Genomic DNA, 144179 nt, shown 5'->3' with positions numbered 1-144179 from the left:
AAGGCTAGGGAGAAGAGCACAAATGAGGCCTGAGAACAATGATTCCCTGTCATTGAGGAATGATGGGAAACAACAGGTGCTGGAACAAAAAATATGGACAAACATCTGCCTTAGGGTAAGAAGTGGAAATTTAAAACTTGGAATTACTTGCTTTTTGACTCAGTGACGTTCCTCCCATTGGTGTAGTATTCACTTGCCCAGTGAAGGGAGAATTCCAAATGAAAGCAACTGAAACAAAGGAATAGACTGAATTTTCCAAAGAAGTACTTAAAGTGAAGACACAAGTGTTGAAAACTAAAGTGATGATGAAAGAACAGTCCCCTTGGACCTCTCCAAAGCTTCAAGGTACAGCTTGAAAGAAGGAAAAAATTGTATCCTCAGGCAAGATGTAGGGGGTTGAATGGTGGCACCCAAAAAAGATGTCCCTGTCCCACCACTGTGGAAAGTGTGAATGTTACCCTTTTTTGGGAAGAGGGTCTTTTGCAGATGTAAATTAAGTTAAAGGATCTTGAGATGAGGAGATCAGTTGCCCTGGATTATCCGCCAGGCTATAAATTCACTGACAAGTATCCTCACGGGACAGAGGAGAGGGGACAGAGATGCGGAGGTAGTGTGAGCACAGAGCCTAAGACTGGAGTAATGTGGCCACAACTGAAGGAATGGTGACAGCTAGCAGAAGCTGGAAGAGGCAAAAAATGAGATTTTATCCGAGATCTTTCAGAAGAAGTGCAGCTCTGCTTACACCTTTACTTCAGACTTCTGGCCTCGGAACTGTAAAATTATAAATTTCTATTGTTAAGTCACCAGTCTGTGGTAATTTGTTATGACAGCCCTATAAATTTAGTGCACAGAGTTTAAAAGAATCCAGTAACATCTTTAAGTTGCTTAGATTTTCTTGGGTTGGAAGGAATGCACAGGGGATAGGGGTGGGTGTTGTGAAATGGATGGTAGAAGGTGGAGAAAGTCTGAGGGACATCATGGAGGGAATGTGTGAACCAGACTGGCATTAGCAAAATATAGACCATACAGTCTCTGCTTGGACAGAGATTGTCAGAGTTTGAAAAAGACTTGAAGGGTTACCCCATGGATTGCCAAAACCAGGATAGCCAAGACAATAATCAGTTTCCCCAAAGAGTATTTTACACCATCAGAGAGAGCCTCTGTTTGATTGACAAATGTTTTCCATTCCCCACCCCCTTGATCTGTAGCAGCACTAATAGCTGGCTCTATGCCAACACTCAATCCTGTCCAAACTACCCTTGGAAAAAGTACTTTTTCAATATTACCTGGCAGTCACAAGCCTTCAATAATAGAAACAATTATGGGCAACTAAAGGGTTCCAGTGATAAAGAATGGAGATCCATATCACTGGAAGCACTCCCTCCAATCTTTCATTGACTAGGACTTTATTCATTCAGTTGAGAGCCCCTAACATCTGTAACTCTCTGCCAGGACCACATTGATCCTACGGAAGAATCTAAAAGGAATTATTAAAAGGATGCTCTGAGAACATCTATAAGAGAAAGCAGTAATCAACCAAATATAGTAGGGGTTAGCAAACCGGAATTTGTCTAATTTCATTTTTTCCTGAGGGTTACTAACTAGTACACCAACAAAATGCAGTAGACCATATTTATCTGTGCCCAAGAGGCATTACTGACATTTTTCATCACATTCTTATGAGTAACTGGGGCCAGGATTGAGCATTGGAGGAGGTAGGTTATAGTACCTTCAGGAAATGACTTAATTGCCAAAGGGTACTGAATCCTAGATGGTAGTCAGCCTCTCCAGAGGTTTTTAGTGTAGAACCACAGTGGGTCAACACTGCATTTCGTTGATTTGAGAGAAGACACAGAACCTATATTTATCAAGTTTTTACCCAGTTTAAAATTGGAAAGAGCAGAATATTTTACAAACCTTTTAACAGCTTAATGTTGACTCTGGGCTAAATTCTAGACAGTCATAATTAAAATTCATAAAATTTGGGGAGTCTGTACCCATAAATGCAGAGTCCAACCAACTAACAGGGATTTTTTTTTTTTTTTTTTTTTTTTTTTTTGGCAGACAGATCACAAGTAGGCAGAGAGGCAGGCAGAAAGAGAGGAAGGGAGGCAGGCTGCCTGCTGAGCAGGGATCCCGATGCAGGGCTCAATCCCATGACCCTGAGATCATGACCTTAACCGAAGGCAGAGGCTTTAACCCACTGAGCCACCCAGGTGCCCCCTAACAGGGATTTTTAAGTTTATTCTCTCATTTAGACATCACAACTTTATGGAGAATCTACTCCATAGGCCTTAGAAAGATGATTAAAGTATTGCCCTTGGATTGCAGAAGTTTAAAATCTGGTGAGTGAAACAGACTTATAAAGAGATAAATTATATCACAACATAAATGTTCATTTTAAAGGTTCATATTTAGTAAATGTTTTTTTAAATTAACTATGTATAACTGCTTAAGATGAACTGACTCTAGCATGTGTAAAGCACCTTTAGGAGTTTAACAAACTGAAAAAAATATATTTTTTAAGAATATGACAGTGGGCTGATATTCTTATTCTAGCTCATCTAATTTTCTAAAAACTAATCAGGGCTTAAGCACCTAGAGGAGGAAAGACAAATAGCCAATAAAGATATAAAAACATATTTTAAAAGTGTATTCTCAATTACAAGCAAATTGAGACAACAAATTTAAAGAAAATTAATAAACAATAGTATTTATGTTTGCAAAGATGTGGTGAGATGGACATTTACATACCATTGGAGTAAATATAAAGTGGTAATTTGGGGGGAAGTTACTGTATACAAGTCATACTTTGCAATGCAGCTTTTTTTTTCCCCAGGAAACTGCTTTAAGAAATAATCTAAAATATATACATAAAGTATACAGAGGGAAGTCCAAAACAGATTATTTATATTAGCAAAAAAATATAAGATGAATGATTTAAGAGATAGGTACAGGGACACCTGGGTGGCTCAGTAAGTCAAGCATCTGCCTTTGGCTCAGGTCATGATCCCAGGGTCTTGGGATCAAGTCTCCATGCATCTCCTTGCTCAGCGGAAAGCCTGCTTCTCCCTCTGCCTGCCCCACCCATCTCTGGCAAATAAATAAAACCTTCAAAAAATAAATTAAAAAAAATAAGAGATATGTACAGCTTATTTGATGGGATGTCATAATCATAATCAGTATTAAGTGTCTTAAAAAGAGGATTTCTGCTATATCTTATATTATATTATATTAAACCAGAAGGCTAAGGATCATGACTTTTCACTATAAACTTTCTTGAACATTGTGAATTTTGTGCCATGTGCATGTAACACAACCAACAAAAAATGCAATTTTAAAAATACATTATTCAGCTTAAATTTTTTAAATAATGACACTCTATGAAAGGCAAAGAAGTCTCATTATCCCCTACAGTGAATATGGATAATTGGAAAATGTATACACTCTGTGTTACTGGAAATATTTTATTCAGTATTTGGCACTGTAAGAAATCTAGAACCAGTTTATATACAAGCAAGAGGAATGATAAAGAAGCTCATGTAAGGCATGGCTAGAGGAAAATGGAAAGGTTTAGCCTAGAGAGCATGATGGCTTCAAATATCTGAACTATGTAGAAAAAAGGGATCACACTTCCTCAGCAAATTCTCAGAGGATGAAACTAGACCCACTGTCAGGAGCTCTAGTAGCCATTTTAGTTCAATGTCAAAACACTTACAGACTTGTTCACTTGTTTATAGGCCATTTCAGCCCAATATCAAGAAACTTTGTTAACCGAACTGGCAAAAAAAAAAAAAAAAAAAAAAAAAGAAGTGAATTCACAGTCACTTGAAAGATTCAAGCATAAACTGTCACCTACCTGATTGGATACTACAGAAGTGATTCAAGCAACAGAAGTGTGGCTTTTGTATGATTCCTGCTGTGTGAGAAATCATTTAACCTCTCTGATATACCATTCTCTGTAAAATGGGAAAGTTTGACTAAATTACCTTCAGTTCCGTTTGAGCTTAAAAAATTGTTTTAAAGATTTTATCCATGGCGCCTGGGTGGCTCAGTGGGTTAAAGATTTTATCCATTTATTTGACACAGAGAGAGAGAGACATAGCAAGAGAGCAAACACAAGCAGGGGGAGTGGGAGGAGAAGCAGGCTTCCCGCTGAGCAGGGAGCCCGATGTGGGGCTCCATCACGGGACCCTGGAATCATGACCTGAGCCAAGGCACAGGCTTAATGACTGAGCCACCCAGGCACCCCAAGTTTTATAAATTTTTGATTCTCCATTGGTGTAATTACATTTGTCTGTCTTTTCCAGATTTACATCAGTCTTTTATCACTTGAAATACAACACACTACAGAAGTAAGAAGTAAGAATTAACTGAATATTTGTAAAAATGTAAAATACTATGTAGGTGTATGACATCATTATAGTCCAAAATCATTAGCCATTAGAAAAATGCAAACTAACAAAACAATGAGATACCACCACACACCTGTTAGAATGGCTAGCTAAAATTTAAAATATTTATGATACCAAGTATTGACAAGATGTAGAATAACACATCTCTTTGCTGGCGGAAATGTGAAATACTACAGCTACTCTAGAAAACAGTTTGGCAGTTTCTTACAAAGTTAAACACACATAAACATCTAACTACTGGGTATTTAGAGAAATGAAAACTTGAGTTTGCACAAAAATTTATGTATGGATTTTCATATTAACTCTATGTGACAGCCCAAAACTAGAAACCAGTCAGATGTCCTCCGATGGGTGAATGAATACATTGTGGTACATCTATATCATGGAACACTATCAGCAATAAAAAGGAACAAACTATCAACATACACACAACAATTTACATGCATCTCAAGGCCATTATACTGAAAAAAAAAAAAAAAAGCCAGGATCAAAAGAATACATAAGGTATAATTCCATTTATATAACATCCTCAAAATGGCAAAATTACAGTGATAGAGAACACATCAGTGGTGCCAGGGGTTAGAGTAAGAGGGAGGTGTGACTATAAAGCGGTAGCAGAAGGGAGTTACTTTGCTGGGAATGGGATAGTTCTGTATCCTAATTGTGGTGATCACCACATTAATCTATTACATGTGGTAAATTTTAGAGAACTAGACATAGAGAAACTATGTTTATATTCAAGTTTCTAGAAAGCAAGTAAATTTGTATCTACATTCACTTTTTGTTTTCATTGGCTTTTTTATGTTTAGCTATCTGGTAATCAATAATGTGAAATGTTTCTCATACGAAACATGCCATAGAAAGAAGGGTGTGGGGTGTACTTACCTGATGGTAATTTTTACTCCTTTTCCTTAGAGGAGTAAGTGGTCAAATGCAAAAGTAAATTTAGGCAATGCCCATTTTTATTTATATTTTATTCTTCTTTTTAACTTTATAATCACATTTTCAAGGAAGCCCCTGGAAAAGATTTTTACATAAATTTCCACAGCTCACTCAATTGTGATCTACTTTTTTACTATTTATCTTATGACTAAAGAGACTATCTATATCTTGCCAGGTTCTGCTTTAGCTGCTGATTCTGTTAATACTTGACTAAATTTATTTCCATTTAAATTTCTTGATAAACACAGGAGCTTAAAATTAATTCCTGTGCTAGGATAAGATTTACACAGAGAGTTTGTCTCAAGAGTAAAATGTCTTATGGATACTTATGGATATGGTCTTATGGATCCTTATGGATACTAAAATATTAACCTCTTTTAGATAGTGTCTAAGACCATCCTTGTGACTAATACTACCAATGTTCACCAATATCTTCCATTCTCTTCCCTTCCCTGGATTTGTAAAAGGTGATATGTCTTAGTTCTACTGATAGACAATGGCCAGAGCTGCTATGTCACTTCTAGTACATGATTCACCATGTTGTCTATCTTAGCACAAAGAATGAAGCATCACAGTGAGATGGAGATATCAGAAGAAGAAAGTGATGTTGAATGTTGAGCCACTACATGAAAGGCTGCCCTAGAGAAATTCCTAGACTCTTAGAGCAGATTTGCCTGAGTAAGAACTTTTATGTGATAAACATCTGAGATTTTGTTATAGTTCGTTACTGCAGTGTTACCTAGCTTGTCCTGTCAAATAGATGCTATACAGTAATGTCGCCCATATTAAAAGTTTTCAAAAAATAAAACAAAACAAAAAGGTTTCATGGCCTTTCGTGCTTTCTATACATCAGATAAATAATTATATGTAAGTTGCCAGCTTTTCTAATAAGAATATATGTAATATGATAAACATTTCTATTAATGACTTATTCTGCTAGCCTCTACCACCAACTTTAGATCTCAAATGTCTAATCTAAATGAATAGTACTTTTAATTGCACACAAACACACATACACATGAAATATATATATGTCAAACATACACCTTGTGTTAATCATTACCAAACAATAAAAAAGTATACATTTGGTTTTTTTTGTTTTGAAGATTTTATTTTTAAGTAGTCTCTACACCCAACGTGGGGCTCAAACTTAAAACCCTGAGATCAAGAGTCACAAGTTCTACTAACTGAACCAGTCAGGTACTCCCCAGAATATGTCTGTTAATGCAGACTTATAACTCACTAACAACTGATGTTTCTAGTCATGTTCCCTGGAAAGCAGAACTTGAGATGGAGAATTGCATGCAGGGAAATTTATTAGGGAATTTTCTTGGAATTAACACCTGTGGCAAAATGCAGGATTGGGTAGAGCGAGAATTTGTGATAGAGTTTTAACATAGCCTAAGTCAACCCTCTTTATGACTGAAGCTAGGTGGCCCTTCAGAGGCTAAGCTGAGGTAGGTGGACTGGGCCTTCTTATACTCATCAATGACCAGTTACTGGATAAAGACTGCCCCCAGGGAGTAGGTATGCCCTTGGGTATGACAATTCAAGGACAGAGCTGACATCTTGAGCCAACAACACTCCCAGCAGTTGGATAAACAAGTCCTTTAGTCCAGAAGAGGAATCTCGTATCAGTGGGATTTACCTCAGTGTCCAGTACACCTAATAATCATAGAGGCATATATCTATCTGAAATTTTAGATGATCACTACCACCACCGTCATCATCATTATCACATTTACCAACAACTTTACTACATGCCAGGCATTTGTCCTAAGTGTTTGAAATTATTCACACACGTAATTCTCAAAATAACTCTTAATATAGATCCAAATGATTCATCTTCAAAAATAAAAATCAGGGCACCTGAGTGGTTCAGTTGTTAAGCATCTGCCTTTGGCTCAGGTCATGATCCCGGGGTCCTGGGATCGAGCCCCACATCGGACTCTCTGCTCAGCGGGAAACCTGCTTCTCCCTCTCCCACTCCCCCTGCTTATGTTCCCTCTCTCCCTGTCTCTGTCAAATAAATAAATATTTTTTTTAAAAAAATCAATGTAAGTGCTTTCTACAATATACCACAGTGCCAGAAATGGTGTGCTAATGATCATTTAGTAATTTCCACTGTAAGTTACTTTATCCCATATGAGCAGCCCCATTCAGTAATTCTTTGGCCATACAGTTACTTTTTTTATGGGTTGCACTGTCGAAATTATAGAATGTACTATGATGTCTAATTTACTTTAAAATAATTGTACATAGACAATGTGATACTATTTGTGAATATATATGTGTGTTGACTTGGGCTACAGCATAAATGCTATTGCTTGCCATAACTGGGAATTCATACTCCCAGGGATGGCAGCTAATATTTAGTCAAAAAGGCTAAACTCTAGAGGAAACTATGATACACATTTTAATTATATTTATCTTGAACACCAGAATTTTGCTAATTAACATGATGAATATTAGCAGTTGGTCTTCATTGATGAAACTGAGGTTGGTCTAGCTATGTGAATTGGCTAATATATTTTAGACATTCTACTTTATCAGAAAAGGCAATCAAAATCTAACAAGCCCCAGAATCTGTATCCTTGGGAAAGGCACCAAGATTTGATCCTGGAAACATCCTGTATCCAGCTTGATTCAGTGGATTCTGACTACTTGAAAGGATTCTAAATTTGTGCTACATCTACCTTAAGTGAACCTTTCATGTATGTGGTAGCCAGTCTTCAAATTGGCCCTCATAACCTTAATATGAATAATCCTTACTCTTCAACCCTTTGTGTAGTTCCCTCCTACACTAAAGAGAGATAACTTGTGTAACCAATAAGATAGTCTGTAAATGAAGATACATGACTTCCAAAGCCAAGTCTTTTTTTTTTTTTTTTTTTTTGGTTTGGAAAACTTTATTAGATTTCCAAAGAGAAAAAGCAGTAACTCATATAAAAGATCTTAACCATTACTTTGAAAACACACATCTTAACCCATAATTTAAGATTTTTCAATATGATTGGTTCAAGATTATTTTCTAGCAAGATAATAAAAATATTCCAATCAGAAAAAACATTTGAAAGATATTTTTTCAGTTTAATTTAAATAGATTTACAAGCATAAATCTTGTCCATAATTATGAGAATTGCCTACTTTACTCAGCAGGCAATAAATGTATCATAGGTAAAATAGAATGTATGTAGGTTACAATTAGGAGTTTATACCTAAATGACATCGTAAGGTTTTTTTTTAAGAGTTTCTTTTTTTAAAATTTAAATTCAATTAATTAACATATATTATTAGTTTCAAAGATAGAGTTCAGCGATTCATCAGTCTTTTTTTCTTAAGATTTTTTATTTATTTATTTGACAGAGAGAGAAATCACAAGTAGGCAGAAGTAGGCAGAGAGGTAGGCAGAGAGAGGGGGAGAAGCAGGCTCCCTACTGAGCAGACAGCCTGATGTGGGGCTCAATCCCAGGACCCTGGGATCATGACCTGAGCTGAAGGCAGAGGCTTAACCCACTGAGCCACCCAGGCGCCCCTTCATCAGTCTTGTATAATACCCAGTGTTCATTACATCACCTGCCCTCCTTAATGTTCATCACCTAGTTACCCCATATGTTCTACTCCCTTCCAAAACTAAGTTAAAAGACATTGCTGACTCCGTCTTGTCCTCTTGGATTCTCTATTTTGGAGGAAGACAAGCACCATGCTGTGAAGCTGTTCAAGCAACCTAATGGAGACGCATATTGGGGAGGTCCACAGGTCTCCTGTCAATACTCCACACTAACTTGCCAGGCACGTGAGTCAGCCAACTTACAAGCAGGTCTTCCAGACCCAGTCAAGCCTTCAGGTAACAAAGCACCAGCCAACTTTTTGATTCATGAGAAACCCTGAACCAAAACAACCCAATCAATTTTTTTAAAGATTTTATTTATTTATTTGACAGATGGAGATCACAAGTAGGCAGAGAAGCAGGCAGAGAGAGAAGAGGAAGCAGGCTCCCTGCTGAGCAGAGAGCCCGATGTGGGGCTCGATCCCAAGACTCTGGGATCATGACCTGAGCCAAAGGCAGAGGGCTTTAACCCACTGAGCCACCCAGGCACCTAACCCAACCAATCTGACTTAGCCTTGATCTATAGAAACAATGAGATAATAAATATTTATTGTTGTTTTAAGTCACTAAATTTAGGGGCCCTTTATTATGCAGCAACAGATAACGACATGACAGTACATAAAAGGATGGAGAGTTGGAACTTAACTGAACTTACAGAAGACACTGTATGACCTGTGTATATAAGCCTCTTTATTAATAACTTTATTTTCAAAGTGTATATTAATATGCCAGAATTTGGTCTGAGACTTACTTTTAACTTAGTATCAAGGTGTGTCAAAATACCCCCACACACTTATTTCAAAAGTTGGTGGCTACTTTTTTCCTGTCAAAAAGAACAAAATAGGGTGCCTATCTGGCTCAGTCAGTGGAGCATGTGAGTTCAGGATTGTGAGTTCAGGTCCCACGTTGGGCGTGGAGCCTACTTTAAAAAAAATAAATAAATAAAAACAGAATGGCTGTGTGTGACCAAATTGGCTTAGATCATTTTGCAAGAGAGTCCTATTGATTTCTCTGCCTACTATAGTCAACCCTTGCTTGATTCTATCCACTTCTGTCTATCACCACCATCAATCCAGTCCAGGCTACCTTCATCTCTCACCTGGGCCACTACAGTGATCTTCCTGCTCGTTTATTTATATCCATTATCCATTGATCCTCTTCTATTCCACTGTCAATATTAAAGTCAGAATGATCCTTTTAAAACACCAATCCATTCATGTAATCCTATCACCACCCCTGTCCCAGTTTAACATCTTTCAATGCCACACTTGGACTTACTAACATTTCAAGCCGTGTGTTGCACTCTTCTCCCTCTTACCCACTGTGATCCCACCTCACTGGTCTTTCTTCAATTACTAGAACTCCTCCTGTTCCCTTTACCATAGAGGATTTGTATGTGATCTTTCCTCTGCCTTGAAATTTCTTCCTTTTCTTCTTTGTCTAGTTTGAGTTTACCCATTCTTCATATCTAGTGCATGTGTCAGTTCTGCAGCGAAACTTTTCCCAATCTCCCTAACCCTGATAGCATCACATATATCTCCTTTGTACACCAGTCACATTGTAAATTTACATTTGTTTGTGTAGTTATTTGATCGATGCTCATGTTCATTGCTAGACCTTAGGTTCTATAAGAACAGGTACCATATCTGGTTAAACTCATTCATGTATGCCCCTGGAGCCTACCATAGTGCTGAGAACATAATACAAATTTGATAAGTATTTGATTAAAGACTGAATAACTGATTAGATAATTGAATGAATTTGGGTAGTTATGAATGTTGATTCAGAGCCAGACCCTAGGTTCAAATTTGACAGTTCCTAACTAGGCTTATGTTAGAAACAATTTTGTCTTAGATTTATCCTCTGTAAATTGGGGATAATAATTACTTTATAGGGTTTTGCAAGGACTAAATGAGCTGTATACATAAAGGCTTAAAGCCATTCCTTTTATTTGTAAGTACTACATATGATAGCTGCAATTATTATTATCATTTTGTCCTGCTAGTCCCTTGGGCCACAATCGCTAGTTCCTTGGATAACTCCATTCTTTCTGTATAGATAACCGATTTCAAATGTCTGTGTAAAAACAAGAAGCTATGTCAAAGACACAAATCGAAGAGAGAGTTTATAAATTTTTTTGCATTATCAAGTTTTAAATAAGGTGCAAAGAAATTAATGTTAATTCCCATATAATAGGTGTTTATTTGTTAATTTACTATTAATTTTTTAAAAAGTATATTTACTATTTAAAAAAAAAAAAGACCAAGGAAGAAGAGTTTGAGTTAAATGAGAACCTCAAAGAGTTCTATACCCTTTACTAGGAAACAGTTTACACACTTAAAAGAACTGAGCCCACAATCTTTTTCTGAGTTTTTGCATTGTTACCTACTCATACTTCAAATAAAGACAACTTATATATTAACAGTATACATATATGTGTGTATATAATATATAACACATACATACCATTGATTACTCTGGATTATGGAACTTCCATACTCTGAGGCACTGGCTTTAAAATGTTAAAGCTGCAGATCTGTAACTTTTAAACACCATATATTTATAAACTATTGAAATGGTATCTCTTTTTGACAGTGGAAGCAATTTGCATGTTCAGTACAAAGGCAGCAATGGTTGAACCTTGGTTAGCTGCTAATGCTTTTTTTTTTTATTGTGATTTTATTTTTTTTAAATTTTTTTTTAATTTTTTATTTTTTTATAAACATAAAATGTATTTTTATCCCCGGGGTACAGGTCTGTGAATCACCAGGTTTACACACTTCACAGCACTCACCATAGCACATACCCTCCCCAGTGTCCATGACCCCCCTCCCCCTCTCCCAACTCTCCCCTCCCCCCAGAAACCATCAGTTTGTTTTGTGAGATTAAGAGTCACTTATGGTTTGTCTCCCTCCCAATACCATCTTGTTTCATTTATTCTTCTCCTATCTCCCTAACCCCCCATGTTGCATCTCCATGTCCTCATATCAGGGAGATCATATGATAGTTGTCTTTCTCCGATTGACTTATTTCACTAAGCATGATACCCTCTAGTTCCATCCACGTCGTCGCAAATGGCAAGATTTCATTTCTTTTGATGGCTGCATAGAATTCCATTGTGCATATATACCACTTCTTCTTTATCCATTCATCTGTTGATGGACATCTAGGTTCTTTCCATAGTTTGGCTATTGTAGACATTGCTGCTATAAACATTTGAGTGCACGTGCCCCTTCGGATCACTACGTTTGTATCTTTAGGGTAAATACCCAGTAGTGCAATTGCTGGGTCATAGGGTAGTTCTATTTTCAACATTTTGAGGAACCTCCATGCTGTTTTCCAGAGTGGTTGCACCGCTGCTAATGCTTTTTACAGAAGTTTTGAATGCTGGTCTTTTTTTTTTTTTTTTTTTTAATATTCAGGCTCATACCTACAAACAGGTCCATTGTAAGCTACGAATAACCAAAAGGTTGATTTAGATAAGTGTTGTTGCCAATGATGCATTCTGTTCTTTGTTTACTACCAACCATGAAAAATAACATTCTGCACTTTCCAAAAAAACTGAGATTACCTAGTCCTTGCAACTTAGGGTGTTTTAGTCTGAGAAGGAGAAAAAAAAAGCTCTTTTCAACTTCAACTCATTGACAGTTCCACCTAGCTTTTTGAGGCAATACCTCTGAAAGAAAATAGATCAAATTTACATGGGACTAAAAGCAGACCAGATAGCTATACTTTATAGTCTGTTGAAAACAGAACTAGCCTTCCTGGAAAAGAGGTTATTTATAGCTATAAGGAATAGAAGAAAGGTTACAGGGAAGATTACTAGCCTAAAAAAAAAAAACAACCTCCATCCCTTTACCAACCAGTCTGTTAGAACTTAAAATTCCATTAGAAATTTGTTTGCGTTTTAAAAGATAATTCCCAAACCAGTTACCTATGTATGGAAAAAAGTGAATTCTTTATCAATTCCTTTTCCTGGAAGTGAATTTTGAAATCACTAGGATCAAGAGGAATCTCTAGCTTCTGAAAGCTCTGATTTGACTGCAGGAGTGCTATGGAGAGAAAAGGTTGCAACAGCACAGACTACATTTGAAGAGAGACTAGAGGAAATCTCTGGCCACAGAAAACAGTGATTTCAGTGTGTGATGACTATGAGAAGAAACAGAAAAAGAAGGGTTTTTGTTTTGTTTTGTTTTGTTTTGCTTCTCTGGGCATCTATAATAGAAAAAAAGTATGTGGGACTCATGGGTGACTCAGTCAGTTAAACATCTACCTTCTGCTCAGGTCATGATCCCAGGGTCCTGGGATCAAGTCCTTTATTGGGCTCCTTGCTTAGTGGGAAGCCTGCTTCTCCCTCTACCTGCTGCTCCCCTCTGCTTGTGCTCTCTCTCTCTGACAAATTAAAAAAAAAAAAAGAAAAAGTATATTAATATATGAGATAGAATGAAAGTAAAGCTCAGACAAAATAGGAGGGTCATTCCACTGTCATGCCAAGAGTGTGACAGCAACTTCACTTCCATAATATCCTGGTCATTTTTTTCAGACCATAATCATGCTAAATTTATTACCTCTTTATAGACTGATTAGTATATACAGAGCCCCTTGAGGCTAATACAAAATTTTAAGTTTTCTGTCTTTAAGGAGCTGTTCCACATGCCCTCTCTCCTAATAACATCAATGCAAAAACCATTTACCTGTTAAGCTATGATAGATTGAGAATCCCTCCATGAATAAGTGAGGAAACACAGGTCCCTTTGTCTTATAATAAGGAACCACGGAGCATGCAGAAAGTAAAGGTAGGATGAATGAATAAGAAAGGAGGGTGTACAGATTTATGTGCTTAACTGTTCTTATGTGCTTCATATTTACTAGTTGAACGATAAAGGAAAAGCTATCACCTTGTTACGAGCAAAGGAATTTTGTGGCATGATAAGAATTTGTTAGGGGGTGTAGGGGAGATAGAAATGGTAGGAGCAGATGGGTTGTATCGATTTACATCTCACCAGCAATGTACAAGAGTTGTAGTATCTGATTTTGAAAACTTTCCTGTATAGTGGTATCCGACTATGGTTTTATTTTATATTTCCCTTATAAATAATGATATTGAAACATTTTTACCTGCTTATTGACCTTTGAGATATGTATATTTTTAAAAAGATTTTTATTTATTTATGTATTTATTTATTTGAGAGAGAGAGTGTGCTGAGTGCGGTGGTGGGGGGTATGGACAGAGGGAGAAGCAGACTCCCCACTGAGCAGGGAGCCCAACAACCTTTGTGGGGGTGGTTCAGGGCTCAATCCCAGGATCCTAGGATCATGACCTGAGCCAAAGGCAGACACTTAACCAACTGAGCCACCCAGGTGCCCCTAGATATCTACAGTTTTGAAGTGACTGTTGAAGTCTTGCCCATTTTTCAAAACATTGAGTTGTCTTTCTTTTGCTGATTTGTAACAGTAATTTATATACTTGGACATAAGTCCAAATATATTTCCTTTTTTTAAATTTTTTTTCCTTTTTTAAAAAATTTATTTATTTGCCAGAGAGAGTGCACAAGTAGGCAGAGCAGCAAGCAGAGGGAGAGGGAGAAGCTGACTCCCTGCTGAGCAGGGAGTCCAGTGCGGGACTCGAAGGCAGACACTTAACCCACTAAGTTACCAAGGTGCCCGGACATAAGTCCTTTCTCAATAGTTGTTTTACATTTTTCTTCCACTCTGTGGATTGTTCTCTCACTTTATTAAAGGTGTCTTTTGATAAACAAAGGGTCTTCTTTTTAAGGAAGTCTATTTTATAAGTCTTTTCCTCTATGGTTAGTACTTTCTGTATTTAAGAACACATCACCTACCCTAAGGTCATGAAGCTATTCTCCTATATTTTCTTTTAGAAGTTTCTTTATTTTACCCTTTGCATTAGATTTTCATCCATTTTGAGTTAATTTTGTATATAATGTGATGAAGGGGTCAGGGTTCATATTTTTCATATAGGTCATCAATTAATCCAGAATCATTTATTCAAAAGATCATCCTCTCCACCACTGACTTGCACCTTTTTCATAAATCACATAGTTGCATATGGGTGATGACCTCCCCCAAATATTCTATTAAAGCTGTTAATTATTCGAGTGAACAACACAATTGTTTGGTGAACAATTTTTCAGCCAGTAAAAAATTTTTAAAAATGAAGAAACTAAGTTTTAAAGGGCCCAAAAAAGCATATGGTGCAGAGTAGAAGTAAATGTACCTTTTATGCTGCTCATCAGTACCCCATTTCTTTCTCCACAAGAGTCACCACAATGACTGCTTGGCATATCAATTGGTATATCATTGGTATAGCATGCCCAGATATACCAAACATATCTACTTAATTCCTAGAGTCCTGAAAAAAGAAATCCCTTTATCTCAAAGTCTACCCCCTGATTCTAATGTAATGACTTCTCTATGTGATTCTGATATTAAGTTTCTAGGTGGGGAGCACCTGGATGGCTCAGTCAGTTAAGCATCTACCTTAGGCTCAGGTCATGATCCCAGGTTCTACATTGGGCTCCTTGCTCAGTGGTGAGCCTGCTTCTCCCTCTGCCTCTCCCCCACCACTCATGTGCTTTCTCTCTCTCTCTCTCTGATAAATAAATAAAATAAAATCTTAAAAAAAAGTTTCTAGGTGGTTCTGATATGAGTATATTCCAACATAATTTAAAAGGACATTTTCCTTTACTCTTTTAAAAGGCGTATTTTTGAAAGCCCAATTAGATAAGGGCTTTTTTTATTAGGGGGATTTAACTCATTTATATTTTTTGTGATTATATATTTTTAAGATTTTATTTTTTATTTGACAGAGAGAGAGCACAAGTAGGCAAGGCAGTAGACAGAGGAAGAGGGAGAAGCAGTCTCCCCAGTGAGCAGAGAGCCTGACTCGGGGCTCGATCCCAGGACCCTGGGATCTAGTCCTGAGCTGAAGGCAGAGGCTTAACCCACTGAGCCACCCAGGTGTCCCTGTGATTATATTTAATTTCTTTATTTACTACTGCCATTTAATTTATATGATTTACTACTTTTTTTTTCTTTCTTATATTCTGTGGAATTAATCAAGCTTGTATTCTCATTTTAGCAGTTTAGAAATTATATATTTTATTTTATTCTGCTCCTAGGTATTTAACTTTTAACCTCCATTATATTTATATATGTTTTTCTTTTTTTTCTCCTAAAGTCTAGAATTAAGGAGCATCTGTATCCTGTCCTTGATCAATTTCACATCTTTCTCCTTCAGTTTCTCCTACAACTTAAACAGGGCAGATCCAGATTTTGTATATCCTGTAGCTTAAAAATTTTGAGATTCCTCTTTAAAACAATTTGCAGTTCTAAAATTAAAAGTTAGGTAAGAAAGTGAATGTTAAGAATGAGAAAAGAAATCAGAACAAATTATAAAATTTTAAATTTTACAAATTTATAAATATTAAACTTATTTTTTAGGTATTCTCTACATCCATTGTGGGGATCAAATTCATGAACCCGAGATCAACATGCTCTATGAACTAAGCCAGCCAGGCACCCCACAAATTTTTTTAAAGATTTTATTTATTTATTTATTTATTTATTTTTATTTGAAAGAGACAGAGAAAGAGTGGGGTGCCCGAGTGGGGGTGGGGCAGAGGCAGAGGGAGAAAGAATCTCAAGCAGACTCTATGCTGAGCATGGGACCTAAGGCAGGGCTTGATCTCATGACCCCAGGATCATGACCTGAGCTGCAATCAAGAACTGGACACTTGGGGGCACCTGGGTGGCTCAGTGGGTTAAAGCCTCTGCTTTGGCTCAGGTCATGATCTCAGGGTCCTGGGATCGAGCCCTGCATTGGGCTCCCTGCTCAGCAGGGAGCCTGCTTCCCTTCCTCTCTCTCTGCCTGCCTCTCTGCCTACTTGTGATCTGTCTGTCAAATAAATAAATAAAATCTTAAAAAAAAAAAATAAAAGAACTGGACACTTGGGATGCCTGGGTGGCTCAGTTGGTTAAGCAGCTGCCTTTGGCTGGGGTCATGATCCCAGCATTCTGGGATGGAGTCCCACATCAGGCTCCCTGCTCCACGAGGACCCTGCTTCTCCCTCTGCCTCTGCCTGCCTGTGCTCTCTCTGTCTCTCTGACAAATAAATAAAATCTTAAAAAAAAAAAAAAAAAAAGAACTGGACACTTAACAGACTGGGCCATCCAGGCACGCCTTGAAGTTATAAATCTTAAATAAAGATAGTTCTACAAACATAACAAAATTCAGAAAAATAATGTAATATTTTTTATTAATTGCCTGGAATTTCTAGAGTACTTTTTTCCCTAAAATTTCTTTCTTTATAATTTTGCATTTCTGATTCTTGGAAGATTAATCCACAAGTCATCATTTTGCTATGTATATATCAAGCTTATTCCTCTACCACTACCTCCACCCCAATCTCTATAACCTGTAGTTCTGGGTAGATGGGACATACTCACATCATGATACAACCCTAGGCTCTACAGTTTTCTTGGAGCCAAGACAGAAAGAAGGATAATTTCTAAGACCTTTCCTACATGGGGGCATGCTAATAAGAAAAATTAACTTCACAAATGGACTATGAAACACCCAAATATATTCCCCTAAATACAAATTAAGTAATTTCCTTAACTCAACTGTCCCCTTGCCAAATTCCCAAAGTATCAAGGACTATCCAATGCTGCCTGTCTTGAGAAGTATAGCAAAGAACACAGAGAAAAATAAAGTGGTCAATGATTATTTTAACAAAATATTTAAAAATTTTTGACTGTTTTATATTTTAAAGAAGTTTCTTAAAAGGATAGGTATATATATTAATACTCCCATATATACTTATGTATATACTCCCATATATACTTATGTATGCAGCGGGTATCATTGTAAAAACTAATAAGAAATTAAAAAACTGTTTGCCTCTAGGGATAGGATATGGAAACTACAGGATGGCAGGTGAAAGAAAAGGAGATTTTCCCTTTCACTGTCTACATTCTTGTAACTTTGTTTTTCTTTTCTTTTCTTTCTTAGAGAGAAAGCACGTTAGCAGGAGGAGGGGCAGAGGGAGAGGGAGTGAGAAAATCTTAAGCAGACTCCATGCCCAGCACAGAGCCTGGCACAGGGCTGGATCTAATGACCCTGGAATCATGATCTGAGCTGAAATCAAGTGTCAGGCGCTTAACCAATGGAGCCACCCAGATGCTGTTTTCTTTTCTATGTACGTTTATTATTTATTCAACTTAAGAAACAAAAAATAAAGCTGTCTTTTAAGATCCAAAAGGAAAACACAAACTATTAAACCATGTAGTGAACTCTCCTTACACCTGTTCCTATTTTTTTAATTAAAAAAATTTTTTTTAAGGTTTTGTTTATTTATTTGTCAGAGAGAGAGAGAGAGAGAGAGAGAACACAAGTGGGAAGAGTGCCAGGCAGAGGTGGAGAGAGAAGCAGGCTCCCTGACGAGCAAGGAGCCCAATGCGGGACTCATCCCAGGACCCTGGGATCATGATCTGAGCTGAAGGCAGTGGCTTAACTGACTGGGCCACCCAGGCATCCCCTTTCTGTTTATTTATAAACTAGAAATGATACTGTTATGGTCTGAATGTTTATTTCCTCCACAAACTCCTATAATGAAATCCTAACACACACACACACACACACACACACACACACACACACACACACCCCGAATTAGGAGATAGGGTATTGGGGAGGTGCCTAGGTCATGAGGGTGGAGTCCTCAGGAAGGAAATTGGTGCTCTTGTAAAAGATGCCACAGCGATCCCTTGCCCCTTCTACCTTGTGAGGGCACAGTGAGAAGGTACTGGCTCTGATTCAGATTCTCTTGACCAGAATGCAACCATCCTGGTGTCTTAATGTTAGACTCCCCAGCCCCTAGCACTGTAAGAAATTTCAGTTATTTATAAGTCACTCAGTCTGTGGTAATTTGTTATAGCAGCCCAAATGTACTAAGATACTTTTTTTACTGTTATGGGCTCAAATGTTTAATATTTTCTCCGTTTAAAATTATATTGCAGTGCTTTTAAAATAGCTACTATTTATTTTATTTGGGAAGTGGTCCCTCCTGCTACCTCTCCTAAGAGTTTATATATGACAGGTGTTATTTCCTCTTTAAACATTTGATAGGATTCACCAATAAAATCATCTAAACCTAGAGCTTTCTTTGTAGGAGGGTTTTTCATTAAAAAAAACTCAATTTCTTCGATTGAAGGGCTATTCAAATTTTTTTCAAATTTTTTGTCATTAGCAGAAGTTGTATTTTAAGAATTTGCTTATGTCATCTAAATTGTTCTATTTGTTGGCAAAAAAGATATTCATCTATTTCCATACTATACATTTACTGTCTTTAAAATCTGTAATGATACACCTTTTATTCTTGACACTGGTCCCTTGTGTTTTCTCTTTATTTTCTCCTGATGGGTCCACTTAGATGTTTCATCACTTATGTTAATCCTTTCAAAGAGCTTTTTGGGTTTTTTGTTTGTTGCTTTTCTGGAGTTTTTCATCAATTTATATTTAATGTTACTAGTGTTCTGGTAATGTTTAGTTTTATGACCTTACTATTTGCTGTTTGTCCCATCAGCTTTTTTTATTCCTCTGTATCGACTTATTCACAAATTTTAGGCTAATTGAATATTAGTTCTTTAAGGTAGTAAGATGGTAGGTTTCCATCTAGTTTTTCATCACCCAGCGTGACACCAGTGGCCAAAAAACCCCAGAGAAACAGGAAACTTACTTAGTGTCATTAACTCTACCAACTAATGTTTCTATTCCCTTCCAATTTTTTATTGCTTTTGGTCATATTCCCATGCCTTCAGATAACTGTTTTTGTTTTTGATATTTTCTCCATATGTATTGTTGTTATTTGTAAAACAGTTTGCTTAATAGGAGATATTCTCCCTTTGTCAGAAGAACCTAATTTTTACAGCTCTTATCAATTCTGTTACAATGTCCTTCACTTAGTGTCTGATGTATCTAGGTGTTGAAATAATTCACTAGTAGATCTATATTTCTTTAGTGGATCACTGTTAGCCCTGGAATCTAACTACTGGAGGAATCATAAAAAGAAGTTCAATCGATGACATCTGTGTGTGAAGTATTTAAAATGTTGGTAAGAAAATGAATAAGCATAGGGAAGGTATTTGCTATGGTGAGTGCTGTGAAGGGTGTAAACCTGGTGATTCACAGACCTGTACCCCTGGGGCTAATAATACTTTATATGCTAATTTTAAAAATGTAAAAAAAGAAAAAAAAAAGAAAATGAATAAGCAATATCTTAAGTGTTTACCTTTGAACAGTTGGATTACTGTGATTTTTTTCTCCTTCATGGTCTTTAAAAATTGTCCAAATTTCTATAATTGACCTACTCTACAGTTGGAATGAAGGACATTACTTCTTTCTGAATAAGGGAATAAGAGGACACTAACATCTGCTGATCACCTATCATGTACTAGGTACTGAAGTAGGCATTGCTCCATTTTAAACTTCAATTTCTTGTTTTAAACCATAAGAAAATATCTTTAAAACTGTTAAGGTGCAGTTTAGAAGATTATTTACTTCCCACCCTAAGGAGGTCCTTTGGTGTTTTTCTCATTAGGAGTCTTTCTGTGTCCTCCTTAGGTTAAGATTAGTAGATGAGTTCTAGAAACTCATTAATATCTGGGATATAGTAATAGCTGAGGAAAACCAATGCTCCTTCATTATACCCAGGCATGAATTTGACCTCCAGCACCCTTGGAAAGGGACAATTTCCCCCTTTGTTTTCCTGATGTTCTCGAGGTGCCTTAACTGTGTAGGATCTTGTCCTTTCTTCTAAGGAGCAGTAATATTTTTTTATCCAACCTCATTTAATTTACCAGTTTTAATTTTTAATTCTCACTTTTCCAGAATGATTAAGTAAAAAAGTGTATTCCAGAGTAGAGCAAGACTGAGCGAAGTATGGTCTACTACAAGCACAGAACTGGAGGCCAAGCAAACTCTTCAGCCCTCAGTTTCCCAAGGACCAAAGCAGCTTCTGTGTTCTTGCCCTAGGGCTTACAACTTCAGTGCTTTCTAGGTAAAACTGCCTTGGCTTCCCTCTCCTAATCAGGGAAAACGTGATTGGATTGAGTCACGTTTCACCTGAAGTATTTTGGCCCCTTATCTGAACCAGTCATTACATCTTAAGGCAGTTGTAACTAAGACTGCCCTAATGATCTGACAAAAGACCTATTCCTTCAACATTACCAGTCATTAACTCTCCAAGACAAGATGTGACATGCCACAGACTTCAGACAGTTCATTCAGTAGAAGTCCCTTCTTGACAAATATAATCCCTTTTCACCTTTGTTCATGACAATTTTATTTCTTTCACAGTGGCAAACTACCAATTTTTCCAAGTCAGCACTCCCTAGTTGGACTAGGGATCTTTTTTTCACTTAAAAGGGAGGTACTACTATCTTTTCTCTTTTGATTGTATCTTACTTTAGTATATGTGCTGCCGAAGCGAGCACTGATTGTATCTTACTTTAATTGGTCTTTCTTAGAATAGTAATTTTGAGCATCTATGTATACATACACATACAGTAGCAAAGATGGATTCTAACACCTATGTTTTTTCCCATTGTTTTTGCTGCAAATTTTACAGTTTGAGGTAAAAAAAAAAACTGTTTTAGTCATAGGCACCATTTTATGTTCAGAATGTATGATAAAGACTTAATTTCACAGATGTGATATCACGGTGAATCCAGTGTTTGGGATATTTGCCTGAAAGCAAAAGAAAAGCAGGACACTTGGTATCTAGTCTTAAATTCTTAATTTTACTTAAGTAACTCTGCCAACCCAGGAAATTCTAAAATAAATCTCTTGTAAAAATGGGGTCTTTGGTTCAAAATACCTCCATCCTTTTCTCTCCAGTAGTTAAACTTAACACAAAACTATAAAACTGATACCACAATTTAGAAGAAGCATTTCTCTCTGAAGATTGTAATTTCCCCTGGAGAGTCTCATTAGCTAGAAGCAGATATAAGTATCTGTAACACAGTACAAAATTCTGAACATAAGTAAAATGGGACATGGTTCTTTATCAACCGACTTAAAAGGAAACTAGGCGAATGATACAGGGGTACATAGGAAAACTATGCTGACAGACTCAAAAAATAGATGACAGGGGGGCCTGGGTGGTTCAGTCCTTAAGCGTCTGCCTTTGGCTCAGGTCATGATCCCCAGGTACTGGAATCGAGCCCCGCATTAGGCTCCCTGCTCCACCAGAAGCCTGCTTCTCCCTCTCCAACTCCCCCTGCTTGTGTTCCCTCTCTCGATGTCTCTCTCTCTTTCAAATAAATAAAATCTTAAAAAAAAAAATAGATTGACAAAGAGCATTAATGGCTTAGCAGCAGTCTGAGGTGACAATCTGAAGAATGGTCAAGGAAAGGTATTCCAAGTTCAGGAACTGGCTGAATGGAATCAGGGAAAGTGGACTCCGCCAGATCTGAAATAGGGTATGGAATCTTGCATTAGGTTCAGATTTTCTTCAGATAAGCCTTCGCTGCGTTACAGAGTAGCAAAGGTCAATGAGACAGTGTTAATCAAGTGTTAGTTTAAGATGAAAAAGAAAAAGAAGAAAAATTAAGAATACAGGAGAGAATAGTAACTTCAGTATCTGATTTAAGAAAGAACCCTTGTTCCCTCTTAAAGACAGTTACACCGAATCAAACACAGTAAGATCCTCTGCACAGTACGAGTGCTGAATGGGTGAGCTATCTGCAGAACTGAGAGAGATCAAGTGCTGAGGTCTGAGGGATGGGTGGTCCCTATAGTGGTAAGGCTAGGATGAGAAAGACAATCTCATCTCCTGTGGGAGAGGAAGAAGAATCATTGGGACTCCTGGGTGGTTTAGTCGGTTGGGTGTCTGCCTTCCACTTAGGTCATGATCCCAGGATGGTGGGATAGAATCTGTCATCAGGCTCCCTGCTCAGTGGGCAGCCTGTCCTCCCTCTGTCTGCTGTCCTTCCCCCGCTGCTTGTGCCCACGCTCACGTGCTCTCTCTCTCTGATAAATAAATAAATAAAATCTTAAAAAAAAAAAAAAAGAATAAGGATCATTGGACAAAGAGGAGTAAACTCATGAATAACATTTAATAAAAATGATCTTTAGGTAACTTTCAGGTTTTCAATAATAGAGTAAATCCACTTTTTGAGGCTGCAATTATTCTTCTTTTAGAACTATAGTTAGATGGGCTCTACTTCCCCAATATATATATAATTTTTTAACATAATGGCCTGGATTATGAAATAGAAAGCTAGTTATTACCATGTAACAGTTTTATGTAATGGGGTACAATTGCTTACTAATTGTTCCATGTTCTCTCATTTTTTTGTTTCTTTATCTCTTAATTAGATTTTGAGTACCTCAAGGGCCGGATAAATATCATGCACTGCTTAAAAGCTTAAACTCTGAAGGTTGGAGGTTGATAGAGCTAGTGAGATTCCTAGCCTCTCTTATCTGTGTGCCTTTGAGAAAATGATAAACCTCTCTAAGCTTCAGTTTCTTCATATGTAAAATGGGAATAAGAGAAATACCTTTCTCATAGGGTTGTACTAAGGAATAAATAAAATGAGTGAAAGAACATAAAGTGTTTCATTTTGTGACAAACAGCGCAGCCTTTAAGTTTGTTAATATTGAAATAAAACATGTCTGCTATCTTTTCTTCTGTCATATACCTTCAGTTCTGTGGTGGAGGGCATGTTGTATAGAATGTTTTCTATTTGTCTGTTATCACCTTATGCGGAAAGTCCAGAACTGATAGTCACTAAATTTGAGGTTATGTTTGGGATAGTATGACAGAAACTAAAGATTGGAAAACTTGATAATCCCTCAGGGCAGCTGAAACTGAGGCACAAGAAGGAGCCCCTGTGACTACTCAACTGGGAGGGGCATGCCACAGGCAGCAAGATGCAATGGAATCAGTAAACAAGCAATGGTTTCTAAGGCACAGGGACTCTGAGTGAAAGCCGCAAATTATATCTATATCTATATCTATCTATCTATCTATATCTATATCTATCTATCTAGATATAGATATCGATATCTATCTAGATAGATAGATAAAATTTTATATATAATTTAATTTCAACACATTCATATGAGAACGTGAGCATGGGAAAGATAAACTGCTATGTTGAACAAATGAAAATATTTGCATGACCTGAAATAATTATAAATACAAGGCTAAGGAGAATTGCATGGATTAGGATGTAAAGAAACTACTGGAACCAGTCCCGGAACTTCCTCACTATTGTCGGTACTTCCAGAACCTCCGCACTTCCCACCCTTCTGCCACTTCCTCCAATCCAGTCTGTACAAACGCTGTAAAAGTGATGGCAGTTTTTAAGTTTAACTGCGATTAGTAGAGCTGATTCAGATAATAAACTGAAAAGAGCCATTTAAGAGAAAAGAAAAGCATATTCTACAAGTGAAGATATAACATTCAGTCTATCTATAATGCAGTTTCTAAAATATGTATATATGTATTTATATAGAACATATATATAGATATAATATACATAAGTATAGTCACTAGGCAATCACCACTAAGTATTTAAGGCAAATTATATATGTTATCAAAATCTGTCATGTAGGGGCGCCTGGGTGGCTCAGTGGGTTAAAGCCTCTGCCTTCGGCTCAGGTCATGATCCCAGGGTCCTGGGATCGAGCCCCGCGTCGGGCGGGAGCCTGCTTCCTTCTCTCTCTGCCTGCCTGCCTCTCCGCCTACTTGTAGTTTCTGTCTTTCAAATAAATAAATAAAATCTTTAAAAAAAAAAAATCTGTCATGTATTATATTTCTATTTAATGCATCCAAATGCCCTAATGATTACTAAATGGAAGCAAACTGATAAGCTGCAAGTGATGTCTAGAAAATTGGTCACTGAGACTATATTAGAAATCTTCCAGGAATAGAAACAAACAGAAAACAAGTAAGTCTAATTGTTTCCATAGCGGTAGTCAACATTAAATTAAAATGTACCACACATTTTTTGAACTGTTGATTTAAAATTTCTTGGTTTAAAATGTGAAGAATGACTCCTCTAAAGTACTCCTAAAATAAAACAGAATACTTAATAGATTCTGATATATGATAGAGCTCTGTGTTTTATTACCTTATTTTATTTATCTGGGTCATAAATGAAGGATTTCAATCTTTTATTTGGCATCTTCAGGAGTACTGAATTTACACACATAAAAAAAGTTATCTTTTTCTTTTCTTATGTGATTTCAGAAAGTAAACAAACTGGTGGTTTTATTAAGCATTTATTAACCTTACAACCATGCCTCAGACTTAATGTCAAATATATTGCTTGTGTGTCCTGAAAAATATTTCTCCAATGGGGAGGAAATATGCTATTTCTTGAAAGACAGAAGAAACACAGAACTAAGAAAAATGCATGTTCACTTGCCGTAAAGCTTAAACAGCAGTTTCTATTTAGAGAGAGAAGAAAAACATTTTTTTTTCCTCAGAGTTTTTTAAAAAAATTAGCTGCTTGGGCCTAACAATGTGAAGCACAACCAAAAACAGCAGAGATTTGGTTTCTTGATATTGTTGTTTTGAGACTGAATTCAACCCAGCATGTGTGAGCCCTTGCTCTGGCCCCTTGGCTCTACCGTACTCGCAGGCACATGAAAGTGTGCAGCACTAGATAGTTCTGATGTCTTGTGATTGAGAACTACAAATGCCGGGATACAGAGATTGCCCATAATTTGGTAAGCAGTAAAGAACAACTAGGATTAAGAGGTAAGGGGTGGAGGAAGGTTGCACTTAAAAACAAATTCTTAAGGAAAGAACTCAATAATTTACCTAATGTAAAGATCTGATAACTAAAAAAATTTGAGATGAAGATTTCTTCTTCTTTTAAGATTTTATTTTAAGATTTATTTAAGATTTTAAGAGATCACAGGTAGGCAGAGAGGCAGGCAGAGGGAGAGGGGGAAGCAGGCTCCCCACTGAGCAGAGAGCCTGATGCAGGGCTCCATCCCAGGACCCTGAGATCATGACCAGAGCCAAAGGCAGAGGCTCAACCCACTGAGCCACCCAGGCGCACATGATATGAGGACTTCAAAAGAGTGTCTAACTCAGGCATAGACTAATAATCACAAGATATATAACTGGACTTTAAAAATGGGATCGAACTGATATGTCGGAGATTCTTTAGGTGCAAGTAGAATCTTATGTAGAAGTGAGTGGGAGTGTTAAGTCTGATCAATGGTTTTCAAACACTTTTAAATTGTGAGTACTTAAATTTAAGAATAAAAAGAAGCAACCATATACAACACTTGATTTAGACCAATGAATGCAGAGCTGTTCTGGTTGACAGAGGGATGGGCATGGCAGATAGGGTTACTCAACACATCTCAGTATGGCCCCGAGGCTTCTCTGCACAATTTTAGGGCACTACCCAACATAGGTAAAAAGGACCAGATGACTTCTCCACGTCCTTTACATCCCTTGATCAATGATAAAACAGCCTGGCCTTTATAAAGATCCATCCTTAGATTTTTGCAAATCTCCAAATTAATACTACTAAAGTATATAATTATCCCTACCTCCCCCAATATGGCATAATTTAATCAGAGTAACTACAAATACAATGCATAAAAAACTACAAACACGCTCTGAAATGACAGGCTGGGTAATTCCCAGGCTCACTTGTTACCTACATGACAAGGTTGTTGTCCACACAACAACCTTGCAAAATATTCTAACTGTTCAGATAGAGTCTTTAGCATCGTCTTTTATAAAATCCCATTTTTTGGTTTAATGTTGGATTTAGTATTTCAGTCCAAAGTATGCATAAGCATAACAGAAACTAAATACAACCCACAATCTCATTCTCAACATTAGAAATTATTGTGGCAATATAGTAAATGATTTCGTGAGGTTCATGTTTCAATTCTATACATATTCTTAAGGTATGATGAAATTCTTAAATCAGTGAAATATCAGAATTGAGGAAATTAAGGATGTCCATGACAAAACACACACAGATAAACAAACATAAATAAAGACCTTCTCTAAGGAATTCAAAATGCTTCACAGATGATCCTTTGTCATTCATGTTAATGAAGGGCAGATGATCTTCATTTTAGTTAATGGCTTTAATTTTCCACCCTGCCAAATTTTTTACTGACCCCACTGCTAAATAATTTAAGATTAACATCCTCTTTCTCCCTTTGCATCACCCTTTAAAGGGAGAGCTAATGAATAATAAAAACACAAAATTGGACAACAGATCTAGAAAGGACAAAAAAGAAATTCTGAATGGTTCATAACTTGTATAATAAATAGGTGACTACCCTATTTAATCTTGTAATTCTCTTGTGAGCTAGAATGGGAAGATGCAATTTGCTAATAAGGAAACAGGCAAAGAGAATATATTCACTATGCTAATTCCAAATGATTTATCCAATGTCACCCTGAGCTAAGGTTCAGCATAGAACTGAGTGATTATTGAGATAATCTAAATAGGGCATTGGATTACTAAAGAAGCACATGGATCTCCTTCTCAGAAAAAACAAAAATAAGATTGGTACTCATGTTGGCTTTGGATAGAAATAATTTTGTCAAAAGATACAATTATTAACTCTGGAGAAAATAATTCTTTTTCAAATAACATTAGGTAGTTTAATTCAAATTTAAAAATTTATTGTTTTTCCTGTTAGACTTAGGGTACCGGGTAGTGCTGGATAGATGCTGAAGGGCAGCAACACACACATTTTACCTTCAAGGGACTTTAAATCTAGGAGAGGGCATAAAATATATCCCACTAGTTATAAAATGCTCACGGCAATGTTAGTGCTACAAAAAGAGGAGGGAGTGGTTATATGTAGCTTGATGCCTGATAAAAGGGAGGGCAGTAGGTAAGGGTACAGATAAAACTAGACTGGGCATAAACTGATAACAACTGAAGCTGTATAATGGGTGCATGAAAGTTCATTACATTATTTTGTCCGTTTAGGCCGGTTTCCGTAGTGTAGTGGTTATCACGTTCGCCTCACATTATTTTGTCCGTTTAATTTTTTCATAATAAAAAGTGTCTCTTAAAAAAGGTTTCATGAATGAAGTGGCATTTAAGATAGACCTTGACAAAAGGACACTGTTTTGTCTTGTTTTTTTTTTAAATATTTTATTTATTTATTTGACAGAGAGAGAGGTCACAAGTAGGCAGAGAGGCAGGCAGAGAGAGAGAAACAGGCTCCCCACTGAGCAGAGAGCCCGATGCGGGGCTCGATCCCAGGACCCTGAGATCATGACCTGAGCCGAAGGCAGAGGCTTAAACTACTGAGCCACCCAGGCGCCCCAAGGACACTGTTTTGATAAACCAAGAAGTGAGGGTAGAAACAACAAGATCCTGACATGCAGTTGAAAAGCCTAGGACTGTTTAGATTCAAAACTCTACTACTTAGTTAGAACATAAAGTAGGAAAATGTTATAAAACTAAAAATTATTTGTATTATTATTGTTTTGATGACTGAATATTAAATTGTGATGATTAAAATTATTACTGGAATGAGTAGCCATTGGTGACTTGAGCATGATTTGATTAAATCTCTGATTATAGGGGAAAGAGAGAGACTGGAATGAAGCAGATCTGAGTCCAAATTCCAATTAGGAGGACAGTACAAAGCTCAAAAGAGGCAATCTAGAAAAAAACAGAGACAGTAGACATGGAAAAGAAAGACTAGGAAACAGGAAGAATGCTGAGACAACTGCTTGAAGTGTGAGGAGAGATAAATGTGAGGAGAGAGAGAGAGGACAGAGAAAGTCAAAGATAAATTCAAGATTTTGTTTCCCATCTGGGTGCGCAGAAGCAGGGGTGGCAGTATCTAGATTAGCAAAGAAGGCAAGGTAGGTTTTGATCATGACTAGTCTGAAGGATTAGAAGGAGAGCATCTACCTAGAGGAAAGTAGGTTGCTCTGTAAAGGGAGGAATGGGAAAAGAAACAAACTTAGGACTTATTCATATGGAACTAATCAATAAAGCACGAAATTGCTGAGCAGGTGGGTGAACTAAAAAGAAAAAAGGTAAAGAGGGCTGAAAACACGAACTGGAGGGGTTAAGGGCTTGGTTTGGGGAGAGAAAAGAAAAACAGTGAAAGAAGAGAACGGGGATAGAGATACTACCAACACCCTGTACTTCCTCAAGATGGGCCAACAATAAACAATGCCAAATTTAAGTGGCTTCAAACAATAAAAGTTTTTCTCTCACTCGAGCAAGAGTCCAACATGGACTCTTGCTTAGGCAACTCTTCTATAGCAGCAGTGAAGGGATTCAGATTGCTCCAAGTTCTTAAAGTCTATACTGTTCAGTCAAAGGACAGAAAAAGGAAATGGAGGGGATGCCTGGGTGGCTCAGTGGGTTAAGCTGCTGCCTTCCGCTCAGGTCATGATCCCAGGGTCCTGGGATGGAGCCCCACATCAGGCTCCTTGCTCAGCAGGGAGCCTGCTTCTCTCCTTGCCTCTGCCTGCCACTCTGCCTGCTTGTGTGTACTCTCTCTCTCTCTCTGACAAATAAATGAATAAATAAAAAAATCTTAAAAAAAAAAGAAAAGAAAAGAAAAAGGAAATGGAAAGTGATGGAAGGCAAGTTTTATGGGTCAGCCCTGAAAGTGATGTGTATCACTACTGCTCACATATCAGTAGCCAAAATTCAGTCATCCAGCTGCACCAAAATGTAAGGTCTAACTGGTCAGAATCTGTCACACCTTATGTTTATATCACACAATTTTTAGAAGACTTTCTTATACTTTATTGTATAGTACAGTTTCATGGAAGGCAGTAAAGCACAGTGGTTAAGAGTATGAGCTCTAGAGTTAAAATCACTTGGATTTATTTCTTGCCTTCACTGTTTGAAGCACAGGTGTCACCTAGGATAAATTAAATCACCTCCCTGTGCCTCATCTGTAAAATGGTGATAATAACAAAAGCCAACCACAGGACTCTTAGTTAAGATTAAGTGAGTTTAAATGTAAAGTGTTTAAACAGTGCCTGGCATGGGTCTGGCATGCAGTAAGTACTCAGTGAGGATTAGCCATTATTATCATATTAGAACTATCATATTAGGACTGTAGCAATTTAGTGACAGAGCGAGCGTTAAATAATGTGAAATGTAGAGAGACAGCAGCAGAGGCCAGTGGAGAAAAAGCCATCGATTTGTCCATTAAGCTATATGAATAATTGTAGAAAATTCTGCTTTGTTATAGTTGTTTAGCACCAGCCAACTAAGTGGTGAAAGAGGCAAGATTCCCAAATCATAGCAAATTTCAGTTTGCATGTTTACAACTGCAAAATAAAAGACCTCTGAGCAAATCAGATGGCATTGCAGTCAAATTAAATCCTAGAAAATTCAGATGGGGTCTTACTCCAAAGATCTCATATTGAGGTAAGTAATCCACACCTTGGCGAAACAGTGCTTATCAATTTGAGATTTACTTTCTCTCCTTCCCTCTCTCAGGATAAAATATTTTAGTAGGTCACAGCCAGAGGACCTGAGTGAGCTCATTTCACCTGAGCAAAGACTTGACTGTACTTTATGTATATTTAGTGTAAGCATGAATATTGCCCATGGGTATTTATTTTTGGAAGGTTCACTTCCTTTTCTATGTTTTGTACTCTGTCCCCATGCCTGTCAAGTAATCTTTTCACTTTGTCATTTGTGGTTTCTTGGTAAATGCCCAAATATCCTTTTTATTAAAAAAAAAAAACTTTTAAAATTAAGACTTTTGGGGGCGCATGGGAGGCTCAGTCGGTTAAGCCTCTAACTCTCAGTTTCGGCTTACATCATTATCCCAGGGTCCTGAGATCGAGCCCCATGTCAGGCTCTACTGTCAGCATGGGGTCTGCTTGCCTCTCCCCCTCTGCTCCTTCCCACACTCATGCTTTCTATCTCTCTATCTCTAAAATAAATAAATAAAATCTTTAAAAATAAAAAAAAATTAAACCTTTTGCTTTGACATAATTGCAGATTGGCATGCAGTTGTAAGTACTGATATAGAGACCCAGGTACACTTTACCCATCATTTTCCCCACTGGTAACACGGAACTGTTACAATATAGTACAGGAGAGTATAGTATCACAATCAGAATACTGACATTGATATAGTCAGATAAAGAACATTTTCATCACTACAAGGATCCCTCTTGTGCCCTTTTATAACTGCCCTCATCCTCCACTCACTCCCAACTCTTCCTTGAACCCTAGTAATGACTAATCTGTTTTCCATTTTATAATTTTGTCATTTCAAGAATGTTATGCAAATGAAATCACATCGTATGTAACCTTTCATTCTTGGCTTTTTTTTTTCACTCAGCATAATTCTCTGGTGATATTATTCCAGGATATTGTGTGTATCAAGAATTCCCTTCTTTCTATTGCTGAGTAGTAGTCCATGGTATGGGTCTATTGGTTTGTTCTACCATAAACCTGCTGAAGAATATCTGGGTTGCTTCCAGTTTTAAATATCCAGAAAATAGTATGTAAACAATATACTTCAACCATCCCTCCAACCTAATATCTAACAACCAAGTAGGCAATGGGGAAAGATTGAACTAGATAGATTTTTTTCCTAATGCATGAATGTATAGGAAAAAAAAAACCAATATGAAGCCTATGAAAATATGCTACAATGTCAAATTCAAGTATTTCGCTTTTATGATATGAATAGATACCACAGTTTCAAAGAACATTTACAATGGGGATTTTAGAGAGCTTTTCTCTGTATCCCCCCAAATCCAGAAAAAGTTAGATTCTATGAATCAAGAACTAAAAGATGAGATAACAGACTTGGATGACAGGGAGTTGGCTAAAAACCAGATGAAGTGAATTATGAAAAGAAAGATCAGGAAGAAACAAAAAGAAAAGTCACCTGCAGAAGTGAAAACACGTTACTAGAGATAAATTACAGATACAGAGAAATATTTTTCTGTATTCAATTCAATTCAATTCAAAAGAAATTGAGGAAGGCACAATATTTTTCTGTATTCAATTCAATTCAATTCAAAAGAAATTGAGGAAGGCACAAAGAAATGGAATAACCATCCATGCAATCTGCACATTTAATGCAATCCCTATCAAAATGCCATCCATTTTTTTCAAAGGAATAGAACAAATAATCCTTAAAATTTATATGGAGTCAGAAAAGACCTCAAATAGCCAGAGGAATGTTGAAAAAGAAAGCCAAAGTTGGTGGCATCACAATTCCAGACTTCAAGCTTTATTACAAAGCTGTAATCATCAAGACAGTATGGCACTGGCACAAAAATAGACACACTGATCAATGGAACAGAATAGAGAACCCAGAAATGGACCCTCAACTCTGTGGTCAACTAATATTCGACAAAGCGGGAAAGAATGTCCAATGGGAAAAAAGACAGTCTCTTTAACAAATGGTGTTGGGAAAACTGGATAGCCACATGCAAAAAAAATGAAACTGGACCATTTTCTTATACCATATATAGAAATAGACTCAAAATGAAAGATCTAAATCTGAGACAGCAATCCATCAAAATCCTAGAGGAAAACACAGGCAATAACCTCTGTGACCTTGGCCACAGCTACTTCTTTCTAGACATGTCTCCAAAGTCAAGGGAAACAAAAGCAAAAATGAACTATTGAGACTTCATCAAAATAAAAAGCTTTTGCATAGCAAAGGAAAGAGTTGACAAAAGCGAAAGACAACTGACAGAATGGGAGAAGATATTTGCAAATGTCTTATCAGATAAAGGGCTATTATCCAAAATCTATGAAGAACTTAACAAACTCAACACCCAAAAAACAAATAATCTAATCAAGAATTGGGCACAAGATGGGGTGTCTGGGTGGCTCAGTGGGTTAAGCCTCTGCCTACCGCTCAGGTCATGATCTCAGGGTCCTGGGATCCAGTCCTACACCAGGCTCTCTGCTCAGCAGGGAACCTGCTTTCCCCTCTCTCTCTGCCTGCCTCTCTGCCTACTTGTGATCTCTGTCAAATAAATAAAATGTCTGTCAAATAATAAATAAAATCTTATTTGTCAAATAAATAAAATCTTAAAAAAAAAAAGAATGGGGCAGAAGATATGAACAGACATTTCTCCAAAGAAGACATACAAGTGACCAACAGACACATGAAAAAGTGCTCAACATCACTCAACATCAGGAAAATTCAAATCGAAACAACAATGAGATACCACATCACACCAGTCAGAATGGCTAAAATTAACAAGTCAGGAAAGAACATGTTGGCGAGGATGTGGAGAAAGGGGAACCCTCTTACACTGTTGGCAGGAATGCAAGCTGGTGTAGACACTCTGGAAAACAGTATGGAGGTTCCTCAAAAAGTTGAAAATAGAGCTATCCTACGACCCAGCAATTTACACTACTAAGTATTTAGCCGAAAGATACAAATGTAGTGGTCCAAAGGGCACATGCACCCCAATGTTTATAGCAGTGATGTCCGTAATAGCCACACAATGGAAAGAGCCCAGATGTCCTCTGACAGATGAATGGATAAAGAAGATGTGGTATATATGTACAATGGAATACTACTCAGACATAAAAAAAATGAGAACTTGCATTTGCAACAACATGGATGGAACTAGAGAGTATTATGCTAAACAAAATAAGTCAATGAGAGAAAGACAATTATATGATTTTACTCATATGTGGAATTTAAGAAACAAAACTGAGGATCATGGGGAAGGAAGGGAAAAATAAAACAAGATGAAATCAGAAAGGGAGATAAACCACAAGATAGTATTATCTACCTTATCTATCATAAGATAGTCTTAACCACAGGAAATAAAATGAGGGAAGCTGGAGGGGAGGGGTTGGGGGGATGGGAAAACTGGTTGATGGACATTAAGGAGGGCACATGATGTAATGAGCACTGGGTATTATATAAGACTGATGAATAAGTCAATCCTACCTCTGAAACTAATATGCTATACATTAATAGAATTTAAAATAAAAAAACGAAAATAATACAAATAAAAGACTAAGACTCAGGCATTAATTTAGGTTGTGTATTACTTGTCACTCAGCACATCACTGCAGACTACCTTGTGTTGCAGGAGTGGGATTAAGTGGAAGAAAAATACTAGAGCTTTGCTTTCTGGTAGAATTAAAACTTTAAACCTTAAAGAATCCTACTCGGAAGAACATGTACCCTGTGGTGGGAATACAGGGTTTAAATGCTATATTCAAGAGATAAGAACAACTTGACTTTTTATTTTTAGATGTGAGAATAACTAATAAAGCTACATCAGAATTTTAAGAGATGAGCACTGTCTCAATTCAAGACAGTAGATTGTTACCACTAGTGATTCAGGTAAATAGTTTTCAGTTGGATTTCCATTCTCATACCCATTCCTTGGGTTGGTCAGTGTTAAAATTCAGTTGTGAAATATTTGGTAATTTCTGCTTTTTTCTCAAATTTCTGTAGCAGTTAACGCTTTATTTCTTTTTTTCACCTAGTTTTGCTTTTTCTTCCTATTTCAACCAAACAACTCATCACGCAATTAACAAAATAACATTTTTAAGTAATAATGAGAGAGTTCAAGAATATCTTTTGAGTGGGACCCTGGGTGGCTCAGTGGGTTAGGCCTCTCGCTTTGGCTCAGGTCATGATCTCAGAGTCCTGGGATCGAGCCCCACGTCAGGCTCTCTGCTCAGTGGGGAGCCTGCTTCCCTCTCTCTTTCTCTCCCTCCCTCTCTGCCTACTTGTGATCTGTCAAATAAATAAATAAAATCTTTTTTTTTTAAAAGAATATCCTTTGAGAGTCCAGAAATATGACCATCTTAAATCTTATAACCAAAAATTATTTTTCAAAGAGTAAATCTAGTTTACAAGGCTCATTCAGACTTTACTAGGCTTTCACTAATAACTTCAAGATAATGGAAGTTAATCATAGACATGCTACATTTCTTAAAGATTTTGTGTGTGTGTGTGGGTTTTGTTTTTTTTTTTTTTTTGCTCCATGTCATTTATCTAATTTCTAGATAAATTTCTACGGTTGAGAACATAGACTCAATCAACTACATCTTTAGAAGCATTTTCCCTCTCGTGAAGTTCAATTAGCTGTTGAAGTATTACTGTCTCTAGGAATTAACATTTTTTACCAGAACAATTAGAGTAACTTGAGGGGCACCTGGGTTAGGTGTCCAACTCTTGATTTTGGCTCAGGACATGATCTCAGGGTTGTGAGATCAAGCCCCACATCAGGCTCGGTGCTGAGCATGGAGCCTGCTTAAGATTCTCTCTCTCCCTCTCTTTGCCCCATCCCTGCTCATGCTTGCTCTCTTTATCTCTCTCAATAAATAAATAAAATGTTTAAAGTGACTTGAGAATAGGAGAGTTAAATGTAAGTGTGTCTATCAGATTCATCTCCCAAGATAAGAAAGAATAAAACTTATGTCAATTACATCTCAGGAATATTTTTTTAAAAAACTTTTAAAATATCTTCTTTATTAAATGCCCTTTATCAATCTTCACAGACTGCAAAAAGAGAAAAGTGTACTTTGGAAAAGCTGACATTATTTTCCTTCCCACATTATTTATTTACTTTTATATTGTAGGATTTAAAGAGATAAAATACTGCAAATAAAATAACATTTAAACAAAATATTTGCCACATTCTCAAGCCAAACATATCCCCTTCCCTTCCTCTATCATCTCTTTTTACTTTTACACTATAGCCTCTAAAAGTCACAATGTGTTATATATTCATAGTAGTATACCTTAGGATGAATGCTTTGATTTCAGCTTCAGAAAAAAAAAAAAAGAAGAAAAAAATCAAGCAATAGAATTTTGATAATAGAACACATTTCCTTAAATTTTATTCCAAGCCTATTTAGATTTAACACAATTTTACAAAAGATTTATACCTCACAAAAATGTTTATATATGTTTGAGGTGAAAGTGGCAAAGTTTGAAACATAAGAAAAATAAAAGGTATTCTGAGTCTGAGAGACTATCTCACATTAGAACATTTGATTAAAGCTAAAATGTCTGTTATATCTTGATCAGAGGTAACCTTTCCTTACAAGTACCCAGAATTACCAACATTACACATAAAAACTTCACTATGCTATCCTCTCTGTTTCATTGCCTTAGTCATTAAATTGGGGTTGTTAAAAAAAAAAGTTCATTCATTTACTTCAAACACCTCTTCCTTCTTTTTCTTGAGTTAACCAAGAATTACCGATGTTACACTGCCTGTAGATCAGTGATTAAGAACTACTTAGTTTTTGCTAATTGCTAATTGTATTTTATTCCTGTGTACTTTGTGCTGATCACTAAATTCTATACGCAAGTTAAATCTTTACCTTATATCCTTAGGAAAGTGAGAAAGAAGAGAGCCCCAAGAGTGCCCCATAAAAAATAGACTCATATCAAGACATACTAGTGCAAAATTTTGGTACACTGGAAATGGTGTTCTAGAAAGAAAATAACATGTTACATAACAAGAATCAAAAATCAAAATTGTTATATACTTCTCATTGGAATAGAGGAAGTTCAAAGCTATTTGCAGTTCACCTTCAAAATTCTGAAGAAAAATTACTTCCAACCTAAAATTCTATAACAAGAAAATGTTTAATCAAGATTTAGGGTAGGATAAATAAACGTTAGCCAGGCAAGTTCTAAGAAATATATTTCCCATGTTCTCTTTGCTCAAGAAGATACTGAAAGCTGAATTCTTTAAAATGAGAGAACAAACCAAGAAAGAACTGATAAACCAAAAACAGTATTTCCAATCCAACAGAGAGATGAAAATAATAACCGTGATGCTCATGAAGAGAGATCTAGGACAGAAAATGCAGGCATAAAGGATAACTCATCCACAGTGGATCATGACAGAGGCTCTGTGAGAAACTCCATTAGGAAGATGAAAATGATGGAATATCTGATACATCTGAACACTGTGAAAGATTTAGATAAATTGTGAAAAGTTTGGATGGGAGTCATTGATAAATACATGGAAAATTAAGCAAATAAGAAAAGACAATTATTAGTTCTAAACAAATAGAGTTAAGCAGCAAAAGAAGAGTAATCATGATTTCCGTTCCTGGCTCAGCTGGGAATATTGTTTAAATTACATTTGTATAGTCACTCCAGCTCCCAATAGTTATTGTTTCCATGGTGTATCTGTTTTCTATTATTTTCTATTATTTTACGTTCAACATATTTGTATCTTTGTGAGGGTGCCTCTTTACATAGCACATGATTGGATTTTTTGGAACCGTTCCACCAACCTTTGTCTTTTGATCAGAATATTTAATATATTTACAGTTAATGTAACTACTGATAAGGTAGGATTTATGTCTATCATTTTGATATTTGTCTTTTGTCTTCTTTGTTCCTTTACTGTTCCACTACTACCTTTATTTTGTATCTTAAATAGATTTTTTTTAGTATACCATTTTATTCACTTATTTTTTATTACTTTTGAGTTATTTTATTTGTGGTTGCCTTCAAGACTCCAATAAACAACTTAATCTAATTTGGATAAATACCAATTTAATTTTTTTAAGTTTCTCCATGCTCTTTTATTATTAAGTTTTAAATTTTAATTCCAATACAGTTAATATATAGTGTTATATTGATTTCAAGTATACAATATGTTCATTCAACAGTTCTAAACATTATTCAGTGTTCATCATGATAAGTGTGCTTTTAATCCTCATCATCTATTTCACACATCTCCCTACCCATTGTATATCTGGTAACTCTTAGTTTGTTCTCTATGCTTAAAAAGCTGTTAGTCTCTTTTTTTTCCTTTTGCTTGTTCCTTAAGTTTCACATATGACTTTGATCCAAATATATTTACCTTTCCTGAGTGACTTATTTTGCTTAGCCTTATACCCTCTAGATCCATCTATGTTGTTGCAAATGGCAAGATTACATTCTTCTTTATGGCTGAATAATATTCCATTGTATATATATACCACAACTTTATCTACTCACCATTTGATAGATGCTTGGACTTCTTCCATAGTTTGGCTATTGTAAACAATGCTGCAATGAACATAGGGGTGCATAAATCCTTTCAAATTAGTGTTTTTGTATTTTTTTTGTAAATACCCAGTAGTTTGATTACTGGATTGTAGGGTAGCTCTATTTTTAACACCATACTGTTTTCCACAGTGGCTGCACCAGTTTGCATTCCTACCAACTGTGCACCAGTGTTCCTATTTCTTCATATCCTTGCCAACACTTGTTTTTTCTTGTGGTTCTAAAGTTAGCCATTCTGACAGTGTGAAGTGATATCTCATTATGGTTTTGATTTACATTTTCCTGATGATGATTGATGTTGAGCATTTTTTCATGAATCTGTTGACCATCTGGATGTCTTCTTGGAGAAATGTTAATGTCTTCTGCTCATTTTTAATTGGATTATTTGGTTGTTGGCTACTGAGTTGTATAAATTCATAATAAAATTTAGATACTAGTCCTTTATTGGATCTGTCATTTGCAAATATCTTCTCCCATTCAGTAGGTTGTCTTTTACTTCTGTTGATTGTTTCTTTTGCTGTACAGAAGGAAGTAACAATAGTTTATATTTGCTTTTATTTCCATTGCTTCAGGAGACATACCAAGAAAAATGCTCCTATGGCTGATGTCAGACATATTATTGCCTGTGCTCTTTTCTAGGTTTTTATGGCTTCAGATCTCACATTTAGGCCTTTAATCCTTTTTGAGTTTATTTTTGTATATGGTGAGATAAAGTGGTCCAGTTTCATTCTTTTGCATATAGCTATCCAGTTTTCCCCATGAAGTTTCTTGAAGATATTGTCCTTTTCCCATCACTCCTCCTTTAACTGACCATATAACTGTGGGTTTATTTCTGGGTTTTCTATTCTGTTCAATTGATCTATTTGTCTATTTTTATGCTAGTACCATACTTCTTTGATAACTACAGCTTCGTAAGATAATTTTAAGTTTAGAACTGTAAAACATCCAGTATTGTTTTTCTTTTTCAAGATTGCTTTGACTATTTGGGGTCTTTTGTGGTTCCATAAAAATTTTAGGATTGTTTGTTCTAGTTCTGCGAAAAACGGTGTTGGAAATTTGATAGGGAGTTCATCAAATCTGTAGAGTGCTCTGGGGAGCATAGATATTTTAACAATATTTTTTCCTCTAAATCATAAGCATGGACTGTCTTTCCATTTCTTTGTGTCATCTCAAATACCAATTTACCTTCAATAGTACATAAAAACTTTGCTCGAATATAGTTCTGTTCCCTTCTCCCTTCTCTGTGCTTTTCTTATATAAGTTACATTTTTATACCTTTTAATCTGAAGATGTTTCTGGTCATTCCTTCTTCAAATATTCCCTCTGCCTCTTTATCTTCCTCCTCTTCTACTGAAACCCATATGTTAGATGTTTGATGGTGTCCCATAGGTCTCTTAGAATCTATTAATTTCTCTTCCTTTTTTCTTATTCCTTAGACTAATCTCAACTGATTTATCTACAAGTTCATTGATTCTTTCTTCTGCAAATTCAAATCTGCTGTTGAGCCCCTCTGGTGAATTTTTCATTCCCTGTATTATACTTCTCAACTCCAAAATTTCTATTTAGATCTTTTTATAATTTCTTTTAAAAAAAAAGATTTTATTTATTTATTTGACAGACAGAGATCACAAGTAGGCAGAGAGGCAGGGTAGAGAGAGAGGGGGAACCAGGCTCCCTGCCAAGCAGAGTGCCCAATGTGGGGCCCAATCCTAGGACCCTGAGATCATGACCCCAGCCGAAGGCAGAGGCTCAACCTACTGATCCACCCAGATGCCCACAGATTTTTTATAATTTCTATCCCGTTGTTGATAGTCTTTATTTGACAAGACATCATTCTCAGACTTTCTTTTAATTCCTTAGGCATGATTTCCTTTGGTTCTTTGAACATACTCAGATGATTTAAAGTCTTTGTCTAGTAATTCAACATTGGGGTTTTTTCTTTTTTTTTCTTAAGATTTTATTTATATTTATTTTTGTGAGAGAGAGAGAGTGTGCACGCATTAGTGGGAGGAGGAATAGAGGGAGAAGCAGAATCCCTGCTGAGTAAGAAGCCCAGTGCAGAATTCAATCCCAGGACCCTGGGATCATGACCTGAGCAGAAGGCAGAACACTTAACAGACTGAGCGACCCAGGTTCTCAACATCTGGGTTTTTTCAAGGACTATTTCTATTAACTGTTTTCCCTCCACTGTGTATATAGCCATACTTTCTGGGTTTTGTTTTTTTGGGTTTTGTGTTTTGGGTTGTTTTGTTTTGTTTTGTTTTGTTTTGTTTCGTTTTGCACACCTCATAATTTTAATTGAAACGTAGACATTTTAAAAGATATAATGTGGCAATTCTGCAAGTCAGGTACCTACCCCTGCCATGGCTTACTATAACTGTTGAATTTCGTTTTGCTCTTTTTTGTTGTTTTTAGTGACTTTACTGGACTAATTCTGTGAAGTCCGTATGCCCTGTTATTTTTTGCTACTTCTATCTTTCCTTGGTTGTCTTTGTAGTCAGCTAATGTTTGGACACAGATTTTCTTAAACGTCTTCCACTTTTTGCCTAAGGTCTCTAGGTATATATTGGGGCTCTGACAGTTAAACATTCTGCCTTGGGCTTCACTTCCTGATTGCACAGAGGCTCTTGGTTAGACAGAAATGGGAAATAAGGGTGTTCTCAGGTTTTTTTCTGGACATGCATGTAGTCCTGCACAGGCATGGCCCTCTAGATTCCCAGAGATATGCTGGAACTTTTCAAATTCCCCTATCAGCATCTCATTTCCCAGATATTCTTTTTTTTTTTTTTTAGGTTTTTTCCCAAACTTTTTAATCTGTTCATTTTTTTTAAATTTTTTATTTATTTCTTATTTTTTTATAAACATATAGTGTATTTTTATCCCCAGGGGTACAGGTCTGTGAATCACCAGGTTTACACACTTCACAGCACTCACCATAGCACATACCCTCCCCAGTGTCCATAACCCCCCTCCCCCCAACCCTCCCTCCCCCCAGCAACCCTCAGTTTGTTTTGTGAGATTAAGAGTCACTTATGGTTTGTCTCCCTCCCAATTCCAACTTGTTTCATTTATTCTTCTCCTATCTCCCTAACCCCCCATGTTGCATCTCCACATCCTCGTATCAGGGAGATCATATGATAGTTGTCTTTCTCCGATTGACTTATTTCACTAAGCATGATACCCTCTAGTTCCATTCACGTCGTCACAAATGGCAAGATTTCATTTCTTCTGATGACTGCATAGTATTCCATTGTGTATATACACCACATCTTCTTTATCCATTCATCTGTTGATGGACATCTAGGTTCTTTCCATAGTTTGGCTATTGTAGACATTGCTGCTATAAACATTCGGGTACACGTGCCCCTTCGGATCACTACGTTTGTATCTTTAGGGTAAATACCAGTAGTGCAATTGCTGGGTCATAGGGTAGCTCTATTTTCAACATTTTGAGGAACCTCCATGCTGTTTTCCAGAGTGGTTGCACCAGCTTGCATTCCCACCAATAGTGTAGGAGGGTTCCCCTTTCTCCGCATCCTTGGCAGCATCTGTCATTTCCTGACTTGTTAATTTTAGCCATTCTGACTGGTGTGAGGTGGTATCTCACTGTGGTTTTGATTTGTATTTCCCTGATGCCGAGTGATGTGGAGCACTTTTTCATGTGTCTGTTGACCATCTGGATGTCTTCTTTGCAGAAATGTCTGTTCATGTCCTCTGCCCATTTCTTGATTGGATTGTTTGTTCTTTGGGTGTTGAGTTTGCTGAGTTCCTTATAGATTTTGGACACTAGCCCTTTATCTGATATGTCATTTGCAAATATCTTCTCCCATTCTGTCAGTTGTCTTTTGGTTTTGTTAACTGTTTCCTTTGCTGTGCAAAAGCTTTTGATCTTGATGAAATCCCAATAGTTCATTTTTGCCCTTGCTTCCATTGCCTTTGGCGAAGTTCCTAGGAAGATGTTGCTGTGGCTGAGGTCGAAGAGGTTGCTGCCTGTGTTCTCCTCAAAGATTTTGATGGATTCCTTTCTCACATTGAGGTCCTTCATCCATTTTGAGTCTATTTTTGTGTGTGGTGTAAGGAAGTGGTCCAATTTCATTTTTCTGCATGTGGCTGTTCAATTTTCCCCCAGATATTCTTTTACAGTCTTTTGGCCATCATTTTGTTTACCCTAGCCTCAAGTGGCTTCGAGGTTAAACAGTTTCCTGTGATTGTTCCTCCCACCCCATGGTTGTTTTGATTAAACACCCTTAGAATAGGGCTTTTCCCACCGAAAAACTTGTAAGTCTAGTCAAATAATAGCAAGTCCTATGAATAAAGATTTTCTAACAAATTCTGGACATGTCAAATAGTGGCAATTCTTTGGGGATGGAACATTTTAAGGAGCTTCAAAGCTGGACAGCCCCTTTCCCTGTCTGCTAGACTGCTGGTTTACAAGGCTACTGTGGAGCTGGTAAGAGAAGGATGGAAAAAGGGCAAGTTAAAATGCTCACTATTCTTACCAAGTTTCAGGAGTGTTTCTTGAAACACTCCTTGGATTCTTTCAAATTAATTTTCAAAGTTCTGAAAAAGTTGATTTTTTTCCTGTGCTCTCATTGCTCGTATGGAGTAGTGAATTTTCAGAGGTCCTTAACTCCACCTTCTGGAAGTCCCACTCCCGATCAAATGATAAGGTAAACACTGATTGTTGTTTTAACCAAAATTATATTGTATTGGCAGGATTGGGGGGCGGGGGATAAATGTTTGAAGGGTGCTTTCATGTGATATAAATAGGGGTAGAGAGAAAACTCCATCTTTATCTTCTTCAGTGGGAAGTTAAGAGAAAATGCCCCAAACAAAAAAATCAGAAGTTGGCATTTCAATAACATCTTTCAGAGACAATGCAAGTAAATACTAAACTGATCAGTTTAAGTCTTTTTCTCCCCGGCTTCTTGAACCTCAGCTGCTGTCATGAATGACACAGTAACTATCCAGGCCATGAAATTCATGACTAACTGACTACTCAGCAGAAGTAGTAGAAAGTCACTAGTGTTCATCACAGAAAAAAGGGACAATACCTAAGATAGAAATTCAGGAAAAACTTGCTAAAATGTACAAGACCACATCAGATGTCATCTTTATATTTGGAGTCAGAACCTATTTTGGTGGTGGCAAGACAACTGGCTTTGGCATGATTTATGATTCCTTGAATTATGCAAAAAAAAAAAAAAAAGAACCCAAACATAGACTTGCAAGGCATGGCCTGTTTGAGAAGAAAAAGATCTCAAGAAAACAGCAAAAGAAACACAAGAACAGAACGAAGAAAGCCAGAGGGACTGCAAAAGCCAATGCTGATGCTGGCAAAAAGTGAGCTTTTTGGAGATTTTTGGAGATTGGACAAAAGGAGTAGTAAAGATTCTGCAGTGACTTTATCTGTGGTGACTGTGCAGTTTTTTCATGAGAGGATGAATAAACCAATCGCTTTTAATAAATAAATACATAAATACATACATACATAAACTAATTAATCAGCTGAAGAAGGTAAAAGTGGTAGCATTTTGTGAGAGGCAACAAGGAGGCTCAGATGCAGGTATGAAATAGATCACCAGCAGTCTGCTTGATGCTTGTGATGATGCTTCAGTTAGATCATGTGACACCAACTCCATTTTTATAGGCCACAGAGACATTTTGATGATGATGGAGAAGCTCCTGTTGAGCTCCATGGCAAGAATTAAATTGTGCCAACCAACCACTTCTAAGAACTGGGGCAGTGTTTAGTTCTGATTCCAGGTGTCACACGCAGAAGAAACACCAAAGTTCCTTGCCTCATGCCTTGGGGAAGGAGTCTCTTACCTCCTTCTCCTGGACTCTCTCTGTTGCCAATGAAGTGCAAAAATCCACTGGATCTACTTAGCACTCACCTACCCTCGGAAGCTTACAGCTTACAGCTTGGTAGCACTTGCAAAGCACAGTTTGCTGGTAGGCAGGTGCCATTAGCATAGAACCACTCATCAGCTGACTGTGTGCACTGTGGCTTAAACCTTGACTTACCACTGCATGCCTAGGTTCTGGCTTCTCCAGCAGCTGCCTGAACAAACTAGATGGAACAATATGGCAAGGCTGAGGCATTTATATTCAGTAGAGTCAACTGCTGCACTTAGTACGAAGCCAAGACCGGCTAGGTAATGAACACCCTGTTATTTGTTCCCCATGTTTCCTTCATTTTCTCGTACTACTAGATTCCTGGGATCACACCAAAAAATATATACAGAACATAAGTTTTTCCCTTGAACTCTATTACCTAGGGATCCCAAGCAAGGAGACTATGGTTTTTCTTAACATACCTATAAAGGTATTTTTCTTTTTGACTAGGTGTATACACACTGTTCATTAAAAATAGAATCTTATAGGAAGAAAAAATGGTAGAGAGAAAAAAAGATACTAGAGAACGTGCTGCATCTGTAAGAGAAAGTAAAGCAAGAAAGGAGATATTTCATCCAAAAAACACGGAATTCGCCAAAAGAGAAGTCCTAGAATGGTAACTGAGGTATGGATCCAGAGCAGAGCAAGAAAACAGAGGTTAATAGCAGGGAGGTCAGGACTATGACCTTCTAAACTGTGTACATTTACTACTTTGGTTACATTTAAAATTAATTAAAAGGTATAGATAGTTTCCAGATGTTTCATTTCTGAACTATGTGGTACATTCCTAGAACTGGACAGCAGCATGCAAAAGACAAGACAAGTAGCCAACATAGAGCCACAGGGAGCAAGGCCTTTACACAAGGAGAAGCAGAGCAGCATGCAGTATGTCAGTTTGACCTGGAGCAAAACTATCACCAGGTTCAGGATTAACTATGGATTGGAGGTGCATGGACAGATTAGAAATTGATGGGTGGTGTTTCGGGGCTCAGACAGTGAAAACTGAGATAGACTAAGTTGCCACAAAACACTGTGATGGATCAGACAGTTTCCCAGGCAAATGGTTTGAGTGCTAGAAAGTCAATGATCTTATTAAGATTAATAATGGATCAAGAATTTAGGCAAGGAATCAAACAATAGGAGTAGAACACGTTTGAGAAAAAAACAAGCAAACAAAACAAAATTTGGCATTCTAAAGACATTTGACTCAGGCCAGGGACTATTTCTAAACATGAGAACCAGCTGCCTTTATTATCTACCTTGAAGCTTTCAGCTGGAGTCCTTGAGGGTAGGTTAGACCTCTAGACTGGAGTGGGGAATGAGGAAGCAGCATTTCTGGTATAATATAAATCATATCTTAGTGATGTATGTCATAAACTTTCAATAAAATGGCACAGTTAACATTTTATGTGTTTGATAAATTGAAGCTGGTATTCCTTCCATCTCCAGAAGTGTATAAGTCACTATTTTGAGCCAGAAGGAATAAAAAACCCCATTTTCTTCTGGGATATTTTTCTAGAACTGATGGCCTCTACAACAATAATCAAAATTGCTTCCCCACATAGTTTTATAAGGTACACAGTGGAGGGTGGCAAATCTTTGTCTAAACTAAATCACCCCTTCTGGGTGTGAATGTTATTCCTATGCAGCAGCAGAGAAATAATCTCCATTGTGACCTCTCTCCTCTCACTCCAATTCATTCTTCCATGGAAATGACTGGTCAGAAACGGGCTCTCAGACCAACTGTCCAAATTCATGGGGAAAAAGGAAGGTTGTTAATTTAACTAAATTATTAAGAATTTAAGTTTTAATTACATCTCTAGAACATTCTAGAACTCTACCAGGAACCAGGGCTACAAGATAAACAAGGCACAGTGACTACCCTCAAGGAGCTCACATTCTAGTGAAGAATGGAGGCAAGATTACAACCCTTTTCCCCACTGTAATTAGTGCTCTGATTAGGACAAACGCATAATGTTATGGAATCCCTCTGGGGAGTACCTAAACTAATCTTAAGGATAGGAAAGCTTTTTGGAGTAAAGATTTAATTCAAAAGGATTATTGAAATCAGGGGTAGGTGACTGTTGCAATATGGAGAATACATAGACTAAAAGACCTGAAAGGTCATGCAAAACAATGTTTTTTTCTTTTTATAGGAAGGGAGAGAAAAGCTAGAGGGAATCAGGTATGGGAGAGTGGGATGAGTAGGTATCATCAGATAATTATCAGAGAAGGTGTTTTCTTGCAGTCTGCTGATCATCTGGAGAGGCTTGTTAAGGAGGGCTGTTCTGCCCTAAACCCCAAGTGTGGGGCAAAGTTCAGGAACCTGAACTTTGGACGAGACACCTGACTCAAGTTTGTCAAGTGAAGCATTTTGTCCAGATTGGCCGGTAGGAACACAGAGTTCACCCAAACATTTAAGAGGCAAAGAACGGAATGGGACTGTCTGTGTCTGGGCTTGCAGCAAGCCCTTTCCTGGAGCACAAAAGAACTGGAATTGGGGGACTTACTAATTGTAGATTTTTCTAATAGCATAGGGCTCAGGTAAAGTTCGATATTATCGATATCTACCCTGATACTATTAAGCAAATCAAGGGGGCATTTGAGATGCAGGAATAGCTGTGAGGCAGGATAAACATGGTATATTCAAGGAATATGAGGAATTGGTGCAGTTGGCCTTGGAAACAGGAGACTGGAGTCTACTGAAATTCAGGAAAAAATGTTCACTTGAATTAAGAAGTGGTAGTCAAGTACTCAGATAAATGCTGGCCTGTGAGACAGAGTAAATCTGTTGTAAAGGGAAATCTAGGCAGTGTGAGCTATAAAACTACCAAAGATTTACTAAGGAAGATGTGCATCTCAGTTGAGAAAGCAATCAAAAGAGTAATCAGATCAAGAGGGTGGACACTCAGTTGGATCTGAGATAAGGTATCAGATCCTTATATGAAGGCCAAGAGGCAGAACTACATAAAACAGAACTACTTTTTGGTCAATGATTTTTTTGGATATGATTGCTAAAGCATAGGAAGCAAAACAAAAAATAGACAAATGGTTAAAAGCCTCCTGCAAAGGAAATAATCAACAGAGTGAAAAGGCAAACTACTGAATGGGGAAAAATACTTATAAACCATACATCTGATAAGGTGTTAAAATCCAAAATAGATGAGGAACTCACATAGTTCAAGAGCAAAAAACTAATAACCCATTTAAAAAGTGGACAAAAAAGGTAAATAGACGTTTCTCAAAAGAAGACACACAAATGTTCAACAGGTATATGGAAGATTGTTCAACATTACTAGTTATCAGGGAAATGTAAATCAAAACCACAATGAGGTATCACCTCATATCCATTAGATTGGGTACTATCAAAAAGACAAAAGAACTGAACGTTGGCAAGGATTTGAAGAAATAGGAATCCTGTTCACTGTTGGTAGGAATGAAAATTAGTACCAACATTATGGAGAACCATATGGAGGTTCCTCAAAAAATTAAAAATAAAACTACCAGGGGTGCCTGGGTGGCGCAGTGGGTTAAAGTCTCTGCCTTCGGCTCAGGTCATGATCCCAGGGTCCTGGGATCAAGCGTAGGGGCTCTCTGTTCAGCGGGGAACCTGCTTCCACCTCTCTCTCTATCTGCTTGCCTCTCCGCCTACTTGTGATCTCTGCCTGTCAAAAAAATAAATAAAATCTTTAAAAACTAAATAAATAAAACTACCATATGATCAAGCAATCCTACTTCTAGGCATAGATCCAAAGGAAATAAAATCAATAGCCAGAGAGATATTATCTGCACTGTCATGTTCATTGTAGCATTATTCACAGTAGCCATGATACAGAAATAAACTAAATGTCCACCCACAGATGAATGGATAAAGAAACTGTGGTCTGTACATACTATGGAATATTATTTAGTCTGAAAAAAAAAATGAAATCTGGTCTTTTGTGACCATAAGAATGAATCTGCAGGATATTGTAATAGGTGAAATAGGCCAAACACAGAAAGACAAATACTGTATGTAGAATCTAAAAGTTGAAGTTATGGAAGGAGACAGTAGAACCATGATTGTGAGGGAGGGGTAGGGGCAACTGGGGAGATGTTAGCCAAAGGGTACTAAGTTTCTGTTATACAGGGTGAATAAGTTCTGGAGATCTAACGCACGCCATAATGACTATAGTTAATAATTACTATACTGTCACTTGAAATTTGCTGAGATCTTAAATGTTCTTATCACACACATAAAAACAATAATCTGAATTGATGGATATGTTAATTAGCTTGATTGTGCTAATCATTTCACAAAGTATACATATACTGAAACATCAAGTTGTATGCTCTAAATATACATAATTTTTATTTGTCAGTTATACCTCAATAAAGCTGGAAAATAAATTTTTAAAATGTTAAAGACTTATTTTAAGCTAATTAGATGACTGTGAACCCACTGTAATATGATATACTTCACCACCATATTCACATTTTTAGTATCGATAGCTTTGAATTAAGTACTACATTTATTGCTAGTCACATTTAAAGACTTAGCTAAGTTAATATATCCAGTACTAATCCAGAGCTTTAAGTATATCACTCATGCTAGAGGACCATGACTCAAAGGTATATTCCCATTCCCATCCCCAGGCATGGTTGCCAGAGCAATTTTCCTAAATACCATACCCAAGAAATGAAACTTCATCTTCCTAGAAGCTCCACAAAACCAAGACCACTTTCCTTCCAGACAACAAATAAAATGAATTATTTGTCAAAATCCGCTTAACATAAGTCATTGTCAACAAATATTAATATGTAAGCCAGTAGAGTTTCTTGGGGCATGGGCTTGGTTTTGTTTTGTTTTTGTTTTTGTTTTTCTACTGTTTGTACTGATGAAATTAATTGGGAAACTATCACTTCTCTTATCATTAGATAGCTTTTGCATATGTTATATGTCATAATATTAATGTTTTTAGTAGACTTTCTCTCTTCCATTCATCAATCCAGCAATTACTAAGTAACATTGATGTGCCAGGAAATGTGCTGTGTTCCAGGAATAACAAAATGAGTAAGACAAAGCTCTATACGTCAGATAATGAAAAGGATAAGCATCCATGTAGTTACAATATGTGTATGTACCACGTACTAATTTACAAACTATGATGTGAACTCTTTCATTCCTTGAAATCTCATTCAGTGCTTGGCTTGTTTTTGTATGGCTGGGAAGTTAAGAATGTTCTTTACATTTTTAAAGGTTTCTAAATAAAGAAATGAAACAAAAAAGATAAAATAGACTCCTTATATGCCTGCAAAGGCTAAAATATTTACTATTTGGCTGTTACAGAAAAGTTTGTTGATTTCTGTTCTTGACCAGTGATTCTTAAATGAAGGTTTTCCTCAATTATTTGTGAACTTTGTCTTTTTTAAATACACATTCTGGGTGGGATCCTGGCATTGGTATTTTTACTGGAATCGGGTGATTCGCATATGTACTGTGTTTGAGAAGCTTTGCCCTATGCACTTTGCCTAAGACAGTTTCCAGAACACTGACCTGGATTTAGAGAGACTCTCAGTAAGGACTTCTTTCATTAACATGGCTTACCCAACAAACCACAGAAAACCTTTTACCTTATTTCACATGCCTAAGTGGAATAGCCCCTACCTCTTATATAATAACATTTTAAATTAACACTGTTCTTTGAAAGGCAGAAAACACATTCACATCTCTTATATAATTTGATCCTAATTATGGCCTAGAATTACTACTTTACAGATAAAAAAACCTAAGGTTTAGAGAAGTCAAGTGCTCAAGGTCATATAGGGCTTTGGATTCCTACTTCATTGTTCTTTCTCAACATTGTCTCCTACTTACTTTTTCTGATTCTCCATTGAAATAGACTACACAGTCTATTCTTACTACCCAGTAGCAAAATTTCATTACATTCCATAAATCTGTTAGCTAAAGAACGTAATTCCTGTTTAACTTGAGAGCCTGTATGTCTTAAGGCAGACTTGTGTTACAATAATTCCTCTAATTTGCAAGCACTTTTTCACATATATTATCTACTTGAAATAAACTAGAAGCTAACTCCTACTCGGGTATAAATGGAGAAAAAAGTATCTCTCTAGAGCATTATTCAACATAAAGCTCATGAAATAATTTGCAGAGGCACAAGGTTCATCCCGCCTAAGCAAATTAAACAATTTTGTTAACCCTGATGTCTTTTGTTAGAAGTGAAATTTATGATAACTGTATTGGCTCTGCACTCCATAGTACCCAGAAGTCTTTGTTTGCTCTCAGCTAGAGCTATTTATACCCCAGGATATTGATATTCTTCTACTTAATAAAAAAATAGTTCAACTAAAAATAAATATAAATGCCACATTCTTTTGAATATGCAAGGCAAAAACAAAGGCAAAATAATCAAAGAATTATTTACAAACATTTTGGATATATTCTTACTTCATTCTTTCCACAAATCTTTGTTTTTGACCGATAATTATATTCAGAAAATGTCAGAAGATAGATAACTCAAACATATCCCTTATTAGATTGTGTGTCAGTTTCATTGGTAATACTGATGTTAGAAATGAAAGCGTAACACATCTTAACGCCATATTGGCATAACTTGGAAGGATATTTAATGCTGCTATACAGGAAGCATCACGATATCCATGTTGTCGTCCAAGGTGGGAAAGGGAGAGGGGGGTTCAGTTAGGAATAAATTTAGAAATTCATGCCAAAGCGGAGAGTGGAAAATAGAATTCTATAACATTCACTGTATGCGGAACACAAAGGCAACTGATCAAAGGATTCCGAGTACACTTAAAAAAAAAAGACTTCATTTTTTAAGAGTTTTATGTTTATAGAAAATTGTGCAAAAGTATACTCCTCCCCTCCTTTTGCTGTTTCCCCTAACATTGATACCTGCAATGGTATGGTACATCTGTCATGACTGCTAAACCTTTACAGATAGATTACTGAGTTTAGCTTTAGAACAAGTTCAACCCATGTAAATCAAAAGAAAAGCTACTTGGGGCTAGTAATTAATAATGGGCCTTTTGAAAAGAATATTGGAGGAAGTGAAGTATTAAAAAGAGTTTACTAATTCAAAGGTAAGAGAACAAGACTGGCTTTTCTGGGGGCTTCTAAGAGAGAAGGTTCTTCACTTTTCTGTGGTAGCTTCCAAGACCTAGCCTTCTCCTTCTACAGTCATTTTGCCACCACAAGAGAAACTAACTTTAAATGAAGATGATATTGTAGAAGACAGAGAAGAGAGAGCAACAAAATAAAACAAACTCTGTTTTGATATTCTCGAGTCATTGAATCAAACCAGTCCTGAAGCCCACTCTGTAATACTTTACAATCAGATGAAGTAAATCCTCTTTACTATTGAAGCTAGTTGGATTTTCATTGCTTGCAACATAAAGAATTATAATGATGATCTGATAATTATAGTTAAGATAACCACAGAGTGTATTGTTTTTCTTCAGTGTTCCCATCAAACACTGTTATGGATGGATATCCAGATCAAGTGGGTGTTTACCTGACTGCTTATAATCAAGATGCTGCAAACTGGTGGTAAACTAGGTAAACTGCAACTCATACACCAACATTTCTTCCCTAATTGTTTTCATTTCTGCCTGGGAGTAGCTACCCGTATACATGGCTGTTATCTGTTCTAGAAAGATCGCTGTGCCTGAGGAAACATTAGGAGTATGACCAAAGGCCCAATATGCAAGGACATTTTGAAAACTCTTTACCCCAATTACCCTCACAAAGGCATGAAAGAAGAGAGCTCACTGCCTAAATAATTTGGTATGAAAAATAGAGATGGGCACATACGGTGTGATATTCTTTTTTGTACAGTTAAAAATAAAATAAAAATAAAATAAAATAATGAAATAAAAAATAAAAAATAAAATAAAATAAAATAAAAATAAATAATAAAAACAAAATAAAAAAATAATAAAATACAAATGCATTAAAACGTACAAAGGAAAGCAAAGTAACTATGAAAGAGGAGGTAAAAAGATAGCTATCTCACTTTGGAGATGAGCTGGTAGAGAACCACCGGATTAATTATAGGTTTTCATCATGGTCCTAACTTCCGTGTTGAGGTCTTTGCAGATGCTTACTACATTGTTAAAAAAACAAAACACGAATTAAACAAAGTTTCAAAAAAACTACAGGGTAAATTCATATAAAATATATTAATATTTTTTGTTTCCCTCCTGGAATTAAACAACTTCGGAAAATAAGCTCAGTAGGTGTGTCTGGGTGGCTCAGTTGGTTAAGCATCTGCCTTTGGCTCAGGTCATGATCCCGGGGTCCTGGATGGAGTCCAGAATCCAGCTCCTGGCTCAGCAGGGAGGCTGCTTCTCCCTCTCCCTCTGTCTGACACTCCCCCTGCTTATGCACTCTCTCTCTCTGCAAATAAAATCTTTAAAAAGAAAAGAAAAAGGCGAACCATAAGAGACTATGGACTCTGAAAAACAACCTGAGGGTTTTGAAGGGTCAGGGGTGGGAGGTTGGGGGAACAGGTGGTGGGTAATGGGGAGGGCACGTTTTGCATGGAGCACTGGGTGTTGTGCAAAAAGAATGAATACTGTTACGCTGAAAAAATAAATAAAATGGAAAAAAAAAAAAAGAAAGAAAAGAAAAGAAACTCAATTAAAAGGCCCAAGTAGGAGACCTGTTTCCAAAAACTTTTCAAATGACTTAAGGATCTTTCTTTGATCTGCCTATGTGCTGAAGTTTGAATGGGGCAGGTAATGGCAAAAAAAGTTACGTTAGTCAAATCAAATCTCCTGCTTTCTTCCCTGCTATCTTTTCCCCCAGGATGCCTAGTAATAGATTTTCAATGACTGTATTAGAGTGCTCAGGCTGCCATAACAAAAGACTATAGACTGAGTGGCTTAAACAGCAGAAATATATTTTCTCACAGTTCTGGAGGCTGAGAAGTCCAAGAACAGGGTGTCAGCATATTTGGTTTGTGGTGAGGGCTTTATTTTTACCCTGCAGACAGTGTCCTCACATGGAGGGGAGATAGGGCTCTCTGGTGTCCTCCTCTTATAAGGACACCACTCCTATGAGATCAGGGCCTCCACTCTCTGACCTCATTTAAACTTGATTACTTCCATAACGGACCTATCTACAAATACAGTCACATTTGGGGTTAGGGTTTCAACAAATAAATGTTGGTGGGACACAAACATGTAGTCTTTAACAGTGACTGTTTCCCTAAAAGTCTTTTTTTTTTCCCCTCCTTGGCAAAATTACTTATCTAGTTATCTTAGTCCTTTAAGTTACAATTATATATAGCTTTTTCATATTTTCATATACAAAGGCAGAGAACATTTTGAGAACAGCAGATTAATCAAAATGAAGAATATGCTTAGGTGTCTCTGCCAATCTGCCACCCCTGGAGCTGGTGCATAGACATTGCTGTTGGTGGATAGAACACTCTGCCCAGGTATAGACAACATCTAAGAGGCAAAGAGCCAAAAATGCAATAGGATTTACAAAAAAGCCATAGCCACAAACCAAACTCCTCTTATCCACACTTCTAAATATGTTATTGATTATGAAATACCCTTTCAGCCACATCTCCATGTAATAGTAATCAATGTCAATAGTATTTTCTTTTAATGTAATAACGACACATGTACATTTTTATATATGCACAAACACACACACTTAATTTGTTTCAGAAATCATCTTTTCTCTTCAACTAATCAGTCCTTTCTTGGCACCAAAATACCCGAAACTTTTTATATGGTACGCAGGACCAAACAAGTGTTCCAAATTTGGGGTGGTAAAAATCCAATTTTTAGAGTTGTAATAAAATCTCATGTATGAATATCCGTAAAGTAACTTCACGCATTTTAGGCAAGTAAATGGCAAACTTGGGACTTAATCTTTTGACACCCAAGTATGAAAATTACTCTCTCTGTTTCATTTGGGAAATAGCTACTGTTCCTCTAATCTAAAGCTAACTTTTAATTTATCAATGGTGACGCCGTTTTTCTATTCTGAATTAAGAATAAAATTGTTGAACAAGAAGTGGATTCTTGGGCGCCTGGGTGACTCAGTGGGTTAAAGCCTCTGCTTTCAGCTTGGGTCATGATCCCCAGGGTCCTGGGATCGAGCCCCGCATCGGGCTCTCTGCTCAGCAGGGAGCCTGCTTCCTCCTCTCTGCCTGCTTCTCTGCCTACTTGTGATCTCCTTCTGTCAAATAAATAAATAAAAATCTTAAAAAAAAAAAAAAAGAAGGAGATTCTTGCTGAGAAACGTAGGATGTACAGGAAAAACCTGTGTGTTATGACTTGGTTTAACAACTAAACACTAACACAGTTTCAGCAATAACTCCAATTAGGGGACTTTCTTTCTTTTGAAATACGTAAGAGGGGTATGGGTATTCTCCTCTCATTTATCATTTGAGTATGTTATTTCATTTAAAAATATTTACAATTCAGGTACGTTTGAATCCTTTAAAATTAGTATTTGAGAATGACAGTAAAAATTTAATTGAGTTAAATGTAGTCTATTTTCTCACACAGGGCCTGCAAATTTCAAAGTCCTAGCATGAATATGAGAACTTCAAATTGAGAGAACTGTTCTAGAGATGTACTGAAGAAAATCTAAAGTCCTTTTCAGCGTATCTAGTTAATAGATGTGAACAAGAGACTCAGACCTGCAGTGCAAGAATGGGAAAAGCAGCTTGTGCAGGGCTCACGAACAGCATCACCGAAGGTCTTATGGGTCAGAAATGGAATTTTCAAATCACTCCACTGCTTCACAAGGAACCTGTGTAAAGAATAAAGTCAGTCCCGTGTGCTCTGAGGCTAGGGAGCGACTTAACAACCTGGTGGCAACTGCCTTCAAAAGCTGTGCAGAAATGCTCCCGTCCTCTTATGTATTCCAAGGCTGGGGCATGGCATCCCCACCTACTGATCCTCAATTTCAACTCCAGGCATCCTTAGTTTATGGAAATTGTAATAACCTCACCTCTAACGGACTTTTTAGAAATGCTGAAATGAAATAGCATGATGATGTTTAAGGAGGTCAACTCTTTAACTATGGGGGATCCTTTTTTTGTGCCTAACTGGCCAATTAATAATTCTAAATGTTATACACAGAAAGTGTTTTAGAGAGGTTCTCCTTTACTAATACAATTGGTGTTCTACAGATGTTCAGTTGCTTTGCTTAGACCACACTGTAACAGCTGGCTTTTCAGTGGGGGTCAAGTAGAAATATCTGAAATTTTTCAGTGATTAACAAATCAAAGCCATTAAAGATTTTGGTTGTTTTTGTGGATTTCTTGCTTTCTAGGATTAGTATTAAATGGAAGGAATAAGATCCCGTTTAACTTGGAAAGACTGAAATAAACTGATACGGATTGACTAAGGACAAAGTTTTTAGACACATACAAGTACGCTGAAAATAAGATTAAGAGGAAGAATTTAAATTTCTTAAAAGGAGGAAAAAATTCTATTTGCCTGGTAGTGATTATAAAATTATGCTCACAGCAAAAATTTCAGGAAATGTAACATCTTATAAGAGTAACCATTAGTTACTGGTAAAATGAATAGTATAATCTAGTTGCTGGCAAAGGAGGCTCAAGCAGCTGATATTTTCATGGGAAACTACTCATTTCTGGATTACAATTGAGTTTGGAGAGACCTTTGAAAAAGCAAAGTGCTTTCAACCATGCCTTGGTGTGTTATTTTGATTAAAAAAAATAGCCCCTCAGGTAAAATTTAAATACATTTTCCCAAAAAGTCATGTTATATGTTTTCTAGCAAATTCAAACAATTGCTTAGAAGTACACTCATCAGTATTAGCAATTATTAGTAATAATGGCGATTAAATATATTTACATGAACAATGAGCATAATTATTTCCCTTTAAAATTTACTTTGTAATCAAGCAAGCACACTCTCCACCTGATAAACTGTGCACTGGTGAGCGAACATTTTTTCATTTAATATCCTTATTCGCATTTTTCTTGATGCTTATTTGTATATTTCTATTGATATAATAGTTTGCAAGAAAAAGAGCTCATGTCTGTGCCTGAAGGTGGAATCTTATGAATATGCAAATAATGTTTTGATGTGATGAAGTTTTTCTTTGGAATGGAACTGTGCCTCTTAAGTTATATTGAATATTAGCCATAGCTTAGGAAGGACATAAAGCACATGAAGACTTGAGTTTTTAAAGAAAAAGTATCTAAGAAATACTTGCTTTCGAGTTATAAATTGCTACATTATTAAATTTGGTCCTCTTAATTTAGGTTAATGCTTTGTTGTTAAAAAAAATAACTGCCATTTAATTTTTATTGTATAGAAGAGTAGTGAACCAATAATATGCAAAAATGTATTGATTATCAACCTTGTATGTTATAGTGCACTTCTTAAAATGCAAATTCTGGGGTATACCTTTTAAGAGTTTTAATTTAGTGATATGATGTGTCCAGGTGGTTTTAAAATGTTCCTGTGATGAACTCTGTAGAATAAACTAGCTTTTCATAATATCTTATGCTGTAAACATATTCTACTGATATTTAATTTGAACCCTAGACAAAAATTGTGCACACAAACCTATGGAAATATTAGGTTGGGGACATGAAGAGATAGCAGCTTGACTTCTGACACTGTATCAGCATCTCAACAGGCTAACTGTGTGTTTTCTATTCAGGGATATATTGGTCCTCAGTCCTAACAGCAAATCAATGGTTCTCAAACTTTGCTCAGTAGTGTCAAAATTGTAGTGTCACACTTTAAACAATAGTGTCAAAACTATATCAAAAACACCTGGGAATCCTGATAAAATTATAAAGGCTTAAGTCCTATCTTAATTTAACGAGCACACATTACTGTGTTCTTTTTTGGCTACCTGAGATACTGATACCAAATTTTGGGAACCACTACACTAAAATAACCTTTAAAGAAAGTATTAGGACAACAAAAGGAAGCCTATGATCGAAGTCAACCAGTTCTATAATATTTGAAGTATAGCTATAGCTAAATAAACTAACATATTTAAAGAAAGAAAAACATTAAGATTTTACGAGGGAACAATGAAGGTGTCTCTTTTGTTCTCACTTTAAGAATTTGGAAAGATTGCCTTCTGAGTTTTTTGTTTTTTTGGTTTTTTTTTTTTTAAAGATTTTATTTATTTATTTGACAGAGAGAAATCACATGAGGCAGGCAGAGAGAGAGGAAGGGAAGCAGGCTCTCCGCTGAGCAGACAGCCCGATGTGGGACTCGATCCCAGGACCCTGAGATCATGACCCGAGCTGAAGGCAGCGGCTTAACCCACTGAGCCACCCAGGCGCCCTGAGTTTTAAACTAATACAAATTTACAATTAAAGAAAGAGATCAGGCCATTTTAAGTAATCTAAGATATTATGTCTTAAAGGGAGACCGAGATTTGAAACATTCTGAAAACACTGATCAGGATAAATTCGAATATGACTTTAACTAAAAAACATGAAATTCTGTGACTCATATTTCACTCCTTCAAAGGGAAGACTGGGTTAAAAAGAAAAGTGGATGGGGGCACCTGGGTGGCTCAGTGGGTGAAAGCCTCTGCTTTCGGCTTGGGTCATGATCCCCAGGGTCCTGGAATCGAGCCCCGCATCGGGCTCTCTGCTCAGCAGGGAGCCTGCTTCCCTTCCTCTCTCTCTGCCTGCCTCTCTGCCTACTTGTGATCTCTGTCTGTCAAATAAATAAATAAAAGCCTTTAAAAAAATAAAAAGAAAATGAAAAGTGGACAAAAGAAGATACTCAAATAGAAGACACATAAGATCTCAACATCACTTGTCACTATGGAAATGCAAATTAAACAGCAGTGAGTTACCACTATACACGTATTAGAATGGCTAAAGTTCAAAAACCTGACAGTATCAATTGCTGGTGAGGATGTGGACCAGGAATTCGCAATGCAAAATGGCACAGTCACTTCAGAAAACAGTTTGGTAGCTAAACAATGCTAAACATGGTCTTGCCATATAATTCAGTATATCACGCTTCTTACTCAACTGACATGAAAATTTATGTTCATACAAATATCTGCACATGACGGTTTATTCCATAATCACAAGTTGAAGCCACCAAGATATCCTTCAATAGGTAACAAAATGGAATACTATTTAACAGTGAAAAGAAACAAGCTATTAAGCCATGCAAAGACAAAGATGAATCTTAAGTGCTAAGTGAAAGAATTCATTCTGAAAAGGCTACATGTATGATTCTGCAACATTCTGGAAAAGGCTAAACTATTCAAACATTGAAAAGTTCAGTGGTTGCCAGCAGTTTTGGAGGAAGCAGTGTTTATTAAGAAAAGCACAGAGGAATTTTAAGGTAATGAAACTCTTCTGTATACTACAGTAATGGTAGCTATGTGACACAATGCATTTGTTGAAACCCACAAAATTTTGCAGCACAAAGAGTGAACCTTAACGTGTACAAATTTTAAAATACCATTCAGGAGGTCAGGGGATCCCACCAACGTAACAATCTAATTGTACTACAAATGTATTAAATACTTTCATTAAAGGCAGTTGGAGAATAAGTTGCAGATCTAAGATATCTTAGAGCAGAGCTTGTAAAACCAAAGACAAAAACAACTGTGCATAAGCACTATATTCTAGTTGATCAAGTTGTTCTCTATGGGGGTATGGGTTAAAATTATGAAACCAGTATACATGTATACTAGATTGAAAAATTAAGTAAATGGATGATCATTGGTGGGAGCCAGGTTTCTCATCATTGGACTGGGTGGAAAGTTACAGATTAGCAAGGAGAAAAGGCTAGAATGATCCATACCATAATGGATTAGAGCTGGCAACTTTAATATGAACTCATGTTTAGTTTAATCTAGATATAGATGGATACATTCAGAGATATTTATGGATATGTACATATACACATATTTATTTCCTTGCTCTGTTAGCTAAAAGAACCTAGAAGCAAGGACACTGCAGCAGAAATGAGCACATGTAGAAATCAGATCTTGGTTTCTAATACCATTCTAATAAAAAGAAGAAAGTCTCTTTGCAGAAATGGTCAATTCCAGAACTGGGGCAGGAAATACAGAATGAATCTAGAGTATCTTATAGTGCCAAAAGCAAGGAATTGCTGAAAAAACAAAAGTAGATCCAGAAAATCATAATAAGCATATGTCAAGTAACACAAAAGCCAAATGAAAGAACTCTCAATGGCCAAACTGGAAAAATGTGAGCAACTAAATAAACATAATAGTACTGGATTACAACTAAAATATAAAATAAATAGCCATGAGTCCACATAGATATAGACATAAAATTAAATATATAATAACATATTTTTAAAAACAAACACATAAATAATAAGTAGGAGGAAAAAACTAAGTCTCTGTGCAGAATTCCAATAATTTATACAGATGCTCATCCTTTAAGGAGGTGGAGCTCGGCACCCCATATTTTAAGTGTGGGCTAGGTATAGTGACTTCCTTATCAAGAGTTGAGTAAGGAAAGGGGGGAAAAGAGCAACTTTGACAAATATCCCCTTAGCCAGATGATCAAGGGCAGCATCAACAGAGATAAGCTATATTGATATAACAGTACCTAACCTTAATAGGATGGGATGAGAATGATACTTCACTTCGGAGGTCTTCTTCCCCAAAATCCATAATCCCAGTCTAATCATGAGAAAAATAACAGACAAATTCCAACTGACAGACATTCTACAAAATACCTGACCAGTATTCCATAAAATTGAAGATATCACTGAATCCAGGGAAAGTCTAAAAAACTGTCACAGCCAACAAGAACCTAAGAGATGTGGCAACCAAATGCAATGTGGTATCCTGGAACAGAAAAAGGACCTTAGACAAAAACTAATGAAATCTTTAAAAAAAAATTTAAGATTTTTATTTATTTATTAAAAATTTTTTCAAAAGATTTTATTTATTTATTTGACAGAGAGAGAGAGAGAAAGAGAGCACAAGGAGGGGAGCAAGAGAGGGAGAAGCAGGCTTTTGGCTGAGCAGGGAGCCCAATGAGGGGCTCAATCCCAGGACCCTGGAATCATGACCTGAGCCAAAGGCAGATGCTTAACTGACTGAGCCACCCAGGAGCCCCTGGACCTCATCAAAATTTAAAACTTTTGTGCTAAAAACAATCCCATCACAAAAACGAAAAGACAAGCCACTATATATATATTTTTTTTTCATTCTTTAAAATTTGGGGAGGTAGTTTCTTCTTTTTTTTTTAATAATTTATTTATTTATTTGACAGAGAGAGATCACAAGTAGATAGAGAGGCAGGCAGAGAGAGAGAGAGAGGGAAGCAGGCTCCCTGCTGAGCAGAGAGCCCAATGCGGGACTCGATCCCAGGACCCTGAGACTATGACCTGAGCCGAAGGCAGCAGCTCAACCCACTGAGCCACCCAGGCGCCCGGGGAGGTAGTTTCTTCTAAGAGAGCAAAATACTCCCAAAATTAAGTGGGTGACTCTGTTCTGCTTAATTATTTATTGAAGTAATCTCTACCCCTAACATGTGGCTCCAATTTACAACCGGAAGATCAAGAGTTGCATGCTTTAATGACGGAGCCAGCCAAGGGGTCCCAGGAATTCTTAATAAAGTATAGACTTTGGTTAATAATGTGGTACCAATATTTATTCATTAATTATATGAACTGTACCTCATGAAGGTAAAATGTCAGGAATTAAGAAAATTGGGTGTGGAGTATCTGGGGATCTCCACTTCTATCTTTACAACTCTTTTTGTAAATACAAAACTGTTCCAAAATAAAAAGTTTATATATTTAATAAGAGCATGGGTTCTGGAAGAAAAAAATTAAAATAAAACAGCAATAATCAGATCTTCCTCATATCTACTTTTACTAAAGGTTTGGGGAGCCTGAGGAGTGAACAGTGCAGATAACTTCATATTGAATCTTCACATTCCACCCAGTCTTTCTGACTGGCCACCTTCTTTTTTCTCCCTTACTTTATTCTCTGCTGTCTCTCCATCCACAAATTCCTGTTCATTTTCAGGGCAAAGGCATTTACTTATATTGCTATATCTTTGTTGCCTGCTAATCTCTGACCTCAGAGTTTCATTTCCATCTTAAAAAGACACTACACTGGCCAAGGCAACTCTATTGCCTCACAGGCTTCTTTACCTTTTCCTAGCTGGCTACAAGGCCTACTCCAACCAACCCACTATGTAAATGCACCCTTTCTTCTGATTATCTTCAACACATTTATACATTTATTTTATATTAATTACATTTCTGTGATGTCTTGAGATTATAGTCTACTTTCATTTCTTGGACAGCAATGCACTGAATCATTTGTTTTCTGTTTATTCATTTATAAAAATTTACTTCTAAGTACTATATCTTTAATTTTGAAATCATTTTCCAATTAGAAGAGCTGTATTAACTAAAACTAAAACAAACATATTTCCATTTTGCTTATTTCAAATAGGAAGCTCTGCCTTAGGAGGGGTTCTTCAATATATATGCTCTCAAGGGTCAGAAATTAGATCCCTTATCCCAGGTAAAAAGCCAGTTTCTTCATTAGTCCTCCTTCATTAGTCTTCATGGGCTACAGCAACAAAAGGACTCAAATTTTCTTAAAGAATATACTCAAACTTGCTTAAAGACAACATCTCTTTTTTATATAACAGTCCAAGGCAGCTGCTCAGAATGGCAGGAATAGCTCTACTACATGCATTTATGCAGGACCCTAGTCTACTTCCACCTTCTGGATCCACCTTCTGGATCATCTATCCTCTAGTGCCTCCTCCTCAACTGCATCCAGACGGCAAAAGGGAAAAGCGCCTGGTAAAGCATGGACCTGACCAGGGAGTGGTATGTATTTCTTCCATTCAAGTCCCATGTGCAAACCTATCTGCATGATGGGACTGGAAATGTAGTCTTTCTTTTTTCCCAAGAGGAAAGAAGAATAGTGGACATCTAGCTGTCTTCTTTACACACAGGCAATACTCTCTTAAGCTTGGAAACGTTTATTCAGTAGAGACCAGAGTTGGATGGTTACGAGGTCCCCATCGTTGAGAATGTGATAAAAATCAACAGGAGATCCTCTACTGATGAGTTCCAGTTAGACATTTCTGAGAAAGACTGGAAGACTTTGATACCACATTTGCCATGTCATTCATCATTAAAGAAAGGAAAGACTATCTTTAATTCATCAGTAAAGCAATACCAAAGCTGATGAAGCAGTAATTGTTCCACTGACCTTATATAACTAGATAGAAGTCCATTCAAAGGCACTGGTTTGCTTCTCGTCGTATCTCTTCCATTGAGAAGAAAATAAATTACAGTTACATAAGGTACTCATAATTTCAATAGTTGGCTCAACCCTACTTGGATTTTGAAGAGAGGAGGGGCACCTACAATATGTAAGCATATATTATATCATTTGACCTTTTTTTTCTCCTAAAACCACTTTTGTAGGTTTCCAACATAGATTTTTGTTTGTATGCTTTGTGAAGAATATCCTTCACTTCTTTGTGGCAGCACCTTCCTAAAAATGCAACCTCATACACATATTTTAACAATTATGCTTCAAAGACAAAATACTTTTGGGATATTTTTCTCTTTTAAAGTCCCTTTTACAGCTAATTTATAAACCACCCCAAAAAATCAGTTGTATTAGTTTATTTTCAGACTTAATTTTTACTCCAAAATGGTTAAGCTAGCTTGACCAGTCAGGTCTAATGTGATTTCAAATGATTCCTGGTTCTTTCAAAATATGAAACCCATGAATTGACACCTTTGAAGTTATTTAAAGAACTTTGCCACAGGCTTTGAAATTTGAAAAACAGTTCCAAATATATTTCAAGTAGTTGCAACAACTTTGGACTAAGTGTCTAACTTCTTAAGGAGAAAAGCTCTGAAAGGAAACATTCATTGAATGTTTAAGTTCTGGTAAATTTGATTTTAAAACAACAAAATGAATATTACTACTTTATAGGGAATTTAGATAAGGAAGTAAAGAGTCAACATATCTAGCTTGAAAAGTAAAGCAGTTATACAGATGATTGCTTTATCTAATCACAGCTACTTTTGCTTATTTATTTTGTATTTTTTCTTTAGAGTCATATATGCATAGTTTAAAATATAGATTTATTGGGCTTACTATAGAGAAATGGCAGTCTCCTGTCTTTTCTCTCCCTGTTCTATTCCTCCTTCTCAGAAGTAATTAAAACATTTTTGGCTGATCTTCTGGCATTTACCTCCATGTCTCCAAATAGGCTGCCTCTTCTGTGCTCACAGTTTGGGGTATTGGCTATAGATCTCCTGCAACCAAAGTGGAAGATCTAACTTGCTTCCCTTCTCAATGCTCCTATAACACATGCAAAAGCTTCCCATTCTTCATTCTTTATATTTCTACCTTAATTTTGTGCTGACATTATTATTACTGTGGAAACATTATTCATAGCTGTGCCACATAGTAAATCAGGATTCCTTTCCCTTTCCTGTACAACTTTTTTGAATTAATCACTTTGTGTTGTTCTCCTCGTTTCCTCTGACTTAACACTAATTCAAGCCCAAACTCTATGTCGATTGTCTAAATTTCTCTCAAGTACATTAAGATGTTGGAAATATTCTATTCTACCCCCCATTCTCAATTTCATCTTCTAGAAGAAATCTTTCTTGAAGCCTTCTTACTTTTCCCATTATGGATGTGTTGCCTCCTTAAACCTGCATTCAGGTTGTTTGGGATCCTCCTCTACCATGATTTTGGGATTCTCTTTGCTTTATTCTGCTAATTCTTCTGCATTCTCCTTCTTAATTTTCTCTCCTTTTTTTTTTTTTAAAGATTTTATTTATTTATTTGACAGAGAGAGATCACAAGTAGGTAGAGACGCAGGCAGAGAGAGAGGCAGAGAGAGAGGAGGAAGCAGGCTCCCCGCGGAGCAGAGAGCCCGATGCGGGGCTCGATCCCAGGACCCTGAGATCATGACCTGAGCCGAAGGCAGCGGCTTAATCCACTGAGCCACCCAGGCGCCCCTTTTCTCTCCTTTTTGACAGAGCAAATCCTCAGACATTTTTCTGAGAAAAGGTACATCGGAAATAATTGAGATCTTACATGTCTGAAAATATCTTTATTCTGTCCTGAACCTAAATTAATAGTTTTCTAAATATAGAATTAAAGTGTAGAAATCATTCTGCTTCATAATCTTGAGGACAGTGCTCCATTGCCTTCAAGACTTAAGCAGTGCTATTTAGAAATTCCAACTATTTAGAAATGCCAACTTCCTCTCTGTTCCTTGGATTTTGACATGCCCTCTCTGGAAGCTGAGCAGATCTCTCTGTGGTCCACAGTTTTCTGACAGTCTAGTGTGGATCTATATTCAGTTTGCTAGCATTCACTGAGTTTTTTTCAATCCAGAAAATTATGTGTTTTAAGTCTGAATAATTGTCTTATATTGTATCTCTAGTGATTCCCTCCCCTCCTGTGGTAGGCAGAACTTTAATCTGGCCCCCATGATTCCCATTCCATAGTATACATGCCTTTATATCCCCTTGAGTATACACAGATTTTTTTAACTTACTTCTAACTATCAAAATATGGCACAAGGGATGAAATTGCATGCCCCCTATGATAATACAATGTTATATGGCAAAATGAAGGGATTTTGTATATGTAATGTAGATTCCTAATCAGCTGATTTTAAGTCAATCAAAAGAGAGATTATCCTATGTGGACTTCACTTGGCAGGTGATCCTTTTAAAGGAGAGTCTAGAGGTAATAGTTTCTTCCTTGAAAAAGCAAGCTGCCAGGATTCTAAAGCTATAAAGAAATGAATGCTGCCCCAAAACACATGAGCTCAGAAAAACACACTGAGCCTCTGAAAAGCCTTAGCCCTAGTCATCATTTATCACAACCTTGTGAGACCCTGAGCAGAGGTCCCAGTTAAGGGTGCTTGGACTCCTGACCCAATGGACCCAGTTCTTCTGATCTGTTTTTTCATTTCTGCTGCTTTCATTTTATATATATATTTATATAATTATATAATTTATATTATATATATACACACATATATATAACATATATATATACAAATAATTCCAATAGTTTGCTTTGTTCCTTGAGTATTTTCATTTGTTACAGTATCCTATTATTGCTTCATGGTTGCAATCTTTTTTTTTTTTAACACTTCTGAGGATATTAATGATGTGATTTATGTTTTATTTTGTTTTTGGAGTTTTATTCTTCTTATAGGGCATGTGTTTCCTCCAAGTTGCTTTTATCTGTTACTTTATTTTGGTGTCTTTACCTTTCAAATTAAAGATTTCTCTCAGGTGATAAAAATAATAGGTATCTGGGGGGGGCAGGGTTGGAGTGGAAGTGGGAAAGTAACGTATCCAAAAGTTTTACTTAAGGATGATCTGGCTTGACTATTTAGTGGAGGAGCCTAGAATGTCAATATCTTTAAACCTTTCCTTTTGAGCTTGTCAGACTGCATGGGGAAGGCTCTTCCAATCTCCTAGCTGAGGTTCAAAGTCTATGAACTACTCTTCTGGAAGGTGGGTAGGTAAAGAGAGTTCGGGTTTTCAGCTTTTAGCATGCATATTTCTACTTATTTTCCCCACTTTCAGTGTCCTATGCTCACCTTCAATCCCCATGCAGCCATGAATCTGTGTCTCACCTTCCCCAGGGACTAGACCTCCAGTCCTCTACCAGGATTGGGGGGTTTGTTGTGGGGAGGAGGAGAGAGCAATGGTTGCTTGGATCCTGGGAGTTGGCAACATCATTGATGGATCCGACTGCTTTTTAGACTTTCAGCATATTCTCCATTCCACCCACCTCCTTCAAGCCCCATTTCCAGAGACATCTAGTGCTGTCAATCTGCTATAAAATTGAGTTAGTCTAGGGGTGCCTGGGTGGCTCAGTCAGTTAAGCGTCTGCCTTCAGCTCAGGTCATGATCCTGGAGTCCCAGGATTGAGTCCCGCATCGCATGGGGCTTCCTCAGCGGGGAGCCTGCTTCTCCTTCTCCCACTGCAGGTCCCTCTGCTCTTACTTCACCCTCTGTCAAATAAGCAAATAAATAATCTTTTTAAAAAAATGAGTTAGCTGACTTTCCTCTTTGCCAGCTTTGGGATCTGCGTTCTCAGGTCCATTAAGTTCTCTTGACCACTCATTCACTTTCTTTCTAGCCTCTGGGTTTTTTGCTAGGTTGCTTGCTTGTTCTTTGTTGCTACTGTTCTGCTCATCTGTTCTCTCTGTCCTTGTTGGTTTGTGCTTCCTAAATATGTTTCTTACTGCCATTTCCAGAGCTTAGGAAGAAAGTAAGAGTTGATGTATGTACTCAATTTGCCTTATTTACCGGTAAGTCTGTTTATGTTTTATAGGAAAAAATTTATGGTTTTGTGGGGAGAAGATATTCCAGATAATTGCTCTATGGAAAAACAAACATAGCAAAGGTCTACCTGCTTTGTATTTTCTGTGGTCTGTCTGAGAAAGTACATCCTTTTTCCCTCCCAAAGATTTGACTCAGGTCAGTAAATTGATTAAACAGTTTTAGAGAATGGTTCTTTCCTCTGGAGAGATAAAGAACATTTATTTGTCAATAAATATATGGACTCTGAAAAAAGTAAATGCCTTTTCATTGATAATTAATTTTTCATGCTCACATAAAACCAGCAACTTCCACTCACTGAGAGATTATTTTGGAATACTGCTGCTTGAAGCTGAGGTTTCTTTCTGTTAAGCACTGGCTTCATTCCATTGTTGACAGCCCAGTCCATCAAACCAGAAGAGCTTCTGACAAAGTGATAAAGAACCAGCATCACCTCTGTCTTCTTTATTTTGTTTTTAGTACTTGTTCACATAGCAACTACCCAAAACAACATTTAAGCCAATTTGTAGTTGTAAAAGAATATTCATAAGTTAAAGAACTATCTCCCTAAAAATGTGGTCATATGTATCTGGCAAGTTTAAGGTTGAGATCATCATCAAAAAGATGCTCACATTTGGCATGTAAAAAGCTTTTGTCTCTAAGGGCATTTTAACATCTGTTGGGTTTTCCCAACATTCCAAACCTTGGCAGAGATGGCCCTGCAATATTTGTCTTTATTTTAAGAATGCTTATGAAACCCACTTTCCTGAGTAAAGTGTCCCAACAGTGTACTCGAGGGATTTTTCTTGAAGACATTAATCTTCTATGTCTCTGAGGAACGTGACCTCCTTTCCTGCCCACCCTGTCCAAAACAGCCCCCTGTCTATAGTCCCTAGCCTATAATTCTTTCATTTCCTTTCTAACACTGATCACATTCTGAAAGTATGCTACTTACAATCTGCTTACCCTTAACTGTCTAAATGCCCCTACCAGGGGTAAAGTTGACCAGGACAGGGACCTTGTTTATTTTGCTCTCTGCTGGACTCACGGCTCCAGACAGGGGAGTCTGTACTTAGGTCTTCGGCTCCAGCTTTCTTCCCAGCTATTCTCATCACTTATTCCTTCACATTCTCCTGCCCCATTCAAATATAGCCTTCTCGGAGAGGCCTCCCTGAACACTATATCTAAAGTTGATCTCTCCTAATTACTGTCTATTTTCATCAGGGCCTTCAGTTGCAAGCCATCAAAGGTGACTTCAGTTGGTTAAGCAGAGAAGGAGTTTAATGAAAGGATATTTTGTGACTTACTGAATTGTTGAAAAGGCTGGAGAACTAGGCTTGAGTTAAGCTTCCAGACTAGCGTCCAAAATTATGTTGCAGAACTGATTTGATAAAGGAATAACTCCAGCTACTAAGGACAAGTTGGTTCTTTTATGCCATGCATTACCTTGTAGCCCCAGCTAATATTATAGGAGGGAGAGAAATAACCTGCATTATCACCCCCCCTTTTTTTGCATCACTAGCATCTGATTCAAATTCTGGCATAGGTGTATCTAACTAGAGGAATCCAAGTCAAATTCCTGTGCTCTAGTCCAGATGCAAAAGGGGACATTAAAAACTATAAACTATAGGAACGCCTGGGTGGCTCAGTTGGTTAAGCATCTGCCTTCAGTTCAGGTCATGATCTTGAGATCTGGCGTTAAGAGGCTCATATCGGGCTCCCTGCTCATTAGGGAATCTGCTTCTCCCTCTGCCTCTGCTCCTCCCCTCTGCTTGTGCTCGCTCACTCTCTCTCTCTCTCTCCCTCTCTCTTAAATAAAGAAATACAAAATCTTTTTAAAAAACAAATCAAACCATATAGGTGGAGGTAATCTTTATCTAACACCAACCTCAAACTATGGAGCATTCACAAACATTGAAAAGTTTTCAGATGTGTGCACCAGAGTTTCCCTGCTTTGTCTGGCAGCAGAGGAAAAAGTTTTGGATGGCAAAACTCTATCAAAAGCCCATAAGAGAACTGGCCCAGATTGATTTCTACACCTGTTCAAAGCATCAACTGTTTTTTTGACCTGGAAGGCTAGGGCCCATATTCTCCACTTGCCCTAACCATCAGAGCCTGTATCACTAGCATTTAGATATAGATCATGGAAAAATCCTTGCATATTTGGGACCTTGAAAACTGATGGGAATCCTGAGATGGGCAGTCACCCTTAGAAACGAGTCTGAAGTGGGCCCAGTTCAACCAAATCATGACATTGCGACTGCTCAGAAAACTGAAATCTTGCGTTTAGTATCCTCCTCAGTGAAACCATTTAGACATACCCATGTGTGTGCAAGCATGTGCAGGCAGACTGAGAGCCACACAATAATCAGGACATTTCTTTCCAGAAAGTCAATTTTTCTAACAGCAAGTCAATTCAGGCAGTGTTTTCTTATAAAACAAATATGGACCCGTTATGGAACAGTATATAACCATTTCTTACATTTTCAAGGAAAGCAACCATAATATTTTATTTTTTTAAGATTTTATTTATTTGAGAGAGTGCAGAGTGACTGTGTGAGGATTCATCCTCACCAAAAACAATAAAACTGAGCTGTTATAATTAATATCTACCTAAAGCAAAGAATCAAGAAAAAGTAATTATTCATCTGAAGTAATTCATACCATGAATGGCTGATAAGTTTGTTATGTTTTAAAAGTAGTAGTAGTAGTAGAAACAGAATAGTTACCCAAATTAGTTCATACAGTAGGGTGAGTATTATGTCTGTTTTGTTTACTCTCAGGACTCTAACAAACAATGTCTGACAGGAAATGAGTACCAAATATTGGTTGACTGACAGAATATTTGGCGATGGCAGCTTTGAGTAAGGAAAATATCTCGGTGTCCATGTTTTTCTTCAACTTATTTTGACAGGCAGGGAAAGAAGACCAGTGATTTTGATTTGGTTTCTTTCTTCACTGCTTATAGCTAAAAATTTGCTTGCACCTCACCTTTATGTTTATATAATTACAAATACATAGTATGAGTGTTTGTTTATAAGGTTTAGGTTGGGGGTGGGAGTTTAACTTAGAATTTTTCTTCCTCCAAAAGATGTTTTAGCAATTTCCTTCCAGAACTTTTAGGGACATACCCTAATAAAAGAATAAGCCCATGAACAGGGAATTCCGATGCAATCCTCTATAGCACTTAGCACTGACAGAACTGAATTTTAGAGACAATGTATAAGATGCAGAGTCTGGAATAAAAGTCCAAGTTTCTAATTCAGACTCAGCCACATGTGTGGCCCCATGCAAGTCATTTAACTGCATACATGGGTTATTTTCTCTCAGTATTTCCATATCTTACCTGAAACCTGCTAATTTGTGAGGCTTAAAATCTTTAATTAAAGTTGCAAAGTAGTCCTCCTTGTTAGCAGGGTTTTGATCCAAGACCCCCAGCAGATGCCTGAAACTGAGTAGTACTGACCCTTACATATACTGTTTCTTCCTAAACATACATACGTGTGACAAAATTTAACTTATAAATTAGACACAGTAAGAGATTAGCAGCAATAACTCATTCTAAAATTGAATAATTCTAACAACATATTTTATGTGAACATGGTCTCTTTCTTTCTCAAAATAACTTACTGTAATGTACTCACCCTTCTTCTTGTGATGATGTGAGATGATAAAATACCAAATGATGAGATGACGTGAGGTGAATGACGTAGGCATTGCGACCACAGAGTCAGGCTATTATTGACCTTCTGCCGATTCATCAGATGGAGGATCACCAGCTTCCAGGCTACTTATAGTTCACCACAGGTAGCTGAAACCACAGAAAGCCAAACTGCTGATAAGGGGAGACAACTTTACAAAACTGTTTCCAGAGAAACTAAAAGAGTCAACAATGACACCAATTAGACAGGTTATAAGGGTGTTACATTTCCAGAAGAAGATTTAAAATGCAATATATAAATGTCAGTTACGTAGCTGCAAAGAACAATACTAAAATTTAATCCTACTACGTTTTTAAGTGAGTTCATCCATGTAACGAGTAAAAGCTAAACACAGAATATAACATGGCCTCATGCTTAAGGGGAAATGCATAATAATGCCCACTGGGGAAACAGAACAATGCAGATGTAGCTCTAACAGTGACCCTGCTTACCAGGCTTTTCCGGTCCACCTTCTCCTGCCTTTTGTCATCATCATCTTCTTCTGGGGGTACACTTTCACTGGCAAGGAGTGCAAAAAGCCATTACAAAAAGAAAGTGGTAAAGTGATGAAGTATTGACCCAGTGGGCAAGGATATGAATTATATAACTATAGAATGGTGTGTGGGAAAATATGTACAGACAGGAGATGAATAAAAAGAGGCACTGTGCATGTTATTAACTTGGACAGGAATAAAAGAAAAGGATCTTATCATCTCACTTTTTCTCTGCCTTATTTTTCTGGATAGATTTGACAGCTCGGAATTCCTCAGTGACTTTCCCTTCTTCATTTTACATCTTTTGGTTCATCTTTCTTCCCTTCCTTTCAGTTTTCAAGCCCCGATCTCAAACTCAAGTAAGTAAATAAATAAATAAGGAAGAAAAAAAGAAAGAAAAAGTAAAAGGAAGAACGCCGGGCCTGGGGCTTGCACATAAAGCTGCTTCACTGGGGAAAGTCTCAGTTTCTCTGCACTATTTCTCCATCCATAAAGTGGTCATAATAATACTTGTCCCAGTCATGATACAGGAATGTGTGATTAAGGTGTGGGGAGGATAGGAGCAAAAATTAACCTCTCAGGCATCATTGTCACTATTTCTCCTCTCAAATCTCTCCTTATTCGGGAGAAGCCTTGGTGGCTGGGCACTTCTGAGGGTCATGCCTTTTCCATTCCCACAGCCACAATTCTTGACTTACCTAGCCCAAAGATCTGGGTTTTTGTTTTGTTTTGTTTTGTGTTGCCTATGTTGGGATCCCATTTCATTCTTTCTGCTTCTCCCATATTTTTAGTTGAAATAAACGAACATCTCATCAGTATCTATAATCCATTTATCTATGATGTTTAAGACATAAAATCCTAATCCTATATGTGAGATTAAAAGGCCAATCCTAACTCTTCCTTGAATAGGAAATGCGACATTTCTTTTGAATCCTATTAATCATATTTATCAATAAGAAAGCTAACTTTTAATATTCTTTTATATTCACCATGTTAATCATTTTTTCTTTTTTTTTTTTTTTTTTGGTTTTCTCTCACCTCTTTTGAAACTGCCCTTTATAAACTCCCCATAGTGTTCCAAGAAATAAAGCAAGTAAGACAAATACCAAAACTCCTCAACATTTCTGCAGGAAACACATTTTCTTGACACTGTCCACACCAACTGAATACCATGAAACCTTGTTTCCTCTCATCTCTACACCCTGAAGAAAAAATAAAAAGTTCCATTCCCACATTACTTCAAGAATTTAAATTTTCCTGTGGGACATGGAATTCTTGTAACACCTCCAGCAACGCAGTCCATACTTTTCCTTGTTTAAATCTTTACAATTATTGTTCTCAAGAAAGCAAATTAAACAAAACAAATGGTGACATTGGACTGGAGTTCTCTAATGCAAAATTATGGATCTCAGAGGGTCTTTTAAAAATGTACCTTACCTAGTTGCTATTTATTATCAAACATACCTAAATGTTTGTAATGTGTGAATATTTTAAAGCAGACCTATCAGGGTGTCTGAGTACAGAGCTAAGCCAATCGTTTGCAAACATCTCGTTGTTTCTTTACATGCATTTAGCTACTGATATATCTTTTGCAGTGAATGAAGCAGACCTGCACACATACAATAAAGGAAAGCAAAAATTACCAGGTTTGGGCTTCTCTTCACAGCCAGAAAGATTCTGTTGAGTCTGCCAGCAGGAGATCTTGCGTATTAATACTCTACCTGGAAGAGCTGACATGTTGAAAATGAGATTAACACCTTCCTGTTTTACATTAACTAAGGCTAAAGTGTCATTTGCCTTATCAGGAGAAAAAATTCAATACTGAAATGATAGGGTTGCCAGCAAGGTATGGTTTTAAGCAAATGTTAAAATACTAAGTAGGATTTTTTTGTTGTGGTGGTGGTGAGTCTTTGAAGATAAATACCTTGTGCAAATAAAAGCCAAGAGAATCAGGATGATTTGAAGACTACATACAAACACATGGAGCACAGCAACTCCTTTTTGGGCCAATACTAATTGACATTTGGCTCCTAGTAAACAACTTGTCAGAGCACTTAAAAAAATAATAAATAAATGAATGCACCGTGTCAAAGAGTTCTGATGCCTTAGTATTTGTTGCCAATTCCAAACCAGCCTAGAAACAGAAGAGCTAATATAAATGATTTATTTGTTCAGATACAAGATAGCACTTTTTAATTCCCTCACTTCACAATCCATCTAGTTATGTATTTACTAAAGATGAGCATTTAGATGAAAAAGTATTAAAAATTCTAATGTAGGGAAGTCTCGAAGTCATCGTCAGCTACCGGGTAGGACGAGCGGGTCGGGAGTGGCTTTAGGTTGCTCTCCTCTAAGAGGACCCCCAACAGGAACTGGTAGGCTTTTCTCAGGCTGGCAAGGCCAGACGGTCATCCACACTTTGTCCTCAGGTGACAGCCCCTTCTGCAGTGTGAGGCCCACTTCTAGCAGTGGCAGGGAGTCCAGAAAGGGGGACATAAGTTCTTTGTCCTCCAGGCCTCATAGTCTCATTGTACAGACACATCAGCAACAGCCCAAATACAATTTGGACTCCAATCAGAGCAGAGGCATAAACACCTGAAATGGGAGCAGTGCGGGAGGGAGAACTGTCCAGGGAGGATCTGGGACGATTTCCCAGGGGAGAGACGGTGTGAGCTGGATCCTACAGGATGAATAGGATTTTAACAGGTGGGACGGGAAAACGGTGGTGAGGGCTTTCTAGGTAGAATGGACCAATTCATTATATTTTGACACCATGATCACAGAGAGCATTATGATTAAATAGACACCTAAAATACATCAACAGAAAATATGTTATTACAGAAAATGCTGTCAGCAATCTACTCTAAAAAAAAACTATCTATACATGTGTACTGAATATACAAATGGTAAGAAAAAAGGAAAAAATGAGACTTTATTCTCCTTGCTAAATGTCTACTATTCAAACCTTAAGAATAAAAACATACCAGTAGCTATTGTTTCTATTCATTTCAGAGCTTCTACTTGCTGATATCTTATGGGGTCTCCAGGAGGTGGGGGAAATGAAAACTCCTGAGATTTTCAGGAATGCCAACAATGTGAAGTTGGAATCCCGCTCTAACTACTTTCATTCATTGTTCCAAAGGTGGCACTGGTCCTTGTGTTCAAAGGGAGCTGGAGGAGGACAAGCAGTTTTAAGGTAGCATAAAGAAAGGCAACTTAATGCCTCCGTAAGGAGAAGCTGCGGAGGCCTGTGCTGGCGGGGACAAAGATAATACAAAACCAGCAGTAAGAGAAAAAAGCACGGGTGGGGTGGAGGGGGGAAGGAGTTCTGCTAACTTGGGATGAGGTAGGAGGAAGAGGTGGAAGTCACCTGCACAGGTGTTTGAAGAAGATTTGTGAGTGATGCAAACCTAGGGACAACAGAAGCAGTGAGGCGGGATGCAGAGAGACATCCAGGGAGTTCCCAGGAATAATGGAGAGCACACATTGCATCATCAGGATCACTGAGACCCAAATCCTCTGGGGAAGTCATGTCTTTTTTGTACTAAATGTTTTGAAGCAGAGCTTGGGGGTGGAGTGAAAGAGGAGGGGAAAATCACTGGGAAAAATTAAGCAGTCTGAAAGGAGTCTAAGATTATGAAGATAAATGTTTACCTCTCTGTTGCATTGTATCTCTTGAAATGAAACTGGTTTTGAATAGTGCTGCATCCGTACTGCAAGAATGTGGGCATTGTGAACAAATTGACTGTCTCAGATGATTTGACACATTTTGATTTCTGCTTAGGAAAATATCTGTTAATCCTATTAGAAAGAGAAGGAGAGGGTCCTGAGTAGGAATGTAAGAGATCAAATCACTTACCATCTTGCTCACACTCTCCCACTGCCAAGGTCTTAAAGTCAGCATTTCCACAAGACCTGGCGCCTCATCCCTGCCCTGCTTGGCCCCGCATGGAAACCTCTTCAGTAACCCCCCCCACACACACACACACAATCCTTGCCATGGCACTGGATAAAATCAAGACCAGACTGGATGGCTGCCTTGTCGCTGGCAAACCAAAACAGAAAAGACCTGGCGTTAAGCTTTCTTTTCATGTATTTTCTTTCTTTTCCTCCATCCTCCCTTCTATTTTCCTTTTCTTTTGTCTCCCTCCCTCCCTCCCTTTCTTCTTTATATGGTTTGCTGTTTCCTAATATCCAACTCTAGACCATTCTTTGTGTTTGGCAAAGGAAGCAGTTTTATTGTTGGGTAACTCCAGGGGGGATATGGTGTCTATGATGTTGTCTGGGCCAAGCCTCCCCCAGGAAGGTTAACTACCTCTAGCTTACTCTCCAAGGGGGAAGGATAACCACCACACACTGGAGCACCAGCCACCCTCTCTTGCCAGAAAGTGGAGCTGTTCCTGCCTGGGAGTACCTCTGCTTCCCACACGGGTGTATCTCAGTGTTGTAGTGCGACTTACTGGGACCAGTTATCTGGACTCTGAATTGATAAGAGTACAAATGACAAATCTGGGAAACAGAAGACATTTTTCCCCAACTACTTCCCGAAAAAGGTTCTTCTGGGAGCAACACCCAAGTCTGATCAAAGGATCTGTTCCTCTGTCTCAAGAGCCAACACTGGAGCCCAGCACGCAGCTAAAAATATGCACTCACAGTCCTAGAAAATTGTATTCATTAGACTCTACCTACAGGTCCTCACCCAGAATCTGCTCTATGCCAAAGCAGCGTGCGGCTGTTAATCCTCCTTTATAGATTAGGCAGTAAAATAAAGAGGGTGGGGCTGAAATGCAGGGGAAGTCTGCACACGTGTTTGGAAAGGAAGAAAAGGAAAAGCACAGTGATTTCTTGTTCTCTCCTTCCTGTTCCAAGTTGCCAGGGTTGTCCAGACACCACGGAGAGATGCAGGGGTTTTTCACATTTACAGTATTTTCACTTCCACAGGGTTAGTGCTTGCTACACGTAAAATGGGAAGTTAGAGACAGATCAAATAAATGCTTTTCAAACAGTGGCACATTACGCTTTCTGGATCCCTCCTCCCCTCTTCTTTATGTTAGATAGGAAAGAATGAGAATCGGAGCTGACATTATCGAGCACTTACTATGTGCCAAGCACTGTGGCAAGTGTGTTGTGTACAGGATCTCATTTCCTTCTTCTAATATATGTGGGAGGTAGACACTTCTCTCACCGCCACTTTGCAGAGGAGGGCATTAAGATTGCCGAACGGTGAACGCACTTGAGCAAGTAAGTGGCGGAGCTGGGATTTGAACCCGAAGCTTCCAGAAGTCTTGCTCGTGACATCTGTGCCATAATGCCATCTCTGAACAGTTCCTGTAAAAATATGTTTCACAGCTTTCATTTAAGATCTTGGTGCCTGCACCTTAATAACAATTATGTTATTATGTTCCTTTTCAGGATTTTCTGCCATCACATGGCAGGGTTCCTTGAAGGCAGGGACTGTGTCTCCCTCACCTCTGCACCTCCATGACCCTTAAAACAAAGTATCTTGCACAGAAGAGGAACTAAAGAATTATTTGTTGAAATGCGCTTTAGATTACCCCTGTATCTAAATAAAGCCCATCTAAACAAGTCCATTTCCCAAACACTGGGGTTTTCCTCTTCTTTGTAGCCACCCTCTTCTTGTTTTGTTTTCAAAAGGTTGATTTTGAACTGGAGGGACATTGCAGTTGTCTTGTCACTTAGAGTGATTTGAAAGTGAGAGTCTGTGTAGTGCTTTAGCCTGCCCTCAGCAATCAGGCCTCACACTCACAAGGCTCTGATTGTAGGAGTTGCCTTATTTGCATTGATGAGGATGAGCCAGCTGCTAGAGCATACAGAACTGCACCTGACACAATCACCAAGTTCAGGATTAGCGCGGGGAATCAGGAATCCACTGCGCTGCATGGCAATCTCAGCCCTACATTGGAGTCACTCATGCAAAATGACCCAAATTTGCAATGAGCACAATTAGCAATCCAAAGATGCATGTTAATTTGGGGGCCGATATTTTCCTACATGTCCCTAAATTAAAAATAATAAATATACTCTTTCCTAGGGCATGGAAATAATTCAGGGGATTATGAGTTTGTAAAAAAATGTGTAAACCCCAAGAAATGTGGATTTCTTTGGGTAACTAGCCACCCCCACACACATATATCAGAGATATTAAATTTGGCATCAAATATGGTAAGATCTTTGTGGTGTCATGCTCCTTTTTGAATCAGGAGAAAATAGCTATTTACAAGGATAAAAATACTAAAAATAACAATAGCTATAATATGTGGAAAAGTGAAATTGAAGCTTTTTTTTTAAAAAGGGATTTGATATTTTCTATTATGTATTAATATTTCTGAGGCTACGTTTGGGTCACACATAACCACAGATACACCCAGTGATTTCAGGATTTTCTAAAAGTGCAAGAGATTATGTTGAATTTTTATTAAACAGAGTCTATAAATCAAATGGAACCTTCTCAAACCCTGCACTGTGTTTCCATATGTCTGCAGTCTATAGGTATTGAAATGCTCACCTATACTTTAGGAAAAAAAAAAAAAAAAAACCACAACATTTTGCAAAAATTGAATAAATGATCATTCCAAGCAAAAGCATACAGTTCAAAAGCTAAACCTCCCATTGGAGAACAGAAAATTTAATGAGCTTTTAATGGAATGCAATGCTCAGAGTAGTAAATTATTTGTTAGTTGACGATGCAATCAGCATGCTGATTAAGGTTGCTTGGTTTTTTACTAAACATTAACTGAATGAAAACGGGTAGTCCTTGTTCTGCTTGGGGGGCTTTAAGGAAGCAAATGGACTTTCAGAACAGAGATTGTCAATAAAGGTGAGTGCACTCCAGGTGTCATTTGAATATGATGATAAAATACTTCTGATAAATATTTAAAAGCATTTTAAATCCACAATGTTCGCCTAGTGTATTGTGGACTCTGTTTAAAGAAACAGTGGGCCTTAGCAGGCCTAACAACAATCCCTCTATCTCTCTCTAGAAAGAAATATCTAGATCTGCTTTCTTTTATTGCAAAAGAGAAAAAGGGGGGTGGTATGCTTTGAAAATATAAGTCAGCATGGACTCTGAGACCAGGAACTGTTTAGAATGTGAACCTAAAAAAAAGACAAAAAGGACAAAAATCAAAACAAAGGAAAATATTCTGACAGCAAATAAAGGAAAAGACATCTGTTTCTCTGGATAGATTAAGATAACATTTTAATTAAGCAGTTTCGATATTCTGATGTTTTTAAATAATTGCCATTAGAATACATATATTTTTTTAAATTTATAAATGACGGCATTCTGAGGGCAAGAAGTATTGTGATATCGGAGTTATATCCTGCCTAATTTAAGAGGTCTGAAGGGGGAGTAAAAGAAAAAAGGCAAAAATTGAAAATAAATTATGTAATGCTTATTTTTGTTGTTAGATGGTTAATACAGAATTTATAAGGTCTATCATTTACCACATATTAATTGGTATATACTATTACTATAAATTATTGTTTCTGAGAGAGATTTTGTTACTAAATCTATTTAAATTTCTAGATTTCTTTTCCCCCTCAAAAGAAGGGGGGGGTTTGTTTGTTTGTTTTGCTCTCTACCAATTGCAGAATTATGGGTTTGTAGGTTAATTTTCTTTGAACAGCTACAAAGTTTTTTTTCTATAAATCCTAATTAGTTTCATCATTGGTGATTCTCTGGCAATGATCAGGTACCCTTAAAATCCGATAAATAACTACCTCTCACTTTTAACTATTCCTGTTTATGACCCAAGAGGTTAAAAGCCTTTGACTGGCATTTGACTTCTGACCTCGTATAAATGTTATCTTATCAGTTCCTGCTTGTTAACTTGTATTGAGTGCTTGTCCCTGATGGCTTTTAGATAAAGGGTTGTGAGCGTCTTTCTTTTTTTTTTCCTTTTTAATATATTTCCTATAGGAACTAAACCATTTGCTTTGTTCTATGCCTGGTGCACTCCAGTCTAGAGAGTAACCTGCTATAAATCTGTTATAAAGCCCCAAATATACTTTTATTTATTCTCAACATTATTTTAAGTTTAGCTTTGTGGGTGGGATTTTATCATTGAGAATATATATTTATTATAATTAATAGCAGTAATTACTAGCCATCTTAATCCTTTACCATGTTAGTCAGGAAGCTGGTTAGCTTGGTATTCTTTTTAAAAAAAATGCAAAAAAAAATTTTTTTTAGCTTTGCATTTACACCAGCATGAGATGAGTTAGAGAGATAATTTATGGAAATCTTGCCTCCCCAGACTTTAGAAGTCTGCCTAATGAGAGAGTCATCAGTAAGATATATCTTTTTTTAAAAATTGAATCCAGACCATGAACAGGGCATTTTCGAACCTTTGGGGACGAAGGAGGTGGCCTGGAGCCCTCCTTTTCTCTTCTGTCCTAAGAATTAAGAAGGATTTCGGCCCTTTATTCCATTTGCAGCTGTGTGTGTTGTTCACACATTCAAGTGTGTATGTATGTGAGTCCAGTCACTGTGTACAAATCTAAATACATTTGAATGTTTGCATTTTAATCTCTCCATACCTCCATGGCATCATGAGAGTATTCTAGGCAGATATTGGTGCCTCGGAGGCTGCCTCATTTGCAAATGACCTACAATGTGATTTCTAAACAAAATATTACATTAATTTCTATGTGGAAAACAGGCAGTAAGGAGGGGAAGAAGGAAGAGGCAGCCATCTTGGAGTCCTTTTGCCTTTTAGCCTCTTTTATCTTCCCAAGGCTCGAGAGAGTTAGAATATTATCTTTATTTTTAATTGGCCTTGAAAGTAATGCAGGAAGCACATACAAGAGACCTTTGTATTTGTGTTTGGGGTAGAAAAAAGTTGTAACCTCTTTGGACTTTAAATAATAACTGCGACTACAGACAAACTACACCTATTCTTCTCAATCCTTCTAAATAAATATACATATAAATGAAGCATATGCCACAGCTTGTAAGAGACCTGCACAAAACCTATTAGGGGAAACAAATGTCTATTTGGACCATTCGTTTACTGTTATCTAAAGAATTAATATGTCAGTAAAGTTATCTGCCCTTCCTCCTCCCCCATTCTTTCTTTTCTCCCCAAACACACTCTCACATGCACACACACAAACACACACATTCAGACACCCCCCCCAATCCGCAGAAATGGCAACCCTGGAAACTTGCTTTTTTTTTTTTTTTTTTTTAAGGAATTTTCCCCTTTCTCTTAGGTCTTAAGTCTTTAAGAAAGCAAAAAGGACCAGCTTTTATTTTATTTTAATTTTCTGTATGTGGAGAGCCGGTCTGGCTCTGTAGTGCCCTGACACTGCTTTCATCATGCTCATATTCTGGCAACACACAGGTTTAATACAATTTGTCCTAACTTTTCATTTCAACCATTGCTTCTCTCAGAGTGGCCAGAGTTTAAAGACTGCGAAAGCAAAGGGAAAAGAAATACCACGGCAGGGGGAAAAACAAACCAACCCCCAAACTGGTGCTGGTATTCACAGCACTGACACATTCTCAAATGTTTTCTCTGTAGTTATAACACAAAAGCGCTTTCTTCCCTGTTTTGATGTGTTAAAGACGGGAAAGAGAGAGGACACTTGGAAGTGGTAAAGTAAGTATTTGGAAGCACAGAGAAGGTGTTTCTCCTTTGAATATCCAGCATGTGTCAATAACATATAGAGGCTTACAGTTTCATATTAATTAACATTTTGTAAATGTAGAGGGAATGAAAAGTTAAATTTAAGCAAGTTGTGGCACACCGCCGAACTTTGAGCTACCAGCGCTGCCGTTTTGTGTGTAATGAGAAGTGCATCTGAAGCCCCTCATGCTGCTAGCTCTGAAATAAGGATAACCAGAATCCTGAGGCCCTCTGAAAAGGGGTGAGGATAGCCAGAACAAATTACTACCTAATTCTGGCATTTGGTAGAAGAGACCACAAACTTTATTTTTTTTTAAACTCCTTTAATGTCAGTAATCTGAAGCAATGTCAGTGATTTTTTCTAGCCAATATTATTTGCAGATTGTTTTCCTGAGTGAAACAAATAAGGATTTGAAACACAAATAATGACCTGATCCCTAAATACTCTCTCCTATTCTGGTGGCCAAATTCTCTGAGTTGAATCCCAGAGTTCTTTACCATTATATTTTGTATCCTGGCTTTTTTAGAAGTAATATTCAAACATGTAAGCTGGATGACTTCAAAATTGGTGGAAGTTACACTTCCGCTTTTTTATATGTAATTAGTATATTAACATATAGGGGTAAGTCTTAGTATACCCAAAGCAGAAAAAAGTGTTCACTTCAACCAGTTTCTGTATCAATCAAAATGAACTCCCTCAGACATTTTTGTTATATTTTGAAACATGGTTAGACGAAGACGACGAAGGGGAATCGAGGCCCTTGGCTTTTCTGTAGAGCTGTATGGGCAAGATTTATAAAGTTACCTAAGGGTGTATTAAAATATATTGCCTTTGTATGTTTATATGTTTATAAACTTACCTTAGGAATATATTAAGAAATACAGCCCATTTGATTTTTCCCCCCATTCCTTGCCAAAAATCAATCCTGCTCTGTCTGGAAAAAACAGAGACTTCTGTGATATCATATACCCTTCTGTATTTCAGCAAAGACACAGAGGACATAGAGTCAAAAATATCAATATTTTTAGGACCCAAGTTACAACTGTTAAGGTTTAACCCCTTCCTTTATAAAGACCGATAGAAATGGATTTCTCGTTTCTTTAATTTCTGTCCTCTTCTTTGCATTTTTTTTTTTTTTTGTGGTATAAATTAGCTTTGTCTTTTCTTAGTAAAATGTTTAAATCTGGGCACACGCTTGCTTTCCCAAATAGATTCTCATTCTCACTCTCTGCAACTTGTCTTGGTTTTGGAATGGGGAGCGGTTTTCCTTATTTAAAAAGCTTTGTAATTTGGACTCAGGGAGCCAGAACCTCTTTCTGTCCATCTGGACATGCTCAAGGGTCATACCCAAGATCATAAGCCATGTTTGCATCCTTCTTATGGGAAAATGGTAAAATAATATACACAAGCATCTGATACCAGGGGCATGGCCTGGACACACACCTTGCCCTCCTCCCCTTGGCCTTGCCTGCCCTGAAGAATGAATACATCCATCTCCAAAGTTGATGCTTCGAAGTGACCAGTCAGATGCTAGCAGGTCAGCTGGCTGTCCTCTTGGACAGAGAGTCCATAAATCAGAGACATGTTGGTGTGGCTGAAAGAGGAAGGTAGTCTAGCCTGAGGGAAGCCACGTAAATCTCTCCCAGTGCATTGTTCCTGGTAGGGAGTGGGGGTGAGAGTTGGGGTAGCTCCTGGGCCCTTGCACTGTTATTAATGCCCTGGCCCTCCTGCAGTGGGTGCTAACTTGTTGTGCATGAGAGCTGCCACCACCCTTCCCAAACATCGGGCCGCTTGGAAAAGTCAAGCACTGCTGAGCCCTGATTTTCATTTAATAGTCAAAACCAAGATGCATTTGGGCTACGATGATAGGACAGCTCCCTTGAAAAGATTATTTGAACTACAAAGGCATTCATTTAGGGCTAGCGATGTTGCAAAAGGGCCTGCTAGAAATTAGCAGCCTGTCCCGGTATTTGGAGAGCAAGAGTGACAACTTATTGGAAGTTCTCAAGGAATCATTTATATTTCACACTCCACTAGGCAGCTGATTTGAGATTGTCTGTTAGCATAACAAAGGCTCTGAGCCTGTGAACTTCAGAAACCTTTCGACCTCTTAGCTGCTGGCATGAATAGCCCCCAGTTCTGCCTATAGAGATCTCCCAAAGCTCCCCTGTTCGTGGCTAAATTGTTAATCAGGGTAATTTAATATAGTTTTCAATATGCCTCATCTCTTATTGGGAAAGGTATTCACAGCTTCCCTACCCCTGAAAAAAAGTTCTTTTATTCAAGTGTGAGAGGGGCAGCTGCAGACAGACCCCCATCTCTTGTTGCTCCCCCCACTCCTCCTCTGTAGCCGCAGCAATGTTCGGAAGGGCAACCATAGTGAAGGGCCAGAAAAAGAAACTCGAAGGACGATGCCTTTGCACGCACTCCAACCTGAACCTGAAATTCCAGCCTATTTACGCTGGGAACCGACAAAACAAAAACCCGAAGCTCAGCCATAACTGACATCTCAGAGCCAACACACACGCGTGCGCGAGGGAGCGAGCGTGCGCGCGCGCGCGCATACACACACACACACACACGCACACGCACACGCCACACCCCCTTCTCCTCCCTCCCTTCACCACCACGCTTCCCCTCCCTCTTCATCTCCCAACTAAGCCTCTCTTCTGGCTCACACAAAATCCACCAGATCCCAAGGCCTGCTAATTTTCATTTCTCTCACTCTTTGGAGGCAGCCCACACCATCCTGCGTTCTCCTTCACACAGTCACCCTCAGCCCGGAGCCCGCATCTTCTCCCAGTGTCACATATACTTGTTCTCACCCGCTACCTCGCACACTATCAATTCACATGCACATTAGTTAGCTGAAAAGAGCCAGAGCACAAATATATTCATTTTAATCCAGTTAAGACCCAAGAGGTCTCATAGGATATTATTCAATAGTTTGAAAATCAAGTATAAAACTCAGATTTTGCTACACTATTTCATCTCAGAGAGGGCTGCAGCCAGGCCTTTTACTTTCCGCCAGTACATAAGGTAAAAAAATATAAATAAATAAAGTGAATAAAAACAATCACAAGCAACCCACCCATCTTCACGCAACCACTCTTCAAATAGTATTTTGTCTTTTTAAAATGATGTGTTTCTCATACTCATGGACAAAGCCAAAAGAAAAATTCCATACAAAGAAGGAAAAAATATGAAATCACTATTTTTAAAAACAGAAGGATACAATCTCTTTTCCATGTAAGAGTTTTAAGACATCTATAATCTTTAATCTTTCATTTTTATGCGACAATTTTAAGACATCTGTAAATGTATCTGAATGTTTCCTGATTGCTTTGGTGGTGATTTTCTGTGCAATTGTGCTCTGTCTTTGTGCGAGTTGAGACCCTGTGTCTTGCTTCTTCCTGGAACAGCCATTTCTCATTAGCCCTGTCTTGGTTGGTGTACTTGTCTCTCAGCCTTCTAAAGTTGGATAAAGCCAGGATCTAGTGCCTGAACTATTTTCTTTGAATTCGCTCTAGTTAGTTTGGTCCCTGATGAGGGTATGGACTTTCTTCACACACTTGGGATCCTAGTCTACCAAGCATCTCAAAACTGCAGAGATGGGAGACAAATTCTGTTTATAAGATCCAAGAAAGGATTACTAACCTCTAAAATAGGAAATACAAATACAGACCCATAATCAATAAAACAAAAGAGTTCAGCCTCGTTCTCAAGATACTTTTTCTTGTAGTTAAAAAAAAAAGATTTAAAAAATATATTTCCTGGTCAATTTTAATATCTAAACAATGCCCAAAGGTGACACTTGGGAACAGAAAACAAAGTAAGTGTATCTGGTTATTATTTTATATGGCAATTCAAAAATCTGCATTTTTCTTAAAAAAAAATCTGACCGCTTAAATGTCAATGGTATGGAAGTTTTTATATCATAAGCATTTTTGTCAATAATAGATGCATTATTCGTTTTAATGACAGGTCCTTTAGTTTAGTTTATTCTGTAAGTAGTGATTTTCATTTTCATGATGTCTCAAATCAAAATATTTTAAAAATATTGATAGTTACCACAAGTCAGTGAAATAATATTTTGGTTTCTCCTTTAAAAAGCCACCCCCCCAAAAAAAGAGAGAGAGCGAGACAGAAAGAAATCATTCATATAAAAATTAAGAGAAATTTAACTTTCAAAAGATGGTTAGAGAGAAAAAATATTATGACTTTCAAACCTAAGAAAGAAAAAATACACAATTTGCATTTTTTCAGTGCTTTGCTTAACATTTTTTTTCATTAGCCTTTCTTCATTAGAATTTATGATCCATGTCCATCATTACACTTTCACATCTCTGATTTCTGTTAAATTTTCTAACAAAGGTTAATAAATATAAAGGGGTAAAAGGCCTATTTACTTTCACTTCAAGTCCTCAGTATTTCAAGGTTATTTGTATTTGCATGGAAATTTTTCCATGTTCTAATTTAAATTATCAAAATTTGGAATTAATTCTATCTGTCGTTAGGAAGTAACAGGAATTTTTCTTAAAGGAATTGAACAATGTGCTTTTGCTAAATTATAACATTCTCTTGGTGTTGGGCCATCTAACACCCTTTCTAGCATGGCAGAGTTTGGGCTTCACATTTATGGAAGGAAAAGGGTTGGGGGGAGAAGGATATATATTTGGAATGGTGTTTGACAGGGGGAATGAACGCAGACACCAGAACAATTATATTACAATCCCACTGGGAATGCCAGCACCAAATTTAGCCAGACTGATGGGGTACTGTCTAGACGGTCCCTTTTGTGTATCAGCTGTTTTTTCCCTGCTTTATTGCACTGCCTGAATGTGTGAGTTGAACATGCATATGGACCCCAAACATAACCATTCCTGCAACCACACATTGCTATTAAACTTCCTCTCATTTGGCTGAGAATTAAAGGTTGTGCATTCCTACTATATTCCCTTTATAATATTTTGTAATTAAAATGCAGCTTCCAGAACTAGTAGTTTAACAAAGCTTCAAAGAGAAAGTAGAAGGTATTTAGGCTGGTTTTTTTTATATTGAAAAAAAAAATGTACTAGGTAAACATTTCTATCTTCTCAAACATGTCCTCCTCTTTCCTACAAAGTTAAAGAAAGCCAGGAAGAAAAGAAATAAAACAATGCGAAGAAAAAGGCATAGCACATGTAAATTACCACCTTTCCTTTTGAAAAGGGCAAGGACAGAAAGAAAGAATATTTATTAAATGTTTACAGTATAATTAATGGCAGTGTGTGTGGCTTTCCTTCCCTCCCCCCCTTTTCTTTATCTCTCTTTATTTGGTAAACCAAATAGAGTTCAGGAATCAGAGTTCTTTTGAGGGCTTAGAAATAGGTTCCCAAACTCTTTTAAATACATGCTTACAAGATTACTTTAGTGTTATTGGGCAGATAGGAAATCCCAGAGACATTTCACATCTGGGCAACTGTCAGGATTTTGTTTTGTTTGTCAAGATAGTGCAGGAAGGCTAGTTCTTACTTACATGTGATTACAGTATCCATACAAAACATCCCTTGTTCAAAGGAGCAAGTATGAACTCTTTAACAGGATACATGGGTTATAGGTACTAAAATTGGATGCCTTTGCTAACAACCAAGAATCTGAAATGAGAACAAATTAATTATTCCAATTAACAAGTAAGAAATAGAAAACATTAATGCTAATGAAAGTATCAGATCTACTTCTGTCAATGAAAGGTTTATGAGCAACTTTTATCTACAGTCACCCAAAATTGAAAGGTGTAGGAAACTGGAATTCCACAAAATATGTCATTATAAATAAAAATCTTGCCTCCCACTATTTAGGGAAGCGAACCCTACAGCACAGATAACTTTACTAATATGTACACACTAGCAGGAATTCTTTACTTCATCTGCTGTAATTTTTTTCCCTTAGCAAAATGAAAAACGGTGAAAGTTTTTGCCCTGAAGGAAAACAAAATCAAAGATAGAGTTGTGGATAGAAAAAAATTTTAATAGATATATTCTGATTTCATGAGCTAAATTTTGTCAGTGACTAAATGATGGAAATTGATTTTTAAAATAGTAATTTTCCATGCCTTACCCCTAGAACTCAATAACTACCACATACAAAGGACAATGAAGATTTTATTTGCTTTTTGAGGACTGGGTGTTGAAGAGGGCTGCAAGAAAGATAAAGTAAACTTTATTCCCAATTTCACTGAACAGGACAAGGCTAGAAGTCATCTGTTTTTTTCACTTTGAAATATCAGATCACAAAGCAACAATCATACAGCATAATTAGTGACACAGGATTGGGGGATATTTCCTGGTTGGAAAACGTTATGAGTCTCAAACAGCTGACACTAAGCATGGAGACCCTGAGTTACACTTGTAGGCATCGATGCTAACAATCTCTGAGGCCTTAAGTTTGGTATGGTTGAGAAAAAATACAACCAAAGGCAGTGACAGAGAGCAAAAGAAACCAAGCCTGGGAAATAAGAAAGCAAGAGAAAAATGGGGTGGGACGGGGAAGAGCAGTGTGGTTTGGGGGTGGCATGCTGGGGTAGTGAGTGAGAAAGAAAGAGGAGAGAATGAATATTCTAAGCATTGTTTTAATCTAAAACAGAGATGCTTCCAGGAGAATGCATTTCAATGGAGCTGAGCCAAAAATAATTATAGAGATTTTCTTGTTTTGTTTTGTGAATGAAGAGCATCTCTTTTCTCTGGAGATGAGAGAGAGAGGGAAAGGGAGGGAGAGGGAGGGAGAAGGCGAGGGAGGGAGGGAGAGATTGAGAAAGGACCAGAGCCAAGAGATTGAAGTGATGCCCCTCTGCCCCTTTGCTTCCACACAGCACAGTAGCAGACCTTTCTTTCTTCCCTTTTCCAAAAGCTATTGGCACGGGATTGTGCTAGGAAGAGAGGGAAGTGGCAGCAGCCCTCAAACCTAGGTGGATTTTCTATTCTAACAATAGCTTGTTTACTTTGATAAGGCTGAAGTATTGAAATGGGAAGCAAGATTGGGTTGGGGGGGGCAGGGACACATATTTTAGGATCTAGAAATAAAATTGAGCTATTTACAACTAAAAATATTCCTCTATTTGAGACACTTGAAACTTCCTTTGTTTTTTTTGGTTTTTTTTTTGTTTTTTTTTTAACCAATTACATTTGTTTCCTTGTTTTTCATCATCAATAGCAAGCCACTAAAGGAAATAAAGTATTCTCTCGTTTTTCCTCCATTTTTTCCTGTGATGCAAAATCTTTATCTTAGAACTTTTTTTACAGGGAAAAAATTGTCATTTGTTAAAATAGCTTGGGCTATGACTGAATTTTTATAAAATAAATAATATACTCGTCAGGAAAGCTGGTATAAAAAATTTTATACTAATATGAAATACACAGGATTGGGGGAGAAACCCACCAATACTAACAGACTTCTGGGAGGAAAGGAAGTAATTGCAATTTAGAATTACTATCTAAAGACTCTTAGTTTTCTTAAGTTAAATTGATTTGCGTACAAATCACATCATCACTGTACTGTCTGAACCTGAATATTCTCTCCAAATCTCTTATGTTAGGTGCTGTGCCATGCTAATGACCCTGTTATTTTTATCATTCACAGACGTTAATTCTACAAGTGGGTTTAAGGTACCACTTTTATCTTTGTATTACCTGAATTTAAAAAAAAACAATTTCCAAAACCTAAGAACCAGCTCCTTTCCTCCACATTGTATTTCACAACTTATAAAAATTAACTTTTGTTTTTAGGAATATTTGACCCATTAAGTTTAACAATTTAGTCATCCAGTAGAAGAACAGCATAGTGTGAGCTTAGTGGGTTAACACCAAATAGGTAAACTTAATGGGTTAACATCAAAATGACCTGGATATGAATTTAAAACAAGAAAAACTACTTGTGTTACATTAGTAGTCAAGATTATCTATTGGGTTAAGCATAAATAACTCAGAAAGTAGCAAAAATGGATATAATTTCCTTTAAAACTTCTACATATTAAAATTGTCCCAGTTTTTCTGTCAAAAAACAATTGAAATGTATAGTAGATGGCAGTAAAGTTATATGATTCTATTATGTTGTTAAGTTTTTTTTTATTTCTTAAAGATGGAAAATATCTTCATGTACATGGGACTTTATTTAGGGATTTTCAAAACACGTTTTAAATGTCACTGTGAATATATTGTGTAAATCTATGAATATGAGTTTTATAAATCCACATTTAATTTAATTAATCATATTGATTCACTTGACATTTTTCTCCTCCTAAATTTCCCTTTCCCTTCTTTCCCCCAGTCTCTCTATTAAAAGCAATTCATTCACAGTGGTAGACTAATTTTTGCAGCAGATTTTACAAAATAAAACCTACGATGGTTTTAGAGGAACTTTTAAAAGCATTCAACTTAAATTTGTTAGAAGTGGTTAAAATGATTATTTAAGAATTCAGAGTACTTAATCACACTAATCTTCTCAATCTATGTAAAACCCAATATCCCAAATGAGCAGATCTACTTTTTTTTTAGGAGTACTTATTAATATTAAATAACCAGAATAATCATTAATATGCTTTAAGGCAAAACAAGTGATGAGATTAGCAACAAATACTTATTTTGCCAAGTTTTAAAAGAAAATTTTACCTCTTTTAAAATAAAATAATTTATAAAACATAAAAACACTTAGTGATATTTAGTATTTATTAAAACCCCCAATATACACCACTTGAGAATTTATATTTGATTTTACTATGTCATTAAAATTGTTGAGGGAAAATAGTAGTCTACTAAAACATTTAGAATATGGTATATAATAATTTATTATTAAAGGCAATGCAATCTATCACACCAACATAGGTATTTACTATCAAGCTCTGGAACAAATTTGGAAATGAGGGGACAAAGATAGATTTACAACTGGTAAGTGTCCCAAAGATATTAGCAATAATAACTAAGCTGAAACAAGTATAGAGACATAGGTATCTGCATCAAGGCTTCTATATATTATAAAAATATACAGATATATGTGTACAGATAGGCTAAATGCAGATATATTTATCATTTGTTTGCAGTGGTCATCACATCATAAAATGGATTTTTAAAGGTTCTATCTTGACCACCTCTTTTCCAGCCCCAAATTATGAAACCAATTTCAAAGCTTTGCTCAGGAAAGTTATGATTCACTTAAAACCAACCATTGAAAAATTGCACCAAAAGAAGTCCTCCTTGCTTGTTCTTTTCATTTTGTAGAGGTGTGGAGTCCAACACGCAACTGAGGGTAGGGGCGAGGAGAGAGGAAGCAGTAAGAAGCAATCAAAAGGATTAGGATGGAAACTTCCTCAAGCTTCACCGGCTTGTTTGCTGGCCACAGATGCCATTATGGTGTATAGATAAGATATGTTTAATATGAAGACTTTAAAAAGAGCCTTCACACTCCTGAAAATTCAGAGGCAAACCCGAGCCTCTTTCTTTAGCCCATATACTTCACTACATTGGCCCAGGAAGCCTAGCTAAAGATAGTTTCATCCAGCTCACACACTTAGGTTTTGTCACTTCATGTCATAACCTCCACATTACTTAAATGTAGTTTTAAAATGTGTTAAACAGAAATGCTGATATAAGCCTAAATGTAGCTGTACTTGCTGTTTCTGCTCTAAGTTCATTCATGGTAGTGGATTTAGTTAAAGGGCCCAGAACAGCCATGCTTAACAGTAAGGAAACAAAATCCTCCTGGCTTCCATGGGGGCTAGGTATATGTCAGAGCAGAGGGAACTCACTGTAGGTATCTGAGATAAACACCTTCTGTAGAAATGGACACATTTCGTTGGTGTCCTGTATAATATAAAGAAAAAAGATGCTGCATTACAAATAAAGCCCCAATAGCTTTTTTTTTTTTTTTTTTTTTTTTTTTTTTTGGATACTAAATGCTATTTTATATATCTTGGACATAGAGAACATCCAGTAAAATTTATGATAGTAAACAGCTGACTCCAGATAGAACTGCTAGTGATCCGAGGTGTCTATTGAATCATAATCAAGGACTACCTGGTAAGCATTAGATGACAATAAAGGGTATTCTTACTAAAATATTAGATGAATTGATAAGAGAAAATGGTCACTTCGACAGAAAAGCCAACAGAAAATAGTAGTAATTATGTGTGTCTTATACACCAGCATCCTGCGTTACATCCAGTATGCAGTGTGCTGTTAAAAAAAAAAAGTATGGTACCTCGTCTGGATGATACAGCTGCATTAGGAAGTTTTACAGAATGGCTTATTTTCCAGAACACAACATTTAGCTTTTCCACATGCTTTTTTTGGTAGAATTTCTCCTCCCAGTTAAAAACTGGTTTTCATCACACAACTGCATAATTATTTTTCTGCAACTAGCGATAATTACTTGTTTTGTGTATCTCTACTAGAGTGATTCAGTGTTTGCTGTTCTACCTCATAAAATGCATCTGTATTAGAGGCATGTGAAAAGGAGTATTGACCTTATATAATATATTGCTATATTGGTAGGGGCACACAGCTCTAATTCTTTGTAAAAGGCACAAAAGTCTATATTGCTTTGAGTTTTCCTTTTTGAATGCTATGTGAGTTTTCTGACTAAAGCATAAAACTGGAGGTAACTGAAGACAAGAAACCTCACAACATGGAAATTACTCTGTACACAAAGAAACTCTCTCTCAGATAAATGTACAATGGTTGACTGAATAAAAAAGGCTGTTGGAGGGATTTGTTGATAGTGGCATCATAGAAAACTCTGGAATCAGTGTTTGTGAGATCTGTCACACCAAAAAATCAAGAACAGATTTCAGATCATTCAAGAATATAGAATCATTTTATGTTGCTCACAAAGCTCTCCACAAATACAAATGAAAATTAAGCAGAGCCCCTCCTGTCAGTCTTCTTTTATCTTACAACAGCACTTCTCTTTCTCTCTTTTCCTTCCAACTCTTATTTGTCTGAGGTTCTCCTTTCTTTCAAGTTCTCTTTAATCCTTGCTTTCCCATGTCCCTGTTTAGTCTTATTCACCAGTGATGCCAATAAAAATAAACAGTCTATTTAAAACAAGTGAGGCAATGCCAAAAAACGCATGATTGATGTGTAGCTTATTTTTTATTTTTATTTTTTAGTGAAACTACACCTGTGGCATTGTCTTATTTAATTTTTTTTATCATTTAAAAAACATAACACAAAGAAAACATCGGAGAATTGAAGGGCTATTTAAGGTCTTTGGATTTATTTATAAATATATGTAATGTTAAATGCAGTGGAATCCTTGTGAGACTACTTTCGTGCTTACTGATCCCAGGGTGCAGAAAGAATTAGCTTACCCAGGAAAACTCAAAGTCATAATTAGTCTTGTGAATTATAATAATCGGGTCTCATCCTACATTTCTTTCTCATGTGGTACTCCCAGTGGGAGTTCTGCATGAAAAAGGACTACAGGATTGGGCATTAACAACGGTATACCTGCAAAATATGAGCATTTTCCTATAGCACCAATCAATGAAATTAGAAATCTGCCCCATGTTGGTCCTCTGCCCTTCAACCAATTAAAAGATTAACATCAACAGATTTTTCAAATTTCAAAAAGGAAATTTTATTCTTAGCTTTAAAAATACCTCTTAAAATTGTAAAATAAAAATAGAAGTTTCCCCCCCAATATACCTTTTATTCTTGACTCAGTTATAGATCTATGGTGTAATTAATTTTCACTTTTAGAAGAGTTAGCAATGCTTAAGTTTTAGATAATTTAAGTTTTAAGTTTTAGATAATTTCCTCAAACAGAAACGAAAGAGCAAGTAAGGAAAGACTTAGTGAAACTCAGTAGAAAGCCATACGTAATCTCAAGGCTCTCAGATCAGCTATTTTTCCTAAATTGATTACTTGGGGTTGACTGACTGAGATGACCAATTGTTTTGGTATACAGACCTAGCCTAAATTAAGGAAAAAAACAAGTGTAATATTTTCCCAATCCTGAGATGTTGATGTTTTGTCACAGAAATGTTTTTCATATGAATTACATTATGATGGACTGCTAACTAGGCTTAGAAAAGTAAGCAAAATACAGTCATAATTGCACATCCATCTAGAGCCCAACTCAGCATGGTCCTAATAACCCTAAACATTTAGACAACAGTCCTTTAAGAGGTGACTGGATAAACAAACTGTAGTATATTAAAACAATGGAATACTACTCAACAATATAAAAAATGAACTTTTGATACATTTTACAATATGGAAGAATTGCAACATAAATATGCTACAAGAAGCAAGACCAGAAAAAGAAAACAAATTATGTATATAATAGTTTAAGAAATTCAAATTAATGTATAGGGACAGAAAGCAGATCAGTAGTTATCTGAGGGAATGATCAGGAGGCAGGAATTACAAAGAGGTGTGAGGAAACTTTTGGGGGTGATGGATATACACCCACTGTCTTGACAGTTTCACAGATGCATATAAATGGAAAAACTTTAAAATTTTTACAATTAAATATGAGCAGCCTGTTATATGGCAATTTTACCTTAATCAAGTTGTTAAAAATAAATGGACTGATTAGAATGTATATAGCAACCAATCAGAATGGATGTTTGCATTAACAACAAAAAATTCAGACAATAGGTTTCAGAATCATCCAGGTGATTGGGACCATGTATATTTGACTATGAAGAATCTGAAGATTGAGATGTTCCCCTTCATCCCCTCTCTGATGTTTATGATCCCTAGTTTAGTTCAAAACCATTTTCCACAGTCTCCTGTTAAAAATCAGTGCCACTCTGACTGAGGTGAGCATCAGAAAATGTTGGAATACCACACGTGTTTGAGGTAGAGGTAAACTGAAATATACTTTCTTCTAGAGCAAATAGGATCCATCTAGAAAACATTTCAATTTTACAGTTGTGTGTTCTGCCACAGCATCTCCAAGGATTTCCTCTTCCCTTTCTTTACTACCATATGTGTGATAAGAATGGAGTGGGGACCTAAATTGTTAGGAAAACAACAGAAATTACCAGAAGATATTTGTCTCGCTAGATATCCTATGTGAGCTGATCAATTTCTATTCAATTCAGCAAAAATTTATTAAAATTCACAATAAGGTGCAAAATTACCATACTGCAAACTCTATTCTGGAATGGAGGACAACTGAGTTACCTACCCAAGTACCTCATATAGAAAAAAAAAAAAAAAAGATCTGAGATAACTTCAGTTTATTACTATTTTTTAAAATTTTTTGGTATGTTCCAAAACTCATTGTTCATGCTCCACACCCAGTGCTCCATGCAATTATTCTTATTTTTCTATTTTTTGCCAAAGATTGTATTTATTTATTTGACAGAGATCACAAGCAGGCAGAGAGGCAGACGGGGCGGGGCGGGGGGGGGGGGAAGCAGGATCCCTGCTGAGCAGAGAGCCTGATGTGGGGCTCGATCCTAGGACCCTGGGATCATGACCTGAGCCAAAGGCAGAGGCTTTAACCCACTGAGCCACCCAAGTGCCCACTTATTGTTCTATTTTTATTATATGAATGTTGGGCATTATTTACAACTAAATTTTTAGATGCATAACTTGAGTTTGATCAGTGCCCATATTAAGGACAGAGGAAAAAGAGCCCTATGTAACTTTTAAGAACCCCAGGGACTAAACTGAAAGTCAAAAGGCATATGGAAAAACTGGAAGCAAACTGAATATATGTGCAAATTGATATTTTACTAAGAGAACATGCTTAAAACTATGGGTTTATCAAACATATGTCAATGAAATTGAAACCAAAATCTCTTTAGCAAGTAGAATAGATTTCTGAGTGCAGAAATACATGTGTTTTACATTACCTGAAGGGGAAACATTTTTCCATTATGTCCCATTATGATGTATTATTCTGATTTTAGAGATATAATACTAAAAATATATTAAAGAAAACATTTCTGTTTAGGGACTTACATATATCTTAGTTTTTAAAAATGTCTATCTTCTTGCCAGGGTCAATCTCACATCTCATAATTGGCTTTCCAAATTAAGATTTGCAAAATGAAAGATGTGCCATTGATCTTGGATTTAAACTTATAACTTATGTTAATATGTAGCTAATTCCTGAATTTTAAACTTGTGTACAATAGCTACAGTTAAATATTTTTGTGGATATTTTCCCGAAATGGAAAAAAACAAGAGAAATTCAACTTTGTACTTTGTTCATGTCTCCCAGTTTTCTTTTTCATGTCTTCTTTCCTTCTTCCTTCTTTTTCTGTCACTTCATTACTTAGCCACTGATTTTTTTTCTGCTATTGTTAATGTGGATCAGTGACCAAGACTGTGTCTTAACCTTGAAAATGCAATTGCTTTAAGCAAGTCCCCACACTATTTCTTGACTGTGCTTAGGCATTAAAAGAGCTCATAAGATACAGTGTCTGTGATACTGTTTTCTTTTGTTAACTTTTAGTACTGGATTTTAGTTTTAACCAGAACCAATTCAGTAAGAAAGGAATTCAAAGGTTCTTGGGGCGCCTGGCTCAGTGGGTTAAAGCCTCTGCCTTTGGCTCAGGTCATGATCGCAGGGTCCTGGGATGGAGCCCCACATCACCTCGGGCTCTCTGCTCTGCAGGGAGCCTGCTTCCTCCTCTCTCTCTGCCTGCTTCTCTGCCTACTTGTGATCTCTGTCTGTCAAATAAATAAAATCTTAAAAAAGAAAAAGGAATTCAAAGGTTCTTAAGTAAAAATAATTTTAAGAAAACAAGAAAAAATAATAAAATTAAAAAACAAAAGGTTTTTAAGAGGTCCTACCACTGCCTGCTTGCTACCTGATATCTGATGTCCCATATGATCTAGTGAAATGAGTACACCTTCTTCTCTTTAAGACTTTGTGGGAAAGGTCCAAAACAACCTGTCTGGAAGCTGATAGATAGAGGAGAAACACTATACCTAGGTTCCTAGAACTGGGGACTCTTGCCAGAATAATCCAAAGAGCCTTTTGGTATAGAGATAACTGAAAAATCTGTTTTCTTGCTCTAGAAAGCCCAACTTCCTTTCTTCCGGCATTCTTTACCTGAAGGGAGATACTTCGTGGCCACATTCCAGATATCTATGTTTTTTATCTTAATTCATTAGCAAAAACCCATTTTATTCATGTCATTGGATTTTCTTTAGGGCTCAACGTGATAATGTATGTGAAATCACTTTGCAAACTATGAAAGTAATATAAAAATTTGAGTACCCTTTACTGGAAACAGAACACTAGAAATTGATATGGTATAGCATTGTCAGTCAGGTACATATTGATCAGTTTGGGACCTTCATTTTTTAGGTCCTGACACAAGCGCTTTGTTTGCGCATACACACTTTTTTTTTTTTAGTTCACAGAAAATCAGATCATTAGGTAGGGCTAACAAGTTGCCCCTTGTGATGTTTTCCCATGTAATCTGGAGGAAACACTGAAAGAGTTTGTCAGCACTGAACTGTTTGGGCCTAGAAATTTCATCAAAAAAAATCTTGTCTTCTTAGAGATATGTGAAAATGTCTATTGGCAAGCAATTTAGATGATATCATTAACAAATCCTGTCCTCTATTATCACATACCCACTCTCCTGCAAACTTAAAGACCCTTCTTTTTCTCTCATTGATCCATTAACATAAAATCATTTTCTAATTCACTGTTATAAGTAATTACAATTAGAATGGATTTATTAATTAATGTCTACTATAACCATTATTAATTAATCTTAACTATACAGCATTTCATATAATTTGTTCCATAACTCCTCATCTTTCGAAAGACAGAATCAGAGTTACCTCTGAGGACAGTGGAACCCACAAAATCAGTTAGGGACTATAGATAGAACAAAGAAATAAAATTATTTGGCAACTAAAATGAAGAGCTAAACAGATATTATAAATCTTCATATTTATCTTGCCTGATGCATTAAATTACTTAAGATTGGAAAAAATCAATGCAATCTTCAAATTCTACTTTGTACATTGTTTTCATTCATCAACTATCCAAGGAATACGATAATCTCAAATTTTTACTTATATAGATCTATAATATTTAGACAATAAAAATGTTATCTACTTTCATTAAAATTTCTGCAAAATACAAAATCAAAAGAAAGTACTTCTTTAACCAGAGTCTGAGAATTATTTGCTAGAGATTGATGTTGATTAGAAAACAAAATACTACTTTAACATATGTCTGAGGAAAGTTATGAGAGCACTTTAAAATATCCATGTTCCATGTATTTACTTTACCTAAAATGACATCCTTTGCTAACCATATTATTTATCTGAAACTAATTATTTTTCCAGGTGTTTACTGTCCTATCCAAAGACCAACATATCATGTCGACCCTTTTTCTAATGTATTGGCAAGTGGTAAGAATAAATTTTATAGCATTCTGTTTCAAAATAAGCAGAATTATAATGTGAGGATGCCTGATGCAACCTAAGCAGATATAATAAGCAGACACAGAGAGTTAGATATGGGATAAAGGCAAAGTTCTTTTAATGGATTCTAAAACGAAGCTGAATTAGAGGAGAATACAAAAGACATATAATTATGCCTAAATTTTACCTTTTCCCCAAATAAGTAACTCAGTTATTCCTTTCTACTGACAACTGATTTATGGCTCAATCCAATAATCTCCTACCTTTACACACAGTGGAAGGTGCTGGCTACATAACTCCTGGATATATGGAAAGGGCTTGAGACCACGTACCTCAGGAAAGGGGCTACATGATGTCTTTTAACATGTCATTGTACAAGAACCAGCAAGTATGCACCTGGTCCATTAAAAATCACCTAGATAAGAAATGGGATATTCTGCAGAATCCTAAAATCTTTCCACTGCTCCTTCCTAGTTTCTATCTGTTACCTTGATTGGTTTAAAGAGTCACTGATATGTGGTTCCTACTGCTACCTCAGTTTTTGGCATTTCCTGTATGTCTCTTGATAATCAAAGTGAGGAACTTGCCATGACCCACCTGAAACTCTACTGGTTCTCTCACTGCCTTCTTCCCACAGTCCTTCTGTACCAGTCCCATATTATACATTGTCTGACAACTATGTCTGGTGTTTTCTTTGATCTATGTTAACATATGTATCTGGTTAACTGAGAAAAATAAGCAGCTTATTTTTTAATTCTTTTTTAAGATTTCACTTATTTATTTGAAAGAGGGAAAGAGAGAGAGAGAGCATAAGCCGGGAGGAAGGACAGGGGGAGAGGGAGAAGCAGTCTCCCTGGTGAGCAGGGAGCCCACCAGCAGGGCTGGATCCCAGGACCCTGAGATCATGACCTGAGCCGAAGGTAGACACTTAATGGACTGAGTCATCCATTCACCCCTAACAGTTTATGTTAATACTTAGTTGACCACCCAGGCAGCCAATTAGGAAATAACTGCATAAAAGAGTCAAAAGACTGTAAAATTCAGAACTAAGATGATAGCAATAGGGAGGAAATACGATGGGCTTAAGAACTGCTGAAGGGATAGAATCAATAGGGTTTGATGACTGACTGGTTCACAGAGAAAGAGAGGGAAAAACCATGGATCATGCCTTAATTCTAGCTCAAAAAATGGAGGAAATCCTGATGCCATTTATTAAAATTGGAGACACAGGAGGAAAAGCAGATTTTGGTTGAAGGAGATGTGATGAATTCAGTTTTGCATAATTGAATCATAGGTGTGTCTGTAAGACTTCTGAGTTGCGATGCCCAGGGTATAGTTAAATATAGGGTCTGCAGATCAAGCAAGAAATCTAGCTCTGCAATGCACATCTGAGAATACAGTACTTAAAAAAACTAAAGGATCAATTGTGTTTAAAAAAAAGTCAAGAAGTCACATAGGATATGGACTGAAACCCACTGGGTTTCCCACAAAACGCTGTTGATGAATATGGCTAGTGGAGTTTTAATGAAATGATGGAACAGAAGTCTGGAGGAATAAATAGAAAGTGAGGGAATGGAATCCCTTATCCTTACAATGAGAATAGCCACCTTTTTTTTTTTTTTTAAATCTCAGGATTAAGAACCAGAATTGCTTCTGTGATTTCTAAAAAATTTAAAATGAAGTCTTTTACCTTTCTTTCCCATCTAGTAATGCTTAGTTTGATGTTCAGACTGAAATGAATTTTCATGTAGCTTTTAGAGAGTTACAGAATTCAGACTATGTTGTATTCATATCTCTGATACTCTCTGGATAAGACCGTGCTGTGCCTTTGCCTTGTACATAGTAAACGTTCAAATAATATGCCAGCACTTAGTAAATGCTCAAGTAATATAACTGCAGGCATTCCTAAATATCTGAATCTAATCTACTTCTGAAAATGTATGGGAAAGCAAATTTTTTTTAGCAAGTACAAATATTTTATTTTAAATGGGAAAAATAATAATGCATTCTTCATACAAGCAAGAGCCCCAAACAATTCCCCTAAACATCATCAAAACACTCTTAAACATCTATATAATAATCTACTAAGGATTTATGCATTATAAATCCTTATTTATAGGTATTTATACTTGATTATTTAACATTTAATACACACTAGTCAGTACATTGGTGTAGATTACAGACAGTATCAGATAGATTACATTTTCCTTCCACACTGCAATGAATCTGTTCTAATGTAAATAAGCAAAAAGATATATAAAAAATACTGAATGCGAGTAACAACAAAATAAAATAAACAAATGAAGGCATTTTTGTTTTAAATGGTTACTTTCAGATGAGAGTCAGTGTGATATGGGAGACCATTTCACTTGATAATGCATAACTCCTCCAAATAAGGCAAATGCAAAGCAATTCCTTATTCAAAGAGTATCAGAGATATGAATGTGACATATTCTGCATTCTCCTATTAACACTCTGAAAGTTACATGGAAATTCATTTCAATCTCGGCTTCCAATTCTAAATTTGGGGTAAATGTTTGTAAAAGTTGTTGTGGGGCGCCTGGGTGGCTCAGTGGGTTAAAGCCTCTGCCTTTCGCTCAGGTCATGATCCCAGGGTCCTGGGATCGAGCCCCGCATCGGGCTCTCTGCTTGGCAGGGAGCCTGCTTCCTCCTCTCTCTCTCTCTGCCTGCCTCTCTCCCTACTTGTGATCTCTATCTGTCAAATAAATAAATAACATCTTTTTTTTATCCCATGACCAGGTTCTTTTTTTTTTTTTTTTTTTTAAAGATTTATTTATTTGACAGATAGAGATTACAAGTAGGCAGAGAGGCAGGCAGAGAGAGAGAGAGGAGGAAGCAGGCTCCCAGCCAAGCAGAGAGCCCGATGCGGGGCTCGATCCCAGGACCCTGGGATCATGACCTGAGCTGAAGGCAGAGGCTTTAACCCGCTGAGCCACCCAGGCGCCCCAATAAATAACATCTTAAAAAAAAAAAACAACACTGTCGGTGGAAGTATAAATTGGTACAATTAAAAAAAAAAAAGGAAATGTTTGTAAAAGTTGTTGCTACCATTACTAGTGTTACTTGGACCTGTGCTGTGACTCAAGGTTGCTTTTGTTATGGCACATGTGCAAAGCAGAGCAGTGGCTCTCAACTGGCCAAGATTTTTGCCTCCCAGGAGATACTTGGTAATGTCTGGGGACATTTTTGGTTTTCATAAGATAGAGGTCAGGGATGCTGTAAAACATCCCACAATGTACAAAACAGACCCTCCTAACAGAACAAGCTGGCACAAAATGTTAATAGTACTGAGGTGGGGAAGCCCTGAAGGAGAGAAAGACCAGAATCAAACCAATATTTCAGAGGAAACCTCAATTAAAATAAGGAAGAGATTGAATATTGCAAAATCACAAGTTAGGATGAATTGATGTTATTAGCTTGGGGAACTATAAAGCAGGTCTCTTCATCAACGGGACCAATAAATCTAAGAAAAGGAGCTACTTTGGGAGGGACTATGAGGAAAAATATTAAGTTTAGTTTTTACTATGTTATACTTCAGGTATGGGTGAAACATCCAAATGCATGGAATAATTTTAAATCATTTTCATGCATACAAGAGGTTTTGTCTAAGTTTTGTAGTTATTTTTTAAAGCAATTAGATAGTCTTCAGGTTATATGTCAACTAACACATCTAAGCTCTAACTCTACCGTATAGCATACTTTTTTCACATGCAAGCTCAACCCTTAAGAAGTTGCTGGAGAATGATATTACCATCCCATTTAATGGATGACAGAGATGAGGCTTAGAAAGGCTAAGTAACCAAGGTGATACAGCTACAAGATCATTATACTAAGATTTAAACCAATGTCTTCTAAGTCCTAAGCTTTTTGCTAAAATAATTTTCTTTTTGTACTCATGCATGCTCCAATTATTTCAGACAATCCCCTACAACCACATCTTCACTGAGCTTAATAAGTAACTTCCCCCAGCTACACACACACACACTCACATACACATACACTTTGAAATACATTTTTTTGTTGTTGTTCTTATAAAAATAATCTATGTCAATGTAGGAGTTTGAAAAATATAAGGCACAAGTCAAGAGGATAAACTCATCATTACTTCTACCACTTGGAAATATCTACTAATGAACAACATTTAGGTAATGATTTGAATTTTTACTGTTTTTCTCTGCTGATGGTTTTGCTGATATGCAGTGATATTTCTAAAATTAATCATGAGGAATTAGAAAGAGGAGATAAAGGGAAAGATGGTACACAAGCTAGAGAATTAGCTCTCAAATTTAAAAAGAAGAACCTTGGGTGAGGTGGGGGTAGGGAGAAAACATGGGGAGGGTCATTTCTAGAGCCTCTCTCTGCCCAAAGAGTTCTAGGGACTTAATAAGTCTCAGTTCATTTGTCATCTCTATACTCTGTTAATGACAAGATTAAATGGAAGCTACACATTCCAGAGTGCTTATCATTTGCAGACTCAGTACTAAGAGCTTTACTCACATTATCTCATTTTATCCCTGCAGCAACTTCGAGTAGGATATTATTTCCAACTTAGAGAAGAAACTTAGGCTTAAAGAGGTTTTATATACTTGCCGAGTTCCAAATCTAGTAAGTGGGGAAGCAAGAATTCAAAAGCAAATTTGGCAGAGTGTTCTTCCTCTTTGCTATGGTGTCTCCTCTCACTGCACACAATCAGGTGTGGCAAAGTGCCTAATTCAAGCAAGCGAGAGCAGAGCATAGAACACTGTCTCAAGGTTTCTAGCTTCAGACTTCCCTTTCTTTTCTCTTTGTAGGAATGGGTTGACACACGGCTTCTGGGATATGGTTCGAAGATTCTATCACCAGATGTTTTACATTTGACTCCACTGGAGAAACACCATGTGATAAGTAACTTGCATGAGAAGATTAGTATGCGCCCGACACAAGAGTTTGCTGAATGAAGGGTCAGAAGAAAGGAACTCTACCAAAATGGAGGTCCCTTCTCTGGGGTAACTTTAACAACAAATTGAGCAAGACTCCTACCAAAGTTTACCACTTATTTATCTAGAGTAGCTGTATTTTAACAGGTAGATGTTGGCTGACTAAAATTATTATTACCTGCTACTTTTCTTGAGGTCAGACTACTGCTCGTGTAAAAGAGATGAATATCAGGTTAAAAATGTGGAATTATCACATTTTGTTCAAATTTAAAATGAATAAGCACAATTTCCCTGGTTTTGACAAACATTTGAAAAATGTAGTCTTTGGTTTTTAGCTTTACCCTGTAGGATGGAGCTGTTGTAAAAAAGGAAAGACCTTAAGTGAGTAGTACTTTGGATACATTTTTTTCAGCTAGTTCTCTACCTTGGGGATATTCTGTGGTCTGTGGAAACATGTTCTTCCTGTGAAGCTCAGTGTAGATCACTGGTTTTACATGAAGGCCTATATTAGTCACTTACAGGCATTTTTATGCATAACTGTTGGGTAACAGTGTCTGTTTATTTTATGATAAATGTTTCAAAGCTACTGTTCTCTGGAATTCTCACATAAAGGAAAATATTTATCTCATTGGAATTTTAACCACACTACAATTAAAGTGAAATGCAATCGACAAAATATTAATGCAGGTATGTCTGAAGATCAACTACTTAATGGTTAGGCCCCTATCTATCATTCTCTGGCTTTCTGAAGGTCAATACATAGCAAAGCCAAAGAATTAACCTGAAAGTCAGAAACATAGTATCTGTGTAACTGTGAGTCTATTATTAATTGCTTAATAAAGTGCATGACTTGTTGATGAGAGTTTATGCTGCCTATTCTTCTTAAAATTCAAGCCTAATTCAAGCAAGCTTATGCCAGGCTGGGTTGTTACTTTAAAATCTCAGATAACTGAAGATTATTTTTGATGCTGGATATCATTGTTAACACTACAGGAAGTAGATACAATCATAGGATGGGAAGGCAAGAAATGGATGTATAGTCTCTTCTCAACTTTTCTTTTAGAGAAGGGAACACTGAAAATCAGTGAAGACAACAGAGTTGCTCAGTGTTACATAGTAGTAAAGATGACCCAGAACACAGGTCTCCTATTTCCCAGGCCACTGCTATCCAAGACACCAAGCCACTGAATTTCAAGATTCCAACCCAGGGTCTGGTTTTGCAGATACTGCAGGTAATTAGCCTTGCAACTTGTGAGTCTGGCCTTTTGTTTTCTGTGTTGTTTTCTATGCAAAGTGAAGGAGGAATTAAGTAGGTAAGGCATAATGGAGGAGCAGAAGCTTGCACTAACTGGAAATTGTAGCTCACAGTGGCAGGTACCATGGAAATTTTCTAAGGCTACGTTTGGTGAGGATGAGCCACCTATCTCCCACTCAGCAGTGAATGTCTGAAATAACTAGCACCAACTTTAATCTTACAACAAGTACTACCTGTGGGTTCCAGGCAGAAGTATGGAACTCTGTGCAGTCTCTGCCAAGTAAAATGGATTACTGAAAAATAATGATACTTCAATTGCCATTATGGTTTTTATGTTGGCAGTAGAAGTCAAAAAATAACAATGAATTTTCCCACTAATTTTCCATTGTCACTTTCTATGTGAGTCAGCTTTAATTATTCATTTTGCATAGTGCTGGATAACAAAATGATTCAAAGCTTTGGTAACAACTCTATCAGCACTCTACAAAGGAGAAAAGAAAGTTCTTGAACTAAGGTTTCACTCTAATTATACAAGACTGTAGAAAAAAAAGAAAACACACACAAACAAAATTATAAACAGAAATGGCTAATCATTTCAGTTTTTAAAACATTTACTTTGGGGCGCCAGGTGACTCAAGTGGGTTTAGCCTCTGCCTTGGGCTCAGGTCATGATCTCAGGGTCCTGGGATCAATGGGCTCTCTGCTCGGCAGGGAGCCTGTTTCCCCTCTCACTCTGCCTGCCTCTCTGCCTACTTGTGATCTCTGTCTGTCAAATAAATAAATAAAATCTTTTAAAATTAAGCAAAGAAATAATGAAACATTTACTTTCATCATGCAAATGGTCACTGGGCCGTTAGAAGTTAAAGATAATTAGGTTTGGCAATATTACCCAAATTACATCAATTATTTTCTCAAAATAGAGCTACTTTGTCAAACTGATGCCAGAATTTGACTTTCAGCTCTGCCAAAAAAAAGTTTCAACTGACTTAACATTTCTCCATTTGATTGTTAAATGTCTTTGGCAACAATCAAACCAGATTGGCCAGCTGAATCCTAATTCCTGGTCTTATTCACACTTCCTCATTACCTTTTCATGTCTGAACAAGTTAGCCAGAGTTATGGAGTAGAGAGGAGTCAGCTCTTCCTACAAGATGTTTGTATATCAGCTTTTCAAAGCACCAGAAGAGAAAAGTACTTCTGTGTCTTTTGCGTGTCTGTAAACTGAAATGACTGGTTTGCAGTATAATAAAGTTACAGCTGACATAAGTCTTGGAAATATTCAAACCCGCGTTTCCCAGGTTGAGGGACTTGTACACACCATTGGTGTGTACAAGATCATTTTAGGAGGCATATCGATATCCAATAACACAGTAAAGAAATTTGTATCATTTCAGGCTTTTTGAAGCTTGCAATTATTTCAGGAAGAAAGTCCCAGGCTGGTGCTGACAAAGAGCTCTCTAACACTTTTTTCTTGCTTTTTAAGAAATAGAAAGCAAGGGGCACTTGGGTGGCTCAGTGGGTTAAAGCCTCTGCCTTCGGCTCAGGTCATGATCCCAGGATCCTGGGATCGAGCCCCGCATTGGGCTCTCTGCTTCCTCCTCTCTCTCTCTGCCTGCCTCTCTGCCTACTTGTAATCTCGATCTGTTAAATAAAATAAATAAAATCTTAAAAAAAAAAAAAATAGAAAGCAAGCCTCAGGCTCAGTCTTCAGCAGACAACTCTTTGGAGCTAGAATTTAATAACACTGTATGGTTTTCATTAAATTGATTTTGTCCATCTATTTATGGCAGGGATACAAAACCACCTTTTAAGATACATTCAGTTAATTAAAAAAATTTTTTAAGTTAATTAAGGACAAAAATTAAGTGAACATTAGTTTGGTGAATATAGCAATGCAAATATTACATAAAGGCTGCAGTCAATGATACAGTAAAAATCACAAAGCTGCTGAGGAGCTGGAGATGGACTCCCTGAAGAGATGGGAAATTCAAAGCCTCAAGAGGGCAGGACACCCATCAGGACTACAATCCACAGGCCATTCGCCAAGTGGATGCCACCCGAATCATTTCCAAAAAATTACTAACTTGAATCATTTTCTTTAAAATAGCCTTTCCCCCCATCACTTTGTGAGTAATATACATTAAGTTTGAGTTTGAAAAACAATAAAGGACAGGAGTGACTTGATACAATTATTTCAGAGAAAATGTAAATATTCAGAAAATTAAATTTATGAGACATGAGTTAGGAAAGTAGAAAAAAATTCCCCAGTACAAATTTACAAGTCCTGAATACTTGGAAACAACAAGACTAATTTTCTAAGCAATGTATATATATTTTTAACATGTACAGGTTTTCATTGAAATACAAACCTAAATGCTACTAGAAAAAGGTTTAAATTAAGGGAAATTATGTGTTTTGCAACTCTTAAAAATATCATAATTAAACTTGCAGTTTGAGAAAAGCAATCTAGAGGCTTTTGTGAAATTCAAAGATTCTTGACAAAGTATTTCTGTGAAGTCTGAGAGGAATGGAGGAGCAACTCCCTTTCACTGACAGAGACTCATAGCCTCTTAAGGTAGTGGCCACTCCAGCTGAGTAGACATTCTGGAGGACAAGGAACAAAATTTGAGAAAGACAGAATGGTCACTGAATTATTGACTTCTAAAAATAAAAACTTTCCTCTTACCATCTTGTCCACTTATTATCTCTGAACTGAAGCCTATTTATACCATTGGGGAAGTGGAAGAAGAGAGTTAATGGATAGCAGGATCAAGCTAGTTAATCTTTTGTAGGTTAAAATCTATGCTGTATATGGAAGAAGGTGAAACAGAGTAAGGTATTTAATATAGTTAAGAATTTTAGCCAGATGAGAACTAATTCCTTAACTTTGCTTTGCCTCAGTATCCTTTATTCAAACATTGGGACTAACAGGCATCTGTGTTATTGGGTTGGCTAAAGAAATAACTAACATTTATTAATGAACTAGAAAGACCTAGGGCTAAAATGGGAAATAATTAAACTGATTCTCTTAATGCCTCAATAACATTCAGGTTGTAAATGAGGGAAAAAGAAATTCACTACCTTTTCCAAGTAACTAATACTCTCCCGTATCAAGGATTCCCATTTTCAGACCCACTCTCTGGGCCTAACGTTTCATCCATGCACAGCTCAGAATTTGTGTAAGGGAGCTGCTGGGCATAACTCACCAGGGAAGGAAGGCGCTGCTGCAATCTCTTTGATTTTCTTCTAAGAATTTGTGAGCAGACTTTTTTCTTTTTTCTTTTTCTTTTTTTTTTTTTTTTTTTGCAGACTCATTTCTGATGCAGAGTATCCGAGTAGAGCAAAAATGATCCCATTTAAAACTGGGGATCACTTGTGAACCATTCTCACAAAGGTCTGGAACTCATCATTACAGCCCCTTGACTCACTCATGAGACTACCATGCACCGACATGGTGCCAGGAGCATTATGTCCTGATGCCAAGAGCACCCTACACCATTCAGACTCATGTCAGGTACCCACTCGTTATACACCTCTCTCCTGCAATCTCCCCTGAAAAGGGGAATGAGGGTAGACTAGAAGCAACACTATGTGTAAAGATTCCACAACATCTCTTTAAGCAATCTAGGTCAGTGTGAGTCAGTTTAGTTTATGACCCACAAACAATTTTTATGCTCTTTGCTCTTACCAGTTTCAATTCTTCTGTACACCCTGAAAATCTCATTTCATCAGTGAGAAATCAGACACTAAGAGCTACTTACTTACCAACACCAAGTCATCCCATAGCTGGGTCATAATTGGAATCTACTCCAACACTCAGCCTCCCATTCAAATGTTTCTTCTTCAGTGCAATTCCCAGCAGCGTTCTCCAGGTTTCACCTGTCCAGGTGAAATCTTCAGAAAAGATTGTTAACCCAGGTCTACCTGTCCTCATCATTTACAAAGGATGTTACAATGGCCCCATTTACAAACCAGGGCACTGAGTCTCAGGGAGACCAAAGGACATGCCCTAGCTGACAGAGAAGCCCCTTAGTCAGCTGTATAAGGTATCGATTCTTTTCAGCTAAACAAACAAACAAACAAAAAATCACTTATCCTTGCTTGCAGGGTTTCTGACCAGGGGTTTCCAGTCTTGCCAATCCTCCTTAGCTGGCCTACTTCTTGGTTCCTCTACTCAGCAAATATGAGTCATATGATTCAGCTGAATTGAAGTCACCTGGCAGATTTTTCCACTCTCATCAATAGCATACATACCAATTGCCCTTTAACCAATCACAGAAGAATTTTCTTTTTCTTTATTATCTTATAAGCACTTAAAGAGAGCTTTAAATAATTCTTCAAAGGAAGCCACTATCATTTGCAGCTTTATTAATCCATTTATAAAAAAATCAAAAATTTGTAGTGAGACATTATAAATTGAACACATTATGTGATCCTTTGGTTTCATACTATATGCTTGAGGAAATGACCAGGAGCTTAAAATCTGTTCTAATGTTGACAACCTCAGATATATAATCTTCAAGGAAAAAATAAGACCTTGGAATTGTTGGAATTTGGTTTTACCAAGACAGATGCCTTCATCTTGTACAGGTTTTTTTCTTCTTTTTTAGTAGTACAAGCAGATAATTATAATAAAATAGCACAGAACCATGAGAATTAAAATAGCCTGAATATTAATGTGTTTGATTTTCATCCACTTTGCAAGGTCAGAGATGTGGTCTCTCTACACAAGGTCCAAGGAGTAATTTTTCTCTTTCATTCTTCCTTAAAAAGTAATTTTGTTAATAATAATAATAATAATAATAAATTTCAGGTGACTTTATTTTTTATGGCTTAATTCTACATTCCATTCTAGGAAGAAGGAATTGAAATATCTGAGAGGTGGTTTCACTCATTATTTACATTCAACATAATGTTCGCTGAATATCTACTATGTACTACTTAGACACTCTCCTCAATGTTATATAGACATGTAAATTACTAAGACATAGACCTTAGTAATTTGACCAAGAAGGTAAGAAAAATTAATCACAAGCACATGTTTTAATGACAAAATTGGGAAACATTTCACAAAGAAGATCACATTGAATATAGTCCCAAAAGACTGAGCTGCTGTCCTAGGGTGGAAGAAGAACATTTCACAAACAGGGAGCAATTATTCAGAAGTGCAAGAATATGAAAATTGGGGGCACCTGGGTGGCTCAGTGGGTGGGCCTCTGTCCTCGGCTCGGGTCATGGTCTTGGGGTCCTGGGATCAAGCCACGCATCGCGCTCTCTGCTCAGTGGGGAGCCTGCTTCCCCCTCTCTCTCTGCCTACTTGTGATCTCTGTCAAATAAATAAATAAAATCTTAAAAAAAAAGAATATGAAAATTGGAGATTTTAAGTTCAGGAGGTAAATAACTCAAAAACTCAAAATTTGAAGTCAAAGTTCATCAAACAGGTTTTCTCTACTCTAGTCCTTTAAGAAGCCTAATTTGTTAAGATAGTATATCACTTTAATCCAGTGCATCATTTAAATGGCTTCAATGAACAGACTTAAATAGTCTTTTCACAGTATCCCTCATCCACAATCTCTGGTATGCCAGAGAGATGCCAACACAGAAATGAGCTGACATTAGGAGGCCTGCGTGGTGACAGACTGTTCACTTTCTCCAAAGCACAGGTGTTCATGAAAGAGCATGTAGTAAGATGTTGAGCACCATAATATATATACAATGGAATACTATGCAGCCATCAAAAGAAATGAAATCTTGGGGTGCCTGGGTGGCTCAGTGGTTTAAGCCTCTGCCTTTGGCTCAGGTCATGATCTCAGGGTCCTGGGATCGAGCCCCGCATCGGGCTCTCTGCTCAGTGGGGAGCCTGTTTCTCCCTCTCTCTCTGCCTGCCTCTCTGCCTACTTGTGACCTCTCTCTCTCTGTCAAATAAATAAATAAAATATTTTAAAAAAAAATGAAATCTTGCCATTTGCGATGACGTGGATGGAACTAGAGGGTATTATGCTTAGCGAAATAAGTCAATCAGAGAAAGACAACTATCACATGATCTCTCTGATATGAGGAAGTGGAGATGCAATGTGGGGGGTTTGGGGGCAGGAAAAGAATAAATGAAACAAGATGGGATCAGGAGGGAGACAAACCATAAGAGACTCTTAATCTCACAAAACAAACTGAGCGTTGCCAGGGGGTGGGGGGTAGGGAGATGGTGGTGGGGTTATGGACATGGGGGAGGGTACGTGCTGTGGTGAGTGCTGTGAAGTGTGTAAGTAAACCTGGCAATTCACAGACCTGTACCCCTGGGGCTAATAAGACATTATATGTTAATAAAAAATAAAAATTTTAAAATAAAAAAAAAAGATGTTGAACACCATAGAACTGATGCTATTTTACAAAACCACATGGAATCAGTTCGTAAAATCTTGGGATTGAGAAGTTTTTAAATTCATATAGAATCAGGGGTGCCTGGGTGGCTCAGTGGGTTAAGCATCTGCCTTCAGCTCACCTCATGATCTCACGGTCCTGTCCAGCCCCGCATGGACTCTCTGCTCAGGGGGGAGCCTGCTTCCCCCTCTCCTCTGCCTGCCTCTCTGCCTCTGTGATCTCTCTGTCAAATAACTAAATAAATAAAATATTTCGAAATAAATAAATAAATTCATATAGAATCATATATTTGAGGTGGGGAGATGATATGAAAGTGGAGGACAGTGGTTTTTCCACAAATGATCATGCAGGGTAGTAAGGTTGTCACAGAAGGATTCTGTATCAGAAGACATTGGTATGGCATGAAATGGTTGTGTATATTTTTTAAAAGCATGAGGATTATGTTGTTTACTTTCCTTATGATAGTAATTTTACAGTTAGGTAATCAAATATAACTGAACAGTAAATCATCTACTTTAGGTATCTCCATGCAATCATTCAGACTGATTCCATAGAGCACATACTTGGGTGCTGGGGATACGAAAAAGAAAGAAAGAAAAAATGCCAGAATTCCTGCCTTTCAGTTGCGACCATTTTGAGATTCAGAAGAACATGTCAATGTGCTAAAAGGCAGTGTGAAGACTATGAACGATGCTTACTTTTGGGAGGTACTACAGCAATGGGAATGGTTAAAGCTCAAGATTAAGAGAAATCATTCCAATGGAAATTGCACTCCACACAGTCATTTGAAACCTATGTTCTTTAGAATGTATGAACTTCTTTTCTCATTGGAATCAGGATCAGTAAACCATCACATGTTGAGTAGTCTGGAAATCTCAAGATGCTATAAAAATGGGTGTCTAAATCACATGACTAGAAAAATACTTTAATCCTTACACCACTTGGATAAAGCTAAAGAATCCATGCCCTACTGCTCCTACCACAGTCATACTCATCAAAGTGATCCATCAGAAATAGCGCTTTTTTAGTAAGATTTTATTTATTTGTTTATTTGACAGAGCATACCAGCACAAATTGGGAGGGGGCAGAGGGAGGGGGAGAAGCAGGCTCCCGCTGAGGAGGGAACCAGACTGGGGCTCCATCCCAGGATCCTGAGATCATGACCTGATATCCGAATTGAGACACTTAATCAACTGAGCCACCCAGGCACTCCGAATTAGTGTTCTTTTTGATGAGGCAATAATGAGCTGACATCTAATTTTACTATATATCATAAGTAAATTATTAGTTCACGCCAGCATAGAGAGGGTGGCCATGGTCACTTATATTCATTTGATTAACCTTACATAATACAAAGACCATCCAAAGGCTATGTGGGATTTTCATGGGACTCAAGGAGTTTTTGCACCACATTTTGAAAACCACTACTCCATTGTGTTTATGCCGGTATCTTCTTGGATAGTGTATGTCTATGATATACAGATGGAGAATTCATGCCTCTAGTAAGGCGAAAGATGGAAACTTTTGGAGTGCAACTTTCAGGAAAACTTCAGAAAAGCCTCAGGTTAATATATTCACACTTTATTCACTAGATTGCCTGGAAATGATTTTTGGTTAGAATAGGTTTTTTGTTTTTTTGGGTTTTTTTGGAAAGTGTAGGAAGTTGCTTTTTTTTCATCTATGATATTCAGCATTCCACCCATATATGCACACTTTTATCAGAGATGCTTAATCATTTCTTGGTTTACTTTTCAAGAAGCCTGAAATGAGTTTGGGTTTTCCACAACTTTGGTAAATAAATATGTAGTAGAGGGAAAGTCCACCTCATTTTAAATTTGCATTTCTTCTCCAGAGACAGCATATATGCCAGTCTCTAGTCTCCAATTTTTGTCACCACTGCAATAATAAGACACACACACACGCATGTATGCATGCACACACACACACATGCTACACACTCCCATGTACCTCTCCTACCATGACATAAAGTTTATAGGAGTTTGTCATTTCGATTGCCACTGTTTGAAATTCTGATTTCAGAAATTATGAACCAACTGGAAAAATCCTTAGATTTTATATCATCCATGCACTTAGCAAGAGAGATAAACTTAATTTGAAACATGGTGGTGATAGGGACTAGATTTCCTATCCAGCAGGGAGATTTACAGCATGAATAAGATGCCAGGAAATGGACCAAAAGGGTACAGTGTATGAGTATTTTAAAGGGGCGGGAAATATTCTACAGGACTCATGAGCCATTATTTCAAACGCTTGTGTAAATATGGTTTAGTTCATCATCACTTTTTCCAATTATGTGTATGTTCAGCTCCAAAGTACAGCCTCTGCTTCCTTGCTTGAAATGCCACCAACTGAACTAGGATTTTCATTAATACAAGCAATGTTTACAGTGCCCAGGAATGATAGAAGGAATATAGGAGTTCTTTTGTTATTTGTAAACTAAAATACCTCAGAGAGGTGGCCTATTAGTTTTAGCTTAGCTTTTGAACAGGGCGGTTTAAAACATTACAATTTTTAGTTTCTTCATGAAATTTTCATATTTCTATAATAATTATTATCATCATGTAAGTAAAGCAATATATTTTATTTCTAAAAGTATAACTGCATACCTAAAGAGATTAAGAATTAAATCAGTTTCTTAACAAAAACAATTTTATTTTTCAGGTCAGTTATGGACCCACTAAATACTTGGAAACTACCTATAGCTTTGTTTGTACTAAAATTTTATTCTTAGAAAACTGTAAAATATTTTAACTGCATTAAATATTTAAGCAAGGCATTACTGTGTAGCAGTTAAAAACAAGGACTTGAAGAAGACGGCTTAGTTTCACTAACAACCTGCATGACTTTGGGAACTTCCAGAACCTCTCTGTGCAGTTTCCTCACCTATAAAATGGGGATAATAACAAATCCCATCTCAGAGGTTTGTTGTGAAGATTAAATTAATAAGTATTTGTTACAGAAAAGAGTGAAACAGAAGTATTTACTTCTGCTAATATGGCATATTACAATAGGAAACGGGTTTAAGAAGGAATAAAATGAGAACAATGTAATGTATGGCACAAGCAGAAAGAAGACTTTGGAAGTGCTAGCTTGTAAAGGATGCCTTTACATATTTGGTCCACTCCAAGAACCAGAATATTATCTATAAATAAAATTGAGTCTTCCTGATTTGGGCATTTTTCCTTAATAATACCTGAAGACAATGGTTTTTGTATTTTTTTTTAAGATTTTATTTATTCATCTGACAGACAGAGATCACAAGTAGGCAGAGAGGCAGGCAGAGAGAGGGAGAGGAGGAAGCAGGTTCCCTGCTGAGCAGAGAGCCCGATGCGGGGCTCGATCCCAGTACCCTGGGATCATGACCTAAGCCGAAGGCAGAGGCTTAACCCACTGAGCCACCCAGGTACCCCAAGACAATGGTTTTTTATTTGTTTGTTTGTTGTTTTTTTTATTTGACAGAGAGAGAGATCACAAGCAGGCAGAGAGCCAGGCAAAGAGAGAAGGGGAAGCAGGCTCCCCACTGAGTAGAGAGCCCAATGTGGGGGCTTGATCTTAGGACCCTGAGATTATGACCTGAGCCGAAGGCAGAGGCTTAACCTACTGAGCCACCCAGGCACTGAAGACAATGCTTTTAACACTTAAAGATCATCAAAAAGTTAAGGAAGACTACCTGAGCACACAGAGCTCCCCAAGGGTCCCTACTGTCCGGGGTCCTCTGGTCTTCAATGTTGATATGTTTGGCATTTAAGTCTTTTTCCTTCCAGTGTTCAGCTATTGACTCATTTGGGCTTTCTTTCTGATCATTTTAATTTAGTCCAAACTTAGATCATAATCTTTCTTCTTTGTCAGCTACTCTAGCTGTCAGCTACTTTTTGGTTCTCACCCAAAATCCACCTTTCTCAAATTCAAAAAGATTTTTTAAAGGAATATATGCTTTCCCACCTCACCTGGTTGCTTATATCCAGCTTTTCTGCTTCTATAAGCACAAGAGACACACCATGTGTCACTGGAGTGAGTGATGGTTACTGCTCTGCTAGTTCTCAGTTGTAACAATCTTAGTTGATTCCTCACCAGCACCTTTAAATCAAAATAGGAAAGAATGGTTTTATGGTACAGTATACTGGTTTAAAGATATTGGTCTGCTCTTACTGCTTAAAGTCATAGGTTAGAAAAGGAGAGAACCGCATATCTTTGGATCTGAACTGGTGTCCTAGACATGAGTTCTAGCATCTGTTAAATATCCCAGAGCTCTTCTAGCCCTAAAAGTGATTCCTCATTGCTCATTTGAAAACAGATATTAAGGAGAAGGAAAAGGACATACCAAAACCCAAACATGAACTAAAGACCTTCAGAAAACCACTCTAATACTTGCCCAACTATGCTCAGTGGGAAAACTTGCTCTATTGAATCCATACTGTATTAGAATGCCTTCTATGAACACATCCTGTTAAAGAAGAAAAAGAAAAAAAAAAACCTTGTTTACCAGAAAGCATTTTATTTTATTTTATTTTATTTAAGATTTTATTTATTCATTTGACAGACAGAGATCACAAGTAGGCAGAGAGGCAGGAAGAGTAAGAGGAGGAAGCAGGCTCCCTGCTGAGCAGAGACCCTAATGTGGGGCTCGATCCCAGGACCCTGAGATCATGACCTGAGCCGAAGGCAGAGCCTTTAACCCACTGAGCCACCCAGGCACCTCCAGAAAGCATTTTAGATAATAGAAGGAAGAAGAGCCAAAGATGGTCTATGTCCCCATACTTTCTTTGGTCCTTTTTCCACTGAAATTCAGGAAAAATAGCTTGGAGGGCAGAATGTGGTGGTATAGTGGAAAGAACTCTGGAGTAGGTGATGGGGTCAGGGTGTGGGTCCAAGATCTGCTTCCTAGAAAAGCCACTGCTCTCTCTGAATTTCAACATCTATTCAGATGAGGAGGTAATAACATCTACATCACAGAACTGTTGTGAAAATTAAGGGAGACCTTTGTATGCTACAATAGTAATGCCGGACATCATTACTGGTTTCTATTAGCAATAAATAATTTTGATGTTTTAGATCTGAATAATTAAGGTCCCCAAACCTTGTTTTCTACCAAACTAGATATATGATTTCCTTGATTTTTTTTTTTTTCGTTTTCCAGAAATTTATAGTCTGCATGTCTTCTGGGATGCAATAGAGTGCAAAGAGCTCAAACATTGGAATAAAAGAGATCTGAAGTCAAACTGTGGTTATGTCACTCTGAATTCACTTACTAGTTAGTGCTAGTCACGTCTTTGACCCTTGGTTTTCCTTTCAAAATATGGGGCTAATGACACTCATTTTCCATAGTTGTGGAGAGGATTAGTGATAATGCGTCAAGGAGCCTACCATAAACAACCATATCACAGTAAACGACCATTATACTATAGGATTTTTTTGGGTTTTTTTTATCCCTTCTTATTATTATTGACAAAATGGGTTTACCTTTGTTCACAATTACTCAAGCAATGTGCTTAATGGGTACTAACTGCTGACAAGATTACACCTTGAAAAAGATGAGTCATTTGAATTAATACATCATTAAATGGTAATATGGGGGGCTCAATAATTATTTTCCCTTTAGATATCCGAACTGGAAATTCTTTGGAAATTCAAATTCTTGAAGAATGTAAACATTGATAAGACATGGTTACTGCCTTCAGGAAGCTTATATCCTAGTTGGAGGCATTTCTTTCAGTAATATCTATGTTCAAAGGTTATCTTTGTATGGTGACTGAGCTGCGAAGTAAGTAAAAAAATCCTTTCAGAAATTAGACAAAAGTCTGTGAAGTCATCTTTCTGTCAAAGGGGATGGGTGAGAGGAACTGGGTAGCAGGGAGAACTAAAATCTGTTAACTATATTATGTGTCAGGCACAGAACCAGGCAATTTAATGTTCATTGTTTTACTTAATCCTAAAAACAGTCCTATGAGAAGGGCTGCAAAATGTAGAATTTTTGTTTGCAAATAACCTTATTTAAGATCACACACTTAGTAGGTGCTAGAAATGGGATTCCAATCATTAATAGGGGAAATGGGGTTACAAAGTGGGTTTTGTTCAATTTAACAGATTTTTTTTAAAAATCTGAGTATTTCCCCTTCTCCAAAAATGTCTTTTCTTTCATTGATTTTTTTTTCTTTCCTTTTCTATTGGGCCCAACAATGAGCTCAATTCTAGACTTTAGAACCCTCTGATCGGGGTGTAGCTATTTTTTCTGTGCATATTGCCCAGAGAGCGTATCTTATTTTTTAATCTACAAAAAGAACTGGTAGCCATTTCAGATGTGCTAGTGTTGCTGGTGGTTAGCATTCAAAAAAAATAAAAGGCAATTCACCCAACATTAATTTAATTGTAGAAATACGGTACAGAACATACCTCAATTAAGATATATAGTTCAATCATTTATCTTTTTATTCACAAATATTAGTAAATATTAGTGATTATTGCTCCCCCAATAAGTCACAAAACTTTATAAAGCAGTTTTAGGGTATGAGCATAATCAGCCACAAGTACCAAATTAACATGGCTCACCAGAAGGGTTTTTCTTTTTTCTTTTATGTTATCAACCAACCTGAGGATGGTTAATCTAGGATAGGTAAAGAAGAAAGGTAGAGGGTTGAAGGAATCAGAAATATGTTTTCCTTGCTCCGTGTGTGTGAGTATAGAACACTTGCCATGAAGTCTATCCTCTTAGCTAGAGAGCTGCTGTGCAACTGAAACTGTCTCTTTTTTTTTTTCCCTTTTTATTAATTTTTTCAGCGTAACAGTATTCATTCTTTTTGCACAACACCCAGTGCTCCATGCAAAACGTGCCCTCCCCATCACCCACCACCTGTTCCCCCAACCTCCCACCCCTGACCCTTCAAAACCCTCAGGTTGTTTTTCAGAGTCCATAGTCTCTTATGGTTCGCCTCCCCTCCCCAATGTCCATAGCCCGCTCCCCCTCTCCCAATCCCACCTCCCCCCAGCAACCCCCAGTTTGTTTTGTGAGATTAAGAGTCATTTATGGTTTGTCTCCCTCCCAATCCCATCTTGTTTCATTTATTCTTCTCCTATCCCCCTACCCCCCCATGTTGCTTCTCCATGTCCTCATATCAGGGAGATCATATGATAGTTGTCTTTCTCCGATTGACTTATTTCACTAAGCATGATACGCTCTGGAGGTTCCTCAAAATGTTGAAAATAGAACTACCCTATGACCCAGCAATTGCACTACTGGGTATTTACCTTAAAGATACAAACATAGTGATCCGAAGGGGCACGTGTACCCGAATGTTTATAGCAGCAATGTCTACAATAGCCAGACTATGGAAAGAACCTAGATGTCCATCAACAGATGAATGGATCAAGAAGATGTGGTATATATACACAATGGAATACTATGCAGCCATCAAAAGAAATGAAATCTTGCCATTTGCGACGACGTGGATGAAACTGTCTCTTTCTAAGAAAACATTCCGAGAAACCCAGCTAGCCACTTCACTTTACATTTCATTCAGAATCTATCACATGACCACTCCTAGGAGAAAGAAGAGCTCTGTTGTTGTTTGGAATGTAAAAATTAGAAGAAAAAATATTATCAGAGAGACAAAAAGAAGTCTTTTTAGAATGTTAGGAATTTTCGTTTTCCAGCCTCCGTAAGAGAGAAACACCTGGTGGAAAGAGCTACAAATGGCTTTGAGGAAGTTATCAGGTCACGTACGCTGTTGAATACTGGAAGCTACTGCTCTTCCCTGAGCCACCTTTGGTGCACAAAGGGCATTGTGGTTCTACTATTTACTGTGAAACTGCATTCAAATTTCTCTCTTTTTTTTTTCTTTAAGATTTTACTTATTTATTTGACATAGAGAGAAAGAGACAGAGACAGAGCATGAGCGGAGAGAAGGGCAGAGGGAGAGGGGGAAGCCAAATCCTCCCTGAGCAGGGAGCCCAATGTAGGGCTCGATCCCAGGACTCTGAGATCATGCCCTGAGCCAAAGGCAGATGCTTAACTGACTGAGACACCTAAGTGCCCCCAAATTTCTTGACTTCTGTCTAGTTTACCTTTCCTATTTACAAAACATAGATAACCAAAGTGTTTAAAGTATTCTTGTGACCACATTCCACAATAATGAATGTTAAGTGCTTAACACAGCACCTGGCACATAGTTAACTTCAATAAATATGAACAACTATAAAGAGAATCATTGATATTAAGTATAATACTGATACTTCTCCTTGACCAGAGTGAACCTTTTTACATTATCTGCATATTGCCACTGGTTTTCTGCCCTTTTTTTTTTCTTTTGTTTTAGGAATACCCATCCTGATCTTTGGATGTATCCTCTGAGAAGGTACCCATGACGGACCACAGTGGACACCAGCTCAGATATTGACAGCTCATGACACTTGAGTGTGGACCTGCCCATCACTGAGTTTCCTGACGCAGAGCCACCAATGTCTCTTTCTAGCTGATGGAGGCTGGTGCCGCTTTGAAGCATTGAGAGATGCCATGCCAATTCACAGCAAGGTCTTTATTGTTGAAACTCTGGCATAATGACATCTTTATTCATGTGAAAATACAGGATGAATTTCAACTATATGATATTGTTTATGTTCATCAGAAATGTTATTTGTCTTTACAAAGTCTGGTTTCAATGAACCGGCTATGTAATGGATATTAAATAAACATGGAATTTTACACATTCATAATATTTGGTTTCTTGTTGTGATTTTGATGAACTACACTTTCAAGCACTGTCAATTCATCCTTATTTACAAACGAAACATTTGCTTGTAGCAGAGTGATGTAGTGTCTTGCTTTATTTTAAGCTAAGTCAACTCTTCTATTCAATGTTTAATGTGAAACTGACTCAAAAATGTTCTTTTAGGCCACAATTACATTTCTCTCTGTATAACATATATTATACTATTTTAACTTAATGCTGTGAGCTATATAAACCAAAGACATTCTAATTCTGTTTTTAATGTATTTTTCCCAAGATAAATAATTTATAATGGACTAATAAAACTAAGGAGCTCATATTAAAAGAGTTATATCATATGACCTACTGAAACTCATCTATGGAAATTGACTCTCTTAAAAGTAATTTTGTGAAATTATTTTGTATAAAATTGACTTTCTTATATGAATTCTTGACAACAAATATAAAACAAAAAGAACTTGAAATTTCTCTCTCCATCCTTCTACACACTGAAGAGAAGTAATCAAATACTTTCTAAACTTTATGATTTGGGGATTTCTTAGAAAAAGAAAGTAGATGAATAGCAAACATTTCAGTTACGCATATCAGCTTCTGGCTACCTCTCTAACATAAAACTCCTTTTCAAAGTACACCTAGTCTTTTCACATCTTTAAAGTGATATAGTTTCATTTATGGGTTTATTTGTAAAATGTTCTCATTTTGCCATCCAGGGGAAGAAGTGCTCTTTTTTTTTTTTTTTTTTTAACCTGAAAATAAGTAACCCTAAGCGCATGTTCCTTCATCCTGATAGCACTGGCTCATAACAGGCACCCTGTAAGCACTCATAGGCATCACATGAGGTAAGGAAAGCTCTGAAAGGGCAAATAAATATTCCAAACATTAGGGTTCCTCTTATCTTGAAAGGGCTTATTTAAAATGGATACTCATGGCATACCATGAGCAACTAATGTCATCATGCAGGCATGTATTTGACGCTGCCTTCATAGGGAGCCACCAAGAAGATGTTGGGGAAGGGAAAGCTAACTAGCCTCAGAGAGGGTTCAAATAACGGGGAGATGGTGTCTTCACACCCAAGTGTCTAGCCTTCAATTTCAAAGCTTGGGGTGGTGGGACTAGAAAAAGAAGGGAAGAGGGAAGTGAAGACATGGAAAAGCAAAAGTGAAGGAATGGAGGAAGTCTGTAGGAATTTTAGGGACAGAATGCTGATTCCTGTGAGCATACTTCTGAGCATTCTAGCACCAGCATGCAAGGGCCGGAAGAATTATTTGAAAGAGAACTTTAGAGTCCGTAAAAAATGTTTTTCTACGCCATTTCGTGGATTGGGCTACTTTTGTGGGTGACTAACCTCACCCATTCCTTGGATTCTTTCCTTTTGACTAGTTCCATTTTTCAGGCAGCGACCTTTCCCTGACCTCAGCCTGAAACTCTGGGTCACCTTGCTATAGCCTTGGTGTAGCACTGAATAGAGGTCTTACCAGATTGTTGGCACTGGATAAGTGGTACTGAGCACAATCGTCCTCTTTCATGAGCTGGAGGGAAGTTGCCTTTTCCAGGGTTCAGAGAGCTGGGCTAACTTATGCCTCCTTTTTATTCTGTTGCCCAGTAATTTTCCCTCTGGCCAGATCTGCAAACTGGTTGCCTTGCAGGAAGGTGACACGCACCACTGATGCAAAAAGGAAAAAAAAAAAAAAAAAAAAAAGGAGAGAGAGAGACTGACTATTGGCATCAGCACAACATTCAACAGTACTTCAAAAGTTTCATTTTATGGTGAAATAGGTCAATTATTTGCTCCAAATAATTAAAAAGTTTAATTGCTTAACCTTAATCTCAGATATCTTTATATTCCTCTGTTGTTACTTAATTATACTCTTCTTCTGAGTGGAATTATTAATGTGAACACCTGTTTTCCAATCCATCCCCCAAATTATCCTAGATAAAAACTCTTCTTGAAAATAAAAAGTTTTTTCCAAGTTTTCAACACCAAAAAAAAAAAAAAAAAAAGAGTTTGATTATACTTCAGAGACTCTACATAACCTTAGTCATTGGCCTCCATGTTGCCAGATAGCCATGGCTCCACCAGCAGAATGGTAATTTCTGATGTTCTAGACTGTTCCGTGACTTTTCTAGGGAAAAAAAAAACAAACAAAAAAACCAATGCTGGGACTCAAAGTCTACAGTGAATAGCCAATTCTGATATCACACTGAAAGGCAAGTGTGACATAACAGCCTACCTCTTTCAAGTAAATCAATATGGTAATATTGACAGTTTCCCAGGCTATTTCTCTATATACTGTATTTGCTCCCATTCTAAGGATGTCAGCACTAAAAAAATGACAAAAAGAAGAAAAAGAGAAAAAAAAAGATCTCAATGGCTAGTGGGAAACATCAAGCTGATCCTTTATCTTGCCATCCAACTTCGTCAGTTCTTGGGAAAATAGTACTTCAAATTATTTTTCACATGAATAGACTCGTGTCTTATGTTTGGACATTTAATTAGGCCTAAAGGAGACAAAGGGGGAAAGGTTTTAATACCATTTTGCTACGTAAAATACTCATGAATATTTCCACCATATTAGGTAATTTGCTATCAAATATACTTGTGATTCCAAGTGGCTTGGCCGCAGGACCGCAGAACGCAACCATCAGTCACTGTTAGCTCTGTGCAAGACACATTGTGCCCTGCCCGCTCTAAAGCAATCAAACGAGTCTGCAAATGTTCTTCAAAGAATACTCGTAGAATGTTACTTCGTTAAACATCTCCTTGGCATTCATTCTATTTTCCACTTTGAATTGCTGCATTTAGTTTTGTAATGACCTTCTAAAGCAAGGAGGTTTTATTAACTCTTTGATCTTCTAGCTTTGGGATGAAAACAAAGAAAATATAAATGAGCACTTTGTACACTGTCTTATATAGGAGAGCAGAAGAAAAAAAGGAAATATGTTTTCATCAAACAGATTGGTTTGTGTGGAGACTTCCAGCCCTTCCTGTTCTTTCCTCTCTTTAAGCAAAATGCTTATCAATGTTGTACATGTGTTTGTTTTAATGTTGTCTGTGTAACTAGGTCTTTGTTTCTCTTCTCTCCAGCTCCTGTAGCTGAGGTTAGGGTCAGATATCTCTTTGTGGATTTTTTCTTTTTTAAGGCATTCTCCATCCTTGGTTTCCTCTAACCCTAAGTGCAATTCTTGGGAAATCTGCCATCCTATTTGTGGGACGCTGGCAGCCCTGTTCTGTTTCCAACTGTTCCTTTGTATGTGTCCATGTGAGTGGGGAAGGGGAGGGGATCCCCGGTCAGGTAGTTGCCTAATACTGCAGTGTAGAAAACACTGGGAACTCTTATATCTGAATACCAGTTCTGTACTTCATTGCAACTATGTTTATATATCCTGGAACAGAATCTCAAATACTAGTTACCTTGCTCCTGAAGTCCTAAACTCATAGCATTATTAATATATAGATGAGACACTGACTTTCACTCTATTTTTATTTTTTATCATCTCTTAATGTGCTTCCTTTTACATACTCATTTGATTCTATCTTTTCAGGCTTTAACACAACTTTGGAAACAAAACTTTAGGTACAATATTATAAAATACCAGCATTTTATGATAAATATTAAATCCAAAACATGAAAATAGTTATCAGAAAAAATCTTTTCTTTTCCCAATATTGTAACCAGCTATTTATTTTATCATATACACTTTTCCTTGAAATTTGAAACTCTTATTTGTTATTAAATTGAAAGCATCCTGAGCTAAGAGCCTGGGGACTGTCTGGACTTCCTCAATCTAGACTCTAGAATAACAGGTGATCTAGCTGTATTGCTGATAATGTTATCTGGTCCTGTTGTAATGCCTGAGGTTTATTGGAAATGGAAATCCATGTTTTATTACAAAATGGATTCATTTCGTTTGGCTAGGTTTTTCTTTTACCAGAATCATTTAACACCAAGCATTCATTATGGTAGGGATGTGCTGAAAGTGTTAACCTATATAATTCACCAGCCTAACTTCAGAGGTGAAAAAAAAAAAAAAATGAGTGAAAGTTTATCTAGTTTCCCCGCCTACAGAAAGTAGTACCACCATTAGAACCATCACCTTTTCATTTAATTTCTGCTTTAATTTGTTTTTCTGGTTCAAAGAGTAGAAGATTCCTCCTATCAACTATTGCAATGGGAGACATTCAGCTTTCTGTCTTTGACGTTTTCTGAGTTGACAGTCCCATCAGTCAGGGAAGTGGCAACCAGCTTGGTGAACCCCTTTTCACATCCTCACTTGTTGCCTTTCATTTTTTTTTCCACTTGTTGCCTTTCAACTGTTTTTTATGTCTGAGAACAATCCTTCTTCATCTTAACAATTCCTTATGTTGTTGTTATGTTTGTCTAGTCATACTTTAAATTATAACTTCCCTAAGATGAAACCTTGCTTATGTTCTAGAATGTATTCTAAAAATATTTTCCACTGATATTAATAACTATAAATTGCTAAAAACTCAGACTATGTCTTTTAGGAAATTTGAAATTTTGGTAAACAACTTACTTTGAAAGGGTGTCAGTCTGGCAGTTGTGATCAGATAATAATCTAATTAACATACACATGAAAGATATTTCTATATATTTTATAGAAATACCTTTTTATAACAAAATAAATAAAAGAGCAGTCAGTATTTAGATACATGCAGTGCTTTGACCTTAGGTACAAAGTGAGATGACTGGCAAAAAGAATAACTTAGAACAATTATTAAATGAGAATTTGATAAACATATACATGAAGAACTGCTAAAATTTGAGATCTTGAAATACTGATTGCTTTAAATGGTCCCCCCAAAACTGGAAAAGATAGGGAGGAAAAAAATCAAGTTACTTACAAAATTCTTTTCTATGTTTACCTTTTGGTGGCCCATTTAAAAAAAGAGTTTAAACACCATATAGCATTAATTCAGTAGGCAATAGTATTTTAAACCTATTTAATAATATTTTATACTTCTTTCAAAAATCTCAAAATATGTAGTCATAGAATATTGTGGAGGGTGTACATAGGGTGTATTATTAAACTGAAGAGGAAAATGCTTTGTAGTGGACAACTATTTATTTAGATTTTTTTCAGTCCTGTTATTAGATCAAAGAGTAAGTTTGTTTTTCTATTGCAAAATGATGGGAGAAAAAGAATGTAAGGATCAAGGGTTCTTGTGAAAAGTTCTGATTGCCTTGATGCTTTAGAGAAAAAAATCCTAAGGAGCTCTTGGTTTAAAATGGTGAATTAATTATAGCACTCATCTCTTCTCCTTGAACAACCTCTGCCAAAATGATAGCTAAAGAAAAACAAAGGTATTTGCCTCCAAGAAAAAAAAAATGAGAAAGAAAAAAACAGTGGACATGGAATTTCAGCAACTTGTAGAAAACAAGCATATAGAGAAGTACAAGCAGATCAGAGGGACACAGCTAGGAGGTATGCCAAAATGTCCTGAGAGGCTGAATATAGAATCAAGAGTGAAGTACAGGCCTGAAAATCAAAGGAGTGGTAGAAAGTGTGAATATAAACAAGATGAAACCTCCCCACCCCCACCTACACACACACACACACACACACACACACACACACACATCTCCAATACACACATGCAACACACACGTTACCCTTCACCCTCTCACCCCCAGGAAAGAGGAGGTAATTTTCCAAAGAAAATGAGCTATACTGGCCCTAGTTTTAAGATTTCAGACATAGCAGCAGCTGAGGCTAAGACACAGGACTAAAATAAGTGAAAGGTTAATACTAATTATAAAACCTTCATCTACTTTTCTGGCTCTACTCTCAAAATGCTGACAGCCAGGAACATGCCTTTCTAGGTAGGAGACTTCAAGATACCTCTCTAAAAAAACTGAATGGTCCCCAAGAAAAGACCCATACAAACTGAAATTTGGGGTTCTCTTAGGAAAATGCTGGCTTACTAGTCAATTCCCCTACAGTGAACTTTATCATCAGTAAGCTCTGATACATGCAGATCTTTCACTCAGCTTTCTAGAGTCCCATTCTTTTTTTTTTTTTTTAAGATTTTATTTACTTATTTGACAGAGATCACAAGTAGGCAGAGAGGCAGTCAGAGAGAGAGAGAGAGGAAGGGAAGTAGGCTCCCTGCTGAGCAGAGAGTCTGATACGAGGCTCGATCCCAGGATCAATTGTGATCTGAGCCGAAGGCAGAGGCTTTACGCTTTAACCCACTGAGCCACCCAGGTGCCTCCAAAAGTCCCATTCTTAAAATGAGTAATTAAGAATTACCAGACACAGAAGAAAGTCTTTAACATAAACGATAAAGACAAAAAAATCTAAACTCAGAAGGAAAGATAGTTACCCAAAGAATAGGAAAAAAATTCAAAATTATCTATAGTGCTAGATTTTCATATATATGAGAAAATGCTGTATCCAAAAAACAAGACCAGAGTATTGTTTAAAAAGGAATAAAATAGTCTCTTATGGTTCGCCTCCCCTTCTGAAAAACAACCTGAGGGTTTTGAAGGGTCAGGGGTGGGAGGTTGGGGGAACAGGTGGTGGGTAATGGGGAGGGCACGTTTTGCATGGAGCACTGGGTGTTGTGCAAAAAGAATGAATACTGTTACGCTGAAAAAATAAATAAAATGGGAAAAAAAAGGAATAAAATAAACTTGGAATATGAAAAATGTATTTATAGTCTTAATTAAAAATTCAACAGAAAGGTGAAAAGATAAATCATCTACAAATTACAGCTAAAGGATTAGAAAAAAAGAAAAGAGATGAACTAAGAATTAGCATCAATATAATGAATATACAATATAATGAATACACAATATAATGAATATACAAAGAAAATACATTGCTCCTGTAATCACGTTCATGAGTTAATGGTAAATATCCCGTGTGGCAGGGGTTAATGATTGTCTTGTGAATTCTGCAATGGAAGAAAATACCACAACGTATAGGGAAGGTTCTTCAAAGAGGCCAAGCTCACTATATGCCAAACTCGGCATGGTCCAGACTTGAATAAGACAATATCCCCTGACTTCAAGGACTCAGACTGACCAGGTCACTCCTTGTACTGAGCATACCAGGGATGATAGCCAATTAATCAAAGAGACTATTACAGGTACTGAGTCAACTTTGGGATCTTGGAGTCACCCAGGATCATTAATGAGATACTCAAAATGCTTCACTGATTTACCATTTACTCCTTGATTCTTCAAACACTTAGTTACTATCATCCCTTGCTCTCCCCTGTACTCTTAGACACTTAGTCTTTAATACACAAAATAACAAATAAATATAGTTAATTGTCCTTATAACTGTTTTTGGTCCTTTTATACTCTCACCACCGTGTTTTATTGCCAGCTCACACCCTCCTGCCTCTGTCAGGAAAATGTCACATTATAAGTCTGTCTCATACAGCACTGCCTATACAGTGCTGGTCGATTTTAGTATATTCATCTCAAAAATATTTGATATTAATTTGAATATATGTGGTGGCTTATATACTATTGGCCAAATAGTCTTCTTGTGCACACAACTGCATTAATTTCCTTTTCCTCTTTGAAATTAGCCATGCCCAATGAATTTGAGCAACAGTGAGTAAAAATTACTATGGCTTTTTCCCCTCTGCCATGGTGACTGGAAATGGTTCAACAGCTTTTATCTTAGAGTGAAGTAAGGATGATATAGATCAAAATTCCAAGTAAACCCATAGATTAGTAGAATGGGAAAGATATAATCTTTAGTTTATAAAACCTCTGAGATTGGGGTCTTATGTATATAACAGCAAAATCCAACCTATCATGATTGATACAAATATAATATAAATATATAACATATTCAGTTTTTTCTCATAGCAAATAAGCCAATATATATGATGGGTATTACCCTAAGCTATCAGTCAGTGAGCATTCATATGCCATTCTGTGTTTTTCCTTAATGGTACGTGTGTTTGTTTAGTTCTGCCATTAATTTAGTTCAGGAGACTAATTTTGACCAATACTGATGACCAAATGTTGCAAATGGCTTCACCTAAACTGTCTGTCAGGCTAGATGTTAAACAGTAAACCTTCAAAGAAACTGAGGAAATAGAGGCTGATGGTCAAGAGGTTAATTAGAAAGTGGTGGAAGACATCTGACACTATGAAGTGCAACCATCATTGCAGCTGGCAAATGTTACTAAAAGCATGAAAAGTAGCTGGAAGATACCATGACCAAACACGTAACATAATTCAGGTGTCTTGAAGATTGAGTGTATTAGTTATCTCTTGCTGTGTAACAAATCTCCCCACACTTAGCAGATTTTAGAAGTGATTTAAATGGTGGTTATGGCTCAGGGTTTTTCAAGTCTCAAGAGTTCCTTGGCATGAGGGTCTCATCATCTCGCTTCTTGAATGACCTCATAACATAACAGCTAACTTCTTCCAGAGCAAGTGATACAAGAGAATAGAAGCTGAATGTTGTTTATGACTTACACTTATAAGTTATACTCTATCATTTCCACAATATCCAGTTTGCTACACAAGTCAACCCCATTCATTATGGGCGGGATTAACAGAAGGGTGAAAATCCTGGAAGACAAGTATCATTGAAGGCCATCTTGGGGGCTGGATACTATAGTGGAAGAAGCCTTGTTCAAGAGTAACACAGGGATTACATCTTTGCAAAGGGATTCTGCTACAATGGCCTTACTGTTTGTTGGTTCAGTGTTCCTGTTACAGAAACACACTCTATCTCATGTCATCTGCATCTACCCAATGGGATATAATGAATAAACGTATTTCAATAACATAAAAAATGATTGATTGAGACTCCTCATGAGCTACTGGCTTAAAATGATATTCTACTCTAATATTCCAGAGTGTTTTATTATTATTTTGATAAAATTGTAAATAATTAAAAAGACTGACTTTTGGTATCTCAATTAAGTCTTTCTTTGTTAAGTATACTATTTTTCTATTATATACATATAAAGATATGTTAACCAAGAAAAGTTAAATTTAAATTTGTTAAGTATACTATTTTTCTATCATGTACATATAAAGATATGTTAACCAAGAAAAGTTAAATTTTAATTTTTCTAAAAGTAAAAATCTGAAAAAACAAAGAACAATAATTTACATCATATAGCACTTTTTGTCAGTTACAACTGTACTTTTGGAATAATTATTTTTTTTATTCTGCAATAATTGATAATCATCATCTTGATCTCCCTCCTTTTCTCATATCTTTAAAATTGGAACTATTTCCTGAATTTCATTATAATGCCAAATTCATTATATACTTAAAAAATTCTTTTGAAATTATTATTCCATAAAAAGACAAATATAATGAAAGATTTATAAATGTTTAGTGAAGACATTAGTTCTATCCTTGTTTGAAATTAAATCAACATTTAAAAACTCAAGTTGATTTCCTTTTTATATAAAAAGCAGCAAAACACATCTAGAATGATGGTGACAAGACCATAACCATCCAAATGGCACCTGCATTGCTTTCTCCTCTTCAAACAAAAATGTATTCTATTGGCTTTCCTCATTTACTTATGGGTCTCATTTCAAAAGTTCTTTTATAGTTTGGTTTGTTTGTAATCTGGGATGTATTTCCCACAGAAATAATATTAAATATAGTAACGAGGCAACCAAATTAATCCTCAGAACCCCTCTTAACCAGAGAATTCCTCAATTTGGCATTTTCCAACTACAGAATCAAGGCTTATTGTGTGGAAAAGCCCAAAGATGGGGGCTTATTGGAAGGACGTGCTACAGCTTCCTGTGGTTTAGAAGTTAGAGAAAAAAATGTAGTGTTCTTATGCTTCTTTCTTTTGTCTTCTTCCTGGTAACATACATATATCTACTTTTTCTTCTATTATTTTTCTCTCTACTTCTACCTAGAGTTTATTAGCTTCCTTGGTTCACAGTAGACATAGAATTTACTTCTTAAATAACAACAACAACAATAACCTCACCTCTTGAGCACTACTGCAAATTAGATGCTGGTTCAAGCACTCTGTATGTATTATCTTACAACAACTCAGGTGGAAGGCATTATTATTATTTTCATTTTACAGCCGACATAACTGAGGAATATAGATGGTGAGTAACCTGCTTAGAATCACACAGCAGGTGAAAGGATAAGAATTTAAACTTAAGCAATATGATTATGGGTTTCATCTCTTATTAACCATGAGGAGATAGATAGACAGACAGACAGGTAGACACACAATTTTATCTCTACGAAAATTGAAAACAGATGGAAATAAAACAACACTTACCTTATTATTTTTTTAAATTTAGCAGCAGTGGGTAAAGTGAAGTTTCAGAAATCAGCAATAACTTGTACATGTCATCTCCATGTCAAGAAAAAAGACCTGTTTTTTTTGGGAAGTGAGGCAGCAGCACTGAGTAGACAAAGAAAAAAAAAATAATATACTCTGACAGTGGATTCTGGCTTGGATATGGAAAGCACAGCAATTTGTTGGAGAGATCCAAAGGGAGTGACCCTTCCATCTCCATTCATCATGGGACCATCTGAACCCCACAAATTTTACTATAAAATAGGCCTCAATGGTCATTGGAAAGCATGATAAGGAGGCTTTGGGATTCTGAGTTTGCCAAGCTGGGAGGGATCCCTGTGTCAGGATACACTTAGGTTGGCAGTATGAGGAGCAAAGAAGAGGCTAGGAAGAGAGAAAAATACCAGGTAGCACATATTTGCTTCTGCTCTTTCAAAAAATAAACAAAATTCATAAAATGAAATGTAAAATTTAATATACAATTAACTCTGAAAAGTCCTAAGTTTATTTAATGCTAATTATTACTTTATTTTTTAAATCCAAACTGGTATCTGGCAATAGGATCAAAACATCACAGACAACTCTTGAGCAAGTCATGAGTGGCTGTGAGACCAAGCTGTTCTCAGTCCCAGAAATTAGAAATCCTTTTCCATTGTGCATTCTTATATCCTTGCCAGGAAAAACAGATACATTTCCCAACTAAGAACGGAACAAGGTCACCTTGGCGCAGGTCATCAGGAACTATAACAGTAACAGACATTTGCCTACAGGAAGATGACAATATTGTTATTAAAGATTTCTAAGATTTCTTTCTTTTTAGAACTTATTTATTTTTAGAGAGCAAGTATGTGAGCAGGGTAAGGGGCAGAGGGAGGACACTCTCAAGCAAACTCCCTGTTGATCATGACCCTAAGATCACGACCTGAGCCAAAATCAAGACTTGGACAGTTGCTTAACTGGCTGAAGCCCCCAGAGGCTCCTCTATCATTTCTTTAAAAAGAAAAGTCAATAACATGTGAAGATGTAATTCATGTACAAATATGAGATGTCAACTTGGTTTACTAGTGCCAGCTAAGTAATTTTGTTTAAAAAAAAACAACAACAACAAATGAGTCAATAATCAGTGCAACGGTCAAGTAGGCAATTAACTTTCTTTAGCTAAAAGAAAAGCAGAAGTTGCAACTGGAAATAAAAATCCAGATGGTAGCTTGCTGGGGCACAAAGAGGGACTCTGCAAGTCTTCACCAAAAGAGATGCTGAGGTGGCTGGCCATTGCAAGGGAAGCTAAACATCCATGATGAATGCGAAAATTTTCGTATATACAAACACTGTAATGAGAGCCTGGAATCTGCAAATTCACTGTTGATTCTGAAATGAACAGGGTTGGGACCTTGAGAAAATCAGTTTTCTTCTTTGCAGTCTTGGTTTCCTCTATAAAATCAGGGAGTTGGAAAAAAAAAAAATCAACACTCTCCAAAGAGCATACTTTGATATAGCAGCTCTTTGGGATATAAATACGCACAATTAAAAAAAAAAAAAAAAGCCAGAGTTACAGTCACATTATGTATTAGTTAGGGCTTTTTAATTGCAAATGGCAAAATATGTGACTCAAGCTGCATTGACCAAAAAAATGGGATTTTCCTCTCAATGGCTAAAAAGTCCAGGAACAGGGCTGGTCTTTGGTAATGGCTGATTCTTTGGCTTAAATGATATCATTAGAAGCTGTGTCACAGGCTGAATGGTCCTCCAAAGATCTCCATGCCCTAATCACTGGAAACTGTGACTATTTTACCTTACATGGAAAAGAAATTTTGCAGATGTGATTAAGGTTTGAGATGGGGAGATTATCCTGGACCCAATCTTATCACACAGGTCCCTAAATGTGGCAGGAGAGAAAGGTGACATGAGAAGCATCAACATGCTGTTGTTAGCTTTGACAATGGAGAAAGGCGACCACAGCCAAGGCCTATGGTGGCCTCTGGAACTTGAAAACAGCCCCTTGACTCAACAGCCAGAAGAATATGAAGGCTAAACAGGGGAAGAGAAAGAGTACTAGAAATTCTAGCATCTCAGTTCAGTGCTCTTATTGGGCAACTCGAAACTGACAGAGCATTTTCACTGGTAGGGGAAGAAATGAATTAGGGAGATGATGTTAGAAGAACAAATGGGAAGAGAAGAAAAGAAGCAAGTGTGATTGAATATAGGTTGTAGTTTTTATCACTAATAAAACCTAACTGTTTATTCTGGTTAAGTCTTATGTTTGCAGCATTCCACATAGCTTTCAAAGTTGTTTCACATTGCATTGGATTCTTTTAAAGAATTTTTTTTTTTTAAGATTTTATTTATTTATTTGACAGAGAGAGATGACAAGTAGATAGAGAGGCAGGCAGAGAGAGAGAGGGAAGCAGGCTCCCTGCTGAGCAGAGAGCCTGATGCGGGACTCGATCCCAGGACCCCGAGATCATGACCTGAGCCGAAGGCAGCGGCTTAACCCACTGAGCCACCCAGGTGCCCTGCATTGGATTCTTAAAACACCTTGGAAGATAGGTAATGCAATATTTCTTTTCATCTCCCACACATGAGGAACCTAATATGCAAAGAAAGTTCAATTTCAAGGGTTAGAGCCAGAGAATGAGTGCTGTAATGGACCAAGGATGGATCTTGCCTGAAAATTCAGTTTCCCGTCCTAGAGGAATGAGTTGCATGAAACCACTGAGCTTCTGTTTTCACAACTATCAAATGGAATACATGATACCTGTCTTATAGAGACATGAGGATCAACTGAGATGAGATATACAAACACTTAGGATACAGCAGAGCATAGACAACCAGCATCCATAAACTCTCTTTACCTTCTTCTCCACCTAGAACTCATATTCAGGTTATCTGACTCCAGGTTGATAGTTATAAACCATATGGCTGCTATGGTCATTTACACATTTATACATTTTTCATATCTATGTAGGCTTTGGTTTAATGAGAATCCAAGAGTTACTTCGTAGAAATTAAGTTCCTTACTTTTTTTTCATAAAAAATCCCTCCAATTTTGTCATTATGGTTTTGGAATACTTCTGGTTACTTGCCAATATTGCTTCCTGAAGATGTACTAAGAGGGCTTATAGTTTCGTAGTTTTCAGGGAACAGACAATAAACAATGCATTACTTTTGTGTTAAACAACAGTACTATCAGAATAAGAATTGTTTCAGAGGGGCGCCTGGGTGGCTCAGTGGTTAAGCCGCTGCCTTCGGCTCAGGTCATGATCCCAGGATCCTGGGATCGAGTGCCGCATTGGGCTCACTGCTTTGGCAGGAAGCCTGCTTCCTCCTCTCTCTCTCTGCCTGCCTCTCTGCCAACTTGTACTCTCTGTTTGTCAAATGAATAAATAAAATCTTAAAAAAAAATTGTTTCAGATTTTATAGCTAATATTTTACTGTGTATCACATGCAAATCTATTTATATGTTTAGAGCAGAAAGATTGGGAATAGGCATATAATCAAAGAAATTATTATAATTTATAATAATTATAATATTATAATCATAATTATAATATTATTATAATACATAATTTAAATTTTTTTGCAAAATCAACAAGTTTAATAATTATCTTGGCATATGTATAAGTTTATATGTGTATATATAAGCTGATCTGGTATTTTAGTGTCTTAAACAGTGGTTGTTTATGGAGATGTATTCTGGTAGCAAATTCTATTCTCAAAATAGAATTTTTAAATTGATGCTAACACTATATCTTCATATTGAGAATAAATGCAACAGGAATATTTTCTCATATTCTTAATATAAGTGCTGCTGACATCATTATCCACTGGTCATGTTAATCTCAACATGCACCATGTATTTGTATGATTTGTATAATGTGCACAAAGTGTTCAAAGATGTGACGATGTACAGCTTTGTTTGGGTATTTATTGTCAGATTATCGTAATGTGCATCTGCTTTAGAGAATGTGACCTGAAAACAATACGAACCTTTTTCACAATATTGTATGACACACTGTGCCGGATGTGGCTATAGAGAATTCTTTCTGCATTTCTGGGTCTATGTAAAAACCCACTTGCAGCTAACCAATAGAGCAAAAAAATTTGTAAACAGCTGGCTTGTATAGATTTTTCTAAAGGCTTATGTTCTGATCCATAATATGTGTGGAATTTGTACTAGGTCTGGGGAAGGAAAAATGGAAGTTACCACAGCTATGAGTTGAGAAATTAATTCCAGGGAAAAGAAATAATATTTCCTTTCTTAAAAGACAACAACAAAATGTGTTCTTGGTATGGATGCATTTCTTGATTTTGTGTTGTTGGCTATGAAATATACTTGCCCGGAAGAGCAATAGCATCTCATATGAAATTATTAACCTATTTCATAAGTCTAATATGGGAATATCCCCACTCATAATGTTTAGTTTATAAACGGACCTCAGTGGAACTCATCAAGATAGTAAAGAAACTTGGTTTTACAGACTTGCAGAAATTCTTTGTGTGTGTGCATATATTTAGTTCATATAGTTTAATGTCCATGAAAACTGGATAGTAAAGTCAGAAGCCTTATTTTTTTCGGAGGGTAAGAAAAGCTCAGGACATAGTTTTACATAAAATAAAACTCATAAGAAAGAATCTTGTTAACAAATTCAGTCCTTTCATGGTTAAAATGAGCTCATCAGTGTCACAAAATATATTTACTTGGGTTTTATCCTTATTCCTTAAATCCACATCAGAATGCAGCTCTATCACATCATTATGTTAAGCCACCATTTATAGGTGTAGGCGAGCAGTCTCTATTCCTTTTCCTGGTCAAAATTTCCCAAAGGCTTTTTAATAAACAGTGCAATATTATATTTAAAAATATATGATTTGGGGGCACCTGGGTGGCTCAGTGGGTTAAGCCTCTGCCTTCGGCTCAGGTCATGATCTCACGGTCCCGGGACCCAGCCCCACATCAGGCTCTCTGCTCAGCTATTTCCCCTCTCTCTCTGCCTGCTTGTGATCTCTCTCTCTCTCTGTGTCAAATAAATGAAAAAAAAATCTTAAAAAAATAAATGAAAATATATGCCTTTATACAAGAAATGCCTTCAAGATATGGTTCCTATTAGTTCCTTCTGTTGTTAGGAGATGAGATGGATTTATAACTTTTGCCAATTTAACTTTAATTGAAAGCACAACCACAATGTTTTTGTATTTAATAAACTGCTAATGAAGATTCTGTACAAACTTTACAGCTATCCTAAACAATAAAAGCCTTTGCAAAATGCACTTATTTTCTAATATTATGATTATATGGTATAAACCGCAACTCAGAGTCGAAAAATATATATGCCCAGTTTTTTTTAGTAAACCAGACCTAGTTTAATGATTAATTCTATATTATATCAAGCAGTGCTAAACTGTCAAAAGATAACTTTTCATAACTTCTATAACTCTTTATTCTAATGACTGTTTTTATTCATAAAAATAGGATAGATGCTGCTTCCTTACTCTTCCTTTGCATGGTAACCCTATTTGAAAAAAGTTGGAATACCAAAGAATAAAAATTAATGTGCTAACATTATCAATAATAGCAAAAAATAAGTCTAGATCTCTAATTATTGGAGACTGGTTAACTAAGTTATAGTATATTCATATAATGGAATAGCATGCAGCCACTTAAGGGATGGTGTCAAAAAGTACTGAAATGAGAAACTGGCTACTACATAACTGATGAGAAAGGTAAAAGCAGAATATATGGCATAACTTAACGGTCATAATATACCCAGATCTTAACAGGGATTATATTTGGAGAGTCAGACTGGTGATGATTTTTGTTTGTATTTATTTATTTATTCATTTTAAAGATTTTATTTTATTTTATTTGACAGAGAGAGAGAGATCACAAGTAGGCAGAGAGGCAGGCAGAGAGAGAGGGGGAAGCAGGCTCCCCACCAAGCAGAAAGCCTAATGTGGGGCTCAATCCCAGGACCCTGAGATCATGACCTGAGCCAAAGGCAGAGGCTTAACCCACTGAGCTATCCAGGCATCCCTGATTTTTTTTGTTTTTAAAATTTTCATTTTTTCTTTGTGCCTTTCTACATTTATTAAGTTACCTGAATTGGGTAGTTCTTATGTTTAGAATTAAAAGAAGGACATTAAGATATTCTCACTAAAGAGAAAAATATAAAATGATTGTAGAGGCCATAGCCAGTCTGCTCTGTTGACCAGCATGATGTTGCATTCAAGCTCATTTGCCCTCTTCTGCCACCAGGCCCCTCTGGTGACAAGTAAGAGCAAAAAGACTGGCCAGGAGCCCATATCTAAAACACTCCCAGGTTTGATTATGACTGCTCAAACTAGTGGAAGAAGTTATATGATTCTCATTACTTACTTTTTCTCAAATGTTGGGCTTAAATATCTCCTTTTACTAGTAAACATATTCTGAGCATAACTGCTCTGTGACTATCAGGTGTATAATAGCGCTTTTACAGAACATATATAAAAACCACTCTTTTCATTTTAAAGCTATGCTTTGTAAAGTATTTTGCAGAGGCAAAAAGCATTTTTAACTTATTTTGCAAACTAAGAGGAAAAGATCGTTTCTGTTAACCTTTATCTTTACTCGATATTAAATCATCTGGCACATTTGTCATTTCCCCCACGTTTGGCATTTTCTGCACGTTGTTCATGCTGATTCTATCTGGTCATCTGCCAAAGAGAAATCAGGTGTCAACAGTCGCTTCTGTGTTCCAGAGTTCCTAAAAGAAATAAAGACATACAATTTCGGTAAAAAAAAAAAAATATGAAAAAGTGACAAATTCTTACAGCAAATTTTAAAAGGATGCTGAAGTTACAGTACAATTTTGTTAATTATACAAGTTCTCCAGCATTATATGGGCCAGAGAATAAAGGTAGGTCCGGAATTGAAATCTACTCCCTTCAAATATTAGGATTTTTTTTTCTCATTCAACTTTTGTTGTTTTTTTTTTTAAGATTTTATTTATTTATTTGACAGAGAGAGATCACAAGTAGGCAGAGAGAGTGAGAGGGAAGCAGGCTCCCTGCTGAGCAGAGAGCCCGATGTGGGACTCGATCCCAGGACCCTGAGATCATGACCTGAGCTGAAGGCAGCGGCTTAAACCACTGAGCCACCCAGGCGCCCCTCAACTTTTGTTTTAATGGGTCTCAAAATTCTGTGAAAGATTTTTGGTCAAGGTGTTTCCATTAAAAAGTACTGATTTGGGGCGCCTGGGTGGCTCAGTGGATTGGGCCGCTGCCTTCGGCTCGGGTCATGATCTCAGTGGTCCTGGGATCGAGCCCCGCGTCGGGCTCTCTGCTCTGCAGGGAGCCTGCTTCCTCCTCTCTCTCTGCCTGCCTCTCTGCCTAGTTGTGATTTCTCTCTGTCAAATAAATAAAAAATTAAAAAAAAAAAAGTACTGATTTTAGGGATGTCTGGGTGGCTCAGTGGGTTAAAGCCTCTGCCTTCAGCTCAGGTCATGATCCCAGAGTCCTGGGATCGAGCCCCACATCAGGCTCTCCCTCTCTCTCTCTCTCTCTGCCTGCCTCTCTGCCTACTTGTGATCTCTGTCAAATAAATAAATAAAATCTTAAAAAAAAAAGTACTGATTTTAAAATCTAATAAATTAAGCTGCCATATACACCCAGACACAAAAACAAATGGTCCACAATTCTCCTTTCCTTCTGAAGGTTTTATGACGCATTGTTACCATTAACCAGTCTTACTATTAAACTTATATGGCCAACTGACACAAATAGTTCTGAGACTGTCCTTCCACCACTGAGTAAGACTGGGGTGGCAGGTATTGGGGGATAATATTCATTGAGCCTTCTGAGCTTTCTGGGCAGACTTGGTGACCTTGCCAGCTCCAGCTGCCTTCTTGTCCACTGCTTTGATGACACCCAGAGCAACTATCTGTCTCATGTCATGAACAGCAAAACGGCCCAGAGGAGGATAGTCAGAGAAGCTCTCAACACACATAGGCTTGCCAGGAACCATATCAACAATGGCAGCGTCACCAGGTTTCAAGAACTTGGGACCATCTTCCAGCTTTTTTTCCAGAACAACAATCTATCTTCTCCTTTAGCTCAGCGAACTTGCAAGCAATGTGAGCTATGTAACAACCCAGCACAGGTGCATATCCAGCACTGATTTGGCCTGGATGATTCAGGATAATCACCTGAGTTGTGAAGCCAACTGCTTCCACTGGTGGGTCATTTTTGCTGTCACCAGCCACACTGCCATGATGAACATCTTTGACAGGTACGTTCTTGACATTGAAGCCCACACTGTTCCCAGGAAGAGCTTCATGGTGCATTTCAACAGACTTGACTTCAGTTGTAACATTGACTGGAGCAAAGGTGACCACCGTGCCAGATTTAAGAACACGAGTCTCCACTCATTCTATAGGGACAGAACCAATACCACCAATTTTGTAGACATGCCTCTGGAGAGGCAGACGCAAGGGCTCGTCAGTTGGGTGAGTTGGTGCAGAATGCAATCCAGAGCTTCAAGCACTGTGGTTCCACGGGCATTCCCGTCTTTACAGGTGACTTTCCATCCCTGAACCAAGGCATGTTAGCACTTGGCTCCAGCATGTTGTCACCATTCCAACCAGAAACTGGGACAAATGCTACTTTGTCAGTGTTGTAGCCAATTTTCTTAATGCAGGTGCTGACTTCCTTAATGATTTCCTCGTATCTCTTCTGGCTGTAGGGTGGCTCAGTGGAATCCATTTTGCTGACACCAACAATTACTGTTTTACATCCTGTGTGTAGGCCAGAAGGGCATGCTCACTGGTCTGCCCATTCTTGGAGACACCTGCTTCAAATATACCAACACCAGCAGCATCAATGAGGACAGCACAGTCAGCCTAAGATGTGCCTGTCAGCATGTTTTTGATAAAGTCTCCGTGTCCTGGGGCATCAATGACAGTCACATAATAGTTGCTGGTCTTGAATTTCCACAGGGAGATATCAATGGTGATACCATATTCATGTTCAGCTTTCAGTTTATCCAAGACCCAGGCATACACGAAGGAGCCCTTTCCCTTCTCAGCAGCCTCCTTCTCATATTTTTCGATAGTTCTTTTGTCGATCCCACCACATTTGTGGATCAGATAACCAGTGGCGGTATACTTGCCCAAATCGACATGTCCAATGACGATGATGTTGATGTGAGTCTTTTCCTTTCCCATTTTGGTTTAGGCTGAGTGGTGGTTTTCAAAACACTTGTGTTCTGGCAGCAAACTCTATTGTGGAAAAGAAATATTAGGATTTTATTAAATTATTGTAAGTAGAACGTTGGGAAAAATGACCCAAACTTCTTGCTTTCTTTCCTAACAAGTGCTTTTAGGAGACCATGAAATGGCAATCCCAAATAATAAAGATAATCACCTGACAGAGAAATGATCTATTTAAATAGTTCTAATTAAATTGGTTTGAGTTACCCAACAATGGATATGGTGACATACTCTTCTTAGGAGACTATTATCCTAGGAGTCAAGAACCATACCAGTTCCACTGTAAAACAATAGTGTGCCCTTGAACAAAACCAACATCTCCTTTGGGTTAAAGTTCCTTAGTCATACTTTAAACAGTAATTTTGATCACATGTTTGAGTACATGTTTAATGGTAAGACTGATTATTTCTGCCTATGATGATGAAGGATTTGATTAGATAATCTGTCAGGTGCACTGTAGCCTGAAATCCATTTGATTTTATTTATGTATGTATATGTTATATAGATAACATTTATAAATTTTAAAACATAAAGTTATGCTAGAAATAAGAGCTTACATATTGAATTGCCCTACTTTTCTATTTGCAGCCAATTACCACCCCAATCTAATGTTTCACTGTATATAAATTCATTTATTCTTTCACTCATTTTAAATAGGTGATGATATAGCTATAAAATCAATGTTTGGTTATTTTGAATAACCCAAAATAGCAAATAATTTAAAAATCACTTCCACTTGACTTTGGAATCTATTACATGCATTGTTTTTCCAGAAAATTTACCTCATAATTATGTTGTGTGAAGGCGAAATGAGTTTCTATTCCAAATTCACACATTGAATTCTGACTGCCGGGTGATGAAGAGAACCATCCCAGGGTTAACACTTGCCATGTTGCCATGGATAATTAGGATTGCCGGAGTGTGTCTTTAATTCTAAATTTGGTATCAACTCTTAGGAGTCCAGGTCGCCATCCACTGTTTTATATCTTTTTGGACCTTGTCAGGACCTCACCTTTTCTTTTGCAAATGTACACACTTTGTGTGTTACTTGTGGAGCCTTTGTTTCCCATACTCCCCCAGACTGTTCTCTTTTTTGCTTCTGTGAGTTACCCATCATGATAAAAAGTGAGAGATCCTTTAAAAAAGAAAACTCTTCCTAATGCTTGCTGTAATTACAAGACATTATCATACAAGTTAATTCTTTTTTTTTTTAAGATTTTATTTATTTATTTGACAGATCACAAGTAGGCAGAGAGGCAGGCAGAGAGAGAGGAGGAAGCAGGCTCCCTGCTAAGCGGAGAGTCCAATGCGGGGCTCAATCCTAGGACCCCGGGATCATGACCTGAGCCGAAGGCAGAGGCTTTAACCCACTGAGCCACCCAGGTGCCCCAATACAAGTTAATTCTTAATCTTACCTCTAAACCTTTAGTGTGATCCCAACTCAATTCAGGTCAACGAAGGTAAAGAGTCTCTTTAGGGCTGCTCTCCTCAGTTGAATTTCCACTTCCCAAGATGTCCTTCCCACCAGAACTTCAAATACCTCTCACTCCATCCACTCTACACATTTGCTCCTTTGTCAGCCTTTCTTTTTTCTTTTTTTCTTTTAAAGATTTTATTTATTTGATAAAGAGAGATCACAACTAGGCAGAGAGGCAAGCAGAGAGAGAGAGAGAGAGGAGGAAGCAGGCTCCCTGCCAAGCAGAGAGCCCGATGTTGGACTTAATCCCAGGACCCTGAGATCAGGACCTGAGCCAAAGGCAGACATTTAACCCACTGAACCATCCAGGTGCCCTTGTTGGTCTCTCTTCACCCATCTCCAGATTTGTTTTGTTTTTTGAGTTTATCTCAACCTACAACCTCAAAAAATTTGATTTTGTGTATTATGATTCTTCAGGGATTTAATTCCGAGAGCTAGTACAATGTAGTTTGACCACTGAAATAACTATCATCTGGATTATTAGGCCCTTTACAGTTGACACATTAATAATTATTGCACAAAAGCTCAGCCTATTACTATTAGTGCTATTGATTGCTATATTTCTAAATATACTTACTAAAATTTCTGGGGCTTCTTTCATTTATTCATTCAACAAATATGAACAAGTGTTCACTATGGACCAAAACTGTTGCAGCTGCTATGGATACTGTGGTTGAGATAGCAGATCAAATGCCTGTTTTCACAGAGGATACTTTTTATTTGGGAGAGCTGGACAATAAAAAAAGAAAGGATCAGATCATGATGAGGTATGAAAAAAGCCCAACAGAGTAATAAATGTAAATTTTTCAGGTTAAGATTTGGATCAGGTGGTCATGGAAGACATCTGAGGAGGGCACAATTGAGTTGACCCCCAAACACGTACCCCCTCAAAAAAACCCAGGCAAATGTGAAGATCTGGAACACGAGAGGGGATTCAACTGTCTTAAGGAGGTGTGAGCTTGGTGTGTTCACAGGTGGGCCCTCTTGGGGGAACATCATGAGAGAAAAGTGGAATGAACCGAGGTCAGGGAGGTGGGCAAGGTCCAAATCACATAGACCTTTGCAGACTGTGGAAGGAGTCAGCAGTTGGAAGCCATAAGAGGGTTTAATTTAGTGAATGTACAATCCAGTTTAAATTTTCAAAAGATTATTCACCGAGTATAGACTATAAAGCAGCAAATATGGAAGGATGGAGATAATTGTAGGAAGTCTTTGTCTCCTAAAAAGTTGATGGTGGTCTGGACTGAGGTAGTAGCTATGGAAGGTGCTGACAAGTGGACCTATTATAACTAGGTTTTAAAGCAACACTAATAAGACTTCTGAAAAACTGATGGTATTAAAGGGATTATGAAGGGAGGGGTGATTCCTAGGGGTTCCTGAGTGGATGGATAGTGGTACATTTTGCTGTAAGAGAGATGGCTATGGGAAAGGAAATTGTTGGAAGGGGCAGGAACCAAGCACTAAGTTTTGGACATGCTAAGTTAGAGATGCCCATTTACTTCCAGTGGAGATATCAAGCAGGCAGTTGGCCTTTGAGTCTAGAGGTGAGGTGAAGTAATGGTCAGATAAATAATTATGGAAAGATAAATGAGATCAAATAAAACCATATAGTCAAATCTTCTGTTTTAAAAATTGCACTCAATATGATCTTATTTTCTCTTTTCTGGGGTGGGGAGAATTAAGAAGAGAGTCTAATCATTTTGCTCAGAAAGTAAAAGTATATGCGTATATACCGTATACGTATACGTATACATATACGAATACATATAAACCATTCCCTTGAGGTAGCTCTTTGCCAAGCACATTTATTTTAAGGATGGAAAATTCATCACAACATGTGCTTAGATGATCAGGAGAAAAAGAACATCCTCTGTCTCAGATTCTGACTTAAGAATCTCTGTGGGGACAGCAAATATCATCCTCAATGGGAAAAAGCTTGCAGCCTTCCCGTTGAGATCAGGAACACGACAAGGATGCCCACTCTCACCACTCTTGTTCAACATAGTATTAGAAGTTCTAGCAACGGCAATCAGACAACAAAGAGAAATAAAAGGTATCCAAATTGGCAAGGAAGAAGTCAAACTCTCTCTCTTCGCAGATGACATGATTCTTTATATGGAAAACCCCAAAGACTCCACCCCCAAACTACTAGAACTCATACAGCAATTCAGTAACGTGGCAGGATACAAAGTCAATGTACAGAAATCAGTGGCTTTCTTATACACTAACAATGAAAATACAGAAAGGGAAATTAGAGAATCGATTCCATTTACTATAGCACCAAGAACCATAAGATACCTGGGCATAAACCTAACCAAAGAAGTAAAGGACCTGTACTCGAGGAACTACAGAACACTCATGAAAGAAATTGAAGAAGACACAAAAAGATGGAAGACTGTTCCATGCTCTTGGATTGGAAGAATAAACATTGTTAAAATGTCTATACTGCCTAGAGCAATCTATACTTTTAATGCCATTCCGATCAAAATTCCACCGATATTTTTCAAAGAGCTGGAGCAAATAATCCTAAAATTTGTATGGAATCAGAAGAGACCCCGAATTGCTAAGGAAATGTTGAAAAACAAAAACAAAACTGGCGGCATCACGTTACCCGATTTCAAGCTTTACTACAAAGCTGTGATCACCAAGACAGCGTGGTACTGGCATAAAAACAGACACATAGACCAGTGGAACAGAGTGGAGAGCCCAGATATGGACCCTCAACTCTATGGTCAAATAATCTTCGACAAAACAGGAAAAAATATTCAATGGAAAAAAGACAGTCTCTTCAATAAATGGTGCTGGGAAAACTGGACAGCGATATGTAGAAGAATGAAACTCGACCATTCTCTTACACCGTTCACAAAGATAAACTCGAAATGGATAAAAGACCTCAACGTGAGACAGGAATCTATTAGAATCCTAGAGGAGAACATAGGCAGTAACCTCTTCGATATCAGCCACAGCAACTTCTTTCAAGATAAGTCTCCAAAGGCCAAGGAAACAAAAGCAAAAATGAACTTTTGGGACTTCATCAAGATCAAAAGCTTCTGCACAGCAAAGGAAACAGTCAACAAAACAAAGAGGCAACCCACGGAATGGGAGAAGATATTTGTAAATGACAGTACAGACAAAAGGTTGATATCCAGGATCTACAAAGAACTTCTCAAACTCAACACACACAAAACAGATAATCATATCAAAAAATGGGCAGAAGATATGAATAGACACTTCTCCAACGAAGACATACAAATGGCTATCAGACACATGAAAAAATGTTCATCATCACTAGCCATCAGGGAGATTCAAATTAAAACAACATTGAGATACCACCTAACACCAGTTAGAATGGCCAAAATTAGCAAGACAGGAAACAACGTGTGCTGGAGAGGATGTAGAGAAAGGGGAACCCTCTTACACTGTTGGTGGGAATGCAAGTTAGTGCAGCCACTTTGGAGAACAGTGTGGAGATTCCTGAAGAAATTAAACATAGAGCTTCCCTATGACCCTGCAATTGCACTGCTGGGTATTTACCCCAAAGATACAGATGTAGTGAAAAGAAGGGCCATTTGTACCCCAATGTTTATTGCAGCAATGGCTACGGTCGCCAAACTGTGGAAAGAACCAAGATGCCCGTCAACGGATGAATGGATAAGGAAGATGTGGTCCATATACACAATGGAGTATTATGCCTCCATCAGAAAGGACGAATACCCAACTTTTGTAGCAACATGGACAGGACTGGAAGAAATTATGCTGAGCGAAATAAGTCAAGCAGAGAGAGTCAAGTATCATATGGTCTCACTTATTTGTGGAGCATAACAAATAACATGGAGGACATGGGGAGATGGAGAGGAGAGGGAGTTGAGGGAAACTGGAAGGGGAGATGAACCATGAGAGACTATGGACTCTGAAAAACAACCAGAGGGTTATGAAGGGGCGGCGGGAGGGGGTGGGGTGGGGTGGGAGGTTGAGGAACCAGGTGGTGGGTAATAGGGAGGGCACGTACTGCATGGAGCACTGGGTGTGATGCCAAAACAATGAACACTGTTATGCTGTAAATAAGCAAATAAAAATAAATTAATTAATTAAAAAAAAATAAAGCTCCTTTGTACATTCAAAAAAAAAAAAAAAATCTCTGTGGGGAAAGCTGTTCACATACATGGTAGCTGCAAATACTGTTAACATCACAGCATATCATCCAAAAACAAGGGTCAGAAATTCCGCAAGCAAACTTATTTTTGTAAGATCTCCTGCCAGATGTTATAGATAGAAAAGTTCACCCAGAATTCCAATAAGCAGATAAATATTTGCATAGTTTTCTATTAAAAAGGTACATTTTGTATCTTTAAAATTCTCTTTGCTTATTATCACTAGAGGAGTGGTATCAGGGCATGGCACCAAATAGATGTATGATATAATAAATAAGTGAATAACCACTATTATTCCTTGACACTTTTAATAAATATTGGAGAGATATATAACTTGGTATCCTACAAAGTCATGCTGAAGACTAACATTCCATATTTTTTAAAATTCTGTAAGAATTTGGGACGCATGTTATCCAAATTTTGTTTTAATGTTATGTATCAAATGAAATACATCTTGCATATTAAAAATGTTTAGAAAGTACAAATGAGGGGCGCCTGGGTGGCTCAGTGGATTAAGCCGCTGCCTTCGGCTCAGGTCATAATCTCAGGGTCCTGGGATCGAGCCCCGCATCAGGCTCTCTGCTCCGCAGGGAGCCTGCTTCCTCCTCTCTCTCTGCCTGCCTCTCTGCCTACTTCTGATCTCTCTCTCTGTCAAATAAATAAATAAAATCTTTAAAAACAAAAAAAAAAAGAAAGTACAAATGAGGTTTCATTTTTCCACACATCATTGTTACTTATATCAGAATCACTTTGAAAAGTCTCACTGCCCCTTTCATTATGACCAAAGACTGAGTTGGATAAATAAATGTCCAATTCAATGAATTTACCCAATGGCATGTATGTGTGTTGTTCTTTGTTGAATTGTGTTGTTTTAGCATAGCGGTAAGTCCTTCCTGAGAGGGTCCACTGTGATCCCCACGGCGGTAGGAAGGAATGTAATGACTGCAACCACTGCAACCAAAGAAAACTGTCCTTGTTCTCTCTCCTAGCCATAAACTTTCCAAACTCTCTTATAAAGTGTCAAATAGCAAGCTTTGAAGTTGTGGAGTCTTCTGTCAGTAGAACTGATTCTACCAATTCACTGCACTCTCCTTTCTTCTAATGCATAGAATATTAATTTGCATCAGGCTCCTTTTTAGCCTAAAAAAATTCTAATGCCACAACAATCTCACTCATCAATGTTTTAAATTCTGGGAAAAGCATTCTTGTTATTATTT

General features: G+C 37.1%; 1 long non-coding RNA gene and 1 pseudogene across 1 annotated transcript; one reads left to right on the top strand and one right to left on the bottom strand.

The window, feature by feature from the left end:
- The first annotated feature begins 77215 nt into the window (after positions 1-77215).
- On the top strand, positions 77216-117959 carry LOC123939343. The gene is made up of 4 exons (XR_006817826.1): positions 77216-77292; positions 101305-101499; positions 102494-102662; positions 117394-117959. It is a non-coding gene; the product is annotated as an uncharacterized LOC123939343 (long non-coding RNA).
- A 17932-nt stretch (positions 117960-135891) lies between these two features.
- Positions 135892-137289, bottom strand: LOC123938558 (annotated as a pseudogene).
- Positions 137290-144179: the final 6890 nt, after the last annotated feature.

This window comes from Meles meles, chromosome 3 (genome assembly GCF_922984935.1).
Source record: "Meles meles chromosome 3, mMelMel3.1 paternal haplotype, whole genome shotgun sequence".
Classification (NCBI taxonomy): domain Eukaryota; kingdom Metazoa; phylum Chordata; class Mammalia; order Carnivora; family Mustelidae; genus Meles; species Meles meles.
Note: the sequence above shows the minus strand (reverse complement) of the source record. Positions and strands in the feature narration are given on the sequence as shown.